The sequence below is a fragment of the Diadema setosum genome, chromosome 9 (genome assembly GCF_964275005.1).
Source record: "Diadema setosum chromosome 9, eeDiaSeto1, whole genome shotgun sequence".
Classification (NCBI taxonomy): domain Eukaryota; kingdom Metazoa; phylum Echinodermata; class Echinoidea; order Diadematoida; family Diadematidae; genus Diadema; species Diadema setosum.
In genome coordinates this window covers 35740207-35861095 of record NC_092693.1, presented here as the reverse complement: position 1 = coordinate 35861095, position 120889 = coordinate 35740207, and the positions used below count along the sequence as shown (strand labels likewise).

The window sequence follows — 120889 nt, the reverse complement described above, 5'->3', positions numbered from 1 at the left end:
ATTTAATGAGTCACTGATCAGAGCCATAGAGCTGTAAGGTACTAATATGTATAGAGCTCTATCCTGGTCAGAGCCAAAGAGATTTTCCCCAGTGGGGAGGAGAAAAATCTCTTTGATCGGAGCAGATTGAGCAGATTGAGCCAGATTGAAGGCGTCAGAGAGTCCTCATGACACTGCACTTAGCTTACTCTCATGACTTCGGTGGGGTGTACTCGGAGGGCTCTCCTTAGAATGACTCTCATGAGCTTAGTTTCTTGTTAGGGTTACAATACAGGGGCTTCACGCTGTCGTCCAAACCCGCCATTTTGGGCGTGGCGTACATGGAACCCTCCTTGACGAGGAACCCGATCACGACCTCGACGTCATTGAACTCTCCGTCAGCTTCTGCGTCAGAGGGAGATCTCGGCAAAAATGCACCGTCGACCAAGGCATGCAGCGTGGTTGTCGAACTGATTGCAGGATCCTTTTGCAGCAAGGTGTTACAAAAGTATATAGATGAGGTTGAAATTCGGAACAATGTCATTTTCTCGAAAACCTGTTTTGTTTTCAAATTCAAAATGAATATATATTATCATCATACATTATGCATTGTTAACCAGCTAGTGCTTCCCGGGCAATATAGAAAACTGGGTTTTATTGAAAAACGCAAAATAGCACTTATCGAGCATGTCAAGTGGAGCTGTAATATTATGTGGTTTACATAATATCTTTGTTACTGACAGTATAAAAAAGGTCTTTGTCAAGATGGAGTTTCTAAATCAAACATATGCGAGCTGTATCTGTTCTTATGTGGCATTAAAACACAACACTGATTCTTCCTAATTCGTTCGCAGAGTGAATACAAAGGAAGATCGGACTAAAGTGACGATATGAAAGGCGCATGATGAAGTCAAGAGTTAGGATTATCAAAATAAGGAACAGCAGTTCGCAGAAGAGATGGTTATATTATGATAACTGAATCTATAGACGACGCGACGTTTCCTCATTGCAGAAGCGAAAACAAAACGTTTCTGTTTCGTGTCGTATATACTTTGATCCTATACAGTGCACTCCCGTTATAACGAAATGCTCGGGACCGGCAGTTTTCTTTCGTTATAACGAAATTTCGTTATAACCGAACAAATACAATATATAACGAAAACAAGGAACCACGTATATTATGTTTGCTGAATACTCATCATACACTGCAAAGCTATGTGAAATGTGATGGGGGATAACTGTATTACAATACTAGAGTAATAAACGCAAGTTCCCCTCAGAAACTGTGTGTGACATAAGGAGCGAACACACAGTGGTGTGAAGCGTTCACCCATGCAGAGACGCTATAAATGCTTGCTCCGCTACGTATTTTCGAAAGCAATTCGCATTTCGTTATAACGGAGCACATTTCTTTTGTTTTTCTTTGTCTGTGGTGCTCGGAAATGACTTCGTTATAACGGAAATTTCGCTATAACCGTGTTCGTTATAAACGAATTTTGTACCATAGACTTTAATGGTGATAATTTTGGGACCAGAAGATTTACTTCGTTATAACGAAATTTCGTTATAACCGTGTTCGTTGTAACGGGAGTGCACTGTACTTGGCATTTGAACTCCGAACTGGCTTATTCAGAGACACTACAGTAAATAATTATGATGGCTTTAAAGGGTATATGGTACGGGGTGCATTTCTACTGCATCTTTCTGACCGACGGTGAATGGACAACGCTCACCGGCGTTAATGAAAAGCAGTGAATGGAGCGGTGACAGCAGGGGTATTCTCAAATTAAAATTGCGAAACTAATAATAATAATAATAATAATAATAATAATAATAATAGTGGCTACTTGTATAGCGCACAGGTCCACTTTTCAGTGCTCGTGGCGCTTCAAAAATGAAAAAATATCATATATTTACATGCATATACATATTCAAACATTTCAACAAAGAAAAAAATGGTAAACAAAAGCAAATATATACCAAATAAAGAATACATCATATATCAATTAAAAATACAATATTAATCCAATATTAATGACATACAGCAATTACAGTCCTCAGTATGAAAGGAACAGATAAGTTTTAAGTTTGGATTTGAATGACTCTGTAGATGACAGTTCCCTTAACTGAAGAGGTAACTGATTCCACAATTTTTAATAGCAGACACAAGAAAGATAATCTAAATCTTGTCTTGTTGAGTGATTTTCTCATCTACTGATCACATTATATGAATATCTTACATCCGAGTATAAAGAAAAAGGGAACTTCCAAAATCCCCCACGCCGCCGATGATACGGCCATGCTTATAGCTATCAAAATTTTGAAAATTAATAAAAGCAAGTATAGAAACTGAACATTTTTTTCTAAAAGAATGAATCGTTGCACACATCGTATCAGATTTAGAATATTATAATCCCCCTTTGCAGTAAAAGTGGAGTACAATATTATAATTAGTACACTAAGAGTATTTCATCATAATTCGCCCATAAAGATTATGGATCCAGGTTAAGAAAAAAAAAAATGATTGGCTGAAAGCTACTAACATGATTATGGTCATTCTTTCACTTACCTTTTAAAAGCCTAAATTTTTACTCTTCAGCCGTCATTAGGCTACAAAATACTTTGCCTGAGGTTTTCCGGTTGAATATGGGCAGAGGTGATTCCAAAATAGTAGGCCTATATATTTACTCGGCACTGCTTGATGAGGCGCGGCCCCAAAGTGATATATTCGGGGGCACTGAGGCACATACAGTAGTTGTTTAATCAGAAACTCGAAGTTAGGCGGGGTATATCTTTGTTTTATACTTAGGATCGAAAATTTGTACACTGTACCTGTCATTTCATGATACTCAACGTTTATACTATTACGGAGGATTACAATCCATAAATCTGATTCGATGTAAGCAACAGCTCATTCTTTTAGAAAAAAAAAGTCAGTTTCTATACTTGCTTTTTAATTCAAGGGGAACAAGACGCGAGAAGTTGTGTGGTGCATTGATGCGATGTTGCTGGTGGGATCTTACAGTGACCGTACGAAGGAAGCATGTCCTCATACAGCGTCCGATGTCACAATAATTGCTTTGTGATGTCACAATTACTTTAATAGTTAAAGGGACATTCCGGACGATTTTCATAATTTCACATCATGTAGTACATAAATCAACAGCTTCATGTATAGATTTGTAGAATTTATTGTGGTTCTTGAGCAGAGAAACAGTACTTTCAAAAACCTTAAACAAATTACACTGAACAAAGATGATGACATAGGAGCCTCACATATCTCAGAAATGTAGCAGTGTCATTCCATTACAATACCGCATGCTTGCAAGCTCACCTGTGTGTAATCTATGCATGCCTTCTTCTTTTTTGCTGCTTCCTTGAGCCACATCTCATGCATTCTTATGGTGAGGCTGCCATGTCATCATCCTTGTTCATTGCAATTTGTTATAAACTTCGAAAACATTCTTATTTTTCATCCCAATCATTATAAATCCTGAAACTCTGTACCCAGTATAACTAATTTATATATGTTCAAATATAAAAATTTGAAAATCATCCGGAGGTCTCCTTTAATTACTAGTAGCCCGCCCGAACGAAGCAGCGCGCGACGTCAGAATTGTTTTGTGATGTCACACTTGCTTCGTGACATAAGGTAGAGTGCATCAGATTGGAAACTGTCGTACTAAACAGTAACGGCATTTTAATTTTTCATATAGTATACCATGAAGTGTCCAATATGCCATTTTTTTAGAAGAGTTTTATCCAAAACATTTTGCAATAAAACTTGATCTTCTATAATCACTGATGACACAAGGTCCGTGTCTGCTCTCAGCTGCAATTGCCTGCATGGCTTCAAGGCCTTAGCCTGTACAGGATATGATAGCCTGTTTTGGATGATCATTAAAAAAAAAAAAAATCTCTGACCCCTGTTTCAAAAACCCCGCTTTTCTTTGATTCTTTGTTCTTCTTGCGTTTATTCAATGAGATATGTCCAGATGAAGCGCATTTTTCTATATTAAACATACAGGGCTACGTCTCCTGCTTTTGAATCAAGAACGATTTTGGGCGAAGCATATTATGGTGCACCGAAATCATTTATAGTAAAGAAATGTTCCGTTTGTAACTACAAGAGGGAAAATGAGCATAACTGTCAGTCTGTCAGTTGGCGCACCATTTAATGAGCTTTTATGGATTTTCAACTCGACCGCTACTCTACGACGCAGCCTGTGCTGTACGCAGTGGCGTATCTGGGGGGGGGGGGGGGCCAAGGGGGGCACGTGCCCCGGGCGCCACTCCTTGGGGCGCAAAAAAAACGAAAAAAATAACGAAGAAGAAGAAGAAAAAAAAAGGAAAAAAAAACGAAGAAGAAGAAGAAAAAAAGAAAAGGAGAAGAAGAAGGAAAAAAAAAAAAACTCGCCCGGAAGGGGGGAGGGAAATGGTGGGGGGGGGGGGAGGGAGGGGGGCAGAAAACCAAATCAAACAAGATAAAAACAAAACATGATGATGACGCGGACAAAATGACAATGTTTATTGTGTTCACACAAAAATTCCATGTTCTGTGAGCTGAAATACAAAAATTTTCGGCTCGCTTGCTGAACTCGCTCGCCAAAATTTATATAAAAAAGAAGGTAAGAACAAAACGTGATGATGACAAAATGACAGTGTCTATTGTGTGCACATGTCATTTCATATTTAGCAGGCAAAATGTTTCACGGAGCAGCGGCTGCAATTTCTTTCGTTCTGAAGCGATCGCCAATTGGATCATAAAAAGGCGCCAACGGTTTCGAACATAGTTATTACGGGGGGGGGGGGGAGGCGCAAAAAAACCCCGAATCAAACAAGATAACAACAAAACGTAATGATGACGCGGAAATATACAAATTTCGGCTCACTCTCTCGTACTAATTTAGAGTATTTTTTTCAAGTCCTCAGTTTGTTGGTATAAATCGTTATCTATAAGGCCGTCACTATATCTTGATTAGAATTCACCGTGTAAGATTTAATAAGCAAAAAATGACAAGAGTTTCATGATTTGTAAGCTGAAATACAAAAATTTTCGGCTCGCTCGCTGCGCTCGCTCGCCAAAATTTGTATAAACAAAAAGAGAAGAAGATAAGAACAAAACGTTACGATGACGCGGACAAAATAATAATGTCTATTGTGTTCATTCATGTCATTTTATATTTAGCAGGAAAATGTTACACGGAGCAGCGACTGCAATTTCATTCGTTCTGAAGCGATCGCCGATTGGATCAAAAGAGGACGCCAACGATTTCGAACATACGGAGGAGGGGGGCGCAAAAAAAATCAAAAAAGATAAGAAAAAAACGTAATGATGACGCAGAAATATACAAATTTCGGCTCACTCGCTCGTACTAATTCAGAGTATTTTTTCAAGTCCTCAGTTTGTTGGTATAAATCGTTACCTATAAGGTCGTCAGTATAATTGTGAGATTTAATAAGCAAAAATTGACAAGAATTCCATGTTTTGTAAGCTGAAATACAAAAATTTTCGGCTCGCTCGCTGCGCTCGCTCGCCAAAATTCATATAAAAAAGATATGAACAATACGTGATGATGACGAGGACATATACAAATTTCAGCTCACTCGCGCGCACTAATTTAGAGTATTTTTTAAAGTCCTCAGTTTTTTTTTGGTATAAATCGTTATCCTGTATAAGGCCGTCACTATATCTTGATTAGAATTGTAAGATTTGGTAAGCAAAAAATGAGAAGAATTCCATGTTTTGTAAGCTGAAATACAAAAATTTTCGGCTCGCTCGCTGCGCTCGCTCGCCAAAATCTATCAAAATTCATTACATTTAAATCACCCTCAAAAGATCCCTTTTAAGTGCTTGAAAAAGCATCATGTGGACTTTGTTTAAAGTCCCTACCGGGATGGTGTTGGGGTTGAACACTTTTTCAGAAATTAGGGGCGCAATTTTCGTGCTTGCCCCGGGCGCGTGTTTTTTTTTAGACGGCACAGATTGGGGAAACTAAAAATCTATCGGGGACCCTATCCCTAAACCTAACCCTAATCCTAATCCTAACCCTAACCATCAAACCCTAACCCCAACCCTAACCCTAACCCTAACCCCAACTCTAACCCTAACCCTAACCATAACCAAAAACCCTAACTCAACGTTTTTCCCATAGGTTTAACACGCTCCATGCCCCAATCTGTGCCGTCTTAAAAAAAAAACGCGCCCCGGGCGCCGTTTTCCCTAGATACGCCACTGGCTGTACGACGTACTTCAATACGTCATACGAACGTTCATGCCCAACAACGTTGGTGCCCACGTTCGCGGCGAGACGCCGCTGCGCCGTCACATGATCTCCATTCCGATCAGGAATCGTAGCACTCCTCGGCGTGCGCTGATAAAAGCGTGTCAAATGTATCCGCACGCACGGAAACTGTACAGTATGTCACGCGCTTGTACTACAAAGCTTGCGCATCAACGTACACGTCCGTACGTACGTATACGCTGCATATTATAAGTATACTAGTACAATGTAGTATTAGAAATGGCGTCCGACCTACACGCGCCTTGGAACTGAAGATTGAAGATAATTGCAAGGAAAGCTCATCCTTCTGTGTTCTTCACAATCGAAGTTTTGGAATTTGAGAATCTGCATTTTCTAGGTCATATCATTGGTAAGGTTTTATGTTCATTCTGAGGCTGTAGCTTGAGTAGTATTATGTTAACAGGAGTGAAAAGCCGCTTGAACCTGGATTGTTCTGGATGACTGATTGAGTGATGGCACATTGATACGTTGAATGCTGTTTGTATGGGAATCGTCTGCGTATGATGGGGGGTTGTGTTTCCGGACACTTAAGTTCGCGCGTGAAAACTTACCTATTTTACATAGAATATGCACCCTTCTTTACCTCAAAGACTTGATATAGACTCCTCATATGCTAGACAACATACTCTGAAAACGGCATGAGAATTAACCTGCTAAATCGTTGGATTTTCCCCTTCAAAGTGACTCCATGTACCAGTGTACGAATGTATCAAAGAGGAGAGTTGGGCACGCTGCCTTTGTTTTTGTACGGGAAATTTGGTATGGGGAGCGAGCGTGCACGGTGTTTACATACGTGGGTGGGTCAAAATTATGAAGAGCCATGACACGCGAAAAATATTTTACCTCATTCTCGCCATACAATCGATCGACGCTATCGAACATTCGATCGAACTGGTCTAATCTAATGACATGTGTGTGGTTCCTGGACAACTCGACCGCGGGATAAGTCGTCCCTGGACAACTCGTCCCTACCCCTGGACAGCTCGACCGGGTCGAGTTGTCCAGGGGCGGGTTTGCGATTGGACAACTCGACCCAACTTTATTTGTGCCTGATTTTTACAGAATGAAACACATTTTTGTCATAATATTGACATAGGTTAGTGGAATGATGTATGAAAAAAATGTTTCATGGCATTTTAAGGCAATTCCTTTTTATTTTCTGATGCTGCGAAGCAATATTTAACGGTATCCTCTCTGCTCTGAGAGTCTCAGTGACGGAGCTTTTTCTTGTGACGAAAGCTTGCATGGTAAGGTGAAATTTGTTGAGAAATTTCCATTAAATGCTTAACACCAGCAATAAAATATGATATTTTAAATAGGTACATGTGTTTTCTATCCTTGGTGACATTTTCATGAGCAGAGGAATCATTTTAGTATGAAAAATGAAACAATTGTCTACAGATGTCGAATCGTCTTCGTTCGTACTTGTTCGGTTTCCATATCGCGGGACGCGCGCCGCGCTGCTAGCTGCTGAGAGGCTGGCTCGCCTCGGAGTGGCGCTCGCCCACTCCTGGCCACCGGACCCCCTCCCACGTGCACCGATACCAGCACAACTTGTGACGACAGCCTGTTTGGTAAGGTGAAATTTGTTGAGAAATTTCCTTTAGATGCGAATAACCAACAATAAAATATAGTGTTTCATATAAATACATGTGTTTTCTATCCTTGGTGACATTTTTATGGGCAAATTAATCATTTCAGTAAGAAAAATGAAACAAATCCTATGTCGATTCGTCTTCGTTCGGTTTCCACACCGCGGCACGCTGCTCTCGAGAGTGGCGCACGCAACCACCGATACCGGCCCGCGGGCCCCCCGGGCTGTAGGGCTGGCAGTCGTGCAGCTCGATGGGTGGAGCGAGCTGTGTCGCTGCGTAGCTACGAAGTCGACCGTGATCTTTTCTTCGACATTTGAACTAAATTCCAGTCAATGAAACTATTTCATACCTTTATCTTAACTTTCAACGATGTTATACTGACTAAATGGTTTGAAAAGTGTCTGAAATTTCACCGGCACTGTATTGATTCGTAAATAAGTCATCATCAACATGACAACCAGTCTCATCATGCAAGCCCAATCATTCTCCGCACTACCACTGCCATACACTTCCCACAAGTAATGGAGAACCTGACTCCATATTGATACAGTACTGTGGGGACCAGTAATGTACTGTCGACAAATAATGGGGAAAAAAACATAGTGACAACAAAGGAAATAAAAATGTTCACTCTTTTTCTTTTACTTTTTTGTGTGGTTGGTTTTTTATGTCTGTTTTTGCCAAAAAAAAAAGGAGAGTTGCTCTGCATGTCCTGCATTCATAAAAAAAAGAAAAGAAAAGAAAAGAACAGGGTGTACATCATGAGGAACTGCTACTGGCTGTCTTAGCTTGTCTAAAAACTTCAAATGTATTTGTAATCCTCTATTCTTTTTTTTTTTCTACGCACTTCTCTCTCGGTCTTTGCCGAAGATATTATTTTGGAGAAAAAAAAAGGCCTGTTACTTAACTACAGGTACTCCCCCACCCGTAGGTTTCCCAGACTCTGGAACAAATTACCTGACTCGGTAAGGGACTCGGCAGTTATCGATTCTCTCTCATCTTTCCTTCAACAGCTGAGAGGTTCATTTTAATGTAGTGTATTGATAACCACAGGTATGACATACATACAATGTACATGTGTATGAGAATCTCTGTATCTTGACTTTGTTTGAAATACCCAAATGTGTCAAGTTACAGTTATATTTCTTCTCTGGGTTTCAGATTCTATATGTAAGACATATGTAACATTATCTGATTAGTAATTGTATATATATTTTTTAATGTTCATGCCTTAATTCATGCTCACATTATCTAATATTATTTATGAATTTATGGCTCCAGATATATAATATACATTGCAAAGTGGTGTATGTAATACCACACGAGGATTTTTCAAAGAAAGTGCTAGGTCATGGAGTCTCAGGGTAATGTAAATGATAAAGTTTAAGTTTTGAAATTATTTTTATTTTTACTGTGTATCGAAGATGGTTTGGGGTATGGTGATGATACTTGCTGGCATCGTACACTTTGCTGTCTGCAGTGATTTTTTATTTTTTTTTTATTTTTATTTTTAGGGGAGGGGCGGAGGTTTTGGGCCTTGGGATAGGGTTTGGGTGCAAATAATTACATTATTAGTCAGTAGTGCAGTTAGAGGGGACATTTGTTGTTGTTGACATGTACTCTGATAATACTTTTTGTACACTGGATTTTTTTCTTTTTTTTTACGGGAGGGGGTGGAATGAATACCCATTTGCCACAATGATATTTTTAGTTTGTACCATATGTAGAATAATCCTAATGGTGTACACGCTTCATTCAAAATTGTACTGTTTCTTTTCTTTTATGTTCAACTACTCCCTGATGTGCTTCCTTAAGTTGGTTGGAGAGGCCCAAGGGTCATAGTGATTTTGACTGCTTTTTTCCAACCCAGCTCCTTAGGGAAGCTCAACAGGTATCTAGATATTACAATTTGTTGTTGCCATGGCAATGCAGTTTCTCCCACTGATGGAAATGTGTCTTTCTCTTCTTCTGGCTGATGCAAACAGGACTCCACAGCTGGGATATTCAGTTGCAGGTGCAAGGTGTTAATAGCAGTGCATCAAAAAGGGACCCCCCCCCCCCATGGATTCCTTGCGCATTTTTGTTGTTGGTGTCATCAGCAATGGCCAACACAATTGTAATTATGGTCATAATTAGATATTTCTATACGGTAACATAGCATACAAAACTGTGTTAACCCCATTCATTTCATTGCAAGAAAGTGTTTCTATGGGGCTGATAGTATATAACAAACTGGCAATCGATGATCATGGCATAAAGGTGAATTCACCAAACTTTTTAGGTGACACTGATTAAATTGATGATGACTCGATCCCTTCACGCAGCAAATCGTCACTGCAAACCATTATGGTCAGGGTAAATAAACAAATGCATAACACAGACAGATTAATGCAAAAGGGCTCGTACAATCAGAGACATTTCCTCCACCTTTTTTCAATGACTTTGATCTTCAGTTTTAATAATAATAATAGTAGTATACAGTACATTTATAAGGCGCTTAATACGGATGTTTCTAAGCGCACAGTTTACCGGGAAAATTAATATTTAGACCAAAATAATACAAAAATACCAAATACAAATACAAAAATATCGAAAAAGAAAAGATTCAGTGTATAAATGCGATGAGTAGACCTACTGAAAAATCAAAATCAGTGTGCACCTCCATCGACAACAACCCACAACATTCCAAAGGACTACTAGTATCTACTAAATAGTTTTATCATGGATTCCTTGTGCATTTTTTTGTTGTTGATGGTCTCATCCACAATGGTCAACACAATTCTATATCAAGGATCCCTTTATAGTTTTGTCAGGTAAATGGACAAACGGGCTACAGTTGGACATTTTTTTTTTTTTGTGAAAGGTAACATAATAAATTGTATCAACCTTCCCCACCACCACCACCACCACCTCATCTCTCTTTCCAGGCTCTCTCTCTTGTATCTCTATCTCCCCTTCAAATCCCCCAGTTACAGATTAAAATAGTTTTTGAATACCGGTACCACTTCTGTGAGTTATAACTACAAATGTATCTCCTTTTGGATGTCAGGTAGTCAAATCACATTCATTTGCAATCTTTACATTATACATGATTAATGATTTTTGTTTTGTTTTTCTAAAATGTTCCCATTTTTCGGCCATTTCCCTCCTTTTGTGTGTGTGTGTGAGTATAGTGAGTATATAGGTAACAAAATCAAATTAAGAACTATACATTTCTGTTTTTCTGACACAACTCTGTCCAGGGTATTAGAATGATGTTCTACGCAGGCCTGGGATGCCCCCCCCCCCTTTCATTCCCCCTTTTTTTCTTAAGAAGGATTAGTTCAGGTATCATCAAATTCAGAGAAGCACTGTCAGAAATTACTGGTAAATATAACTTACAAGTGTTTAAGCAAAGACCGAGAGAAGTGCATAGGGAAAAAAAATAGAGGATTAATACACATGCATTTGAAGTTTCCAGACAAGCTAAGACAGCCAGTACCTCATGGACCGGTACACCCTTTTCTTTTCCTTTTCTTTCTTTCTTTTTTTTTTTTTTTTTTTAATAAATGCAGGACATGCAGAGCAACTCTCCTTTTTTGGCAAAAACAGAAATAAACCAACCACACCAAAAAAAAAAAAAGTAAAAGAAAAAGAGTCAAAATTTTGTTCCCTTTTGTTGTCACTATGTTTTTTCCTCCATTATTTATTGACAGTACAGTACTGGTCCCCACAGTACAACTTACTGTATCAATATGGAGTCAGGTTCTCCATTGCTTGTGGGAAGGGATCCCCGTGGGAAGTGTATGGCAGTGGTAGTGCGGAGCGAAGAATGATTGGGCTTGCATGATAAGACTGGTTGTCATGTTGACGATGACTTATTTACGAATCAATACAGTGCCGGTGAAATTTCAGACACTTTTCAAACCATTTAGTCAGTATAACATCGTTGAAAGTTAAGATAAAGGTATGAAATAGTTTCATTGACTGGAATTTAGTTCAAATGTCGAAGAAAAGATCACGGTCGACTTCGTAGCTACGCAGCGACACAGCTCGCTCCACCCATCGAGCTGCACGACTGCCAGCCCTACAGCCCTGGGGGCCCGCGGGCCGGTATCGGTGGTTGCGTGCGCCACTCTCGAGAGCAGCGTGCCGCGGTGTGGAAACCGAACGAAGACGAATCGACATAGGATTTGTTTCATTTTTCTTACTGAAATGATTCATTTGCCCATAAAAATGTCACCAAGGATAGAAAATACATGTATTTATATGAAACACTATATTTTATTGTTGGTTATTCGCATCTAAAGGAAATTTCTCAACAAATTTCACCTTACCAAACAGGCTGTCGTCACAAGTTGTGCTGGTATCGGTGCACGTGGGAGGGGGTCCGGTGGCCAGGGGAGGAGTGGGCGAGCGCCACGCCGAGCCGAGCCAGCCTCTCAGCAGCTAGCAGCGCGGCGCGCGTCCCGCGATATGGAAACCGAACAAGTACGAACGAAGACGATTCGACATACTGTAGACAATTGTTTCATTTTTCATACTAAAATGATTCCTCTGCTCATGAAAATGTCACCAAGGATAGAAAACACATGTACCTATGTAAAATACCATATTTTATTGCTGGTGTTAAGCATTTAATGGAAATTTCTCAACAAATTTCACCTTACCATGCAAGCTTTCGTCACAAGAAAAAGCTCCGTCATCGAGACTCTCAGAGCAGAGAAGATACCGTTAAATATTGCTTCGCAGCATCAGAAAATAAAAAGGAATTGCCTTTAAAATGCCATGAAACATTTTTTTCATACATCATTCCACTAACCTATGTCAATATTATGACAAAAATGTGTTTCATTCTGTAAAAATCAGGCACAAATGAAGTTGGGTCGAGTTGTCCAATCGCAAACCCGCCCCTGGACAACTCGACCCGGTCGAGCTGTCCAGGGGTAGGGACGAGTTGTCCAGGGACGACTTATCCCGCGGTCGAGTTGTCCAACCCCCCATGTGTGTATAAATAACTCGTTCACCTTGTGAGACTTTCACTTCTGATATACCGGCAGCGAGAACGACACGCATCGCAGCCAGCGGGAGGTAGGCCCTATTGTAAATTGTCACTATATGCTATAAATTACATCTGGCCTTCGGCCTACATTAGCAAGAAAATACGTTTTTTAGGTGAGAAAATGAAAGAATTATCATATTTTATGAAATTATGAGACAGTTAATTACATTTTTGCGTCGCATCTTGTAGATCTATCCATGAGAATTTCATTCCCAGGGTTGGTTTTATTCCTGGGTGTGTCATTTTCATTACAGACGCACTTACATTACAGTACGCGTCCGGTCCCACAACCTGTCCAGTCCCACAACGCTTGGTCATACATACTGCATGCTGCTAGTTATTGTACGGTGGGATTGGTGTGGCCTTGTGCGCGGATGCTATCCGTAGAACAGTTATAATTTGGGCGTCTGGTAACTATACACAGCCCCGTCGCCGCTGTATAGTACATACTAATTAGGGTGTCTGATCGCGCACTGCCAACCTTCGGACAAAACGCGCCCCTATCTTACAACACGCAAGCCCCATAGAACACAATGGAGTCGCGCGCCTACGCTGTTTTGACCCCGCGTTTTGTGCTAAAAAATCGCATTTATTGCAAAATCCCCGGTCCATGCCGCTATCGAATCCTAATAAATTTGGTATCATATGAAAGAGGAAGTTTTGCTCCATAATCTTTCAAAGCGCTGGTACATGACTCCGACGATAAATTGGTGTAAATGTCGTTAGAATCACACCTATCTCGATATCTCGGCGTCTGCTTCGCTACTTGTACCAGCGTGTGGCATGCGAGTAGTTTAGGATGTGCTGAATCCGATGGTGAGGTCGGTTTTTCGCTAGCTCCACGTCTTGGACCGGGGATATTGCCTAGAAGATACCCCTTGCCATAACTTTTTGATCTCAGCGAACGTGCTAGGCGTGGCTTCGTATGCAACAACCATAGTAACGTCCGAGCAAATACGCTCATACATATGTAAATCTACACGCATTCGCCGCCACATGGTGCGCATGCAGCTAGCTCGCGCGCTGTGTGTGTGTGTGTATCAAGAGTTCTGTGGTGTGTATCTCACGGACCTACACGTGTAGGTCAGCAGTGTGTCTACCGTCGCAAGGTAGCTACGTAGCTACATACAATGTACGTATACGAGTACGTGCGCGCGCGCACACCCGTGCCACTGATGAAAACAGACTGAGCTAGCCAGCTAGCTGTCACGTCGCTTCGCTTGCGATAGTTCTACAGCACCGAGTTCTATGGGGTTACGATTGCCCAGCATTCACAATGTGCATGTAACGCGCTCGTAAACCACCTGGCGCATCAGTTTCAACGTAGTCAAAGTACATGTACTATTACTGGATTGATAATGATCATAACAGGCCTACAGTGTATGAGTTAGCAATCCAAACGAATGACCATGTAGAGTCATATTTATTTTTTTTTTAATACTTCAATAGAAAAGTGCACTAACGATGCACGAGTTACAGTCTTTCTCGCGATCTTATGCAGCACAACAGATAGGCCTAGGCTACACAACGCACCATATCAGGCAAGTCAATTGTGAAGCGGTACCGCGGTGGAAGGTAGGTACAAATACCGATTTTTACGACTGAACTTCCAATCGACAAAAAAGGGCAAACAACGATTTTGGAAGCTATACTCTTCAGCCACGAATGGTGGTAAAGTGGCAGTCATGGCTAAATAGCCATATAACATTTTCACATGAACTGCCATAGATCTCGACAGCATCGACGTGTTATGTAGTCGTCGCATTCAGTAGTAGCCAGCTGTGAAAGTGTGTACACACGTACGTAGTGTAGCGCATATAGCGTGTGTGTACAGTGTGTAGGTAGTACAAAACACTCAAATGCACGCTCGCTATTTATTGCTAGCGGTAGCTCGTCCGCCGATGCGTTGGCTGGGCCGGAATGCATGCGCTACGTATTCATTCACAACGCTGAGCGCTTTATACGTACGCACAACATGTATTATGACGACACGAGGGGGAGTGGCTTCTGCGCTGGTTACGCGTTTTAGCAATCCGCTGTACGCTCATTAACCGGTCGCTGGCGATCTGCACGCGAATGCTACTTACCGGTCTTGTTTGCAAACATGATTTGGACACATTTTCGTGCGTGCTCGTCAAAAAAAAAAGTTGTAATATTGCAGTGATTTGAAAGTTGAATTTCTCGAGATAGAATAATTATTTTGCCATGAAATTTGAAATATATGCTAATGACATATTTTTCTTTCATATGAAATAGTTTATAATCCACCTTTGAGAATTTCAAAAGTTGCAAAAATGCTACAGACACCGCGCGACAGGGCTGTACCAGCGAAGCTCCAAACACGAAGAGGGTCCAACGATCGCATGCGGTCGGATTGAATTTTGATACTTTTAGATCATTTTTTTGTCACTTCAAACTAATCTGACGAATAAAATGATAATGAGACTTCATATCTATGCTATGAATATTGAAATTTAGATTTAATAACTTACCTAAAATGATGGTTATATGCAGCATGTGTGAACGGTTCACGAACGGTACATCGTCTTTCACGCCAGGCCATTTCCAATATCCGGGAGGTCACATGATCTGAATGCCCTTTCAAAAGGTCGCGCTGTCGACCGTGCTGCTACACCAACACTCAAGCAGCGCATCGCACGCACGCAAAAGATTTCCGCAGAGATCAAGGCGCCATTTTGAATTCTGCAACGATGAATCCCGACGGTGTTAGGGAATCCGCCAGAAAGTATCATTTTTTGGTTCCACGGACTTAAATCACGAGGGCTCTCAATGGACTTACGAACCTTCTGTAATACAAGCATGCACTTAAAGTGAAAACAAAGTTCTGGTAAGGGCCTGAGAACCCGTCTGGCACCATTTCATATTTGCTTGCAATATATCGAAAGAGTCTACAAAGAAACTTACCTGGCTGACGCGGTTTGCCGGAATGATGAGTCGTTTTGGAGTATTTTGAGAAAAATAATAAAAGTCGGTAGACCGACTTTTATTCCAGAAGGCTCCAGACTAACTCGGTTTCAGGGAAAACTCGACCCTATTTCAGACAATTTACACACAGTTCGTGATCGCCATGTTCATCAGTACTCTATACTACGGGTACCAAACGAGGCCTTGATGAGCAGACAGGAAAGTGCGTGCTAATCCTGTACAAAACAAATGGACAGTGCGCGGTCCTCAAGCCTATATCGCAGTATACGCACATCACCTCAGTTGCTGAGACGCGCGGTCTTTGAAGTTTTTGTTGTTGTTTATCAAACGTCTTTGATTGTTTTTAGAGGTGCTTGAGAGGCGCACACTAATTTTGCATGCGCGCCAAAGAGGTTTTTGATGCGCGCGTTGTAACAACTCGGACCATTACTACGAGTAACCAGAACGCTACAATGTAGTTTATACAGGCCGCTCCCACATGCATAGTACAACGTTGTACAATAGAGGGACAACCAATACAACTCATCCCGCTGTCAAGCAAAGCGAGGCCGAGTTATCCCTGAGTCCGTCTGGTAGATTTTTGCAACTGGAGAAATACTCGTCATACGCGTCATTTCACACAAAACATACATATCCATAAATGTCCATTGTTAACATAACACATGTGCAGAATTTCTCACAATCATTAATAACGGTGAAGTTATGCGCAAATAAAAACAGGATATTTTTCATCCTCATGCTGTGAAAACCGTGGCGAAAAAGTGGGTTGCGAGCATAGAATTCTAATGAAAAGTCACAGTCAAGCGCACTCAAGTGGGTGGTGCTATTCACTGCGTTTATCACATTCAAAGCTCGCGTGTTTCTCAGGCTAAATGAGCATCCTTATCAACACACACCTACCCTGCTAGCTGCGAGGCCCGCTTTGATTCTGCTAGATAGATACACTGTAAAGTAGGCGTGGATAGCATGCATGCACGTACTGCACTCGCACTGGTTTTATCGTGTCTGGCTGCCAATACAGTACATGCATGGTACTGCGCTAACTACCGTACTGCACTTACAATGTACAGCGTAGCTGGGCAAATACAACATGGAAAGTGAGCAACCAAGGTCGTAGACAGAAAAATTTGTTGTTAGTCTGGAGGAATTTTTAATCATTTTGACATTCACGGTTCTCTTCTGTAAGAGGGTATTCCGTGAAGCTAGATGTACAGTGGTGAAGTCTCCGCGGAAAAAATATTCCCGGCGCCACTATCACGCGAGACCGATGACCAGAGAGAGCTTTGTACATACTGTAAAAGTGGAAATTTTCGCGGTGTGGAAATTTTCTTGCCTTTCGTGCAACCAGATGCTAGCGCGAAAAAATAAAAGCATGCGAATATTCTTGCGTGCCATATTTCCAGTAGTTAATGTCCTGATTCTGCGGAATTAAAAACACGCGAAATCCAGCTTACCCGGGCGAGCGCGAAAAATTACTCACGTGAAAATATCCACTTTTAAAGTAGTAATTAGTATACATACAGACTATTACAGTGCGTATACAGTAAGCGTCGGTCTACGTCGGAGTAAAAGCGCACACAGTAGTGGTGCATATGCATCACTAGCTTTTTTTTCTATAGTAGACGAACAAAACGCACTCGGTAGCTAATAGAGATTGCATGGAGACGCGCACATGTACTCACCTTCTGTCCCGGCGGTGCGCTATGCGGTGCAGGGGCTGAACATCGTACCTGATGCATGCAAAACCGATACGACTGGAGCTTCGCGTAAGTGCGCGCCGTACACTGTAACCATGAGTCATGGCGTGTAACCAAGTGTCTAAGAGTAAGACTTGTAGGCCCCACCCTGCTTAGTTCGCTGATGCTGTTACCATGCTGACAGGGTATCTTAATCGCTATTTCGCGGGTTGATTGTGTTGAATGAGCGAAAAACCAATGCTATTTTTGGATTCAGCACCATCACATCCTTGTACGTCATACAACAGCCTGGTGAGTTACACAGTCAACGGAACAGCTGAGTTATAGCCATGTTTAGGCTTAACTCTGAATTTAGGTAGCAATACATCTTCATATCTGAACTCAAAATAGGACGAGAAGAATGAGATCATCATAAGCTTTCATATGAATCTTATGATACCAAATTTATGGGGATTTGTTCCTCCCATGAACCCGCAAAAATGCCTGAAAGGTGATTTTAATCCAAAATTGTGGGTCCACTTTTCGACCAAACGCGCGCCCTACGCGTTCCCATTGCTCAACTCGCACTGAAGGCATCTGGTGGTTGTAAGTTTATTTGAAAATGCTAGCGCTTTTGCAACCAAAATGTGACTTTCATGATATCATATGTATCAAAAATAATATGATAGATTTCTCTTATTGTAAACAAATGTTTTAAAGTATTTTTATGCTCTGTAGATGCATAGAGACCTACAGTACAGTAGGTCAAAGATGACTAGTGAACTCACGACTTGTGTGTGAATTGTTGAAGGGGATGACAAAGTGCATCGCGCTGCCGATGCCCTACTATAAAGACAGAACATCTGCATGCTGTGATTCATTTCATCACTTTAATGCTTAGTTTTGTGAGGCTTTCCTGACCCAGTTAAAAAACCTTGTAATTTAATGATACGTATTGACATTTGAGTTGACAAAATGACATTTAACAGGTGTTAGTGTACCACTTTCGAACCTCCTTGACTCACAAATGATTTCAAAACATTCACAAACTCAGCTCACCCTAAAAAATGGTCCCTCAGAGTCTGAAAATCTTGATTGCTGGAAATACTGCTCTGCAGTGTAGGCCTATACTTGTAAGCAATCGACACATTACGAATACGTTCAACGCATGCAGTAAGGGTAAACTAAGAAACGTTTGATCTGAATGAGTGAATGTAGTGATCACAGTGCCCAGCGGCCTTTTGTATGAGTGTCTTTGAAAAGCCCCTTTATGTCTTTCTCTCTTTTCTTTTTCTTCTTTCATTGCCGGGTGGTGTAATTGTGCCTTGTGGGTAAAATCGGCCTAAATCAAACACCCATGGGTAAACTCAGCCCCTGGTAATGAGGTCATGAAGAGGTTGAGTTTACCTGTTCAGTGTTAGGCAGAGTTTCCTAACTTTCCCATATCTTCTTATTAATCATTTCTTTGTGGGTTTCCTCTTGTCTGACTTTCTCAATTTCCTAATTCAATATTTAATACAGTATTTACTGCCTATGATGTAATTGTTTTGTTTCCTTCATGGGCTATCTTTCTCTCCATGTACCTTTCCTTTCTTCCTCTCCATTATCATTTTCTTATGTTTCGTTCTAATGTATCCTTTTCTTATTTCCTTTTCAACCTGTATAATTCTTTCTTCCCTATTCATCTTTGCTTTCATCCAGGTTTGATTTATCTCTCATTCTATTATTCTGTCATAGTGCTTTTTATTTTCAATCTTTAATTGTTATTGTTTGTAATGCCGGTTTCTCTTTGTTTTTTTCCTTCCATTATCTTTTGTTTTTATTTTACAATGTAAGTGTACTTTCTCTCTTGTAAACCTTTTGTATCATTTTTCTAGGTTTTTATTGGTATTTTTTCATTCATTTCCTTTCCCCCAGTTTTTCTATTCTTTCTCATATTCTTTCACCCTTATCTTACATGCAGTACTTTTCACAATCTTCTTTCATTCACATACACACCCTCACACGTACATATACTGTACATGGTTGCACACACACACACAACAACCCAAAATGTCAATCAGTCACCACAAGACTCAATACAAGCTGAGGGAAAGGCGGAAAAACAGGTTTATCTTTTTATATACCATAGAAGAACTTGCGGTAGTCGCTGTGAGATTGCTATTGTACATTGTATGTGTACATTCAGATCAATCCTTGCGCTCGCTGCCGAGCTGTGAACATGTTTTGCATGCCATGCTGTGCCGTCTGCTCCTGTGCAACACAGTTATCGCAAAGCGAACTACAGTGTAGATAGAAGCTCTGCGACCGACAAGTGTGAACGTGTCAAAATGACAAAAATTCCATTTCAACTGGACCTGGGTCTCACTCTGGTGCAAATATTTGTGGTTGTTGCGTGAGTTTGTGCATGTTTGGAGATCAGGAAACGGGGAGGTGCAAAAGTACACTAGCACCCATTTCACATGTTTCAGTCAAGCTATGTTTCTGTCTATGTGTACTTATTATCCTACTTTCTTTAATATTGGCAGTGTATATTGTACAACCACACACGCACGCATGTGTCTTTACCATCCAGTCACAAGTGTGTGATTGCTTGTGCTAGTCCAGCCATGGCCTGAGTGTATACTGTACACATGTTACACATGGTATTGGAGAAGCTAGCCTAGATATCATATACACTGTATCACTGGATAGGGAACTCACTGTGTGTAGTAGCCTACATACACGTAGCCACCCCTCAAGTCATCAGTCTGGGAAACCAGCTCATGAGAGGGGCTCCTGCTCATACGGGACTCTCCCCCTCATACAATGTACATGAGCCACTTCTCTATGATATCATTGTGATCCAACTTTGGCCACAAAATAATAACATTATGAGATCTACAACGTATGTACAGTATGCTGTACTTTGTACACTGTACACAAGGTCTACTATCAAAATGGACTGGTCTACACTGTAACGTTAGACCTCTAATTATTGGATACTAGTGTACAGTGGGTCTACACATGTATAAAGACTATGTGGAGTGATAGAAATTATAAATACTGGGTGATTCTAACCTATTCTATTTTTGGTCGCGACGCTTCGTACATTGTACATGTCCAGTGTGTTTGTGTAGAAATCATACAGCTGTGGAACTGTGGCTACGGATGAATGTTGCAGTTTTAAAGGGGCTGTACAGTACTGGTTGAGAAGGGGATTCATGTTTTTTACATTCGTAAGTGAGATAATGAGAAACCTCTTATGAAATATGATAGAGCATGTATTTTTAAGAAGGATTCAGCTTTTATTTGATGAAAATCGGTTTTCAAATGGCTGAGATATCAAAAAAATTGATAATAATAAAAGACTACAGACCACGCCTTTTATTAGGATCTCTTTGTTTCACCTTGTTTTTGGATATCTCAGCCATTTCAAAACCGATTTTCATCAAATAAACTTTTGATACCCCTTAGAATTGCATGCTCTTTGACATCTCATAGAGTGGCTTCTGAATATCTCGCAAAACGTTAAAAGTTAAATCCTCACCTCGACCAGAACTGTACACACCCTTTAATGTGGCCGGATTTGTAATTTTTTTCCCCCTCTCCTCTTGTCACTGACTGAAATTTGTAAGAGAGTGAAGGAGACCTGTAAATGAAAGCCCACCAAGGGGAAATTGACATTGCCAATGAAAATCACATGCTGTACAAATTGTAACTGTAGCTCAGTTCTTTGTTTTAGTGGAATAAAAAGGGGCCGGGAAAGAAAGGCTTTTGTCTATGAATCGGAGAACAGAGAAATTACTCAAATTTTTTTAAGCCAGTGCATTGTTCTTGAGTGTAAAGCAGTTTTTCCCAATCCCCCTTCCTTTCGTTCTCTTTAAAGTTACAGGAGCTTGTTACAAGGTGTGCTTCCCTCACTGAGGTTTCGAGAGTACAAGTGTAGCGCACGGAGTGCAAGGAGAAACGATGGGCGAGGATCTTGATGTGGATGCCATTGAGGCAATGTTGGAAGCTCCATATAAAAAGGAGGTATGTATGAGGCTTTGTCACGTAATAGAGATTTGACAAGTTCTGATTGGAAGTCGTGTTGTTTGTCTTATGCAGCATAGATTGGTTGTTCACACAGTGATATTGATAGTGTATGCTTGCAACACCACAAGAGGCAAGGAGGGAGTGTTAAAAAAGGACTGCTGGAAACATTATGCATGCACTGTCAATTGAATTATGATAGAAATGAGCTTCAGATAGCAACTGGACAGGTATTTAGTCTTGTTTTGTATAAATCTTGGATCTACAAAGTATGCCTTGTGAATTGAGACGGGAGTTTCAGTGTCTGCAGCCTTTTCATGGCATTGAATCGTTGCATATTTACTGGTTGATCTTGTCTAATTTGTTATTTCCATTGTTTTTTAGTACTTTCAAACCGTACTTCCTTGTTGACGTATGAATAGCGTTGAAGTGTAACAAATTGCTCTACCATTGTCGATCTCCAATATCCTTCATGATGATCATTCACAACTTGTCCGTCCCATTGCTGTTAGCTGCAAAATTTCTCATTCCCGCCAGATAATTGTTAGTGTACCATTTATTTGTTACGAGAACTGAATACATTTCCCGTCCATTCTTTCTAGGATGTTGAGGGATGTACACATCATCAGCAGTACGGAAGGTTTCGTGGCAGTTCTCCATGTCATCAAATCCGCTGGATGCTTTCTGAATTTTTCCTTTCTTTTTCTAGTCAGTTTATTATATTGCAATGTGTTATGATAAAATGTAGAAAGTAAACATTGAAAATAAACATTACAATTACATAAAAGACCATAACATCATATTAGGCAAGTGATGTGGCAATTTGTAAAGTGCTCAAAACATTGGTACTTTATTGAAGATAACATGATTACAATCGACCTAAAATTCTTGTGAATCATACTGTAAGTTGATGTTGGCTAAATGCTGTTACAAATTCATACACCCGGTATTCTTTTCACCTTTCTCGCACCAGTGATGTAAAAGCAGTTGGAAAATATAGTTGTCTGTGTTACAAATACTCTGCAGTGGCAGGTGCTTCATGTGTTTTACATTTACGTTTCAACTCCTTCAGACATTATTCTGATGCATTCCACATACTTGTTTCACTTCATGCCATTGCTTTGAAAGAAAAATCATACTTTTTTCAAGAATGGTAGGATTGCCAGTGTCTGTACCCTTCTTACACTTTCCCAACATTTTCATTTGTCACAGATTCCTTTTAACTGGTATTCGGACCAACTGATTTCGTTCGGATCGGTCTATTTAAAAGTTTCATGACTGATGGTTGGTCAGTGTAAGTATTTGTCTTAGCTTACAACGGGCCCATAGCATATGGTGTGCTGTTGTAAAAAGTACTTGTTGAGCAGATGAAATTGATACTTCAAAGGGGTGCTGATTTGGTATTGTAGCAGTGTTGGATGGAACAGTGAGCCCCCAGTAAAAAAAAAAAATCTGCTCAGTGGAATTAAAATGCAAAAGCAACATGTAACAGGTCTCTATACTGTCCTTCTTACATATTATTAGCTGTTATGATACAATTTGTCAGTACAATGTGTCAATCAAATATTATGGAGTGCATGAAATACATTGCACTAGTAGCCACACTGAACTGTGTGCATGTATCGGTTAAACATTATCAAATAGAGATATCAACATTGCGTGACAGTAGTGGGGCCTGTTACTGCTGCTTTGTGATATGAGAATGTGACGCTGCTCTCAACAAATGTATTGATTCGTTTCTGCTTTTGTTTCTTGTTTTCTCTCCCCGTTCACCGCAATCCCCTTTCTACTCCCTTAAAATCCAACGTGCTTGTGCTGTTCACATTCATGATGTTCTCGTTTGGAATTCAGGACGTGGCAGCTGAGAATGGTGCCCCTCCCGTAGAGGAAGCCATCGTTGAAGAACCTATCACGAAGAAGAGGTGGGTGTCAATTCAAATAGATAACTTTTGAGGTTATAGCGTTTGTGCAATAAGACATGCAGATTGATATTACATGTTCACAATGTTCAATCTTGATAATGCAGAAATGTGTTTTAGAATGCATAACTAACATGCAACCTGTTTTTGCCTAGTAAATGATTTGACTACTGACCATCTTCAAAAGGGACAGAACATGCCTGATCATTCACTTCACATAACCTATCCATTCGATAGCAGAGACAGTAACAATTCTACACGTGTGCTCCCTACACATAGGTGACAAGTTATTGAGGGATAGTTTGGTGGTGAACTTGATGCGGAAAAGTCAGCCCTGCTTAATTACCCCTCAGAAGGTAAGGTCTAGTGGAATTGTGATGCAGAGAAGAATTGAGACAGCATTTGCCGCATATGTAGTAAACCCTGTTTGCTGTAGCTGAGCTATACTCCTGAGTTTTGCTGGAGGTGTTAAGTAGCACTGACATGGTGGCTCAAGTGCATGTCAAATATTTCTATGTTGACAAATGTTTGTGAGGTTAAATACATTACAATGAAAAAAGATCAAATTTGATACAGAGGTAGCTAAAGTACAATTTCCTTGAAGTATTTTGAAATTCAATATTCATTGAAACATGCATTGCTGAAAGTACTTGTACATGGCTCCACAGATCAGTTTATACGTGACAAGATTCTCTGAATCCTCAGTCATTGGAAGATGGGCTACATTCAGAGTGCATATCCATTGGCAGCTAAAATGTAGCTGAATGTGGTTGTACCAGAAAGATTATTTGTAGTAGCGGTACACACAACTGAGCCTCTTTACATATGACATGAGCAGCAGAAACTTTGTAATCCTTCCCCCTTCCTCACCCCTTCCTCACCCCCAAGTATTAGGAATTTCGATTCTCCATGTAACAACTGGGTCACTATCTATTGCCGCAGATAATTTGGATAAAGTGAGAAAAACCTAACCAAGTCACGTGCGGAACCTGAAATCACAAGTTGTTTACGTCAAGAGGTGGCGGGTTGCGATGCTGAGCTGTCCCGCGGATGATTCTCAAGGTTTTGTGGTCTGCGCCCCATCTCTTTGCCTCTCGCATTCTTCCTATGTTCCAGCAGTGGGTGTGAGAGCAAGAGTGGGAGAGAGTAGAGATTGAACAGGGGAAATCGAGAGTACGTTTGAGAAGATTTGTGTCTCTCAAATGCCAAATAAGTGGACAGTCACTACTTGTGCATACATGGCCTGTCTAAGCAGGGGGCAGAGCCATTGATCTGATTGGATAAGAGTCAATGGAATGTGTTTTGTAAATTTTTGTCAGTTAAAATGTAGTGTTACTTTGGATAGTCATTTACTAAATGGCCCTTAAAAGAACTTTTGCTTTGCTAGTAGTGAGTAGATTTACAGGAAAGATCTAGTGAGGACCATACAACAACAAGCGATATGGGGAACATGATTTGATTGCTAGTTTGTTCATTCCAAATAGCATCATGACAATGATATAGCTGACGTACGATTGGAGGGCACAGTGATTAGAGTCAAAAAATTAGCGAAATGATGACTGAAATTTGAAAGGATATCACACTGTTTTGTTACACTACGACTGTAAGTTTGGATCTTCACTGATGTGATGTATACAAATGTATGTGGATAGTTGCAGGAATATAGTTAATATTATAACTTTGTGAAAAGTCAAGTATTTGTAATTCTGGTAGTCTTGCACAGTAAGCGACCATATCTTTGGAAGGAAGAAGTCAAAATATATGGCACAAAGTGTTTGATATGATTTTGCATACCTTTAACAAGGTGATAAATAACTTAGTGATGTGTAAAACTAAGTCTTGTTGCCTGTTGCCTTTAGCTTATTTTTCTTTGTTCTTGTGTAGACTTTCCACCACAAACCAAACCACCAAGTTGGGACTTCAGAGAAACATCAAGTTTGATCGAGGTTTAGATGGATTTGCTCATGTATTCTGCTTTGTCTGCTTTTCTTTGTCAAAATCAAGTTAGGATAGGATATGAAGTGTATTCATGGGAACCCTTACATGTGAAATTGTAATCACATGTATGTGCAAAGAATGCTCCAACTTAACTCGGTAAAGGGTTGTCATATTGTGGCATTCATAGTTTATTTCATGCAAATGCTGATGACTGCCTGAAGTGATGGAGACCCAATTTTATGTTTTACAGCTATAAGCTTTAATTGTATCAAGGAATCAATATCATTCCTTCCAAGTGCGACCAAAATGCCAATGAGCAGTCTTGAAGGAGCATGATTTTGTGCAGTTGTTGATAGGTATGTAGGGATCAACTCTTTCACTCATGTTTTTACTCTAGTGCTCTGTGCTGATTTTTAATGATGTGAGTAGAGAGAATATCGTGTATGAAATGAGATCTGATGCAATCTGCTAACCCTGCGAGTTTATTCCGGTTTGCAGGGAGGAGAGGAAAAGGAGTCGCAGCAGAAGCAGGGGTCGAAAGAGGAGCAAGAGCAAAGAGAGGGAACGACACAGGTTAGCATACTTGCCAACTAGTAAGATTTTATCAGATTCAGTAAGATTTTTTTACGTTAAAAATAGCAAAATCAGATTTTCTGTCAGAGAAATCAGATTTTAAAAAAATATGTAGATATACCTTTCATGTGTATTTTCTGAAGATTTGACCGAAAGTAAGATTTTTAACTTCAGTTTCCATATAAAATAAGATTTTTGCAATCCACAAGTAAGATATTTCGTCTTGAAATGTTGGCAGGTATGGGTTAGTTTCCAAGTCATGTTCACTCTACTTCTCTCATCTGCCAAGCAGCCACTGAACATTTGTAGTTTTATGCCAAAAAAATGTTTGGCATATTATTGTGTCAAACTAGAGAAAAGGTCTCTGTAAAATGAAGATTTATGGCATGCTCTTTACATATGTACATGTATATGCTTTGTAGAGAAGAATTTTGGCCATTTATTATGCTGCAGGTTGCTCATTTCTTAGCTAGGTGGCATATGCATTACATACTGTTATGTGCATGTCTTGCCACTTGCGCATTTGATCAATGTTCTGACATTCCCTTCTCTTGTTTAAAACATGACGATGCACTTGTCAGTGGTGTGTATACATACATGTATCTATACATTCCTCGTGACCAATGGAATTACAGTACTTATATTCTCTAGGAATGTTCTGTAGGACAGTGATTGTGTGTTTGACAAAGCTTTTATTCCTCTAGTTTCTCCTTCAAATTTTCCATCAGATCCACGCTTCCAGCCTTAAGCTCGTTTACATGTTATGATTATTTTCTTCTATATAAAACAAAACAGAGATAAAGACCGCAAGGATCGAGATCGTGACAGAGGCCGGGACAAAGACAGAGACAGAGACAGAGACAGAGAACGGGACAGGGACCGGGACAGGGACCGGGAGAAGGACAAGGACAGGGACAAGGAAAGGGAGAAAGAGAAGGATCGTGACCGAAGGGACAAGGATAGAGAGCGGGACCGCGAGCGGGACCGGGACAGGGACCGTGATCGGGACCGAGACCGAGACCGGGATCGGGATCGTGACAGGGACAGAGACCGGGACAGAGAGAGGGACAGGGACAGGGACAGGGAACGCCGACGCAGCCGCAGCAGAAGCCGAGAGCGCTATGGCGGTTACCGTGGCGACAAACGATCAGGCTACAGGGGAAACCGCAGGGAACGTGAGGAAGATGGCTACCGCTCAAAAAAGTCTCGTTCTCGAAGTAGGGAACGTAGCAAAAAAGACACCAGTCCACAGTAAGTGAGCTGCGTCGTAATGAAGCACCCCTTAAACAAATGTTTGTTGCTAAGTGACAAAAGGTGTATGATTTTTACATTGAACATTTTTCAGGGGACATATCTGAGAAATTGTAAGCAAACCTATCCCAAAGTTTTATAAAGGGATTGGCTAGCATGCTTCTTTAAAATGATGAGTGTTGTATGTGTCAAGCAGTGAGACATGACCATAACAAGAGATCATTTAGGACACCTAGCAATCACTGATCAGTCTTTCAGGACTTGGTAGGACTTATATTTGCAGGATGACACAAGCTTAATTTCAGGATTGACATATCACCTCTGCAAAATACATACTATGTTTGGATAATGTACCCAATATGTATGTTTTAACAATGCAGATATTTCCATGTACCATGGTGTTCCCCACATAGAGCAGTGTGTATTTACTCTCTGTAAAATATATATTGCATGATTGTTTCCCATTTTCTATCTGGTTATCATCATCCCAGTGAGTTTGACAGGAGTGTTAACCTACAATCTTCATCGAAATGATTTATCACAAGTTTGATTCCCACAACATGTATTTCTCTTGTTAAACATTTTAAAGTATCCTGTGCTAAGTGAGACTTGTGAAGAAATGAGGGTTATTTGTTCTGAGCATGGTAGGGCTTGAGCAAAAGTTAGGTCAGTTGCCAGTGCCGAACTAGTGCTCGTAGGGAGACCGGTATTAGATGCCTTATTTAATTCCAAAGAAGTGGTCATGAAGTGATTTAACTTGATTGTGACTACCCATGTAAAAGCTGGAAAATTTATCACTTATTAGTAGCAGCCTATGAGAGCCCAGCAGTATGTAAAAGTAACCAGTATTTTAACAACTAGTGAGCATTTCCCAAGTTGGTCATCAGCTGACAAGAATTTCTGCATGCATTCTTCCCTCCGTAGACGTGACGATCCTGACGCTGACACGAGAGACGCCAGGACTGTGTTCGTGATGCAGTTGTCACAACGTGCCAGAGAGAGACAGCTCAAGGAGTTCTTTTCATCTGTTGGCAAGGTATGTGAACAATTCATCACTTCTGCCAAGGAGGTTATGCTTTTGCCAGTGTTAGTTTAGTTTGTATGTGTGTTTGTGTGTTGTTTGCAAAATAATTCAAAAAGTTAGGAGCAGATTTGGATGAAATTTTCAGGAAAAATTGATGACACAATGAACAGATGACTACGTATTGGTAGTGACCCGGATCACTATCTGGAGCCAGGGGTGGTATTCTGAGGTTGTGATTAAGTCTGTAATTAACTTCGTAATTAAGTAGAGAAGTTAATAGGCCCTTAATCATAGGCAAAATCAGTATTCTGAGGACGTAATTGAGGTATGATTAAATCCCCTATTATTATCTTAGGTTCCTCCCATCTAATTGTTATTCCATCCAATCAGATGCGTTGCTAGAAGCCAAAATGATGAACACGCACGCAAATGTGCTCTCAATGCGCGCTCCTTCACACACACCCCGTAATTACAACGCAAGAGCTCCGTGCGCATACTCCGGTCTTTGATTACAACCCTTCACCTACGCACGTGAAGAGCTCACATAAAATGACAAAATTCCTCGAAGATCGCCTATATTTCTTTTTTCTCTGAATTCTACGGATACCATGACAACAAGACTCAATCGTTCCTCGGTTACGGAAGACGGTAAGCATCGTTGTGGCCGAGAAAAAAACGCTGTAATGCGTGATATCAGAGTAGTTAATGACACTCTTTGGTATCATTAAGTTTTCCATTAACTTTCATACGTAATAACATGCTCAGAATACCGATTTGCAATCAACTCTGTGATTAATTCCTCTTAAGAAGTGCACACGCGTTGATACGCGCAAGCGAATAATACTTTCCCACCAAAACGCTCGTTGTCATGGTAGTTAATAAACACCCTACTTAATTAAGCCCTCAGAATACCAATTCGGTAATTAAGTGCTAATTACACCTTAATTAAGCCCTCAGAATACGGCCCCAGGGTTTCTACAACAAAAAAGAAATCAAAGGATTGTTTACTGTTAGGAAACAGGGCTATTTGTGAGTAGCTAATAAACTAACAATGATATCAATGTGATTCCAAATGCTTTGGGTATGTTTTGATGGCCAAGGACTCTGGTAATGCAGATGATATGAATGTAGGACTAAGATATAGGATGAAAATGAGCTGCTTGGTGGAGGTCTATGCTCTCCGAGTGCTTTTCCAGTATTTTTACTGGCCTTTGCATACTTTCAGTCTGTTGGTGCTATTACTTGAAATGTTATGAACAGGTTTTGATGACATATTCAGGATCGCTCAGTTGTGGCTGAAGAAATGGGTGTTTGGTTTTCGGTGGTAATTGGGATCATTATCCTGAAAATCACACTGTAATCTCAAGATTTGACACTTAGCATTTGGTCATTAAATGCTTCTTCAAACGCCATACAGTCATGCATGATGAAGCCATTTCATTTTCAGTGACTGCATTTGGATGATGCAGTGGTAATTTTCTTTCATATTCACCAAGTTTTTACAACTCTCGTGCTACAGTATCATTTCCATAATTAAAAATGAAAATGAAATGAAAACCGTAAAATGCTTGAGATCTTAAATATGAAATATAGTTATGCATTTTTTTTTCATTGATTAAAATTCCTTTCTTTTAATTTTGATGTCTTAAAAGATTGTCAGTATTGGATCAGCATGTAGACAAAAAAATTAGTATTAACTTTATCGACCATGCAGTGGATTTGAGTAACTTGCAAGTAATCTGAATATTTTGATTGTTCTGTTTTGTTGCTGTCACAGGTCAGAAGTGTGAAAATCATCACAGATCGCAACTCGAGGAGATCAAAAGGTGTAGGATATGTGGAATTTGACTCCACAGAATCAGTTCCCCTGGTAAGTTTGTATGTATGATTTGTGTGCCCTTGTGAGAACTAGACAGGTGTCCAGAAAGCCTTGAAGGCTTTGCAGCCACAGTGGTGAATCCTTCTTGTTCTCAAGCGCAAGATGTTGAAATTATCCTCTGATGTTTCAAACCTGAATGTCTGATGAGCTTGGGACATTAGACATATTTATGTTACTGTAGTCTACCTGCCTACCACAAAATGTTACGGCTGTCAGAGAAGTACAAAGCAATGTGCAAACTCTTACAAATTGTGACATGAATACTTTGCAGGTCTTCTACACATCTATTGTTGAAGAGGAATATAAGATTAGAATTTTGTGTAACCCAAATGACAATTGCTTATAGTTCTATGTTTGTTTGTTTTTAATATGATTGTTTTGCCATCAATGCCACTGTGAATATCAAGAAAACTTTGCTGAATTTAGTCTAAGAACATGTCAAACTCCCGTTTCTCCACCAGGCAATAGGGCTAAACAACCAGAAACTCCTTGGCATACCCATCATTGTCCAGCCGTCCCATGCCGAGAAGAACCGGTCAGCCAGTCAGAATGTCACCCTCCAGAAGGTCAACGCCGGACCCATGCGACTCTACGTGGGCTCGCTCCACTACAACATCACAGAGCAGATGCTTAAAGGCATATTTGAGCCCTTTGGCAAGGTTAGTGACACCTCAAATTTGATATCAAGAAGAAAAGCCAGTCACACTATGCAAAACTACCTGGAGATTGCTTCCCGATAAATTTCCAGAAATTTGATTCCCGATAACTTCCAGAAGAGTGAGCTCTCATTCACACTGCAGTACAGATAAAACTATGCGTAGTTTCAGTAATGCAAAACTATGCGTAGATTCGATAGTTTCAGTCTCTAGCATGGATGCTCCACATGGGCAAAAACTGCACTCCCTCCTTGAATATGAAAAATGCAAATGCCCAACAGCGTGCTAAAGAATAATGCAATGTTTGTCAACAACATCAAGTGGATCCCATCATGTGACAGACTTCGTGAAGTTTCAGCCGTTTGTGGTCACACTACACAAAACTACACATTGTTTCATGAAAAATGAGAAACTTCCAAGTGCGTGTGACTGACGCAGGAAGTCTTTTTTTTTGGAAGTTTGCGGTCAAACTGCTCAAAGCGAAACACTAGGTGGTGTAACTGTGCGTAGATTTGCGTAGTGTGATTGCAGCTAAAGTGGTTTTTTTATAGTCTTGAAAAAAAATGCATTACACTGCAAGTATAAGTGGTATCTTCGCTAATCAGTGTAGTGTATTTAATGTCAATCCAAATATAGTTGTGTCTCATATGTGTTATTATAAGAATGAGGGGAATAACTAAGGGGAATAAACTCGAGTTCATCATTTGTGGATGGTAAAGGAGATGAATACATGAGAACAAACTTTGTACCCCAAATTGTTGTGAAAGCTCAATGAACTCCTTTTTTTTTTGGCAGTTATTGGGGAAACTTTCTCTCAAACTGATGTTCTCTTGTGATTTCTGGCTTTTTTTATTATTCATAGTGCAGTTCGTTGCAGAAGAAGATCAGCTTAGTGAAGATCGAATCATGATTTCATATTCTATGGTTTTGTTTGTTTGTTTGTTTTTTTCAGTCAGCACCTTGTCAGTAAGATGTGATTGTGTAAGGCGTTTCCAGAATGGTCTTCCTCCACCACTGATAGTTGCTAACTACTTGTTATTTGTTACATATATCCACTGTGATGACCAAACAATGATTTGCACTGTTTTCCCCATAGATCGACAACATTCAACTCATGATGGATTCAGACACAAACCGGTCAAAGGGATATGGCTTTATTACGGTAAGCAAACTTATCTTATGATCCTTATGTACGCAGTGAAGATACATGATTTAGTGAATCTCTGTTTTAACCTTAAAATGACACCCAAGACGTTGGTTGGATACCTTCCTTTGATAAGTTGCGGCTCTTTGCTAACAACTCTGTCATCTTTCACTCAGATCTACTTTTCATAACTTAAGCAATACCCAAGTGTTGCCTTTTGATTCTTTCTGCTTTCTTTTCTTGATAAAAATTTTGCTTTTGCTGCTCAGTTTGATCTTGGCAACGTCAGCACTTCTAAGTGTGTACTGATATTCACAAATAGTGGTGTAAAAAGTTTGTAATTTACTTGATTCCAAAATCTCCAGTTTGTCTGGGAAAGTTGTTTTAAGGTCTTTGACCTCCTCATGAGCCAGATTTATATTTGTATTGTCTTTCGACTCAATTTGACAGTTGCAAAGTAGGGTGTTTCAAGTTCTCAAACTCTTGTTGCGCTGCTGCCAAGAATGAAACTGAATCTTATATGTTTTCTAACGCATTAACTCTATTCCATAGAGCCCTTCATCTATACATCTATAGTATTCCAACACTTAGAGCATGGCTGCCTCAGCCAGCCAGCCTCTGTCTTCATTATTACACAATCTTGTGAGTGCATCCAACACCAAACATCCAACAACAAATTCAAATCTCTGTTTCTGACATAAATATTGTGCATGTGACAAATCTCGATCTTATTTTGATGAGAAATTGATATTATTGAAATCTCATTTTGACAGGAAGTCAGTGAAAAGGAAGGAGCCTTTGGAAAATAGTTTGTATATAAAGAATATATGTGATCAGGAGAGAAAAAATACATAACAAAAACAGTGTGAGTGTCTTACAAAACTTGATTTTGGTGTAACTTAGGTATTGTACTTTTGTGGTCTGCAATTTAGTGTACTTGATAAAGTAGACGATTGAATATAAAGTGACTTTTGTTTTCTTCATCGGTGGTATTTTGAAGGAAGGTATTTATTAATCAGAACTTCATGGTAGTAATTGCTTCACCCGTGGCATTAGAAGGTCATTGATATGACTCAACGTTGTCCTAGCCCCCATCCACATCAAGTTAACTCTTTGCTGCTCCTACAGTTCCACGATGCGGAAGATGCCAAGAGGGCGCTAGACCAGCTCAATGGCTTTGAGCTTGCCGGGCGACCGATGAAGGTCAATCACGTGACGGAGAGGAGTGAGCAGGGTCAGCAGGCACCCTCGTTGCTGGACAGCGAAGAGCTGGACAAGAAAGGCATCACGCTCAACACAACGGGCAGGTTGCAGCTCATGGCAAAACTGGCAGAAGGTGAGGAGAGAAGAAGTAGAGGTTTGAGAAGAAGTCGTTCAGTTCTACTGAATATGTTAGATATTGTAGCTGTGGCCTAGCTGTATCAAGGTCAGAGTGAGAAAGACGTGGGATTTTACTCAAGTTGTACAGCGGGAAGAGAATGCACATGTAATGAAAATATGAGACTAACTTAAAACAGCAGAAATATTAGCATTTCTGTGGACTAATGTCTTAAGGAAAGCACCCCTCAAAAGTAAGGTGGACATCAACATCCCGATACCTTTAACCTGTTGCTTCCAAGATTACTTGAATTCCCATTGCTACAAAACAGGGGGCACCCTGGTTCCCGCAGACAATGGGTTAATTTCGACAGTTTCTCACACCTCTGGTTCAGTTCTTTATAATTGCAAGAGAATTGTTGCATATATTTAACAGGGCATTACTTGTATCTAGCTATGTTTATCTTTTACTTTTTGTATGACATGTTTATATACCATGCTGTCATGTTGTTTGACTTAAATGTCTTTTGTTAGTATTTTGTATACATGCTTGCTAACTTTTGTTTTCCTACGTGCATTTTGCAGGCACTGGTTTTCAGATTCCTGCTGCAGCGGCTGAGGCCCTTCACCCACTCAGTCAGGTACCAGGTCTAGGGCTCCCAGGCCTCCAGGTCAATCCCACTGGGGTCAATCTGGCCACCCCAGTGGTCAATCTTCAAGAATCCCTCCAGGCTGCTCAGCTGCAGGCTCAGCAGAGTGCCCAGGCCCTGGCTGCGGCTACAGCAGCCGCTCAGCAGGTCAGTCCTGAGAATCAAATTTGTTCCTTTCCTATATTCCTATATCTGTATTAAAATATCTTTCAGTATCAATTGTGGTAAGGATTGATGATTTTGTGTGTGCCATATAGAAATGGGAGATGGCAAGTCTAGATATCTGTCAGCAATGTCAGTTGTCAGTTTGTGCAAAAACATTTGATGGAATATAATAGCTTTCTCTTCCTTTATGGAAGTGATGATCATTGGAGTGCAGTGCATGTATCCATAAACTACACTGCATGGCGTCTAATTGAGTGACCCTATGGTGAAGCACATGATCTTGAATTATCTCACCATTCTGTCTCACTCGTCTCATTTCCTTCCACTCTTTGCTTTGCCTCCCAGACAAACATTGCTTTAGGCATGGGTCAGCTACCAGCTATGTCCACAGCCCTGGCATCCCTGGTGCCCGGAGTGCAAAGCTTACCCGAGCCAGTGAGCCAGCCAGCCCAGCCGGCACAGCCGGCCCCCGCCACTGGTCCCGCAGGAGCGGGAACGACGGCATGCTTTGTGCTTTCCAACATGTTTGATCCCTCTGCGTAAGTGTGCATGCAGTCACATTCAATGCTCATCTTTGTCAAGTACTCAACATGGGCTAGACAGTTCTATTATGTGTTGTTTTACATTTACATTTAACCAAAAAAAAAAAAAAGGTATATTTTTCTTGTACCCTAACCGCTTTCATTATGTCATTTAGTTTTGTAAGGATAAGAGCAGAATGTATAGCATTCCACTTCATTATAACATTTTGATTCGGAGAATAATACTCCAGCAGATATCAAATTCATGGCTTTTTAGTAGGGTAGTCAGGTCAATATTGAACTCCGGAATAATGCTACATATGCAGTTCTCGCATGGAAGTTATAATCTCCGCCATAACAAGACCTCAATGTCTTGGTGGATTTTGGCAGAGACATGCACAAATTTGACTCATGCAGGATTGTTGCATATATTTCTTAACCACTCCAAAGCTCTGAATGCACTTCTAATATTCTTTCTGTGAATGACATGAATGACATGTTCAATGAGATAAAATACTATAAAACAAGGAATGTTCGCATGCATTTTAATTTTGCGAATTTCGCAAGAGCCAAGATTTATGAAATTAAAATGCATGCAGAAATTCTTGTGTACACTATATGCGTTGAATGTGAGTGGCAATTCGCGCAAATTTGATGCCGCGAAAAAGGCCGGTGGCTCCAATTCGTGAGAATTTCACGCTGCGAATATATCATGCTTTACAGTAAATTGATGCCACAGGATTGATGTTGGTTAGTCAAAGTCTCTTGAGTGTTGACAGAATGTTTGGAGGTGACCCAAAAAAGTGAAATGAGTTAACCCTGTTCAAATCATTTGCGAAATATGAATCCCGAAAAACAACACAAAACTCAAAACAACAAAGTTAGTAAATCATTAATGATTGGTAGTCTGTATGGAGTCAGTTGTTCATTATATAAGTTCCTTGCTTCTTTGCATCCTGTGTTGCATATTTTCAAAAACAACAAAAACAAAGTGATTGTCATATGTGCTGTATACATAGTGTATTTTCTGTTGTTTTTATTCTTACGATTTTTGTTTTTAGTTGATCTATATTCGCGATATGTACATCTCATGAAAATATTGCATCAAATACCACAAATGCATTGCATCTCATCGCCAAGGAAGGAAATCACTAACTTTTCTCTAGCAGGGGTATTTCCTTCTCATACGGTTAATCTGGTTCTCAGACAGCGACTTCAAACACTTGGGAAGTTGTCTTACGAGTCCCATTTTGTGAAATACATGGCACATGCAGGTCATGAATAAACTATGTTTGCCCTTTCAAGCATTTCTGCAATTTGGTAACTTACAGAGAAACAGCGCTAGGCTGGGACACAGAAATCCGAGATGACGTCATTGAAGAATGCAACAAGCATGGCGGCGTCCTTCACCTACACGTCGACAAGTCCTCACCCAAGGGCAACGTCTATGTCAAGTGTCCCAATCCACAAGTAGCCATGGCCGCCGTCAATAGTCTACACAACAGATGGTTTGCAGGTAATGCCCCATTCTTCTCCCCTTTCTCAATTGTCCAGATCTGTGGCAAAGAACCTGATAATGTATTGACTGTATCTATACTTCTATAGGACAGTACTTATTCCAATCACAAAGATAATTCACCTTTATTTCTTCATGTGCTTTTTTTTTGGAAAGGAGAGAAAGGGTTCTGAATGCCTATTCTGATCACAGTAAATGAAATAATGATAACAAAGAAATGCTGTCCTTGTGGTTAAGATTCATATTTCTTTATTAGGAAGATATGCAGTGTAGAATGTGGATGTCATGAGTCATGCCTGTATTATGTTCAATGTTAATCTGATTTTCATCTTGTTTCTTCATTTCAGGCAAGATGATCACTGCAGCCTACATGCCTGCTGCAAACTACCATGCAATTTTCCCAATGGCGGCATCAGCTACCATGCCACTTCAACCCAGTACCCCACGACGAGTGTAAATACAAACCAGTCAGCATTTTTTTTTCTTTCAGTGTATAAAGACGCACACATACCTGTTGAAGCACTTTTTAAAATGATGTATGTGTCTGTGTGTACATAGTCCAAATATCAGTCTTTTTGGGATTTTGAGAAAATTTTAAGACTGCTAAGGGATAATGAGTGTTCTTGTAATATCCAAGTGGAGCTGTTGGGAAGTGTGCTGTGGCTTTTAATCATGGAGCGAAAGCTGCAAAGTGAAACGCAGATTGTGATAGAGAAAACTGGCTCAGCAGAGTTGTTGAAAGAGTCTCATTGTGCCATCTCATGTACTTTTTATAGCAAAATGTAATTTTTGGATCGTGTTTGTACACCTGTAGTCTTCACTTAGATTTTCACCTTGATGGTAAATTAAAAAACAACAACGAAAAAACCCAGAAGGGTTGACAGATATTTTACTAGCATGTTGTAAATCTATCTAAAAGTGACATGTAATGTTGTTATCTGGCAAAAAATTGGGATGCAGTGTTAAATCAGAAACTTGAGATGTAAACATGCACAACTGACTGGAGTTTCCTGCATTGAAGCAGATGGAGCACTCATCCAGACAAACGAGACATATTAAAATGATAAAGATGCTCACACACATGCACCGAGTATCCTCTCCAGTCATATCTGCAACAATACCCCAGAGTGTATGGAGAAACACCCTCAGTTGCATTTTATGCAAAGTGATTGATGAATAAACATACCGGTGTAATTATGTTAACCTTTCGAGGATGGACTGATTTTGCTATAAAACACACTTCCCATAGACACATAGTATTCGTGGGACTCGTTCTCAACGGTTTAATTTGCTATTCTGCTGCACTTGCACCATTGGAAGTTGTGGGTGAAGCAGGAGTATATTTTCTTCATTCTTTTGGGTGTACCATTGCTCATTTGCATAAAAATTGAACAATTGCTGTAACTTGAAATGAGTCACCCTGCTGCAACACCATAGAACAAGGCTAGAGCATCTTGGAATATCCATGTAGTGCTAATGCTGTAGTGTAAGTTATGAGAATTATAAATCTTCACACCAGAGGGGCCCTTAGAGTTCACTTAGACCAAAACCTCATGAAGATCTGCAATGACAGTTACAGAGAATTTTTAAAGAAAAATACCACCTGGTCACCACAGAGGACAAATGAACTGATGTAATGTATGATGTGTGTATAGACTGGAGTGTAAATACATTTTTGCTGCCAAAATTTCAGGCAGGTTTGATGCTGATGATGCATGTATTTCGTTGAGTGTGCGTGTGTCAGAATGTCTTCATGTTATTCTTCTGTTTGTGACTGTGGCCAGTGGAAATGTATAAACTGGCCAGGAATCCACACATCACAATGATGTAAAACCTCACAATATTCATAGGTTTTGTATGTATTCCCCACAGTCTTTGGCCTTTACATAATGATGAATTATATGTGGTCAGATTTGTTTCAATGCCAACATGTAAGAAAGACCTCTGAATTTGATCCCTTCTCATGGCATGTTATTCAACGGACATGCACGAAAATCACTGTTGCCATAAAGGCCATTTGTTTCATTTTGATTTTTTTTTTTCTTGCTTCATATTGAGTGTGTGTATAGCAAAAGTGGCAAGTATAGACAGAATCGGTGGTTTTGGGTTCATACTGCAGATTTCATGTTTTCAGTAATGATAAGTGGCGGGGCTTGGGTCAAACATTGTCAGAAGGTTTAACGATCTTTAAGTTCTGGATGCATCTTTTGAATAACTACAGGTGATTAAGATGGTTGTAGGAGTGGGAAATGATAGAAAATTTAGCACTGTGTGCACAGGCTTTTCAGTAAGCCCCTTTATCTTACAGGATTTTATGGTTTGTGGAGAAACTTCCCTAAATTAGGCAAGCTCTATTAACCCTACATCTCTGCAGGAGAGTTGATTTTCTTTTTTTTCTTTTTTTTTTTCTTTCTCTCTCGCTCTTTTGTCTCTTTCATTTGTGATGAGCTTTGAGAGGTGGTTTACTTGACTGAAGGTTGTGTATTTTACAAGGATTTGTTTATTTAGCACATTCCCAGTTACTTTGTGTATATTTCACTTCTTCTCTTTTGGTATATTTTACTGTGTATGTTTTAGTAGGAGTGGACTTGGAGATTGTTATTGACAGGGGGGGGGGGGTTGTAAGTATGGCTTAATATTGCCCATTTTATCACTTGTTAGCTTAGAAACAAAAGCGCATGAAAGTTTGAAGCCTAAGCCAGGAATGCACATTTTCCTGTTCATGTTTGTTTGCTTTTTTTATGGCAATTCACTATAAAGACAGACCCATTTAATACCAAGAGGTGATGAGAAGTGTGAGAAATTCATCCCACTTCTATAAGTATGGAAGTCCTTTAAGCTTCCCCTCTGTTGATATGCTGCATTTATGCTATACACAGTCTTTTTCGTGTTAATGTGGACATCAGGAGAATGCAGTGAGTAAAGGTGATCTTGATTCTATGACAATTTTCTCATACTGACACTCAACATGCCAAATTATGGGTATATTATATGTTACTCAACTTTTGCTCAGATTTGCTCATTACTGTATGCACACTGGACTACATAATTATGTGGTTGCTGTACACATGAATATAGGTATTGTGGGATGCATTGCCGTCAGCTTAAAGATGAAATTTTGAAATTTACTGTTACTTGTACATTGATACATTCAAAAATTCTACTTGTGTTTGTCCCTCCTCCTGAGCCTGTTTTAGTCTAAGTTATTATCTTGCTAGGTTTGATTATCATGATTAAAGAGGTCTTGGGGATTACTTCGTACAGTTCATCCAAGCTTTTACAACATGTTGCATTGACAATTACAATTTGCATTTATGATGGCATGGCATGTGAAAATTACATGTTGATGTTCATGCCTTGCAAGTATCGTTTGCAAGATATTTTTCCCCCCGAAAATTCTCATACAGGAACAAGATACAAATGGGTAAGGTCCTTTGGATGCATGGAGAGTTTTACACAATTCTTACCAAATTAATGGAAAAATTTTCGCCACACTCAATGAGAAATTTGGACTGATATTCCCAAGATTAGTTGGGCAAAATTGAGAAAAGAGGAGAGTGTACACACAGTTCAAATGGAATTAAGAAAGTAGCTTTCCTGTTGAAAAAAGGAAAATGTGTCATTTATGAAATTATTTGCTAGGCAAAAAGATTCTCAAGGTCAAAATGGTGATTGTGTAAAGAAAAACTGTAAATGTAAATAAATACGGTACTCATTTAAGACGTGCACATTTTGAAGGTGCCAAAGTACGGGTGTAACTTTCCCAGCAGTCTAAAAATGTTGGCCCTTTCTTTCCACTTTTTTTTTTTTTGAATCTTGTGTTGAATACATGTACAATGACATCAAATAGTTCATAATATTGTCAATAAATCTTTCTTACGAAACATGAGAAATATTGTAGTGTGAGTGGAAATTGTACTTGAAAAAATGGAGCTGAGATGATTAAGTGGTTGAGAACTCAGTAAATAGGATTGAGCAGTGCATTCAAATCCAGTCAGGGGAGTTGTTAATAAAATTGTGTGTGTTTTGAATGATTGTGTGTGTTTGTGTGTGTGTGTGTGTGTGCGTGCGTTTGTGTATTTCTGCATGATTATTAATGATACCAAACATGGATCATGGACAAGGGAAAAGACCAGCTACATGTATCTGCCTGTAGACCATGCACAATGTATTCTATAACCAGGAACATTCGCAGCATGAAACTTCCACAAATTGGAACCAAGGACCTTTTTCATAAAATTCTGGAAAGTTTCATGCACTAAAAAATTGTTAGTTTCCAGTTTTCAATATCAACATCCTCATTTGCGTAGTTAATGCATTATTCCACCGAGCCACTGACAAATGCGCTGGATGTGGATCCATAGTGTGACTGAGCGAAGGTTGGAATGTTAGTGCACAACATCTACAGTCCTGTATTAATCCGTCACCTTGTTCCATGTTATGTCGTTTGATTACAAACTTTTTAAAGAGGCTTTTTATAGTTTGATATATGATGATATATGATGATAGTGCTGTGTGCATTATTGTAGGTGCATTATCAAAAGAATGTGACAATTGATGGCTGTCAGCGTCACAACACATATCTGATCATGCATTATTCGTAACAAAAAAAAAAAAGAAAATAGCAACATGATATGAAAACACCCCAACATGCACACAAAGTTACCTTTGTCACAGCACTACCAGGTATCGCATGAACAGAATGTTAACCCGTTGAGGACGGGCTGATTTTGCTACAGCATGCATTTCCCATAGACACCCGCTTGGGTATACTTTGGACTGGTCTTCAAAGGGTTAAGGTATAGACTGAAATGATTGAATAACGGTTCAGTCGTAAAACTGGACTTCATCCACTCGTGTAATCCACCTTGCTTTTATGCTTTCATGCTCCCTTCACTGCCTAGAAATACATGTATTCTTTCACTGTTCCATTGTAAAGAAGCCATTCTAGTCATTGCTCAATACAACTCTGTGCCTCACTATGTCATTTTTCTCCTATGACCTTCATCTACACATGCACAGAATATAACTCCGAACTGACTTTAATATCACTTGTGTGAAGACATAAAAGTTCCATAACCATATATTTTAGGTCTGATTTTGATTGAAATTCTACTACACTGTATTTTGTTTGATTTAACTCATTTCAATACTAACTAGAAATGTCGCTATGGCGACTGGTATGCCTCCGCCATAATGCATGGTTCTCCTAATGGGTCTACAGTGCATGTGGACAATGTGTGATTACATTTTCACAAAATTGGCAAAATATTAAAATGACAAGTTTGTCACAAATGTGTTGAATGTTCACCTTCCTTGACCTAGGTTTAACCCTATTCTAACTGGGGGGGGGTCAAATTGACCCCCCCCCCTCGACGCTTCGCGCTACGATTTCGCAACGTGTGAAGCTTTTGCCACGTTGTTTCACGACATTTTTCATTGAAGTCTCCCGCATATTTTGAGACCAAATTTGCGACGTCCGCGTACACCGTTTTGAAGTTACGTAATGTTTTGCATATGCATGTCAACCAAAAAACAGCTCAAATTCATGATCGTGTGCAAATCCAATGCAAATTGTGTTTTTTGGTTAAATTGATATAAATTAAGACTATTTCAACTTTTAACCATTGAAATTAATCAATTCTAGTGTAGATAAGCCTGAAAAAGTGCCTGCAACAAGTTTTGGCAAAAAACAATAGAAAACAAAAGGTTGAAAAAACAATAAAATACATAAGAAATTAACAAAACAGTGAAAAACAAAAGAAATTAATTTCAATTGAGCTATTTTTTTACACAAAAGTTGTTTGATGTGTCTTGAGGAATTCTGACACAAAAATTTAGCAATCCTCCAGTCTTTTTAATGGAGTTATAGGTGAAAATATGATTTCATGCACAAATTTGCATAATTAATTTATTAAAAATAGAAAGGCAATATTTTTCTATTGTATGACAATGTAATCTTGTAGTTGACATCCAGCTCTATCTTCAGGCAAAATTTCGCGGCGATCGCGTGATCGGTGGCCGAGATCTGAAGGGGGGGTCAAATTGACCCCCCCTCAGTAAAAACTTGGTCTCAAATAGCCCAGTTAGAATAGGGTTAATTGGATGAATAGGAGAGCATGTATTTGGAGATTTAAGAACTTTAACTTGACTTTGATCCATTCATAAGTTTATGCACTGAGTAATTTTCAAGGTATGGAGAAAAAGTGCAATTTCTGTATTGAATAGTAAATTGTTGCCATTTTCATCTGGAATTTGACCCTTAAATTCATATTAAGATAATCACTGTCAGGCAGAACATGCAAAAATATGTAGTAAGTTTCAAGATAACTTGAACCCTTTCCTAGATATGGAGGAAACAGTTAGTTCAGCACTTTCACTTCATCTTTGGCCTTTTGACATTTGAGGCAAAAAAAAAAAAAAAAAAAAAAACTTAACAGAGAATCTCTATTGGGTTATACATGCATACACCAAGTGTAAAAAACAAATAATCCTGCTGGCATTGCATAAATATGAGGGAAATAGTAAAATTTTGAAGTGTTGCCCTTGACCTTTGACCCCTGACCTTTGACCCCATGAACCCTAAATTCTCTAGATAATCACTGCCAGTCAGTACATGTATATATACTATGTTCCATGAAGATACCTTGAACAATTTCCAAGGTACAGAGAAAAAAATGAAATTTTAATATTTTTACTTTACCTTTTGACCTTTGACCTCATGACCCCAAACTTTCACCAGAGAATCTTAATTGGGTAATACATGCATACACTGAGTTTCAAGAAAATATCTTCAGCCAATGCATAGATATGGGGAAATAGTGAAATTTTACATATTTGACCTTGACCTTTTGACCTTTGACCTTGAGCATGTGCACCCAAAAGTTGATAGGCACAACTTCACCCCCTAATACACATACATGCCAAATTTCATTACGATACCTCAAAAGGTTTTTTAGTTACGCTTGCCACAAAATTCATTTCGGACGGACAGACGGATGGACGGAAGGACGGATGGACGGAAGGACGGACGGACAACCCGAAAACATAATGCCTCCGGCACCACTTCGTGGCAGAGGCATAAAAAACAACTGGAACACTGTGTCAACTTGCACCCCCCCCCCCCCTACCGAGATACTCTGAGTAAATTATTAATTAGGGGTTGTAAGTGGACATGGCTTCAGTAAATGTGGCTTGAAATAATAGCTTGAATCTGAAATACATGTATTCACAAGGTGATAGTCTAACATTTGAGAGTTACAGCATATTTTGGGCATCACCTAAGGAAATACATGTACAGAAATCAGACTATAGAGCAAATTTGCACAATTTCTCAAATTCTTTCCCTGCAACCCTTTACAAAGTCATAGCTTGAATTGCCATATTGTACAACCAGAAAAGTTCGCATGGATTTTAACTTTGTGAGAGCCTAGATTTGCAAAATTAAAATGCCAGAAAAGTTCTTGTCTACACTACACTGTATACGCATTGAATGCCAGTGGCAAATTGCAAAAATTTCATGCCGTGAAAAAGGCTGTCGGCTCCAATTCACGAAAATTTCATGCTGCAAATATTTCTTGCTTTACAGTACCACAGGAAGGTTGACATTGGGGAAGCTAGCAAAAGGCAACAATAACATCTTTAAAAAAAGGATGCACTCTGAAATTCTTGATTTTGACCTTATCTGACCTTCCCACAACAATCAGAAACGGATGGCCAGAATTCACAAATGTTGATGGATTATGCAACTTTTGATTGTGTAATGCATGGCATATTGCATACACCAACAGACATTCAATAGTGAATGCAGGCGGACATGCACATGTGTAAGACGTGCCTGTTGCTATTTGTGCTTGTCTTAGCCGTGGATAGAATTTATACCATGATTTTATTCAAATCCTTGTGAATTCGAGCCAATGAATGGACAACACGTCAAGGAGCACTGCATCATCTGATATTGTATCCAATTTTATTCAAGTCATGGGCTTTACATCATGATTTCAGGTGTACTGACAAAGTGATACACTCTCTGTTTCTTTTTATATTTTTAGTATAGATAGAAACAAAAATAGTGTGGAATGAAAACAGACCGCAGTCAAAACACACTCCCCTACCAGTGGGGCACTGCTGATGTTGCCGTGACAAACACTTTCTTGAGCGAGCTCAAGCACACACAGCATCATGATGCCACACTAGCTTATGCAGAGGCAATTTTGATGTAATGAGTGACAAATTGTCTGGACCTTTGACATAAAATTTCATAATCGATAATATAGGAAATGATGCAACTTTCAAGATTCTTGTAAAATTGCTGGAAAATCCTTCTGTTCCATGGCAAAGCAGTGACTTTTAATGCTCTCCATGCATACAGTCCTCATTCACTGCAGTAATGTTTCAGCAGTGTTCATAAACTACACACTACAACATTTAATTGCAGATACTTACTAGGCATTTATCATTCAAATCTGATCACGTAGACTTTCAGTCATTCGTTTGTGTCAAAGTAAAACAACAAATACACTGAGACTAGTCAACTCACTATGTACCGGTTCTTATCTTTGGTTGCCATAGAAAAAAAAAAAAATGAAAGAAATCCCTGAAAACATCATCTTTCATCTATCTCCCCCCTCCCCCAACCCCCCCCCCAAACATTAATGATCAAACAAACAAACGAAAAAAAAACCAAAAAAAAAAAACCCCAACAACTTAAGATAACCAAGCTGCATGTATAAATGAGTATGACATTTGAAGAACCAGCAAGAATGATATTCATACATATGCATTTCCTCTCCTCATGTGCATTAGGCGAGAGTACTTACTAAAAGTGTTCCTCTCTGCTCACTGTAGTTAATTTAGTACAAATGATAACAGAAGGTGGTTTATGTGGCCTTACTGTACCTCCAATACACCCAGCGCTTGGACCTTGCAGTCAACGACGTCCACAAAATGGAGACAACTTCTGCCCACTGAAGGGCAGAGAGCCGAGGTGACACGGCCAGGAGTGGATCCAGTCCAATAAAGTTGCTGGGACCTCTACAACTGATGTGGTCTCACTCAAGCCATTTTGTTCAGCCCCCCAATCACTTTCACCTGCTTACACACTATCTTACACAGCTGCCACACACATATATAACCTGTCAGCTGGGTCTTTTCGAGGAAACATTTGTCGATTTTGAAAGAGATTTTGATTCGCTTGCAGAGTAAATATGTGTCTTTTGTCCCTTACAAAGCGAATGACCAACCAACTCTAAAAGGTGTATGGTCTTCTTTGCAGACTTCACACAATATCACTACAGCTAGAACCAACATATGCCATGGAGTGGTGCTGTTGACAGAAATATTGAATGCAGATGTGTCCATCATTTCTCATTAGACCAAAGAGACATGATATAATATGCCTGTGCATGCTATGCCCTTTTCGACATGATGCCTTTAAATGATGTGGAACCTCTCAGCCTCCACGTCTCACAAATGATATCTATAACCGAGAGGCAGAGCCATTGTGAATAACACATTTTGCATGTATACATCTCCTTAAGTGACAACTCGGTTGAGCACTAACAACATCTGACACCTGGGCCCTGTTGCATAAAGAGATGCAATCAAACACAAGTCAGAAAAAAATCAAAGATAAATCAGGTATCAGCTTATCAGAATGGAGTATTCAGAGACTTTTAATTTTCTGACTTCTGTTTGATTTCAACTTTCATGCAACAGGGCCCTGTTTCTTTTTTTTACATGCATTACAGTGATTTTTTTTTTTTTTTTTTTTTGATGACACATTTTTCATTATTAGAGTGTGATTTTGAGCAGAACAGGTAGAAATGGTTCCCATTCGTGGAGAATGTTTTACGTGGCAATACACACATTAAATTGTAGTGTGACAGAAACATTCATATTCTTTGCACCCTTTCAGAGCACTTTTGATATTTGAAGTGCTACAAATGAAATGGTCCTGAGAAATCCCTTTGACTTTGGGCATGTACTTATCTATTATCCACATTGTGGATTCCCAGTAGGCAGAAGGGACATGAAGGGGAAAAAAAGAGCATTTATCCCATGAAATCATACATTTTCATGGATATTTTGTCCAAAATTCTTGCCTTGCCATCCGAGGCTTTGGAGAAGTTGCACACAGAGAACCTCAAGAGGTGAAAAGGACACCATGGATTAGGTACTCTTCGGCTTCAAAAATGCTGCATGGGGGACTACAGAACTGATGATGACTATCAAACTTGAGTCTACAACAGAAGTAAGGTCAAATCTACACTGCATCCATTTGCACTGTGAGGACACAGGACACGGTGAAAAGTCCCTGCTCCTTGCGGTCCTTTCAAAAATATGTGTACGATGATAACAATGAAAACGACGAAACGGACGACAACCCGCAGCCATCAGTTCGCCTTGGCACGTATTTGCGCTCGTTTGCCCGTGACGGCCTGGAAACCCGACTTGATGCTGGCGACGGAGCACCGGGACTGACACCTCTCGCACTGGAGGAAGAAGAGTCGGTTCTCTTTGTGGAGGAAGGTCTCGGACGACCGGCAGGTATGACACGTCACATACTCCTCTGAAAGAATACAGGAAAAACAGGGTAGAAGGGATGGAGGGTGGGGGTTAAATTTGCACTTTAACTCTTTCAAGTTAGCCAACTTTATGTTAAACTAATATACAGTGTATACACTGAACTATGCAAAACAAGTACAAGGAAAGAAATCTTGCAAAGTTGAAGTATTTGCCTAAAAAATAGCCATGATCATGTACATGTAAGCTTGTTGTGATAGATCAAGACTTCTGTAAAGATTTATTCTTCGAAGATACAAAACAATATAATCTGTCAGAATCACTAACACCATCCATCACTGCTACACCTGTCAATCTGTTATGTACTTTTTCCTCTTAAGCAAACATACCCAGAATAACCAGTTCCATACTCGAGCTTATACTAATTGCATCATCTTTGGCATTGCGTTACCCATCACCAAAATGTGTCACACTTGGATATAATGCAGCCTAGGTACTTTCTACTGAAAAACAACAACAACAACACAACATTATAAACACAGCCCAATATGCACCTGACTTCAGGGCGGTAGGAGTTAACCGATGCTGTTACAATGCATGAAAAAAAAGAAACCAGAGACAAATCCTGGTTTCACATGACCAATGGCTGTATACTCTTCCTTATCTATTTATTAATCTATCTTCTTTTTTTTTTTTAACGCCACAAAACATATCTGTGAGCTTCCAACAGTCTTGTGTGCTGGCTCAGAAACTGTCAAGATTACTTCAACATTACCATGACTAAAAATGCTACTGTAAAACATGATATATTCGCGGCATTAATTTTTCGCGAATTGGAGCAGGCAGCCTTTTTTTGCGGCATGAAATTTTCGCGAACTGCCACTGGCATTCAATGCATATAGCGTAGACAAGAACTTTCGTGTGCATTTTAATTTTGCAAATCTTGGTGCTCACGAAATTTGCAAAATTAAATCGAGTAAGATTGATTAACCCTATCTGTGTCACGGGCCGATTAAATCGGCCCCAAACCTGCCATGTAAATGCTTGGGCCGATTAAATCGGCCCTATTTTGATTGACAGATTACTTCAAAGGCTATGACACTACCACTCTCTAAAATCATTTGTGATTGGCTGACGGTGTAAGGAAACGATATCCAGTGTGCAAAAAAGCTTCCCCACCTTCAACCAATCAGGAAAGCCTTCTCAAAGTCAAAAGAATTGTGGTGGCCCCGCCCATGTTTATTTGCATTCAGACTGCAATGTATTGTGTACAGTTTTGCTATAGGTTTCTTGTGTGGAGAACTTACACGAATCTGTATATGTGGGACTGTAATAAGATCGCCGTGTGCAATGAAAAGATCGTACACATGGGTCAATTTTCATCCATTTTATCTAAGTCAATATAGTAAAATATGAAGTGAAAACATTCAGGATAGGGATTTCAACATTTTTGAATTCTGTGAAGGGGTATGGTTTTCGTGATGTCGGCCTCATAAATGAACTGTAGAATAAATGAACACTGCACATTCAGTGCAGCAGTTTTAGCTGTTTACTCAGCACTGACAGCGGTGCAATGGGTCTCTAGTTAGCCGGGGCTAGCGGGGCAGGGTGCTAGGAGCAATAAGGGTACAGTAGCCTCCTACCCGCAGCTGGACAGTCTCGGTCTCGAAGCTTAGAAGCTGAGGTATGTTTGACTGTCGATCATTATTATCTAATAAACTGTTACTTTATGAAACTTATGTTCAATGTAGGTTTATCATAAAGCAAATGACTACATTGATGGTTCAATTCTGTTCAATGAGGAGAGTGCAAAGGAGTCTAGCATACTCAACAGGAATGGACACTCTGAAGACTGAATATGTTCAGTGACAATTTTTACCCTTAGATTATCTTACCATACATGGCAATATTATAGGACAAGAATAATCTAAACTACAAGTAAAAGTTGTATAATCAATTAATATTTTCATCCTGACTAGATGTTAGCATGCTTTATCTACTTTCATGCCAACATTTCATTCATATTAAACCAGAAATTGTGCGAAGTGTGTAAAATGTAGGTTGTACTTGCCACACACTTTTGTTCATAAAATGAAAAGTACTAATGCTACTGACAAAAAAATCACATCATCTGAAAGCTGAATAAATTCTCTACAACATTTGTAAGACCTTTTTGGGGTATAAGAGCATATTGTGTGAGAAAATGAGGTGGTAACATGTACAAGTAAGTCTGCAAAGATAATTATGTGACATAAGAGGGCGTCCTACTTAAAATGTGAGGGCGCCCTCACTCAGATTATTATGTAATATGAAAGTATAGACCATAAGCTTTCAAATGATGTATAACATGACACATTAATGTCAAAAATAACAATCAGAACTGGCCAACAACAATCCCATGTCTCCGCACTGCAAAATGTCTGAACATTCTGGCTTCGTCTATGTGACAGAGATAGGGTTAAGAGAGTACTCACTGATATATCTTCTAAGCACACTTTCCATCTGTTTCTGCTGGAAGCGCCCCTTGATGATAAGCTGGTTGTTACCATCGATGGAGCCACTGGTTCCCAGTTCAGCTAGCAGGAAGTTCAAAAGATGCTCGGTGGGCCTGTGCAACCTGGGAAGAGAGAACAATCACTCATTCATTTGACACAAGATCCAACTTGACAATTCTGTATCACTGACGCCCACAAACATCAAATGCCAAAAGACAGGTTGCTTGATAACACAACTTTCTGGATTTCTTCTCTTTTGTTTAGGGTAATCCGTCTCCTTCAAACCTGAAGATTATTGCAAGTATTGACCTTTTTTTTATGTGTGTGTGTATTAGCCGCTTCACTGGGATTTCATCCTGCCTTTTGCAAGAGAAGTGAAGTGGGTTCTCTTACATGCATGGAACTGACAGAGGTACATTGAAGGTAACATTCTCATACTGAATGAATTGAACAACTATTGAAGTAATCCCAGTCTGATTTCTTCTCAGTGAATCCTACGGACAAAGACCTGTATTCTTCACTCACATCACATCAAGTGTACTCATTCTGAAATATTCTACACAAAGAATGGGCTTCTAAAGTAATCCCTAACAAGGCATTTTTTTTTATTTTGATTAATGTTAGCTGCAAAAAGAAGCAGTGCTAGGTGTTTTACATAGTGTTCAAATAATTTACAATGAGATCTGAGATGAAACAGATTCTGTAAATATCAGACAACAAATGTTGTTCATAAGGTGATGCTTCCTCTTCAAAGATTGAAAGAAAGGACAGCTACTGGCATTGGCTATGTGTGTGTGCATGGGGGGGGGGGGGGAGGGGGAGGAGGGAGGTGACACACTACTCACATTTTGCAGATTTCTGTGAAGTTGACAAAGGAACTCTTCTTGGTTCCGACCCTGACGACCTGAGGCGGCCTCATGACGAATCGCTTCTTCTCGCCCGTCACCATGTCTGGATTCTTTGACCTCATGATGTCGAAGACTCTCGTCAGTAGCTGCGGACAAGACACCGATGTGGAGCATTAAGATCTACATTCCAATATATGGAGGGCATGATGCTCAATAAATTTGTCCTTGTGTGGCCACAAGCTCCAAGGAGAGTGAGGTTCAGTGAAAATTTGGGACTGTGTCCTGGTAATTTTCAGGAAAAACAGGATTCAGCATCAGCGTACACAATTTCATATGTAAAACCTCAAGTATGTATGGAAACAATCTGCAACAACGCACAGAATTTTACAGGTAAAACTCAAGGACAGTATGTACAGAAAGAATCTGCAACAGATTTACAATTGCTTCCCACGGACAGACTGCAAAATGTACTGAAAAGTAGATATTTTTGAGGGACTTATGATTTTCGGCTCGGCTGAATAACATGAATTCTCATATTTTCGATTTCACAGATGGTTACAACAATGAGTGAGCACTTCAAACAGCTCACCACTACCAAGGCAGAGAAGACCTTCGTCAGCACATCATATTCAATGTAACTGGCCCTCATTACGAATTCATGCTCTTTTGTGTGTGTGTGTGTGTGTGTGTGTGTGTGTGTGTGTGTGCTCGTTTTATGTCATGTGAAATGTGCATAAAGTTCCACTTTTACAACAATTCATATGCATATTACAGAGATCACACCATTTGCACATCAAAATTGGGGAGGTTCTAAAACATAAACCAGGAGATAATTTTGTGTCACATACATCGTGTAAACAGAAAAAAAAAAAAATCTAAAATCAGGGAAACTTTAATATCATCTTGTTGGGAAATACAAAATATCTCAGCTTTTGAGGGAGACTTGACAGCTCTGATACGGGTATAACATGTGTGTTACAGAAAAAGCTGTAAAATACCAGTGATGAAGTGCACAAGACAGGTGGATGAAGGTGTACTTCACATGTAAAATATTATTCCTCTCTCAGTAATTTTGCAGCTGTCTCTGATTAACTTTTCATCTGCCATCATGCTGCCCCCAACAATCAATACAATGTACATGGCAAATATTTATTAAATTTTCACGACAAATAATGCTGTATAATATTGTCTAACTAGGGAGAAAAAGTAAGGGAGCATGAAATTTGATTTAAAACACACAACCTGCTAACCTGATCCTTAAAAATCAATAAGCTGGTAAACATAAGCTTGAAAGTTGGATAGGAAAGAGGTGAGCAATTGTAAATCACACGCGTCAGATACAAATTGTAGTCTGATCAAGCAATATGAACAGGAAGTGGGGATCACAAAGGTCAACGATAAGTGCTTGTGACTAATATCACAGTAACACCAATAACACCATCAACAAAAATAATGAAACCGCTTCAACTGAGGTACTTGGTGCCGGATGGTAATAACGAGAATAACATTTTACTCCAACTCACCTCATCGTATGTGTAGTCTCTTTCTGTACCTGCCCAGGTTGTGCCACTTGTGTCTTTCAACTCTGAATCTTCTACATAGCAAGAAAATAATCAAGGAAACAAGCTATGATAACAATTTTAGTACATAAATTATAAAACATGATCTAGCAGTCATGGTTTCAAAACCATTATTTGTATCTGCTGTGCTTTAGATAATCATCTCCAGTTCTGCTCACAGAATTAGACAATGTCTGTTTGTTTGTTAATTTTTCCATTTGAGAAGATGGCTGGATAGCCCATATTCAGCTACACTAAGCTGGTCTTCCATGGGGTCCAGTTGGATGTGAGGCGGGACCACTTCACCGGGTTTAACACCATGCTCTTTGCGATGAATGAATGAAGTGGAATCTTTTACGGGCATGAGTTGTAACTCTCTCACACACAGGCCCTCCATTCTATGTCCTATCTGAGGGACAGAATGTTTTGCCTCTTACTAGAGGGGTCAGTATGATTAAACATTAAATTGCTCAGTGAGACTTGGGTATTGAACCCGGGTTGCTTGGGTCAAAGGCAGACGCACTACCGACTGAGCAAACTCACCGCCTAATTCCCACCAAATTTCAAATTGAAAATCTCTCTTCATGGAATGAGAGGAAATTTACCTTCTGGTCACCTGTAACTTGAAATTTCAAAAGATGGTCACTCTAAAAGCAGTGGACAGTAAAGGTCAAGGGGAATGAAGCCCATACTTTTATTTCAATGCTGTTATGAAGTAAATATCTAACTCCTTTGGCACAGAAATTAAAACATCCTATGCCACAATGTAATCTGAAAACTCATCTATCTGAAGGTTTTCATTACTAACTCATGGCATCACTGCCATTCATTAGTGTATTTGCACACTGGATAGCTACTCCACAAGTTTTCTGGCCTTGTTATGCTTCTGTCCTTCTTGTTCAGAAAGTGGATCACTTGCCACATAATAAATCTCGACAGCTCCATTTTCCCCGATTTTCTGTTTTCACCTCAGTAGAAAAACAGTTTAATTGGAATTGTTAAGCAAAGTAAAAAAAAACAAAAAACAAACAAACAAACAAACAAACAACAACAACAACAACACACATCAGAATGGTGAAAAAGAAAACTGCACACACTGGCAGCTTTCATATGATAGGGACTTGATGAAACAATATGTAGATGGGACAACAGACCACGTGCTACTCTCAAAAAAAGTCTGACTGACCGTCCACTTTCTGGCCATCGGTGGTGGTGTCCTCCCCCTCTCCTTCCATGTCCTCCGTGCGCTTCTTCTTCTTCCTCTTCTTCTTCTTCATGAGTGTGATGTCGATGTCTTCCATCTCAGGCAGGGTCTCTGTTGGCTGCGTCGTGTCCGGCTCAGGCTCCACCTTACTGCCCGAGTCATCCACTTCCTGCAAAGCAAGAAACATGAGCACAGAGGGGCATTTCATCAACGGTTTGTCAGATATTTTTTTTTTTTCTGACAAACTATTATGCGCTACTGAAATCCTAGCATTTAATTGGCTGAAAGCAAATTTATCAGAAAAAAAAATCTGAACAAACCCTTGACAAAATGCCCCCCTGGTGAGTACTAATTACACATCAATTGACAGAATATGTTGGTGGAAGCGATACCCCTTGGTGGACTTGCATAATCCAAATTGGCACTTATTACAATTCCAAGTGAAATTATTTTCTTGACATATTTCATAGGCCTGAAGATCCATTCACAATCTCCTAATCACCTCTCTGTGTAGCAAAGAAAGTGATGAGCAAACCTGTTCTTCAGACAAAAGATCAACACAAAAACACATAAAAAACAGACTTGTAAACATGAATAAAACAACACAAACAGCATGTCAATCATGTTTGAAGAGCTTTTAAGGGGCAATTAAAGAATTGAGATCTCACGTACTGGCAGTGCTGCATCAAGGCCATCCATGTTAAAGGCAGTCTTCTTCTTTTTCTTCTTCTTCTTCATTGCTGTGAAGTCTTCCAGGTCGAAGTCATCGACTAGAAGAGAAAAGGAGTCAAATTTCAGTCTAATGAAGCATAAAACTTGAATGGCTGTTGACTTTAATTCAGTATCAATGAGTACACCAACGAGGCATTTTTACTCAAGTCACTGATAACATTTAGGTAAATTTTTGTGTCCAGAAGTAAGTAAAATTTGAATGACACTCAAACATAGGCCTATTGCCCATAGAAATCATCCAGTTTGCAAAGAATGTTGTTATATTAATGGGTGGTATTGACATGACAAGTATTGCTTTGGACGATTTTCTGAATTGTTACTGACTGCATTTTCATTGGGTTCAATTGTACTCAGTCTGTACACTATTATAACTTTTGCCTGAAACATGGACCTCTGACACAATCAGTTTGTGATACAGTTGTATATTGTGTTAGTGCATTCCTGGGCATTATCAACGTGATATGTTGAAGGTGAAGTGTGTAAAACCCGTTTCAGAAATTATAAACCAACAAACACATGAAGCAAACTGAGTTCTAATCCCCAAGTGGATGTGAAGTGGGCCACAGAGGCACAGCTGTAATGAAATGGACACTCACATGGCATTTACAGGGACAAGAATTAGATGCTCTGAGCATGCAATCATTCATGTGAACACAAACATCAAAGTTCTGACACAACATAATCACAAACTTGCATCATCCAGTTTGGTCGAAGTCACAGCCATCAAGCTGCTTTCCGAGATGCACACACAAATGAAGCTGTGGCACACATTGACATGTATCAAGACAATGTGTGTATGACATTTACATTTGGACCTTTCACAGTGAATTACAAACTGTTATTAGATATTAACAGTCTGTTCCCTTGTGAATACATAACTGAAGATAACCATCCCTATCAGTTCACCACGATTTTACATGTACATGTACGTCCTCTGATTGTGAATTTTCAATACTTTATATGACTTGTGATTAATTACCTGTAGATGATTTTGACTTTTCTGTGGTTTCTTCCCCATCAGCATCTGCTGCTGGTTTGGTTGCCGTAGTAACTGTGTCAGCACTTTCACCCGTTTCCCCCTTTGTCTCTTCACTTTGGGTCTCACCACCGAGCGCAGCATCGAGGTCGAACGGCGTCTTCTTCTTTTTCTTCTTCTTCTTCATTGAAGGATCAAAGATCTGTGAAGTAAATATCAAAGCAAAATGGTAGTTTATTACACACTGTCATCATAACTGATAAACAAGTCAGCTAGCAGGGCAACAATAAACAATGCCGCTTGTAATTGCTCTCTCTCTCTCTCATACAAACCGCAAGACCACAAAAAATGTCTTTTATTTTGCTTGATTTTAACAGTAATACCACCCACCTATATCGTATTTTGCTGATGGTTGAGTTGAATTTGGTGTTTTGTTGGTATCCAAACCTTGTCGTTTAATTTTTCGGAGTAGATTGTGCGATGATTCACAAAATCAACAAACTACCACGAACACTCAACCAGAGGTACCGTAGTAGCATTTTACATGTATGTACGCCCGTGCGTTTCGTGTGTTAAGTAAAGCTTGTCGTCTTCTACGTACATGTATTTCTGCATGTGCTGCTCTCATGATTTGAAGTTACGTCCGCTCCGACTAGCTACTGTACGTTGTAGTATAGGAGAGTGATTGCTATTCAATAACACGCAGAAGATGAGGAGTGAAGCAATACGGACGCTTACAGATCTGATTTTAAGGACGGATTTCGGTGGGTTTTTGACGTAATTAAAAATGCCTTTAAAAATACGCATAAAATTTACCGATTATTGAATGATTATCATAGATTACGGGGATTCCTTATATTTTAGTTTTCCACGATTAATAAAGATATTCATGAAGGAAACGTACACCCACCGCTGAAAAATAACGTCTGTGAAGGAGTAAATTTAGACGTGCGTGTAGTTAGTTCTCTGTCTGTATTCTCCTTACACTTACTGTTACACTTACAGATGATGTGGAGGGTTCCTTGGGATTTTTTGCCATCTAATTAACTGACATTGCCGCCTTTCATACAAATTTCAATTTAGACCAGTGGTATGGTAGCCCTACTACATATCGACCACCCTTATTGAAACCGACCGCTTTAAATTCGCGCACTGAACACTTAGTACGCACTTATCTGCGCGCAAAGCACATAAAAATGGATTGGCTTTGAATGTAGATGAGGATGGTGTGGGAAAACGCGATAATTCACTGTTCATTAATGGCTTTAATCAAGGACAAAATTTCGAATGAATATTTTCACCGAATCGTAATGACAGCACAATGTAATATCTATGGAAGTTTCTAAAAGGCTTCTAAAAAGCTTCGTACAACACGGTGTTCAATACAACTCGGTTTGCGTGCATTGTCAATGCAAAAACAGCGGTCGATCCTAATAACGCGATTTACCGCGGGGAGCTGAAACGAGGCCACGCAAGTTCGTCGGCGATATTTTTGCACTGAAACTTCGAATCGAAAAGGGAACAACGGCATTTGATAGAGCTGGATTTTCTCAATCACGTAGGTCAAGTTTTTTACGTGAATTTCAGTGTTAAATATTCTTATCAAGCAAATAAACATTAGGCGGTCGATAAGTAGTAGGTCCAACCATACATGTATTCTTCTAGACGGATCTACTAGTTGGGGCATACAACCACCAACATTCTAAAACATATGCCAATCTACACACAATTCTCAATGAGCTCAGTTGTGCACACGAAAATCTCACCGCTTCCACTTGATCGTCTTGAACTTCGTCTACCATCTTGTATCTTGCAGATTTTTCACTTCTGTGTTGAGCAAAGCGGGTAGAGTTGGCAAAGTCTGCAATTTGCTGCCGTATACTCCTATCGTGATTCTGTAACGATAGATTTCAGATATTTATAGGCCTAACGTTAGACCAGCAAACTCCCAGCTGATATCAGTAGACTTGCGGCTTGCACCTGATGCAATACTGTACAACACAATTACACACATGCGATAATTGCAACGTGCGGCGCCCAAACCATGCACAAAAGCAGGATCCCCGTTGCAATACAACGCTGCATGCATAGGATCTCGTGTCGTCGCGCGGTAGGTCAAGTCGCGCAACACACCGCACCGTAGACACAGAGGAGTAGCGCGCCCCGAGCGGTCAAACAGCGCGAGGTATTGCATCAGATTTTAGAGCACGCCACACACGTGTGTAGCGACGATACACACTCCTGCACATTGTACTGGACGGGACTTATTTTGCAATCATTTGATCATGATGCGCCGCAAAGCGGTGATACAAATTTTACATCTTTACTTTACAAGTACTCAGTATTTTGATTGCTGATTGTAACTATAGCGCAATGTATTCTTCCAGTATGTAGGCCTACTAGTAGTCGATCATGATGCACTGATACAGTCTGCAAGAATCCTAGCTAATTAAATGAGCTAAAAATATTGGGGATCATGATCACTGTTGATGTGTTTTATTGAATTTTTTCCCCCTAGTTGGGCTGTGATGCAAAATACATAGGCGGAATCGATGATGTTGCTCATAAATGGAAACATAAACTAAGAAAATGTAAAAAGGGCAAACGAAATCATTTCCAGCATTTACTGCAAGACATATTTGACATTTTCACCTCTTTCCATTTACGTGTGACATAATTAATATTCCTTATCTATCTTATGTATTTTCTCTTATGTATTTTCTGAGGGTCCCATACCCTACAAGCTTTGCTTTTTAATGGGACCCTCCATTTCTATTCTAATTCTTGTATTAATATGCATGATATACCTTAAAATGAACATACTTGTATGTTGTTACTCGTGATCACATGTACGTTTTGAAATTGTTACAAATAAGCTCTGTTAATGCATTCTATATAATTTTCCCTGTTTATTTAATGGAAATGAAAAATAAAGTTGATTGATGGATTGATATCTTCTCTTTTTCTTATCTACTCTGCATGAGGGTTAGATGCCCCGCCTGGATCTGTTATATCTCATGTATTTCCTCCCTTTCATATTTTCGTTTTTTATTTCACTTTCTTTTTCTTTTCTTTTTCTTTTTTTTGTCATTCTATCCACATTTTTCGCATTCATTTAAGCCTACAGCTCGCCACCCCTCCCCTACCTTCAAACTTCTGAGGTACCCACATCATAAGCATTGTCTTTTGAGTGGGTACATCTTTATACCTGATGTTTCTCCGTGTCTCTTTGTGACAAAAATAATGGAAGTATTCATTTGGATTTCCGTCCTCACGAGCGATCCCTCTTTTCCTTCTATTCCTTAGTCTCCCCCCCCCCCCCTTTCCTTCGGATGCACGTCACGAGACCGACACCCACACGAGTCATACACCCCACGAGTCCCACAAGTCATACAGCCCATGAGTTCGACACTAAGCAAACAACTAGGCCCACGAGACCGACACATATTAAACCCCGCGTTCTGTCGAACTTATCTGGCTGTCGAGCTCCGTGGGCTTTATTTTCCTAGTGTCAAACTCGTGGGCTGTATGACTCATGGGTGTCCTTCCTCCTCCCTCTGATTATGATCCTGCCCTTCCCTTTATTTCATTGTTTGTCCTGTCTATACGTTCTTGTTTACTGTTAGCGTCTCTTATATACCTGCATGTGTGTGTCTGTATGTGTGTGTGTGTGTGTGTATGTGTGTGTGTGTGTGCGTGAGAGCGTGCAGGCTAGGGGCGTCACCAGCTTTTTTTCAAAGGGGCGCGTTTATATTTCTGGTTCCACTTCCGGGGTTCATCAGCTAAAGAAGCAAAAAAAAAAAAAAAAAAAAAAAAAAAAAAAAAGATGTATGAGCCTAAAACTTTATTTTTTTCTTCTTAGGATCTAAAGGGGGGGGGGGTGCGTTCGCACCAACTCATCCCCCCATGACGCCTATTATAATGTGTGTATGTGTGTCAAAGTGCGCGTGTGTGCTTGTGTGTCGTTCCGTATGCCTTTACATTTTTTATTCTGTTGTAAGTTTGATGTAGGCTTAATTCCTACAAAGTTGTCTTTTAAACAGTCCCTCTTTTCCAGTAACGCAAATATTTTGAACAATTATATTTTGTTCCATAGTATACCTGCAGGCCCCGTATGCGCATTTATTGTTGTAATACATTTTACGTTTTGTTTTCTTTTAATCTGTATCGATAACAGACGTGATATTGGAAATGGAATTTAATTTGAATTGAATAAAAATGAATTGATCTCCCGGCTGGACCCGTTATACGTTTGAAACAATGTATTTGTACAGTAATTTTTACGTTGCCAATCAATTGAAAACTGTGAATTTGAATATTCTGAAGGAAAACAAACAAGTAAACAAATTAAACAAACACAGGCTTGTATAATAACATTTAGGGTGGTCTAAGTTGATCAATTGATATTGCTCTTACCTCAGTAAATCGACGCTTGCTTGGTATTTAGGGCCTATATGGCGCAGAAAGATTGTCATGATACATTATTCCCTGTAAAGTGATACGCTATTGTATGATATTTTGGCATGCACGGAGGCCGGTGCATTACTTTGAAATATGGGGTGAGGACAGACTTGGAAAATTGCAAAACTGACCCAAGTTTGATGGTATTGGTAAGTCTGTCAACTCATACCATTATTAGCAGGAAAGGTAACGGTCTTGCTGTTCCCCTGAAATCTTCCCATGTCCACTGCAGCTGGGATGGCTCCGCGCAAACCACACACACGTTTTTAAAAATGGGGGAGGGCCGCGCAATTTATCATTAGTCTGGTGCCACTTCTAGGTTTCATCAGCTAACAAGAAAAAGGCCTTCAGCGCAACTTTCTGGTGCTTCTTCCGGGTTTCTTCAGCTGACAAAAAAAAAAAGAAAAGAAAAAAGAAAAAAAAGAGGATTTACTTGCGTTTGTTATACCACTTGCAGGTTCCATCATTGCCTAGCAAAAAAGAAGAGAGAAAAATGGCCTCTCTGGTAGGCCCTACTACTTACAATAATATTCTATAGGCTTAAAAAAAACAAAAACAACGACAACAACAACAACAATTACAAATCTTTAATAATCACATTTCTTTCTTCTGATGCCACTTCCGAGGTAAAAAAAAAAAAATGGGGGGGGGGGACCAAGTGGTTAGACCCTATGTATTCCTATGTATTATGCGAAAAAAAAAGTGGGGAATCTCGAAAAAAAAGAAAGAAAGAAAGAAAAAAGGGCCTCTGGTACTACTTGCAATCGGCTTCAAAAACAACATCAACAACAACACAACAACATCAACAAAACATAATTTAATTTTGTTGTTGTTGTTTCTGGTGCCTTTTTTCCAGGGCAAATAAAGTGGGGGGGGGGGGGGATAGACAAGTGTTATATATGCAGGGCTCGACACTAACGGTGGCCCGGTTGCCCGGGGCCACCAAAAACGCACATCGGGCCACCAAAGTTTCAGAAATGAAGACTTTGGTGGCCTGATCGGGCCACCAAAAAAGGACGGATGTTTGCCTTTGGGCCACCAAAAATAAGAGTTAGTGTGGAGCCCTGATATATGTATTCCTTATAGTATTATGCAAAAAAAAGAAAAAAAGTGGGGAACCTCGAGCCCCCCCCCCCCCCCCCCCCCCCGTTTGCGCCGGCCCTATGGGGTCGATCCATGACATCCCCGAGTGTTGCTTGGAATTTTTGTTTCCATCGGTAAAGGTCGCAAGGGCGTCCATTAGAGTCTCTCATACTGGCCACATCTTTTGAAACATCCCATGCATGCAGCTTCGATTTACATGGCGCGGGTCGTTTGAACATTTACTTACAACACATGACATGATGAACAACCAAATACAAAGTGAGCTATCAATCACTTGCCTGGCATGGCACCACTGAAATGTTGAATTCAGAATTCTATTATAATAATTGGCATTCATGGCTGACCAGGTGGGACAAAAGACACATAACTACACACAAACACACACGCACACACAAATCCGATTTTTTTTTTTCATTGACTCTTCATGACCGCTGCATGGTGTTCATATTTCAGCTTCTTGATTTTGAACTTGTCACATAATATTTTGAGATTTTCTGCCCTTTCCTCGAATGACATATATTGTAATCAAACAAGCATAGGCTGTCATTCGAAAGAGAATCATTATAATAATCTTTGTGATGGTATAAAGCGTGCATGATTTTATCAAGAGGAGGGAGATATAGGCCTTTTCAATCAAACTCAGATTTCCAAACTTGTTTGAAGAGTTTATGTTATGTATAAACAATAATTCGTTATACATGTACAATGTAAAGATGAAAAAGTAATGTGGTATCAGTCACTTAGTCGTAGAGGGAGACATTCACACAAAACTCTCCCAATGAGTTCTGTGGCCCCACCCCCACAAGCTTCCGTGTTTGCATGCATTCCATGCAGCTGGACGCTAGCTTTTTACACACACTACACACAGAAGGTGACGTTCTGTTTGTATTATGCGTCGATGGCGACTGCCATAGTACGTAGCGGATCGAAGAGCTAGCACGTCACGTTATGTACAGTAGCTTGACTAGTAACCGCTCACTTTGATACTTTATTGTGAATAACTTTACCAAATTATCTTCTCCCCGATCCAATCCTGTGAAATGTGGTTGGCGATATTGCTCTTTCTTATGTGTATTACGATCATCTGCTCACGAAGTCCTATAACGGAATAAACGCGCGATACCTTCGTCGTTACATCCTGTACTAGTAGCCGCTCACCCCTGACTAGTAGCCGCTCACTATAATAGATGGCGCGCGCGCCGCACATTACAAGGCTCTGAAGGATGCTAAGTCCCTTTCTGAATGATGCTAACTGGAGGGCAAGTCTGCCAACACGTGTGCCGAGGCTGAGATAAACATAAATTTTTGGCAGCATACGGTGTGGTGGATATTCTATGTAATTGTATTAAATTTCCATGTCCGAATTCGAACAATCTAAATTATCACACTAATGTTCGGTTTGTTGTTTTTCACTTTCTTTATTGTGTAAGTATGCTGCATTGGACATGTGTCGTATTTATTATTATGTGGAAGACGGGTTTGCTTATTTATAGTTGCGAAAATAGAATTTTATAGATACATGGGAATCCCGTCATAACGAGATCGTCGGTTCCGGGTGATTTTGCTCGTCATATCCGGATTCTCGTTGTATCCGAACGCTTGTGGAATTTACACTTTTATATACAAATGCTCTATTAAAATATGGCTACTTGCATTTTATTATGACGACGTCATATTGATGAACAGAAAAACAAGAAATGCGACAGGAAAATGAGAGAGCATTCTTGCGATAATTACAATTATTTTTGTTCTAGACACATGTTATCAAATATCTCAGATTTGACAAATTTAATCATATAATCACATCGTATATATATGAGGCCTTCCTTTTGTTAGCCCTATGCTGATCAATCTGCACATCTGAGAAGAGACAGAGGGAGAGATGAAGCAAAATTTATGCAACTACAGGTAAAGTATCGCGCTATCAACGCCGCGTTTAGCGTATAACTCGCGTGGATGAAAGCTGTGAGTAAAATCCGAATGTATCCTTCATTCTATGACAAATTATACTGATATAAACCACGTGTACTATGGTGAAAGTTTACACCACAATTTATACTCTCATCTTTTATTTCTTCCAGGGAAACAGCTTCCCGGTTGTGATGCATGAGGTTGAATGCGTGCTTTGCGTGAATGTGTGTTTTACCCGACGACTTTGATCGGTCAATGCCGTTTTATAAGAAAACGAAAACCACGTATAGATACCGGCTAACTGTGGATTGCAAAATCGAGTGAAATAGTACTTGTATTTTGATAGGCTATAGTTGACTTAATTAGAATTTTAGCATACGATACCATTGTATTTTAATTTTGACATTTAATTCAATTCATCTTATCAAAGTTACGTAAATGGGTAACTGAGCGGCCAATGTTTGCGAAAGCAGTGAATAATGGCAGATTCTAACTTTCGTCAGGGCTCGGTAACGGTTGCGATCAAAGTCGAGAACAGTTTTAATTTTAACAAGCAGTTCTTTCTTATCGCAAAGGATTTTTGAACATGTTCAAAGCTCCCAAAACATACAATTCGCTGTGTTCGCCGCTCACAGATATTCCCGTTACGTATCTTCGGAAACATTTGGGAGACGTAAACATACTGTACACCATTTTTTTTTTTCTTGTTTAAGCTATTAGATAACGTTAATTCGAATTGCAGCGTTTGTGATAACATTTCGGCATAAACGTTAATAGCGAAGGCTATAGATTCTAAATATTCCGATGCTGTTCCATCACGGCCCTCGGAAAGAGACTTTATGAACTTGTGGCGCCCTTATCACCTTGATTGCTTCTGTTTGGCACTGACATAATTATGTTAGTCTGTTTGCACGAAACGATAGTTCAAATAATTTACGGAGAATTAACCTTGTCTGGTTTTGAAATAAAGCGTGATTTTGCCAAATTATTAAGATCGGCTTAAAAGAGAATAAGTTGTCGTTGTATAAAAATCCGCACAAATTCATATTTGCTTTTCTCTGTTTTTAGGCCCGAAAATTATCTCGCAATAGCCGGCACTCCAAATCTCCATTTAGGCTAACATGCAAATTTATTTGGGACCGAACGATCATCTCGTTATAAGCGGATTCTCGTTGTATCCGATCTCGTTAGAACAGGATTCCCCTGTATACAAGTTATGAAATAGCCATTATTCATAATGTACTGAAATGAATGATTCGTGAGGTCTTTGATGTATAGCGATCAGTTATTAAAACATCTAAAACGCAGAATAGATCCAATGCAAATAAATTCACGTGCATTATACCAGTGCCCTCCGCTGTTTTATTCTAATATTCCTTTTCTTTTTTCTTTTTCTTTTCTTGCTTTCTGTTTCTTCCTTTTTCTAGGATCATTTCAAGTTGTACAAACGTGGCAAACAAGGAACTTTCTAAAAGAAATCCATTCAATTATATGTAATGTCAATGTCTCACAACTTTTTCAACAAAGCTTTCGTAAACATCATTATATCACCCATCCATTAAAAGCCTAGACGGCGTGCTCTGTCAATGTCTGTCAGTGTCTGTAGGCCTACAGTATAGATTTCAGAACTGGCATAAATTGGTTTTAGGCTCAAAACTTTCCATAAAACAAAAGGCTTATCGGTATACATCATTCTACGAAATACAGAAACATATAGCTTGAAAACAACAAATTTAACCTTTATACCAAAGTGTGGACTTAGATACCACCCGTTTCAAGGTCACATAACTTATAAATTGGCAAAATCAGGGTGTTAAAATTCTTACACCAACATGGTGTAAACATAATTATCTTAACACCGTTGATAACGCCAGGATTCACTCAAATCGGCCACCATAGATAAAACGTAATGTTTAAATTAACTTCTAAATACCAAAGTGTGATTGCCTGGATGTCATGGAGTCAAACCACGCCCGTAACCAGGCTTTTTTTTTTTTTCCTATAGGAGGCGGGGGGGGGGGGGGGGATGCGTAATTAAAAAAAGAAAACTGACTTTTCATGCATGCAAAAATTATTGTTTCGTTAGCGCCGACAATCTCGCTCAGCGGGAGGAGGAGGAGGAGGTGGGGGGGGGGGTTGCCTCATACCTTTGTAATCACACATTGATATAATCTCTTGGTGATCATTGCATCCCAATTTCCATGGAATTAATTATAAGTATATGAAAAAGGACTATAGGAGTATACATATTTATACAGTTCACCACACAAGATTTTAATTCTATATATATATTGAATGGAAAGTCCCCCAGACATTCTGGTCAATTTAGGGAATGCTGAAAAAGAATAAAAACATACCAGTTATGAGCACTTCGAAAAATGTTATCATAAAAAAGAAGTATCTGCAAACATTAATAAACAGGCAAATCTACAGCAAGGCTGGCGATCTTTTCAAACATTGTATACCTTCAAACATGTAACACTTATGATAATAAATCTTACGAATGCAAGAGTATGTTTGTGCTTAAAATTTCGGTCATATTAGTCATTTTCGTTAAATATGTCTGAAATAAAGATGCATAAAAACAAACTTCAGTGGTATAACTATATATATATGTGTGTGTGTTTTTTTTTTTTGTATATATACAGCAAAAATATTATATGGGATATAGTCATAACAGCAATATCACTTTTGAGTCCTGTAAATACCTGTATTTCTCAGCCGCCCGCTCATACGTATTATTTGTTTTATAATGTCGACGCACATATTTCTTCTGAGAAAAGAAAAAGTCAATATAATCTACACACAACTCAACACTTTTGAATATTATATACAGTTATTCAAAATATCATTTTGAAAATTCCATTTGAATACAATATGAACAAGATCATTTTTTTTTTCCACTGGTACGCAAGGTTATCCAAAAGGAAGAAGGGAAGAGAGAGAGAGACATGATCATGCGATCATGCTCCCCTTTCAGTTCAGCAGAAAGGACACCGATACATGTATTTTGATATGTCCTCTTCAACCTTATTGTATAAGTTCACTGCATTCCAAGTGCAACCATGTGTCGCAAAAATCACAAGAAACCCATTGATCTTCACGGCTTCTTCTTTCCTGCATGCTGGACATACATATCTAACATCATCTGATTCAATTTCTTCCTTTTTATTCCTCTTTTTTTTTCTTCTACGCTATTCTTCTTCGTAGAGTCATCTTCTTTGTTTTCTTCTCTCTAGTTTTACATTTCTTCTTCCAAGCTCACTTCTCTCTCTCTTTTTTTTTTTTGCACTCAGATTCTTCCAACTTCATTTCTTCCTTCTGTTTTATTTCTTCTAATATATGGTTCATTTCTTCTATCCTCATCACAATCCCATCTCTGTGATCTTTCTTTTTCCTGTACCCAACTTCATCTCTTCTATCTTCTTCTTTATATCTTCCCTCTTCTTTCTCAATGTCTTTGTGCCTTCTTCTTTTTTTTCTTTGTTTCTATCTCTTTCTCTTCCTTTCTTTTCTTCAACTCTCTCTTCTGTTTGGATTTCATGTGAGTTTTGAAATTATCTCCTCATATTGCTTCAGTAGCTGCAATTTCCTTTTTTGACTTCCTGGAACGTGTACTTCGGGAAACTCGATATAATGTTCGAGAAACGGGGACATTTTTATTTGAAACCTTATTTCATTTTGGGACTAACGAACCTTATGAATAACGATCGAGGTGTAACCGTATATATACATGTATTATATATATAGTTATATGTATGTATATAATTATATATTTATTCATAACAATGTCACAATAGAGGAGTGCATTAAATGTCAATTGCTTTGATTATAATTCAAAATCTGAATTTTCGGGGGCCTCCCACTTCGTCGGAAATCCAAGAGGATAGTTAGCGGGGAGGAGGGGGGAGGTAATAAATCAGTGGTCTGAAAGCGCACGCGCCACATACTGTACACACGTAATTATAGGGGGGGGGGGGTGAGCGGTAACTAGTCAAGAGCCATCTCTGTACGAGTTTCGAACTTTTTTTGTTCGCGTACGCAATTCCACGTAAATACGTACACTACTATCGTTCAGTTATTTGCCGACAGTTGTCAGGTCGACGACTAGCGCCTATTCGTACGACTTATCTCAACTTTGCGGGATTTTAACTAAAAAAATCACGGCCTACTCACTAATTCCACTAACTTCAGTAGACGATACCTTTCCGGCCATCGGGAATCTCCAGATGTGGCTAATTGCATTTAAACATCATAAAATAGTCGTGAATACTTTGAATATTGCAATTTGTTTGAGCATCGAATTCTTAGCATTGCGCACACGCGTACTGCAGTGCGTGCAGTGCGTATTCGAGAATGTAGGGCAGATATTCGCGGTCATCATCAACTACACTCGTGCGCTAAGGGGTGAGCGGTTACTAGTCAGGCTACTGTAATTACCTTGTGTACCGCACCTCTTGCATCTATAGTTGGCGATCCCAGTGGCTGACCAAAATCATTGATAAGTCTGTCGAAGCGAATATAAGTAGTACAATTTTAGATTACAGTTTCTTCTCTTTTCTGCAATTCTCGATCAATCTGTTGGAAAGCAACATGTCAAGAAAGCTGTCTACTTTCGTGTTGTTGGCAGCTGTTATATGCGGATGCATCGCATATCGAGGAAAAGGCGTCGGGGCTGCGTCCGCGCCAGCAGAATCTGCCAATCCGAAGCCCTTACCCGGTGCAGCGCAGCACGACGCGGCCGTTGATGAAACTGGCTACGATGATGAGCTCTCGACTGATCAGGCGGGGAATATGTCGAGGTTAGTTGGATAAATTCTGCATTTCTCACACTTTTTTCTATTGTAATATAACATACTTCAACATACTACAAGATTGAACATTCAAGATTTGGCATCATGAACATGATGAAGATGATAATAATAATGATGACGAGTATGTTAATTTCATCATCGATGTAGGACCTTATAGGCTCTAACCGTTAGAACAGTTCTATGCCTTTTTATCATTCATTTTCATCAGATATCGTTTAGCTGAGGAGTGATAGGTTAAAATGTTGGTGATGATGATGATGATGATGATACTTGGGCTTGGCATAATTTGATTGATCTGGGGGGTGTTTCATAAAGCTGTTCGTAAAGTTACGAACGACTTACGAACAACTGGTGATCAGTTCTTGTGCTGCATTATGGAAATTCTGATAAGTATAGCACATCAGAACTGATCACCAGTCGCTCGTAAGTTGTTCGTAACTTTACGAACAGCTTTATGAAACTGGGCCCAGCTGTTTGGACATATCCTGGAGGTAAATACTAATAATGATTTTATCCAGATGAGATGGATATTATTATACAAAATGTAAATTGTAATTCCCTCAAGGGAGTGCTTGTAACGTTATAGTGCCATTCATGGCTGTATTCTAATATGCCCGGTAGTATAAAAGATTGGGACTTAAACAATGGTTCCGTTTTCATCAAAATTTCACAAAGTGTTTCCACAGTCTTTGTGCCTTCCCTTAATATATCGTGGTATGTACAATATGTAGGCCTAAGGACAAATATTCTCTTTGGAGCCATGGATGAACCAGCTTCACTGACCAATTAACTGCACAGTAAAACCATGAACAAAGATGACTTACCTAACTAATAATTTGTCTGCCACCTGCATTGCCACACTTCCACACTACAGTGCAGATAACAGCACCAACGGGACCACCACCACCACACACATCCCCACCACCACAAAGAGGAAGACGACGGAAGTTGTGGACGAGCAGCTACCGGACATCGGGTCTGCTGAAGAGGAACACTCGTCAAGCATGGCGCTCTTCTTCATTTTGGCCATTCTTGGTGAGAATCTACATCACAGATATACTTTTCCAGTTTTAGTTAAAGTTAAACTAGAAACTATGGTAACCAAAGAAGTGTGCTAAAGCAATAGGGTATGCCAAATAGAAACATCTAGCATACAGGATAGATACACACACACATAAGTTGGACATTCCCTGGTATGATGTTTTGCTCTTAATATATTTTTTGTTCAAAACAGCAAGTATAAAACCAAGGAAATATCAAGAACAATAACTGATTCTGAATGAAATCACATCTAATTATGGGAATGTACAGTACGTCAAATGATATTTTGCTCACAGCATAGGATTTCTCTGTTTGTTTTATATCAGAGAGTCAGCCACTTCCATTGGCATTATATTCACTGTCATCTGTCTCTTCAGCATTTATATTAGTTCTCTAAACTTAGAGAAATCCTGCCTTGATGGTCTTTTCTTTTTTTTTTTTATTCTAAAGCCAGAATGTCTTCTTTAAATAGTATTTGACCCTAGTTCCAAAAATCCTATTTCATGACGTTCTGATGCAAGGTCCAAAAAACTTAGGTGTAATGAGCTTTTAGACCGGTGTTTCAGTACAAAACAACATAGACATATATCACTTTCCATACACCTTCATCTATTAAAGTCTGTCACTGTGTTTCACCAGTTCACACTGTATCATGCTTGTCTCATGGAAGGTCTCTGCATCTTGCTGACACACCTCCTCATCAAGCTGAAGTTCCACTATCTCCCGGAGAGTGTTGCCGTCGTCTGCCTCGGCCTTCTCCTCGGGCTCATCATCCTTGCCCTCAAGCACACCAACATCGGCGACCACGACTTCTCGGTAAGTTTCAAAGGTCATCATTCTGTGTCTAACTTTCTCACATAGCCCTTGCTTCATTACAGGCTAGAATGATGATATAATTTTATTTCACTGTATTTCTTTTAGTTTAAAATTCTTAAAGCTGCCTCCAAAATCATGTACTCTGACTAGGTACTTGTTTTAATGTATGTAATTTTTTGCAGCACATAGTTGGCTGCATGGCTCAACCTGCTGAGAGCACCATAATAATTTTGTTGTGGTGATAATGAACCAGCTTTCAGTCTCACATTTTTATTAAGGAGTACTCCCCTCTCTGACAAAGAATTTGTAAGAATCTGGGGAAAGAGTCATATAATGAAAAAAAAAATTGCTAGAACCAGAAATATTAACAGGTGAAATTAGAGAAGCACTCTGAGAATGCAGATCTCTGCCAAGCAAATTTCCACCGATGATCTTGTTCTTCCATAGAGATCAATGATTTCCACCCATTGTATGCTAAAAATTGCCTGATTTCCTTATAGAACCCTTTTGTGATGTCATAAACCCTCAGCTGCGCGGCTCGCCTTGCCCTAGCAGAAACTAAGGCACGCACTTAAGTGCGCTTATGAAAACCTAAACAATGCGCAGCTTGAGCTTCCAAGTTCATTGACCTTACCTGCCAAAATATTGAAAAATTGTTCAAAAAGTCCATAGAAATTTTCTAATCGCTACCAAAATTTAATCATCTGTTCCGTGTGTCATTCTCAACCTTTCCTGCTAGTTTCATCCAAATCTGTTCACAACTTTTTGAGTTATTTTGCACGTGGACAAACAAACCAATGGTAATGAAAACATAACCTCCTGGGGGGGGGGGGGGATCACAACAACAGAAAGCATGATGTGAACTTTTAAAAGTTACTTTCTTGATTTCAGAGTAGTTCAGTGTACAATTCATGTGCAACAGAGTCAATGTTTTCTAAGATCTTGATGCAAACAATGTCACAGCAGGCTAAATTACTTTATTTGACCTTCTTCATGCACTGAAAAAATATTAAATGAGTATCCTGTCACAGGTACATCGTAACATGTAAACATTTATTTGCAATCCCTGAATTATTACAGTTTTGTTTGTATTAAACTTCTGTGGCAGCAATTACACTGTAGGTAACAACCCAGAGGTTGCGAGCAGTTAGTGTATAAATTTCCATGACTGCATATATAGTATTGCAGCAAAGCATTTTTACTATTAAATGAGGCCTGATTTGAGTGATTCTATGTCAAGGGTGCCAGTGGTTTTTTTTGTCAAGAGTTTTTGAGAATCCTGCGCTCTAGTATTAGTCACCTTGCCTATCTTTTTTTTTCTCCTTATAAATTAAATGGAGAGATCAGCGTATAAAATGTAATAAAATGTTGAGTCAAGTCTCACAGGTCAATACTTGTAAGCAGTTCAGGTAGTTACACTCATGTGACTTTGTTATTCTTTGCAATGAATTTGGATCAGATTCAGTTGATCTATACTGTGAGATTGTATGATGATGTTATGAGTCAGCGTTCCAGGTCAGGGGATAACTACCACCGCAAAATTGCCCACAAAGTCATGCTAGAAATATATTTTCACCAGATCTATTGTAGTTTGAGTAATCTAGATCTTCATTCATCATACGGAAATAGCAAAGAAGTATGACATGCTTTACATGTATGTATAGTGCCAAGTTGAATAGAATAATGTGTTGTTTCTACAGTATCACTATTTTTTTTTTCCTGATAGAGAAAATTCAGGACTGTTGGTTTGGTAACTGCTTGTATCCATCAGTTAATGACAACAGAAATTGAAATGATATGCCCATGTACAGGGGCGGATCCAGGAATTCCGTAAAGAGGGGCGCCTTTACAAAATTAAAGGGGGGGAGGTGCACGCGCCTCCATTGTTCTTTTTATTCCTTTTGTTTTGGCAAAAAATAAAGGGGGGGGGGGTGGCGCATGGTGCTACCCCCTGGATCCGCCACTGAGATGTGCAGTATAAAAGAGAGATCTATGCAATATTTTTTCACATGTGGTTTGGAGTGAAGATGCATCTACTGTAGCTACTAGATTATAGCAGCTTCCATAGTAGGCTGTGCAGTATTTTGTGTGATTTATACCATAGATGCACATCTTACATCAAAGTGGTATCTTCCAAGTACGGTATTTCAAAGCCAAAGAAGCAGACATAATGTCTGCAAACTGTAAACTTCATTTTGTGAATATGGCTACTGCCTGATACATTTAAAGAGACAGCTCCCATCCCCCAAGAAAAAAAAAGTTAAGAAAAAAGAAAAGAAAGAAGAGAGTGGTTTTGCGCATTTACAAGGATCATATTGGTTGTGCTATTTTGAAAAGCCCCAAGACTTCCTCAAAATTTGTGCTGGCAATTTGACAATTTATTGTTCTTTCCTCATCAAGAAATAACATGATTTTCCATGGCTTGTACTTTCATCCTGAAGTTGTTTCCTTGCTTTCATGAAATATGACTAAAAGTAACAAATGATGCCAAATGACCCCCCGAGGGCAATTCCCCCCCCCCCCCCTCGCCTAAATACTGGTTAGTGGTAAGGTTAGAGTAAAGATTAGGGTTAGGTTTAGGGTTAGGAGTTTGGGATAGGGTTAGAATTAGGTTCAGGAGGAGGGTCCAGGGTGATTGCCCAGGGGGTAATTGCCCTAGACCCAAATTCTATTATAATGATTTAGAAATAAAGTTGAACCTAAATGACTTTAAAGTGCTATGTAGCTTAATCAGCCATGTGAAAATCAACAACTTTGAAACTAAGAAAGACATTATTTTGTTTAAAAAAAAGAGAAAAGATCCATTACATTCATATGTTCTATAACCTGGTCTTCTTGTTCAGAATTAAAATTAGTGAAATTTTGGCCTTTTCAAAATCTAGATCCTCTCTGAAAGAAAATGTGTGAGCATAATGTACCGGTACTGTACCGCAAGTATTGTACAGTTCGACCTCGATTATCCGGCCATGTCGGGACCGGCGCTCATCAGGATTTAAAGCGAATTGGCCGGATATGGGAAACACAATGTTAAAGTGAAAAACTAAGTTCTGGTAAGGGCCTGAGAACCCGTCTGACACCATTTCATATTTGCTTGCAATATATCGAAAGAGTCTACAAAGAAACTTACCTGGCTGACGCGGTTTGCCGGAATGATGAGTCGTTTTGGAGTATTTTGAGAAAAATAATAAAAGTCGGTAGACCGACTTTTATTCCAGAAGGCTCCAGACTAACTCGGTCTCAGGGAAAACTCGACCCTATTTCAGACAATTTACACACAGTTCGTGATCGCCATGTTCATCAGTACTCTATACTACGGGTACCAAACGAGGCCTTAATGAGCAGACAGGAAAGTGCGTGCTAATCCTGTACGAAACAAATGGACAGCGCGCGGTCCTCAAGCCTAAATACGCACATCACCTCAGTTGCTGAGACGCGCGGTCTTTGAAGTTTTTTTTGTTGTTTATCAAGCGTCTTTGATTGCTTTTAGAGGTGCTTGAGAGGTGCACACTAATTTTGCATGCGCGCCAAAGAGGTTTTTGATGCGCGCGTTGTAACAACTTGGACCATTACTGCGAGTAGCCAGAACGCTACAATGTAGTTTATACAGGGCGCTCCCATATGCATAGTACAACGCTGTACAATCCAGAGGGACAACCAATACAACTCATCCCGCCGTCAAGCACAGCGAGACCGAGTTATCCCCGAGTCCGAGTCTAGACTGACCCCGTTCGGGTAAGTTCTGAGACTGAACGTTTTTGGTTAATATTTCCCATTTTCGTCGTTACCCATCGAATATCTTCTTATTACAGCGTTATTCCGCACATTTCCTAGGCACACGTTCACATTTTGGAGCAAAATTTGACAACTTTTGCAGGCGTACCAGAACTTTCTTTGGGCTTTAATGGATAGCTGCTGTCTGAGCTGCCGTCCCAGTGCACTGGCAGCTAGGCAGGTAGCGTACCCTGCAACGGTGGTGTTATCTATGCTAGCCTGCGCAAAATTGTAGTCCCTTCTTCACAAAAATAAAGTAATTATATCTTTATGTGAAAATCATGTACATGTTTTACCTCATCAGATATTGAGAAACCTGTCATGCACATCTTAGGAAATTAGTGAAATAGATCCATGAAAAGATGTTAAAGTCACTGTTTTTTCTCAATTTTTGGATACACTAAAAAAAAGTCCTTCACTACGTGAACGCGTCCGGATAATAGAGATTTCCGGATAAAAAGAGGCCGGATAATCGAGGTCGAACTGTATGTGTACATCATAATGACAAACAACAAAAATGTGAGTTCAATAACTGTGCTTTCCCTCATTGGGCCGAATGCATAAAACTAGGAAATGCTTGTTGGCGATTGCTTCAACCACAAGCACAAGCACAAGCTCGTCTAGTAAAAGGTCTACATTGTAGCTGAAGCAATAAAATCCATATGTATGCATAACCTTTTGCTTGTCCTGCACACAAGCAATTGCTTGCGTTTTCAACAAAAGAGACGTCACGCCACATTTTTGTTCATTTGAAGAACTAAATCTGGGTTTTTGTTTCATGCAAATGGTAAACAATGCCTTTTAAAGGTGGTGCTGCTTTTATACAGTTGTAGTTGTAATCATACAATGTACATTGTATGCATCCTATAAACCTAAACTATGGTACATGTATGAGCAATGGAAGGGTGCTTCTTTGAAGTACCAGTACAAAGAACTAGTGTACTGTCATTTGAACAAACCCTGTGCACTACAGTAAGTGTGAGCATGTCAGACTGGTTACCCTCAACCTGCATACCTGCATGTCTTCAGAAATATGAATGGATCGACCATCAGGGGAAAGACTTTGTGGTTGACAGTAGGCACCTACCACTCAGTGCACATAATGGTATTTGCACTCACTGATGAGAGAATTTGGACTGCCCGCATCTCTTGTTCAACTTTTTTGTCCCTATGGAGTATTTTAAGGGGAGGTTGTGAGCTTTGGTATTATTGATTATGAACAAGCTAGAAAGCTGACATTGAATCAGCCAAGGGTTTGTTGAACGTAAAAGAGGAAATAAATCCAAAAAGAGGGGCATTTGTGTGTACATTGGTGTACACGTGTTGGTGTGTGTGGTGGGGTGAAGCATGACATGATTCAAAATGGTTTGGTGAGCCGGTGAATGACAATGCCATTTGTGGTCAATAAATGCACTACAGTTTGTATGGTCTGTATTCACTGTTGATGTGGAACTGGATTTGTGTAGGAAACAAAGATCATCAGGACTACGCAGTCACCTGATCATATACAGTGTAATGTAGACCCCTGTACTGTTCTGTGGGAAGTACAACGACATCTGAAATGGTACCCGCTAGTTTCTCTGGCTCATACATGAGAAAAAATTATGCTCTTAGAAGATTGGGGGGGGGGGGGGGAGACATCTAGCATTATAATGTGATCAGCACAGGCAGAGGAAGAAAATATTTATTGGTGAGGAAATGTAACAAGTCCAGAACATATGTGCCTAATCACAGGACCGTATCACATTTGCATGACCAAAGCTGAGTCCTGCTACAGTATAAGATGCCGCTTTGAATGCCATTATAATATTGCATGACTTACCAATATAATAAATTTAATGATCTTGTGTTTTCTATTAAAGGACAAGTTCACCTTCATAAATATAAGGATTGAGAGAATGTAGCAATATTAGTAGAACACATCAGTGAAAGTTTGAGGAAAATCGGACAATCGATGCAAAAGTTATGAATTTTTAAAATTCTTTGTGTTGGAACCGCTGGATGAGGAGACTACTAAGGCTCGTGATGTCATATGAGTACAACAGTATAAAGAAAATGTAAAGAAAATTCAACATATTTTCACTTTTTTCGCATAATAAAAGAGCACTTGACTTGCCTCTTTCTAAAGGCAATGGGAATAATATTACCCATAACATATGTCAGTAACGAGTCAAGGGAATGTGTACCTTTTTCAAAAGATGAAATTTTGTGAAATTCTCTTTATATTTTCCTTATATTGTTGTACGCATGTGACATCATACACTGCAGTAGTCTTCTCATCCAGTGGTGACTGCACAAAAACTTCAAAAATTCATAACTTTTGAACGGATTGTCCGATTTTCCTCACACTGTCAATGATGTGTTCTACTAATATTGCTACATTCCCTCAATCCTTAATGAAGGTGAACTTGTCCTTTAAAGAGCCTGTCACTTTTCATGGTTTAAATGTAATTTTAAAAGATTCTCAATATCAATCTGTCACTTATAAATGCCTGTAGTATTGATTTATTGTTCAAATATGATTTCTTTTTATATCAAGTATTTTTATACAATATGAGACTACAGTGTATGATTGATGTCATGCATACCCAATGAATCTGAAGATGGTTTGGTTTTTGACCTAAAAGTATAATGACACAGTAATATGGGTCAATCAGCACAACCCCTGAGTCACCATTGTTGAGTCATTGTAACTCTACATTGGTTTGATGCAAAGGGCTATACTGTACAAATACATGAGCACTGTATGTTTGTGAAGATTTCCCTTCAAGATATGAAATTACTAAAATATTTTTGTGCCAGTCAGTGGGAAAATGTGGAAGGTACATGTAGTGACATCTTATGCTAATGTAATTTGCCAAATGTGACTGGGATCAATATCCCTGTTTTTGTTGTTATTGTTGTTGTTTTTTATGGAAATATAGAAATTCCATAATTTTCTAACTTTGTGTTGATATATATGTTCCCGTACCCTTTGTTTGTCTGTTTGCTTGTTTTTTACTGTACAAATTTATGTATTTGATTAAAGTCAACTTGAAGATAAAGCTCAAATTACTCTTGTGAAAAGGCATCGTCGAGTAGCATTGTTTAATCAAAGTGCCTTCAGGATTTTGCATTCTAGTCTATGAAGCCTGTGACTTTATGTTTCACAAAAAAATGTCCCAGAACATTTGTGAGTTGTTTTTTTTTATTCAGTTATTACCAGCAGTCCAAATGTAATACAGAGAACTGTTTTCACCTCTTGAACTCTACATGATTTTGCTTAAAGTTTATCTGTGAATGCCTGAGTGTATCTCATGAATCTCAAAGCTAGCAAAATGCAGAGTCATTGAGGACTATTAGAATGATGTATATTTCTTCTTTGTTTAATCTCTTGTCAATTACAGCAAGATGAGATCCTGGACCCCACCCTCTTCTTCCTCATCCTCCTACCACCGATCATCTTTGAGTCAGGATATTCTCTGCACAAGGTAAGCCCCGGTATAGCACCATTCAACATACACATACAGTTTGTATACACACCAATCAATCGTTCGTTTGAAGTTTTGTGATCAATTGCCATAGAGATAACCAATTATTCTTTGAATGGTTAGAGATTATATGAATGATTTTGGTGATCATTTACAGTATGTATCCGTCTAATGACAGCCACATGAGAGCACCAAGACACTGTGATCCTTAATCACAAATTTTATGTCTTTACCTTTTTTTTTTTTTTTTTTTTTTTTGTGGTCATGCTATAAGTGTTTGAGAGCCTACATTTTTTATAGTTGGTCTGTATGTGAGTGTTTTTGAGTATATACATTGTACATGTATGCACTGTAAGAGTCGGTGTGAATTTCATGTATGTGTGTGTGCGCACTAGTTTTCTTAAGCGCTGTGACCTAATTATTTCATTGCAGTTATGATAGTAATAATGATAGTGATGATGATGATGATGATGATGGTGATGATGATGATGATGATAGTGATAATTATTGTTATAATGATATTAATATGGTCCTTGTCATCTGGGTAGCCTCTTTAGAGTTGACTCAGTTCTACCAGACTGCCCTGCCATAATTATCACCCTAGCGTTAGAATAGAACATATGAGGCCCCCATCCATTTCAAGCTTTATCGCTGATGATGGTGGTCTCCTGCATTCAATTATCTCTGTCATTTACTGAAAAATGATGTATATTTTATTTTATTAAATGTTTTTGTGTACGTATACTGCTCAATGCAATCACTTATATGTGTACATCTATTTGTGTGCTCTTATCAATTTATTTCACTGCACTTGCTATTCTTTGTCTTTGTACTATTAAAATTTGTGTTCAATTTGTATCTGATTGAATGCAGAAATAAATCAAATCAAATCAGAATAAGAAAATAGAAAAGATTTGAATAATACTTATAAATTACAATTTTTGTTCCCCTTGAGAAAACTAAGCCTATAAAGATGCATGAATGGCTTGTCTGGAAATACCTCTCTGTGTCCACACAAGTCTGCACTCTACAGGAGCACTACGTAGATCATTTGGCATTGGACACACTGCCACTGATTGCATCTCTCCTAGGCTGGCAGTAGAGAAATGACAGAAAATGGCCCTACTTTGCTGATGATGATGCATGATGGAGGTTGCCATGGCAACAGGTTCCTAAAAGCACCCTCTTTAGTAATTCTGCCAGTTGGCGGGGAGCCATGTTAATTCCACGCCTGCACTGGTAGCCAATCTGGCTTGTCATCATTAATGGTGATTTCACCCTGTATCCAGAACTTGATTACCAAACCATCAAGCCTTTATGGCTCATTTCTGTCTTTTTTTTTTTTTTTTTTTTTTTTTTTTTGCTTAATGGATACAGTGTACTGAGTGCCAACATGAAACCAAGATTTAATGACATCATTAAATGCATCTTAGACAGGAAATATCCAATACTTGCCACCGCTTGTATCTTAGCCATAGCAATTCTAGATTTCTTGAAATATAGATAAAAAAATTAGTTGAAAATAATCGACATTTTATGGCTTTAGGCAGAATAAAGTAATTGTATTTACCACTACATGCAGGTAGCAACGGTATGGTTTTGAGAAAGCATTTTCAAAAGATCAATGCCTGAATGTGTATTGGATGTAACATGTAGCTCAGCTTGCAAGATCAATCAAGATACTGCATGGTGCAGGTAGAAGGCATATAACAGTTGTGTGATTTTCTCCATCTCTGTTACAGTTTATATTTGAGTTTGCGCACAATTGACTTTGCTGTCATAATATGTCTCACGTACTGGCAATATACAACAGGTGTATGTGCTTTCACTGTTTGTAGTCCGCTGCGATTGCTTCAAGAGAGGATATACAAACTTGCAATATCAGCACCACCTGTTCTCGGTGGCTTGAGTCATACATCATGTGTGTTGTTCAATGCCACTTGAAGTGTATAGCTTTATCAACCACAGCTTGGTTACTTAGTTATGATAATTATACCAGAAGCTTAACCCGTTGAGGATGAGTCCCAATTATACTCGGGCAGGTGTGTATGGGAAGTGCATGTTGTAGCAAAATTAGACCTCAGTGGGTTAATGTGATTATAATGTATTATTGATGATTGACTTTATTTGTGTGAAGCCCTATAGGAAGTAATTTCATCAGTGCTCACTCAAGTAGAGGTGAATTGATTGCTTAGAAATTTATAACATTAGAAATTAATAAAGCATAACAAAGAAATACAAACAGTCAACTACTAAATCACTGAAATTGAAAAGAATGAGGAAGAAATCTTTTAACAAGAGTCTTTTCATTCATATTTGAACATAAGTGAATCTTGTGACCTCATGTCATACAGACAACTCTGATTACCTATCATCATTCATGTCTCTCTTTAAAAAAAACAACAACAACTAACTCCCATTGCTTTAACCTGTTGTGCATTCTAAAACTTTTCTGAATACACAAATAATGATGACTATATTATGCTTTATGGGCATTATACCATAAACAGAAACAGAACAAAAAAGGTACCTTATCACTAGCCAGTAACATGCTGTATAGTGTATAGCAATCTAGAAGAGAAGGTTTTTCTTTTACATGTATGCAGCTTCCCTAATATTTTGTCCATGGTGTGAGATTGGGACATTTTTGTTCTTCTCCAATACTGAGGCCGTCAACATAATTTCTAGGCTTATTCAAAAGAAGAAGAAAACGAAAGTCAATCCCCTCCAGAAACAAGTGCAATTTAAGTATGAATCGGAGCTGAATGGTGTGAAAGTGTTTTAATAAATGTAATTTTGATTTTCATCAATCTTTGCGCAATTTTTATTCGTGAATCAATGTGTCTTTACATATATGTACTGCTCATCTTTATAAATAGGGATGATGAAAAAGTAATTACCATCATAAAGACTTATAGTCCTTCTTGGGTGGCTGGTCATTATGCAATGAGACATGAATCAATTGTCTTCCTATCTGAAGCCGATCACTTTGGCACATTATATGCAGTGTTTTAATAAATGTAATTTTGATTTTCATCAATCTTTGCGCAATTTTTATTCGTGAATCAATGTGTCTTTACCTATATGTACTGCTCATCTTTATAAATAGGGATGATGAAAAAGTAATTACCATCATAAAGACTTATAGTCCTTCTTGGGTGGCTGGTCATTATGCAATGAGACATGAATCAATTGTCTTCCTATCTGAAGCCGATCACTTTGGCACATTATATGCAGTGTTTTAATAAATGTAATTTTGATTTTCATCAATCTTTGCGCAATTTTTATTCGTGAATCAATGTGTCTTTACCTATATGTACTGCTCATCTTTATAAATAGGGATGATGAAAAAGTAATTACCATCATAAAGACTTATAGTCCTTCTTGGGTGGCTGGTCATTATGCAATGAGACATGAATCAATTGTCTTCCTATCTGAAGCCGATCACTTTGGCACATTATATGCAGTGTTTTAATAAATGTAATTTTGATTTTCATCAATCTTTGCGCAATTTTTATTCGTGAATCAATGTGTCTTTACCTATATGTACTGCTCATCTTTATAAATAGGGATGATGAAAAAGTAATTACCATCATAAAGACTTATAATCCTTCTTGGGTGGCTGGTCATTATGCAATGAGACATGAATCAATTGTCTTCCTATCTGAAGCCGATCACTTTGGCACATTATATGCTCTAAATATTTTTGAGTGGTGACATTTAACATGTGATCAAAGGGAGTATTAGTGTCAAGGCAACTTTGTGACTCCATCTCTTGAACCTCCCTGGTTATACCCACTCTTTCCATCTTGACGCAAGTATACAACGTTATAAAGTATGTGGCACTGAGTATGGCCTTCAAGAAAAACGCACACACAGATGAGGCTTTGCTGTATGAATAAGCACATCAATGTTAATATCCTTTGTCGCTTTCATTACTTTCAAGCAATCCAGGTGCATTTTATAAGGACTGTACAGTGCTTAACAAGTGTTGTGGAACATTTGACCTGCATCAATTGATATTATATTTCTTCCTTTATTTTCATTCGTCTCCCAGGGAAACTTCTTCCAGAACATTGGCTCCATCCTCGTCTTTGCCATTTTTGGCACGCTCATCTCAACGCTGGTTGTTGGAGGTGGTGTGTATCTGCTTGGAAAGGTGAGTGCGGGTCTTTTCTCCCGTAGTGATGTGTATCAGATGCTTGTGTCGAGTCCAATAATCGTTGGCATGCAGCCACACTTTGTGTGTACACTGCACACAGGCCTCAATATATGCCAGTTCATAATTTGGTCACATGCCCATTTCACAAAGCATGAGCTTGCCCAACATAACAATTAATGGAATTCGTGCTCAAACAAAGAATGAACTTGTTTAATAGACCATGTGACCAGAATGGCTTTTCAATTTACACTTTAGGTAAAGATCAGTAGGTCAAATTAAGCCTGGACATCTTTGCTAACAAGCTGTTTGGTTTTTTTCCCCCAGGATATAGGTCCTGAAATATGTCTAGAATAACATACTGATAGTTCGCATAAATCCTACTTGGACACTTTCCGAAATCCAATCTGGCATCCAAAATGGCTGCTATTTCCCATTTTTCACATAACTTTGCAAGTAGATATTGCCAATACACACTTCTCTTCTATACATGTATGTTTTGAGAGACAGGGAAACCAATAAAATACTAAAAATATGCAGAGATTTCAAAAAAACACATTATCATCAAGTAATCTTTAAGATAGCAAACCTTCAAGTGTGTCTACAGAGTACGAAACTAAAAGCTAATCATGGAAGATGGAAGTTTAAAACTTTGAGCTACACTTGAAGTTCTGGAATGTTGTGTGAATGTAACAACTGAATCACTACTTGTACAGCCTAATACCTTAAGGGAGGAATATGTCGCAGACAGGAGAGTTAATACCAGAAGGAAGCTGTGTGGCTTTTTGGAAAGGAAGTATGGATTTCTCTGGGGAAACCATGTCTCTTGAGCACATCAGTGTTTCACTCATCACAGAGCAAAGCATGGGGTGCATCAGCAGGTGCATCAACCATTTACCGGTTAACATTCTAAACCTATCGCATCTGACGGATAAAGTGTGATAGAGTTACTTAATCATGTTAAAATCTGTCTACAAAGCAATTAATTAATGTGGTCTGGCTAATTTTCATAGTAACATATTCCATTGTGTGCCAATTTGTTTAAGGGACTGAATCACTGTAATGGAATAGTTTAAACTTATTTTTGCTATCCATCTTTACTGTTAGATACTTTTAGTAATATTTCATTTCAGTAGAATGCAATACACTGATTACACATCTGAATGAGACAATTAGAATAACTGTGGCTACTGTATCAATATGTTTTTCTATAAGGCTATGGATAGAGTCAGAGGACCCACATGTTTACACTTATAGTAATGTATTATTTCAAAAGAAACAGACACAGAATACTGCACTATTCCATGGTACCGCCAATCATTCCCCCCCCCCCCCCCCCCCCGAGAAAAAGTGGCTTCAATCCCCTCATTTAACTTGAAATACATAAACTGGGACATGTTTTCACATTTTGGGATATAGTGTTATGATATTTTCCGAGATTTAATTCTGGTTTATTATCTCTTTTTTTTTTTAAAGTGTCACTATAAAGCTCGAACAAAAATATAAGTCGTGCCTATGTGAACATAAATGGACCACAAGACGTTAGAGTATGTGGCATATAATACGCACATCGACATACACCGCTGCAAACACACACACACACACACACACAAACATATGCATATATTGTAAAATGCCATGCTTTACTCATAGATGATTTGTTTGTGTGGGTGGACATGATCAAATTGTATTATGTCGGTAATTTGACAATTACCATATGGTTTTGGAGTACATATGTAGTTTCATAATTATCCAGTTTCTTATCACCTTTGATGTAATGGTGTAGAGAAGTTTTGCAATGACTTGGCTGTGCCATTTTGACTTTTCACTGAATTCCCCAATATATTTCTAATTATACATGTTCTCTAAAAATGCCTAGTCGAGAGCAGCAGATGACTTTTTTTGCCCCGTGAGACATCCTCGTATACCAGTAAAAATGAGTTGTTTAAGGGAAGTCATTGATTGCGATAACAGACAGCAGCCTCTAAAAGTTACTGGTTGGTACAAGATATTACACAGATCTTGGCTGGTAGAAGGTGTAATGTACTATTTTCAGACTTGAAGGAGGAAGTAATATTTTCTTGAGCAAGAAACAAACAAAACAAAATAAGCAAACAAACTCCATATCATGTTACACTTGGGGAAAATATAACTCTACTTCCATTACATTTTTTCATATTTGAAGGGAAAAAAGTTGAAAAAAAAAGTCTTCATCAGTGAATAAATATCATATGGTTGTACATGTAGTTAATAAGGCAATGTATACACACAAAAAAAAAGACGAAAGAAAGTAACATTATATACTCATTTGATTCCATATCAATGTAAGTTGAATTCTGTTTGTAGTAAATTCCAAATCATTTACATGGTAATTCATAAACATGCTGCATGAGCAGCAGTCAGTGAATATTGTACAATCAACCTCACCCAAGTCGAATTTATTTGGACTGAAGAAATAGCTTCAACTATGGAGAAAATTTGACTTGAGGGATTAGAAGCAATAGAATATAAATAGAAGAGGATTTGAAAAGACCTTTGACTTTCAAGATGATTATTCCACGTATGCAAGGTCGACTTAAAAGCAAGGTTGACGGTATATGCTCTTTCATATTCAGGGTTCGAAATTGGCGATGGTCCGCTGGCCATTGGCCACCCAAAATCACATCGAACTAGCTAAAAATCGTAAAATTCTGAAGTTACTAGTCCATCTGGCTAGCCAAAATATTGCTACAGTGTCAAAATTGATTCTAAGTAGTCCGCCTGGGTAGTTAAAAAAAAAGTTAAGTGCGACCCCTGATATTTCATAAGAGGTTTCTCATTATCTCAAAAAATCATCATCAAAAAACATTGAAAACCTTAGGTTGACCATGGAGCTATACATTTTGTACGTTTGTAGCTCCATGGGTTGTCTATAATTAAGCTGTTTTGGGGTATGTGTGAAGATATTTTGTCAACTTTTCCCAACAGTCCAAATCAGGCAGACAGTTAAACCCAAGTTAACGTAATACAGTGCTCTTCTTTTGGTAGCATTTTATTGTGAAAGTTATTAGCGAAAGTAATTTGCCTTCTGAAGTCATCTGCATGTCCTGGATATTGTAGTCCCATCCATGCATATATCCATGCATGGTTGTATGCAATTTGGTTGGATGGTCAATTAGTTATTTATTTGACCAGTTGATAAAACATAACTAGAGGAGCTAGCAGGGATAATATGGATAGTAAAGACTTGCTAATTAGCAAGTCAGCAGCTCAAGCAAATATGTGTAAACCTGGGGTCTATCATGGCCATTTTTATACACCTTGATATATTGCCCACAGAATACTAATTTTAAATATTGACACCCTGTCCATGGTAGGCAAATGCTGTCTGTGCATTAGGTGTGTTTGTGGGGGGGGGGGGGGAGGGGGCATTGCAGTGGTCACAGAAAACATATGGCTGCCTTTGATGCATGGCCGTTTGGAGGAGGAGAACATTTACATTGTATGCTGTAAGTTATCTTCATGAAAACTGTCAGTCCTTGTACCACACAGACATACAGACAGACATACAGACACTCACAGACACACTCTGACATGCACATACACACATACTGTACCCATAGGCCCGAATTCACGAAGGTGGTTTAAACTTAAACCATGGTACAAATTTAGACCATGGTCTAAAATACATGCGCGCATCAATGCACGTTTTTTGACTGGATGCCTGTTAGCGTACGCAATCTGTCAATCATATCTACGCAGAAGAAATATTTAGTATACATAACCCATGGTTTAAATTTAGACCACCTTCGTGAATTCGGGCCATTGACTTCATATAGGCCTATACATACATATGCGGACACAGACATGCACATAGCATCTTTTTGCAATTCAAGTATGTGTCAAATCTTAAGATTTTTTTATTTTCATAGATGTTGAAATCTCTTTCTATTCTATTTTTTCAAGCTGCTAAGCAACATATTGTGGCAAAAATGATTTAAATTTTATCTATGTGCATATAGTGTACACAGTAGCCAGAAACAGTCGTGCATTAGATTCACCACCACGCAGATGATGATACTGTCCAAAATTGGCCTTCTAAAAATAGCAAGAGAGCTATGAAACTTCATCTGTGCCAGTGACTTGGCAGGTGTGAATTATGGGTATCACGCATCACCGTTATTTATCTGCCCTGACATTAAGAATTCTGGTCATCAAAGCATTTTGGGGTTTTTTTTTCATGAAGAGGGGGATATCACAGGAATGCATATTAAAAGGAGGCTATGGGTGCTTTCTTGCTTTTGTTTTCTCAGAGAAAATATATTGATCAGTGGTTTGATTTGCCTGCATTTTGTACTTAACATGAATGCCGTGACTGTGAGCCACTTTGTGAGTTTTTTTTTTTTAGCTTAACATTAAAGGACAAAATTCACGTTTATACAACATATGGATTGAGTGAATGCAGCAATACTAGAAGAACACATCATTAAAAGTTTGAGGAAAATCAGACAATCAATTTAAATGTTATGAATTTTTAAAAGTTTGTGGGCACCTGATCACTGCTAGATGAGAAGACTAATACTGTTTATGATGTCACATGTGTTTAACGAAGGAAAATATGGAGAGAATTCAACAAAATTTCAATTTTTGAAAAAAAAAGCACACTTTCCTTTGACTTTTCTTCTTCCTGCCTTCGGAGAGAGGCAAGTCAAGTGCTCTTTTGTCATGTGAGAAAAGGGAAAATGTGTTGTATTTTCTTTTACTGTTCTAGCATGGAGTCAAAAAGGGACTTGAGCTTTTGATCCTAGCAGAATTGTCGTCAGAGGCAATATGACAAACAGGCAGAGAAAGCAATCACATATAAGGACCTCACACAACAAGAACAGTCAGGGACTGGCTAGGGACAAAGAACAAAGAAAACAAAAGGGGAGGGTAGGAGGTCATGGGCAAGGAGCCCACCAGGTAAAGGGAGGGGGATTAGAGCAGGAGGGTGGACAGACAAAAGGCAGAGGAGGGTCAGTGATGATCCCGAGGACCATGGGTGGAGACCTCTGAAGGATAAGCATTGAATAGGGAGGCAACATCTAACAAGTTAAGGAACAACAGAGGGATAAAGAAAGGAAAAGAGTGAAATAGCAACAGTATGGGGGGGGGGGGATGGCTGAGCAAGCAGCGAGCCCTAATAAGGTGTACCAAGAGGAGGCAACGAAATGAAAGTGAGAGTCAACCAACAAATGCAAGTTATCAAACATATCGAAGTATATACAATAAAAAAGCATGTAACATCACAAGCCTCTCATCCAGCAATGGCAGCACTGAAACTTCAAAAATTCATAACTTTGAACGAATTGTCTGATTTTCCTCAAACATTAACTAATGTCTTCTGCTATTTATAACTGAAGTCTCTCAATCCACATGTGTATAACTTAAAAGGTGAACTTGTCCTGTAATAATCCAAGGAGAAATGCTATTACATTGTTTAGGGATGGTGAGAATAAGTAGGAAAAGACACATTTTTTTTTCTCTTTGTTATGAAATCGATTTAATTTCTAAGTGGATTTCTTCTTAGGTATGCTTCTTGGGAGAAAAGCAGAAATTCAGAGATTTAAAGACAGTAGAAAAATGGTCTATTATTTCCAGTGATGATTTCACCAGTGAAAGCCAACATATGTGAAGCAGTTTTTAGCCTTGAAGATATCAGCTGTATTTCCCCCTCTTTCATCCATCCATGCAGGCCAAGGTTGCCTACGAATTGACGCTGGTGGAGAGCTTTGCCTTCGGTTCACTCATCTCGGCTGTCGATCCCGTTGCCACTCTGGCCATTTTCTCCGCCCTGGATGTCCACCCTTTGCTCAACATGTTGGTGTTTGGCGAGAGCATTCTGAACGACGCCGTCTCCATTGTGCTGTCTAAGTGAGTCAATCACCACTGTGATGATTTCTGCATGTCTGTTTAAATGTTGATTAAATTGTTATAATTGATGGCAGAATGGAATTGCTTAGTGGCGGAGAATACCTTGTTAGCTTTGTTCATTATTTTGATATGAATTAATATATTTATCACTGAATGAGATTTGTGATCCTTTTTGGTATTTCCAGCAATGAGCTGAAGAAAAGCCTTATAAATAGTTTCCTAGTGGCATAATGTACCATTCTCAAACAAATATTAATGCCTGGTGCTCACACATATATATGGGAACCCTGCTTTAGTGCTTCAAGACTTTATGAAACATATCTCGGATCAGTATGTAATTTTTTTAGCATCCGGAAGACTACAAACTGCTTGACTGAGATATGTCTTGACAACTTTTCCTTGTTGGCAGATGCTATGTGCACTTGACTGTATTTTTCTGCATATCTTTATGTATACATCGTGTACCAGTATGTATGAATATGTATGAAATGACAGTAAACAGAGAGATAGATAGATAGATAGATAGATAGATAGATAGATAGATAGATAGATAGGTAGATAGGTAGAGAGATATGTATAGATAGTTGTATAGGTGAGATAGATTAATAGGTAGATAGACTTAAAGATAGATACACACAGACACGCACATATACACACATTAGTTTTTATCTGCCATCTTTTCTCTTTCGGCTGCAGTACGGTGATCAACCTGAACTCTCCTGAGATGGCAGAAATGTCGGCTCTGAGTGCCTTTGGCTACACTGTGGGCTCCTTCTGCCTCATGTTCTTTGCTTCTTCCTTGATTGGCATAGCAGTGGGCCTGATCAGCGCTCTCATATCCTTTGGGAAAAAAAACATTCAGACAATTTTTCTGAATACTCTTCCTGTTTTTTGCAGTACTTGTTACTTGTAACCACCATTTTATGATGATAGAGATACAGATTCTCAAACTCAGAAAACTGCAAAATGCTGAGTTTGGTTGGAAAGTCAGAAATCTGGTAGTTATTCAGAAATTGAAAAGTTTGATCACAAATGTATATTATATACTACCTTGTAATGTTCCATTGAAATCTGACAGTGTTAGACTGCTTTGATAAATAAAACTTTTTGGTTCTTGTGAAGATAAAGGGTATTTAGTTTTTGTACTTGCTCTCTTGTGGATGCTTTAAGATCAATTTTGCTCAAAAAGAGAACTTTTTTAGGTCACCAGTTTTCTTACCAATTGGTTATGGTAGGTTTGATATGCTTGATAAAATATGACAACTCCTACCATTAAATGGTTGTCATGATAGTTATTGTTTTGGTGTAATTAGTGGCTATGGAAATCTCTTCAGGAGGTTGTAATTGATGAGAGTATAGGGTGCTTGTGATTGGTTTGGTCAGTTAAGGGGTCAGTGCTTCCCTCCCCTCCCCACCCCCTTTCAATGAGAAGAATCCTGGGGGAAACCCCTCAAAAGTTGTGGGTTTCTGGCTGGGGGGTAGGTTAATAGCCGTTCCACGGCCCCTGTAAGATGGTAAAGATGAAGAACTCTTAGTGTGACTGTGCATCCAAATCTTCTTTAACTCTCACCTCACCTCCTGAAGCATATCGATCTGAGGAACACACCGTCTCTGGAATTTGGGCTCATGCTCATCTTTGCCTACCTACCGTACGCCCTCGCAGAAGGGGTCAAGTTGTCAGGTACACTGAGCCTTGTGATTTTGCTTCCAGCTTTTCAGATACCTCAATATCAAACCAAACGCACACGCACATTTACTGTAAAGCCAGAAATGTTAATGTGCATTTTAGTTTCTTGAATTTTGCAAGAACCAGGATTCGTGAAATTAAAATGCACATGGAAATTCTCGTTTGCACTATTTACAATGAATTTGTGAAAACTTCATGTCGCGAAAAAAGATGGTCGGCTCCAATTCGGGATTGTTTCATGCCCCGAAAATATCTGGCCTCACAGTGTGCGTACACAAAGACATATTCATGCAGGCATATACTACACCCTGCATGCAAACTTGTCTGAATCTCAGAGAAAGGCTTGTGGGGGGGGGGGGGGGGTTTGCTCCTCAAACATGGATAATAGGATGGAGTAATTAACTACCGCTTTGTTGATTATTTTGTGGCAAGGTTGTCTCCTCCAAATTAAAACCATGTTATAGGTGTGAATGCTTGACGAGAAATTCTGCACTCTGTGTAACGGTAGCTTTGTGATCCATGAAGAGAAGCCCTGTGCTATGTACGACTTTGTGATCTATGATGGAAAACTGTTCACTGTATTATAGCTTTGTGAACCATGACAGGAACTGACATATTAGGATTCTAATTTATCATTCATACTAGCAGAGCTTAGAGATTTTATAACCAACTTAATGGTACCATGGTACCGTCAAATTCAAATTCAAATTCAAATTCAAATTTATTTCACATGCTAAAAAGAAAACATCACGTTCACAATCAAACAGAAGAGAAAAATATACAATCAACATAGCACGTGAGGGATCAGTAAAGGCTGTATGAAGCCTATCGAGGCCGATTCCCTTACAAACAATAAATAGTACGCAATTTCCATCAAATATACATCAAGGAACAAAAACAACAAAGAAACATCACAGAAAAAAAAAGTGGCAAAATTATTACAATAATTACTCAATTGCACTTTGTATTAATAACATTTTATATTTACGTTTAAAAGATGACAGTGTTGGACTCTCTTTAATAAAAGTTGGCAACTCATTCCAGCATTTTGCTCCAGTGTATCTAATTGTAGTCTTAGAGAACTTATATCTGTAAAAAGGTAAACATATCTCGTTGGATCTAGTGTTGTAGGCATGGATTGCACTATTTGGGGTAAACGAATTATGGAACGTGACAGGTAAGACACCTTTAAAGTATGAAAACATAAATGTAGCCACTTGTAATTGCACAATTTGATCAATTTCAAAATTTTCAATTTCTTAAACAGTACTGCAGTGTGTGCAAACGGATCTACATTACAGAGTATTCTTATTGCACGCTTTTGTAACATCAAAACACGATTCAATAAATATAAAGAACTATGACCCCATATTATTGCACAATACGTTAAATGTGGGGAAATCATTGTATGATACATGGTTAATAGAATTTTTAAAGGAAATATATGTTTCAGATAATTTATGACACCAACAATTCTACTTATTTTGATACAAATATCATCAAAATGACCTTTCCATGTTAATCCATCATCAATTGTAACACCAAGAAATTTTACTCTGTTGACCTGCTTGATTGTGACATTACCTATAAATATTTGTAAAACATCTTCATCTATTACCTTATTTTTTGTCTTAAATACCATGTAACATGTTTTATCAATATTTATAACCAAACGATTTGCAGTAAACCAAGAATACACTTTCTGCATTTCTGAATTTATCATATTATTAACTTCATGCACATCCCGGCCTGAAAAAAATAGGTTTGTATCATCTGCAAATAATATGGAATATAAATTAGGGCTTACAAACTGCAAGTCATTAACAAAAAGCAAAAACAGAAGAGGACCCAGTACAGAACCTTGTGGAACGCCTGTATTCACATAACACAATTCTGATTTTGTATTATTCACAACTGTATATTGTATACGATTTGATAAATAACTTTTAAACCAGTTCAAAACATTTCCTCTTATTCCATAATATTCTAATTTCATAATAAGTATTCTATGATCTATACAATCAAATGCTTTTGTTAAATCTAAGAATATTCCGACCAAAAATTCATGATTTTCAAATGCATTTGATATTCTTTCCATCAATTTAAGTAGCGCCATATATGTAGAATAACCATGTCTAAACCCAAACTGCTGATGATACAAAATATTATTGCTGTCAATAAATGATATCAATCGAGCATAAACTAATTTTTCAAACAATTTAGTAAAAACTGACAACAATGATATTGGCCTATAATTTTGTAGCTGGTGTTTGTCCCCCTTCTTATAAACTGGAATTACTTTTGCTACTTTAAGTTGTCGTGGGAATATCCCACTTTCCAAAGATGAATTTAATATTGCACACAGGGGTTCCATTATAAAACATATTGATTTCTTGAATACATTGACGTGAATATCGTCATCACCAGGACTCTTATTTACTTTCAAATCATTGACAATAGTTAACATTTCCGATATAGTAATAGGCTTAAAAAACATAGATTGGCTATGGGAATTGCGCAGGTAAGTATAAACAGAAGCAGATGCATTGGACACTTCTGATACAATATTTCTACCTATTGCACAAAAATACTCATTAAAATGTGTTGCTACAGACACTGCAGAATCGATACACTGATCATTGACTCGTAGTCTAGTGGGATTTCTGAAAAAGGGCTCTCTAAAAAGGTGTTAGAGGCATTTTTGAGTAAAAGTTGGGAACCGGGCTATTTTACCTAATTTGAGTATGCTGAATCCGAAAAATCCGGTTCCCAAGCGAAATTCACTGATCTTGACCATCTAATTTGCATAAACAAAATGGCTGCCCAGCCACAGAAATTGTCAGTTTCAGACACGCATTTTCTAGAAATTCTTTGCAAACAAGCTTGAAAAAAGTGATTTGAAATCTTTGTACAGAGAATGGAATTAGCAATTTGAGTGATAAACGTTTCCCAGGTGGTAAATGGTATATTTCTTTCATAATTATGCAAATTACGACTGAAATATGCATATATATATATATATATATATGTATATTAACACTGGAAGAGTAATTTTTACATTTTTCTTTTTCTTGAGAGGCAAGTTAGGCACTAAATATGTAGACTTTAAGGTTTTGAGGGTTAGGAAAACTCCGGTTCCCAAGCGAAATTCACTGATCTTGACCATCTAATTTGCATAAACAAAATGGCTGCCCAGCCACAGAAATTGTCAGTTTCGGACACGCATTTTCTAGAAATTCTTTGCAAACGAGCTTGAAAAAAAGTGATCTGAAATCTTTGTACAGAGAATTGAATTAGCAATTTGAGGGATAAACGTTTCTCAGGTGGTAAATTGTATATTTTATTCATAATTATGCAAATTAGGACTGAAATATGCAGATATATAAGTATATAATAACACTGGAAGATTAATTGTTACAATTTTTTCTTGAATGGCAAGTTAAACACTAAATATGTAGACTTTCAGGTTTTGAGGGTGAGGAAAACTCCAGTTCCCAAGCAAAATTCACCAATCTTGACCATCTAATTTGCATAAACAAAATGGCTGCCCAGCCACAGAAATTGTCAATTTCAGACAAGCATTTTCAAGATTTTGTTTTTTGTTTTTTGCAAATGAGCTGGAAAAAGTGATTTCAATTCTTTGTACATAGAATGGAATTAGCACCTTGAAGGATAAACGTTTTTCAGGTGGTAAATAGTAGGCCTATATTTCTTTGAAAATTATGCAAATTAGGACTGAAATATGCAGATGAATATATAATTATTAACACTAAAGAGTAATTTTTACATTTTTTGTGAGAGGGAATTTAAAAACATTAGATATGTAGACTTTCAGGTTTTAAGGGTTAGATAAATACCAGAATCCCTTCTCAGTGGTATCAAAATAAATTGCAAATATTGTAATTGGTATGCACATCATAATGTATGCTTCATGAGTTTTTAATTTGTGCATGCAGTAATTCAATAGCCTATATACCCTGGTGGGATTTTATTTTTCAAATCCTGTAAAAAGGTCCTTTTGGATTTTTTTTTTAATTCAAGTTAGGAACCCGATTCTTAACCAAAATTGATTGCGCTAAGGCAAGAAAACAAAAACAAAACAAACAAAAAAGGGTCTTATTCAAGAGAATGACCTTTAACATCTAATTTGCATAATACATACAAAATAGCCGCAATATTGCGTAGTACATCGATAATCGCAAAACGAATTCATGAAAACTCTCTCTACGCGGATCATGACTCAACTTTTTATGGAGGGGGTGGAAAAATGTCATTGATCAATGCCATCGTGTTCATATGCAACATCCATTATTGTATTGTTCCAATATGCAAATCTGTAACATCAGCACAGAAATTCTATTTCCCAGTTAGCCAGAGCATGGTACTCTCATATATGATAACATATGATTATACATAGCAAGCATTCGTCTATAGGTTGAAATGGGATAGGTGGTTTTATAGTATTTTCTCTTGAGGCGTTTTTTTTTTTTCTTGCAAGTCGAAGAAAAACATCTTTAATATCACAACAAGCATTACTGATGCCCCAATGAATAAACAAAATATGTTGTAAGTCCGTTAGATGAAATCATATATTTTTTTTCTAAAGACTGGAGAAGGATCCAATGGGAAGTTAAGCTTGTAGAATAGCCGCGATCACACACTGGCAAAAGATCAAAAAGTTTAAGATCGCGATCTCCAAGATCTCAAAAAACGCGGTCAGATTGGCAAAATATCGAAAAGTTTAAGATCGCAATCTTTAAGATCTTAAAGTTTTTCAAGTGCGTGTGACTGCAAACTTTCCGCGAAACTTCCCACTACAGGGATATTTCATTTTATAATGCCATCCCCGCCAAACTTCTCGGTCTCTTGCCAGTGTGACCGGACAACAAAAGATCGCGAAGACTTCACGATCTTAAACTTTGCGATCTTTTGCCACTCTGACCGCGCCTTGTCATGATAATCTTAAATAACGATATTACAATAGCAGTGAGGGAGAGGAAATGAAAAAAAAAAGACGTGTGGCATACATCTACCTAGATTTGATCCTTCTACATCTGTTCAAAGAATGTAACTTAGTCAACTTCAAGACAGTTTGAACTCTGAAATTGCCTCGGCCAGTGCAGTCTGCGAAATAAGGGGTTTACACCTTCCTGGTCCTTTTTTATTTTGTTTTCAATATGCGTGGATAACATACCGCCAGTGATAACCACCAGGTATTGATGCATTTCAATTTATTCTTAACTGGACGACACCACGTTCCCTTGTGTGTCTGACTTCTGATATATCTCACGAGGTGTGATTCAGATCATAGAAATCACATTCTTAGCAAATAGGCCTCTAGCTTTAAGGACCAGTGGTTTGTAAAAACTAATGAATACTGAATACTCATTAGGAACCATGTTACATACAAAAGATTCCACATCGTATCAGACGTAAATGGTCGCCATTTACATGAACATGAAGTTACTTTTGTTCCCTGGAGAGATAACATCGATCCGATAGCTACCTCAAAGAGACCTTTCTTCCGTAGATGCTGGAGTTGTGTTTTTTCAGTCAGACTGATACTGACAGTAGCACTCTTAGTAAAGCAAGTGATCAAGGACTCATAATCATCAAGGATGCTGCTTGTGCGAGAAGAAAACTAAAGGATTCCAAGACATGGTTGTTATCAGTCGTCTTTATAAGAATAAACTTATATTCTATTCAAAAGATGCATCACACAAGCTCCTTTGACACACACAAAAAATTATGTTCCGCCATTTTACCGACAAAAGTAAACTGAACGCTCGCGGAAGCAGATCAACGACAATACTCCTGAATAAAAAGGAAAGAAAGAAGAAAACCTGCTCACTGTGCCAGACCTGATCTTTCTTCACCTTTAGATAATGGGTGGGAACGTTTTGATCTGGCCTACAGCCTGTACAACTGATGTATCTAGCTCCAATCCTGCAAAGTTGCCTTGAGATGATTTCATTTGCATGCGAAAGCAATGCAGAACGTTTCGATGCAAATGTCACAAATCAGGCCTACGATGTTCAGCAGCGTGTGCATGTTAGCAACAGTGTGATGATGCAAACCTTGCATGAATGTATAGATCAATTAAGCTCGATTGAGAAATAGACTTTTCGACTCAGATTATGTTTCTTCGACAGCGAAAATATAAAGGTGTTGATGACTGAAGAATTACAAAGTCATCCTTATTTTCTGTTTCCGACACTGTCCGGAGATACCAGGATTTTTTTTTTTTTGACCCTGAAGAATGGGTGAAGAGATAGATAAAAAAGCCATAAATCATGTTCGCAGACGAGATTTATGAAAGTTGCCAGACTTGCAGATTGAAACTGCAGATTGAAAATAATTATAAACCAATTTATCCAATGAAAACGACAAAGTACAGGGAAGGATAAAGTGACCTTGCACTAATCTATAGGGTAATGTATAGTGATGTGATTGCCCGATAACTAAGATAGCAAAAACTTGTTTTTTGGTAAATATGGACAGAAAATGGGTAAATATTTGCATAATTTATTATGCGAATGAGATAATAGAGGTGTGTTGGTTAGTAGTTGCAGTTAATTTTTGTATCTCTTAATCACACCAGGAATCATTAACAGGCCTTGATGTAATCTGTTATGAAACATATTCATATATTGCGGCATGCGTTGAAGAATCTTGAAACCTGCCTGGTCTACGGCCTCTTGAATACCAATTTGCAAACATATTTCCGTAAGTTATTCAGTTCTTCTTTATTGATTGATTCCAGTACTTGATTTACCTCGAACTCTGACGACACTATGATGTGCAACTTGTTTGCCCGATAACTTAGCTGTATTTCAGTACGCCAGGTACATTTTGATAGCAAGACTTTGTTTTAGGGAATATATTCATAGAAATGGCCAACTATTTGTATAATTCATTATGCAAATTAGATTATTAGGGCATTTCTAATAGCTGTTTTTTCTTGTATCTCTTTGTCACAAAAGAATCATCAATTTAGGTCTTGATATGATCACTATAATGATTGAGATTCCTATATCGCGGCAATGTGTTGGGGAATCTCGAAGCCTGTCGTAGTATAGCCTCTTGCATAACAATTTGCATACGTAATTGAAAATTTATTGTTGTATTTTTTTTTCTGAATTGGTTGATTCCAGTGCTTAATTTTACTCGGACTCTGATGACACCATGTACACTTTGTTTGACCGATAGCATATCACATTTCACTACGCCAAGGTACATTTTGATAGCAAAACTTTGTTTTAGGGGAAAATATGTTGAGAAAATGGAAAAAAATTGCATAATCTATTATGCAAATGAGATGCGTGTTTTATTTTAATACTTGAAGTTGGTTCTTGTATCTCTTTATCAGACTAGGAATCGTGAACCGGTCGTGATACAATGATGACTATGATAAGAATTATGATTCAGATTCATATAATTTATTGCGGCGATGCGTTGTAGAATCTAGAACCCTGCCAGTTATGTATCCTCTTGTATACCAATTTGTATAGATATTTGCATAAGTGTCATTCAACTCTTATGAATTGATTGATTGCAGGACTTGATTGGACTCTGACGACACCACGTACTTTTTGTTTGCCCGATAACTTGTTAAAATGATTAAAAACAGAAGTGAATAAGTATAGGTAGGGCTACTATACATATGCGGTGAGGTAATGCATTGCTGTATCAGCGGCAACTCCTAATTTGCATATTTCACTTCTTAATTTGCATATAATAAGTGATAGTTCTGAACAATAACGACCTAGCTATTGTCTCCGCACCTTAATTTCTAAAATTATTACTATTTCTGCATGTCTATGGAGATTTCATGAAAATTAGATCATCGAAATACCTTAAAAAGCGATGGATTGGCGGCCATTTTGTTTATGCAAATTAGATGCTCTTAGACTCAAAATTCCGCTTGGGAACCGGAATTTTTGGATTCAGCGTACTCGAATTATACAAAATAGACCGGTTCCCAACTTTTACTAAAAAATGCCTCTAACAGTCATATTTTCTCCAAATCCCACTAGACTATTGCAATGATTCAATATGGTTATTCTGCCTTTGTTTATTCATTACATCATTAATAAGAGACCATGTTTTCTTTAAATTCCCACGCACACAACTAAATTTCCTGTAATAATACTCACGCTTCCTTTTACGTATTTCCTTATTAACTAAATTCCTATACTGTTTAAATTTCTGTTCATTGGTGGCAGTACGATTCCTGAGATACTTACGATATAATAAATACTTCTTTTTACACATTTTTGTAAGCGTGCTATTAAACCATGGTTTGTCATTCCTTCTCACTCTGTGCACACATCTTTGTAGCGGAAAACACTTATCATAGAACAGGAGATATTTGGCAAGAAAGGCATCGAATTTATCATCTACATTGTGCATATTGAGGATGTACTCCCAGTTACACGTATAAAGCATATTACAGAAATACTGTATAGATGGGTCATCAAAGACACGTCTAGATCTGTTGCCTTCAATGTTGCTGTAAAAGTTGCATCTTATAATAGTAAATATCGGTAAATGATCACTAACATCACATGTAAATATCCCGGATATGACAATACTCTCTAGATTATTCACAAAAATATTATCTAGAAGTGTTGATGACTGTGTTGTTATTCTAGTGGGTTTTGAAATTACCGGAGAAAATGAATATGATGAAAACATGTCGATGAAAGCATCAACAGTCGACACAGATGACAATAAATTTACATTAAATTTACATTTTTTTTTTTGTAATGATACTGATAATTAGGAATCATATATCAAGGTCTCATTTTATTGCACAATGTCCTTGTTGGGACATCTTACAGCACATTTGAAGTTGTAGGTGTGGTGGAGATAGAAATTTTCGAATTAATTTTCGAATTATTTTGCTTTTTTTAGCATGCATATCTAGCCTCACCATAGTTTTTAATGATAGAGCTCCCATGTGCCAATATCTTTGTGTTTAGTATATTTTATGATGATGATGAGATTTTTTTTTGTAATGATACTGATAATTAGGAATCATATTGCCAGTAACTTGTCAAATGATCATGATGTGAAGAGAAATTATCTTCTTCCAGCTCAAGGAGAAATTTGATAGGAAGAGAGAGAGCGAGAGAGAAACAGAGACGGTTAGAATGTAAGCCGCACAAAACAAGATAGAACATCTATGCCTTCAGGCCAAGCTTAAAAGATGCACCAGATGATATACTTTTTACAATTTGTGAGGGAAATTTGTCCCAAAGCAGTGTTTCTATTGTTTCAAAGACTTTCATCACCCTATGAGGTTAACAATTTATTACAGCACAAGCAGACCAGTGTGTGAGGATTAAAAAGCTTTTTATTCATAGTCTTTTCTTCCCATCTGTAGGGCCTATGTATTGATTCTTTTTCTTTCTTTTTTTTTCATATCTGTACATCCTACAAGTACTTTGAAGCCCATATCATTATGGGATGTACATCTGAATAGTCACTGCCTATTCAGTAATTCTGTGGAGACTGTAAAATGTTCTTCCTGAGTGAAATAGAAAAATATCTATATCTTCTTTCTTTATTGACTGCATATAAGAAAGTTGCTATCAAAATAATGAAAGTACGGTGAGAGGGGAACAATGATTGTCGAAAGCCAATGGAACACATTGAGCATGCCTAATGCTGGGGCACCAGGCAATGTCATGGGAAAATTCAACCAGTGTGTGTTATGATACTTGAATACTGTTCTGCAGCATGAGATCAAATGACTCACACTTCCCTATAGAGTAGTTTCTAATCTTGGAGACTAAATTACGTTTGAAGATGATGACGTAAGTTCCTTCATCAAACATTATTTTCTGGGTTGAATGTCACTCTTAGGTACTTAAAGACACAGACTCAGATTTTTCATCCTGTGTTTTTAATCTAAAAAAAAAAAAAAAAAAAAAAAAAATCAACACGCACGCACAATAAGAGACCAAAAAAGATAACAAAATCAACAAATTTCGGGTACATGACAAATTGGTGCTGGCATTTAATGTTACTTTTTGTATTAGGTAATCATGACTTGATATCCAATCTTCACTTACACTGTCTGCTAGAAAGTGACTTAACCTGTTGTGTGCTTTAAGTGCCAGTTGGCACCGAAAACCCATGGATAGCAGTCTACACACTAATTGATTGTCAAGGATCCCTGACATAGAAGGGGTTAAAGGCATAGTTTACCACCTGTAGATGAAACAAAAAGCCAGCATTAGTGCTTTAAAATAGTTCTAAAATGTGAGTTAGGGATAGAAACAACCACTAAAAAAATTGTAATCCATATAATCTATGTTATTAAGTGTTTTGAAATACACAAAATGCGAACAATTGTTATAATAAAAATGTTTCCAGACTAAACCGTCTACATATGGTTTAATAAGAAAACTACTGATATCTACTTATATTTTAGGCTTTATTGTGAAAATTTTATATGGTAGGGTGTTATGTGATACAACAGACCTACACATATGCATCACTTAAATCACTGCTCCCAAAGGTAAACAGGACCTTTAACACTCTTACGACCAGCAGCTCAAAACTTTAAGGACAGTGAATACACTCATGTTGCTGTTATGACTGACAAAAGTTAATGAGAAATTGATTTTAGGCAAAGAGCATTCAGTTTGGGATTAGTTGTTTGCTCCATACAAATATTTACTCAGTATTACTTTATTCATTTGTTCATGCATATGGCATTACATGCCTGCTTAATATCATCGAGAGCAAATCACAGGTGGCCAATATCATTTGCCTGCGTACTACACACAGGGCCTTCATTTTGTGTCCCAGCTATCAAAGGGGATGGCTATTAACTGATCAGTGGGAATCAGTGGGAATGCTGGGGGATGATTGTTCCAATCCTTGTGGGATTCATTCAAGAGTACATTATATATCTATTGTTGTGTGAAAATTATTTGCTTCAAAATGGTCTCATATTCAAGTAATGTGCAGTTTAATCGCCCTGTCACTGTACAGGCATGCTAATCTGGAAACATTAAACTGCACATTACTTGAATATGAGACCATTCTGAAGCAAATAATGTTCACACAACAATAGATATATAATGTACTCTTGAATGAATCCCACAAGGATTGGAACAATCATCCCCCAGCATTCCCACTGATTCCCACTGATCAGTTACTAGCCAGCCCCTTTAAAGGTAAAGCTTTGCAAACGCTCTGTGTAATTGAAATCTTTAAATCATATTGATTAATAATATGATTTCTGTTTTATGTACTGTATAAATTGTTATTTTCACGAATTTCGCAAATCACAGTTGGATCGCGAATTTAACAACACGCGAAATTGTCTCCATGCGCTTTGCTGATATAGCATTAATGTAAGTGTCGGCATTGATTCGTGAAAACAACATCTCACGAAAATGTCAATGACCTCATCATTCGTGAAAATATCTGTACGCGAAAATAACATCGTATACAGTATATGTTCACATGAAGTTTGATGTTGTTAACATTTTACTTCAGCTTTTCGATATGAGATTTCAAAAGAAAACCTGTTTTGAAGTAAGCCATGTTCAGACGTATTTCTAGTCGTAGTAAAATTTTATGGTGCAGCAATTAAGATTAAAATTTATACTTATCTTACCACACCCTATGTCCACACAACGGTCATGGGAAGAAACTCCGACCAATTTACCACGGCCTTCGCGGGGATCACCGCATGATCACCTTGGAGAGTCAGTGTAATTTCCGGAAGTGGTAGCGCCTCGCACGTCGACCATACGATTGTTTTTTACCAGCGGCATTTGTCTTCGCCATACTTGTTGATGAGAATTTCTGAGCGCTATAATATTCCATAGCTTCTTCGTCGCAATTGGCTAGGTTAGAATTGTACTGCACGCGCACGTGTACTCGCAAAATGTCAACATTGCGATTTGACCCCGGAAATTTTACCTAGGTCGTAAGGTATGTAAGTTCATAGATACTCTGGTCGGAGGAAGAGGTTGTGGTAAGTTCTTCCGACCGGAGGAACTTACCACAACCTTGTACAGACGGGCACTACTCCGACCAAGCTTCCTCTGACCCTTCCTCCGAAGTTACTCCAACCAAAACTGCCCCCGTCTGAACACAGCTTTAGTCTTGATTGCTAATGTATTTTTACTCTTGCAAATCATAATGATGACTCCATATTTATCATGACACTTTAGATTTGATAATGGATATTTAATTGGTCGTAAAGAAAAACATAAATGGAAAATATAACAAAATAAACTGTAGCTATGCCCTTCACAAAGATTCCCTGAAGGCCTGTAACTAAAAATCTGTTGATGTGGTAATCACTGAGCATACTTCACCTGCCGGTATTTTACAGCAAAGACTTAAACAGTCTTTGTGGCCAGAGCACAATTGCAATCAATAAAGCATACAGAAGTACAAATGTGTGCACTTAACACTTCATTCAAGTTAATGAGGTTAGTTTGTAACTTTTCAACGGTATGGTAAATATTGTACTGGTGATACTGATCGGTGCAGTTCACACCATATGAGGGATTTTTTTTTTTCCTAGCACAGTTTCCTGGCAAGCGTGTCTTTCCTTGTAGATTAGTTTGTAGTTTGCTGTTAGAGGCAAGTCCAGGAAATAATAGACTTTGCCTTTTCTGAGTAATCAGCTTTTCATACCTTGTCAATCATGTGTAACCACTGTGTCATATTGGCAAGATGGTCTGCAGACCTATTGGGAGAAAAATGCACAGTAGTGGAGGCATACCAGTCGCCTTTTAGTTGAAATTGAAGTCTTCACAATTTCTATTATAGTTACTGCTGTATTGCCAAAATCTGTCACAAATCTTAAGTGTAGGCTCAAAGCTTGAAATCCACCATCATCAAAATGCTTTAAAGGGATTGTATAGTTTTGGTTGAGACCTAATTTCAGGTTTCTAACATTTTTTGGTGAGATAATGAGAAACCTCTTAAGAAATATGAAAGAGCATGTAATTCCATGAGGAATTCAACGTTTATTTGATGAAAATTGGTTTTGAAATGGCTGAGATATCCAAAACAGATTGATTCTAATGAAGTGTGGGACCCACACTTTTCTACGATCGCTTTGTTTTACTTTGTTTTTGGATGTTTCAGTCATACCAAACCCGATTTTCTTTAAATAAACTTTGAATTCCTCTTAGAATGGTATGTTCTGTACTATATATGTCATAAGTGTTTTCTTGGTATCTCGCTAAAAGTTAAAAGCCCAATTCTCATCTTCACCAATACTGTACCATCCCTTTAATAGATTGGATGGAAAGAATTGAGCTCCCCCCCCCCCCAATGAAAAAGGGATGGGGAGAGACAAAAAGAATGATGCTCTTGTGTGGGGACAGCATTGTTCCTTATGCCATCAGAAACAAACAACAACAAAAAAAGCTTTTCTTGTAACTAGTTGTCCATGGATGTCTTCATCAAATATACTGATTCTGAAGTTCCACATCCATGGGCTTGAAAATCAGCAGAAAGTTATTTTCTAAAGTGATTTATGAATTTTTAATTGAGAGGACTGCACTGTCATACATGAATCAAAATGATAGCATTAGGATGTTGAAAGTTTTTGTCTATCTTTTATTTAAATCAACTTTGCCATTATTTTTTTTGTCCATGCAGGCATTATGGCCATCCTGTTCTGTGGGATTGTCATGTCGCACTACACCCATTACAACCTGTCGCCGGTCACACAGATCAACATGCAGCACTCTTTCAGAACCATGGCCTTTCTCGCCGGTAAGACAGAAAACAGCAGCAATAATAACAAAAATAAACCACCGTTGTAGTGGAGTAACAGGTAACTGAAAAATAGGGTAGATAAAGCATTTTATTTTTTTTTCCATGGAGCATACATAAACGTACATGTATGTGCTATGCATGTGTGTCATTGAGTGAAATATGCAGTAATAAGGGCATGGATATCGCCTAAACAAGTGATATTGGGCGTGCTCACAAAAGAAAGAGGAGATAAAACTTCCGCTGAAACTACTCGAAGCACATATTTTACGCCAGTATAAATGACTGTCGGAATACTGTGGTACTGAGTGTTACTGACCTGTACAATTATGTACACTGTACAAATCCTTATTGATTTAGGTCTGTATTAAGGTCTGTGATATGAGACTACGCAAGGTATTTTTATGCCTCCGACAACGAAGTGGCCGGAGGCATTACAAGGCTGTATGTTTTCGGGTTGTCCGTTCGTCCGTCCGTACGTCCGTTTCGTTTTATTTTTGTCAATATCTCAAGAACCGTGTGGTGGTTTTACATCAAACTTGGTATGAGGGTATATCCTGGGGGGATAATACTTTGTTTGGATTTTAGGGTCACGGGGTCAAAGGTCAAGGGTGAAAGGTCAAGTGAAAATGTTAAAATTTAACTTTTTTCTCCATATCTCTCAAATATTTCAAGATATATCTTCATGGAACTTAATATATATGCATGTACTGACTGACAGTGATCATTTTGGGTATTTATAGGTCTTGGGTCAAAGGTCAGGGGGTCAAAGGTCGAGGTTAACTCATCAAATTGTCATTATTTCCCTCTCATCTATGCAATGCCTGTAGAATTTTTCCTTGAAACTTAGTGTATGCATGTATTACCCAATACAGATTCTCTTGGAAGTTTCTTGTCGAAAGGTCAAAGGCCAAAAGGTCAAAGGTCAAGAGGAAGTGCTAAATTTTACTTCTTCTTTAACTTTAAAAAGGTCAAAATTGGGTACAAATCCCTAAATACCTACACTCTTATTAGACAGTATAGCCATTCATCCAAATAAACCTAGTTCAAGGAAAGTGAACATTCAATGCATTTGTGACAAACCTGTCATTTTTAATATTTTGCCAGTTATGTGAAACTGTCATCACACATTGTGAAGACATTGTGCTATAGGCCTATTCGGAGAACCATGCATTATGGCGGAGGCATACCAGTCGCCATATCGACATTTCTAGTTGGCAATGCCTCTAGTTTGGTACTGAATGACTGCATTTCCTCTAGTACTCTGTGATACATGTTTGGTATATCCTGATTTGATACACCTTGACATTGGTGAAAAAGACTCTAAAATCTTTCAATTTGGCAGAATGTGTGTTATACATATTCATACATATCAGCCGTGGTAAGCAAGTATCAGTTGTGCAAAGAGTTAAAGGTAGCATTCATGATGTGATATTGTTATATCCCTGCAGTAGGTGTTGACATTATTGTCAATAAAGTTTTTTTAATGAATGCGACAAGTTGGTATAAGAATACCAATCCACTTCTCCTTTTTCTTTCACTGGCTTGAATCCTTGTAGAAACTTGCGTGTTTGCGTATCTCGGAATGGCCATTCCAAGTTTCAACCACAGATTTGAGACGGCTTTGGTTCTCTGGAGCATAGTGAGTAATTCATTCTATTTCTGAACCTTGTATTCTAAGAATTGTCCATCCATTATCACAAATGATGGGCAGAAAAATGATACCTGCATCACAGATTTAGCCCGGTGTTGTTGTGCACATAGATCCTACCGGTAAATTAAAGATAACATGGGAAGTCAACGTATTACATTTCTTAAAGAAAGCCACTATCATATTTGGCTGAAGCAATTTGCAAATACAAGTATGCTTATTTGTGTATGATCATTCCTGCATAATATTGACAGTGTAGTGACCAAATTTAAGGTAGAAATAATGAAAAATGATAAGAATTGTGGACACACAAGAAGCAAGTGTATATCATTTTTACAGCATGTCATAGTACAAATAGAAAATGGATAAGAATAATCATCTACATAAGAATTGTTGTGGTTAGCAAACCAAATTGGAATCTCGCACAACATAAACAATCGTTTTTTACTTCTTCTTTTTTTTTTGCGACAAAAATGAAGAAGAAAGAAATATGACTATGTACAAGGCTTTGGCATCTTTCTTGTTACCTTCACCCTACAGAGTACACTGAGTGAAGATGTGTACAATTTGTGAAGTGAATTGTAGTGATTCGACTCAGATTCACTGCTTTATGGTGTTGTACCATATCTTTCTTATCCCAGGTTCTAATTCTGCTTGGGAGAGCTCTTAATATATTCCCACTCTCCTTCCTCTGCAACAAATTCCGGGAGCACAAGATCACCTTTAAGATGCAGTTTGTCATGTGGTTCAGTGGTGAGTTCTCATATATGTCTCAACTAAAGTGCTTAGTCCCATATGATCAATATTTTGTAGTGATGCAAAGCTTTTAATGAGGCATCTACATTGTAGTTCTGAAACTTTGCCACCACTCAGTGTGATGCTCATCCTTTGTTGGATTCATATAGGAAATTATTAACGGTGTAGTGATTTGAAGCACTTAAAGGACAAGTTCACTTTAACATATGTGTGGATTGAGTGAATACAGCATTACCAGTAGAATACATCAGTGAAAGTTTGAGGAAACATTGGACATTCTGTTCAAAATCTATCAATTTTTGAAGTTTCAATGCTGCCATTGCTGGATAAGACTACTACAGCTTGTGATATCACATGCATTAAGATTACATAAGGAAAAAGAAAGAATATTCAACATATTTTCACTTTTCTGGCATAATAAAAGAGCACCTCACTTGCCTGGTTCAGAATGCAGGGGGAATGATATTGCTCTTAAAATACAACAATAACAAGTTGATGGAATGTGCACTCCTCTCCCCCCCCCCCCCCTCCCCCCCAAAGAAAAGAATTTTTTTGGGTGAATTTTTAAGTATATTTTCTTGTATACCATTCTACTCATCCAGCAATGGCAGCACTGAAACTTTAAAAAAAAATCATAACTTTTGAACGGATTGTCGGATTTTCCTCAAACTTTCACTGAATGTGTTCTACTAATCAGGGCCGGCGGAGCGTTTTCAAAAGTGTGGGGGCCCACTTCCGGCTTTCATGAGCTAACAAGCAAAAAAAAAAAAAAAAGGGGGGGGGGGTCTTCAGCTCATCTCTCCCCTTCCATTTCCGGGTTTCTTCACGTACTTACGTACTTCCGGGTTAAAGAAAGTGTGGGGGCCCAAAGTGATGACACCTTATGTATTCCTTTGTGTGGTGCACAAAAAGTGTGGAGACACGAGCCTCCACGGCCCCCACGGTTCCGCAGGCCATGCTAATATTGCTGCATTCACTCAATCCGTACATACATAAAAGGTGAACTTGTCCTTTAATCATTATGCCTTTGACAGAGACTATGACTCTTGTGTTCACATGTCTGGATTTTGCCTGTAGTGCCCTCCATGCATCTAAGTACCTCATTAGTGGGAGGTTGACATATGGTACGGGTGTCACATTACAAGTAAAGTGATCACATATCCACCAAGCGTGCATATTATGCCCTGTGTATGTGTTTCCCTAGTGGCAATGCAATGTGCTTTCTAAATGTTTTCAAGAGATTATTCTCTATTTAATTGATATTTGTGATATCATACTATAATTTTAGCAACGTTTGTCTGTCTGTCTGTCTGTTTGTAATGCTACTCCTCCCAGGTCCTTGGTCCGATCTCCATCAAACTTAGTGGGTGGATGCAGGTTGACCGCGAAATTGCCCTTGAGGGGTTCATTTTCAAAAAGGTCAAGGTCACTGGGGTCAAAGGTCAAATAACTTTTAATTTTCGTCAGCTGCAATCAGACACCCGATAGAGGGTGGTATGTAGGCCTACTTATATGGGGATTCCCCCAAAATATAATCAGACACCCGATAGAGGGTGCTATGTAGGCCTACTCAGTGCCGTATATAAAGAGAGTCTGGCCAACTGCTAATTTGGACCCAATGTCGTTACCGCGCGTATTACGCGTTACAGGGTTAGCGTGTACACTCAGACGTAACAAAATAACCAAGCCAAATAAGGGGTAGTTAACAATGGGCACTGCGTATGAGTGCACTTCAGTAACGACATGGCGCCTGTAGATCACGGGACCAGCTTTTAACCAATCACAGGCTTCAAAACACATAAGCCAAAAACCGAGTTGGCCAGACTCTCTTGATATACGGCACTGGGCCTACTTATATGGGGATTCCCAGGTGTACGCCTACTTATGCTTCAAGCAAGTTCATCATCATGGGTCATCATAGGTGATTTTTATTTAATAGTTTAATCCAATTCAATTCAATTCAATGTTATTCAAAAACCAAATATAAATAACAAGATGAGCAAGTTTGGCCAAGATCGGACCAAGGAGTAGCGCAAACAGTTATTTGATCTCCGTAGACCCATAGAGGATTTCTGGCACTCCACGGGTACATTGACTAGTATTACTAAATGTGGGTTAGAAAGACAAAACAAAGCTGTGGATGCTGAAAGTAAAGACTGTCGTGAGAAAGTAGATAAATACATAAGAATGGGAAGTAATGAAAGATAGAGTAAGAAATTACTGAAGAGACATTAACTTACCGCTTACTACCATTGCCCCGTGATAGTAAATTTTCAAGGTATTGTGCACTTTCATATTAAAGACAGAAATTTATAAGTATGGAGTTATTGCAAAATATGCACATACTCCAATGTGGCATGTTACATAAAGGAGTTAATGACAAAGAACAACGAAAAATGCAAATTAATTTCTTAGTATATACACTGTAAGTTACGTCTTTCTCACAAAATATGCACGGTTGATGACAAGGAACAAACTTCAAAGAAAAATGGCAAATGAATTTCTCCTATGTTCAGAAGTCGAATTCTACATCATGTTCGAATGAAATGTTTAAGTGCAAACTACCTTTACTAGTGAATGATGACACATAATCATAGTGTCTACTCTACGATATCTTGTCAATGATATCTTCTGTATAATATCTAATCGACTTGAAGATATCTAATGGTGTCCTGTGAAAGCATATATCACCAAATGCCATTTAACTCTGTCTGTCTGTCTGTCTGTCTGTATTTTTTGTTTTCTGTCTACTTTATTCCTAACCGTGTCTCTCTCTTTTCAAATCATTCAGTCCCTTGATATTTCCATTTATATTCCACATACTAAGAATCTTGCTATACGATTGGTCAAGAGCCGATCACGTGATGAATTGTAGTTTTGTCCATCACATCACCTGAGAAGAAAAGTTCGTTACACTCTATGTTGATAGTCCCTTTTGTTTCGCTGATCTCTTCAGTCCATACAGTCCTAACGCGAGATGAGTACGCGCGAAATAAAAGTGCGTTGCACTGTGGACTATCACATTAACTAGGTCAAATGATAGTCCACAGTGCAACGCACTTTTATTTCGGTGCCGCACGCGGTGCACAGAGCAATTCGTTGTTTTGTCATCTGCGCGCATACGCCTAAAGTAAACTACGTAGCCTAAGCCCTAAGGATACCTAAAGACAGCTTAACAGTTTCAGATGTGGAATAAAATGGGAATATCTAGGCCCCTAGATGTGGAATATAAAGCAAGTAATCAACTTTTAGTTTCAGGCAATGAGACAAACTATCACTTCCTCGGCGATCTGAATGTGTACGCTATCTTTCCTCAGCTGCGCTTCAGGAAGATAGCTACATCCAGATCGCCTCGGAAGTGATAGTTTGTCCCATCACCTTCTCCAACGTTGATTATTTGCCTACTTTATGTCTGTCTGTCTTTCTTGCAATGTACTAATAATTGTGTCTGTCTCCATTTATATCTCTCTTTTACTGTTCTCCATTTACTGTAAAAGTGGATATTTTCGCGCGACTAATTTTTCGCGCTTGGCCAGGTAAGAAGAATTTTGCATGTTTTTAATTCCGCGGAACCAAGACATCAGCTACTGGAACATATGGCACGCAAAATATTTGCATGCTTTTATTTTCGTGCTAGCTTCTGGTCGCGCGAAAAGCGCGAAAATTTCAACACCGCGAAATATTTTCACTTCTACAGTGTATGACTTTCTCACTCACTCACTCTTCCTGTCTTCATCTGTCTGTCTGTCTGCCTGTTTGTCTCTCATAGTCTGTGTGACTGTTGCTGTCTCCACTTTATATCACTGTCATTATCTTTTGTCTTTTCAGTCTTTCTCTGTCTCCCTGTCTTCATCTGTCTGTCTGTCTGTCTGTCTCCATCCCACTCACCCCCCTCTCTCTTTCTCTTTATGTAACTGTTACTGTCTCCATTCATCTGTCATTATATTTTGTCTTTCTCACTATTTGTCCATCTACCTGCTGTCAATGTCTGTCTGTCTGTCTGTCTGTCTGGCTGGCTGGCTTGCTGGCTGGCTGTGTGTCTGTTAATGTCTCTCTGTCTGGCTGGCTGGCTGACTGGCTGTGCATCTGTTAATCTTTCTATGATCTTGATCTCTCTCCCTACCCCCTTCCAGGATTGAGAGGTGCTATTGCGTATGCACTCAGTATGCATCTTGAGTTTGGCAACGACACGAGACACGTCCTGGTCACCACAACACTGACCATCGTCCTCTTCACAGTACTAGGTCTCGGCGGGTCCACCCTACCATTGTTGAAGGTACATTTGTACCCTGATTTTACCATAATTCCGTAGTACACCTGTTTTTTAGGTCCACCTTACCTTGTATAGCTGTGAGCAAATTTGTTATGGAATGACCAAGGAGGTACTAGGCAAGCTCGCCTAGTACCTCCTTGGAATGACCATATTCAGAGATTCCGCCCTATTTCAGGATCAACATTATCTCTTCTAAAAATAAATTTGCATCATGGAAAGACTTATGTTAATTTTACCATATCTCCAGGTCCATTTGACTGTTATTATGAGTAAATTTGAACCATGATTTTCATATTCCACCCTATTTCAGGAACCTCTACTTTCTGCTGTTGAAAGGTCCATTGCACCATACTTCATGAATCTTCTCATATAATACATCGTAGATGCTGATCTAGAGTTGTCTATTAAGAGCTCATGACTCTTGGCTAAGCTCAACAGTAGTTCATGGCTACCATATCAGAAGTGCACCAATCCAAGCTCATTGTAGGGTTTCAAGGACATTTTGTAAATTGTATGTAAACTGATATTACTCTTATTGTGTTTATGTGTGCACATCTTCTCTATCTATTGGTCTATCCACATATCTATCATTCTTTTCTATGGGAATGTATATATTCCTCCTGGAACTACATGGCTGAAGATCATTCCAGTAGGAAAATATGAATTGTACACAGCTTTAGAATTGCATTTTGATGTCAAGTGAAACAGGGGACTGATATACAATTATCAAAATCATTTTACATAGGAGAACAAACCTTACAGATGTATGATTTAGAAGATCGGCGTTGAAATGCATTTTTTTTTTAATTTACTGGAGCATCACTGTAGCTGAGATTTCTTTTCCTGCTGAATACTGCACAAATCAAAGTAGAATATTGCTGTTTGTAGATATAGACTGATTTTATAAATATATCAGTGTTTTTGAGAAAGCTAGTTCATTTAGTATATGTGATTTTGAGCTCTGTATCTTTGTTCATTTGATATTATCTGTTTATCTGTTATTATGCTTGTGTCCTTTATCAGTGTATCGGAGCAGAGAGTGGCAAATCGAAGAAAGAAGTTTCCCTTAGTAAGACAGAGGAGATGGTAAATATATTTATTCACTTTAATTTATTTTCATAAAAGCATTATTAGAATCTTAAGTTGATGGCACTCACTGCATTTAGCTTCATTTTTATAGCTTGGCAGAAAGATTACGTTTCACGGGTGTGTATTGGAAAGCACCCATGGCAAATGCATCCTATAGTGATAAAATCATTCTTCTCATGGCAACTATTATAAATACAGCTTTTGCCATTTTAAGATGAGATATTTATTGATGCTCAGATGAATCAATGATAATGTGATAATGATAAGAATAATGAAAATAGTTCTAGCGATGATAATGATGATTGGGATTTTGACAGGAGAAATAGGATTATTTTTCGTAATCTCCGTTGTTCGTTAATTTGAGAGATCCCACTCGCACGCAGGCGCAGTCAATTCATTCGTAGCGTGTGTTTCTTAGCAGTCAAGTTGCCATTTTGAGCTCGAAATCTCGCCGTTTTTCTGTCACTTTTCGATCCGTCGCGTTCAAGTTTTCGGGGTTTTCATAGGTTATTTTATCTCCCTGATCTTTTGGTGTGATTATTTTGACAGAAGAAATAGTAATAGTGGTTGTACTAGTAGCAGTAGTAACAATAGTAGTAGTAGTAGTGTAATGATAACATTATTATTATCATTATCATCATTATCATCATCATTATTATCATTATCATTATTATTATTATTATCATTATTATCATTATCATTATTATTATTGTTATCATCATCATTATTATTATCATTATTGTTATTATTATTATTATTATTATTATTATTATTATTATTATTATTATTATTATTATTATCATTATTATCATTATCATTATTATTATTATCATTATTAATATTGATAATGATAATGATAAAGATGATAACAATAGAAGAAGTAGTAGTAGTAGTAGTAGTAGTAGTAGTAATAGTAATAATGATAATGATAATAATGATAGCAATATTAACAACAGAAATGACTCTATGGATGATTATTGTGATACTGCTGCTACTACTTCTACTGATTATGATAATGTTATTCGTAAAGAAGATGTTGACTTTGGTGATTATGTCATTGATAAAATCCAGCTAAAAATAAAAAGCATTTTGAAATTATCAATTACAGGGAAGTGCCCTAGATGCAGAGCACCTATCTGAGCTGACAGAGGAGGAATACGAAGTCAACTATGTCAAGCCTGGTCTGAAGGGATTCCTGAGATGGGACACCAAGTACTTAACACCTTTCTTTACCAGGCGGTTCACAAATAAGGTGAGTTTCGGGGGAAGAGGATGGCATTGTTTTTTACCCACTTGAGGTAACATTCCTTAGCTTGTACACCTTTCACACTCAAGATGTAAGCTGCTCCTAAACCATACACAAATGAGGCGAGTTTGGATGGTTGAGGATGGTCTTGTTTAAACTTCTTGGCCCGAATTCACGAAAGTGGTTTAAACCTGGTTTAAAACTAGACCATGGTACAAAGTTAGACCATGGTCTAAAATAAGCGTGAAATAGGCGTACCTTGGACATGCGCGTATCAACGCGCGTTTGTTACTGGATGTCTGTTGGTGTACGCAATATGTCAATTATGTCTATGCAGAAGAAATTTGCATAAACCATGGTTTGAATTTGTACCGCCTTTATGAATTCATGCCCTTAAGGTGACACTCCTTAGCTTCTACACCTTTCATGTACCAGGTGTAAATTGCTTCTTCTCCTTTTTCAAATGAGATGAGTTGGTCGTTAACCCTAAAAAGACTGGGGGGGGGGGGCCTAAAAGGCCCCCCCCTCGACATTTCGCGCGATTACTCTGCAACACGCAATGCTCTCGCCGCGATGCTCTATGACTTTTTTATTTTCAAGTTTCCCGCACATTTTGACACCAAATTTGTGACGCCCGGGGGTACGGTTCCGAAGTTACATAACATTTTGTACGTGCATGTGAGGCCGAAAATGGCTCAAAAATGTGATTTTGTGCACAAAGTCAATGCAAAGTGAGTTTTTTCACATGGTTCATATAAATATGCTTATTTTTGCTCTCAATGGCTGAAATTAATTTGTTTTAGGAGTATTATGCTTCAAAAGGTGTCTGCCACAAATTTTGTTTAAGAAAACAACAAAAACAAAGGGTCGAAAAAACAAGGAAATACATAAGAAATTCATAAAACAATAAGATAAATAAGAAATTGATTTTGATACCAAATTTTTTTTCAAGTGCATTTGCTAAGAATGCCACAAAGAATAATTAGACCAAAAATGAGCACTTTTGGAGCTTTATTTACTGATTTAGATCAAAGAATCTGATTTCTCGCATAAATTAGCATAATTAATCAAAATAAAATAAAAGAAGACTATTTTTGGAAAATTTAAATATACGATCTTGTAGATTACATCGCACACTACCATTGTGCAAATTTCCGCGGCGATCACGCGATCCATGGCCGAGATCTTAAGGGGGGGGGGGCCCTTTAGGGCCCCCCCCCCCCCAGTCTTTCGAGCTACCAAAATAGCCCAGTCTGTTTAGGGTTAAAGGTAGGTTGTCATTTTTGCATGCCCTGTAAGGCACCATCCTTAGTGCTACGTATTTCATTAAAGATGCAAGCTTCACTAACCTGCACTACCATTTACAAAACAGTTGCTGTTTGGATCATTTGCTTTATCCAATTTTCATTCTGTTTTCAAAAATGTATAATTTCTATGGTATACTTATAGAGAAAATTCAAATATCCGTAGTCATATTGAACATGTTAAGTGACCTTTCCAGTTTTTAATAACACCATGTACATCATTTCAATGCAATATACCGGAAAATTCTTGGAAAGTCTTGTTTCTGATCTGCAAAAACGATAATGATTCTAATCTTCACCCATCTTGATTTTCATTGGTCACAGGAGCTCAGAGATGGGCGGGTCCAGATGAGGCAGCTGACGAATCGGTGGTACTCGGAGGTCAGAGGCCCCGCCTCTGACACGGAGGATGAGACTGAACTTATCGGAAACTGAGCTTGGCATCAGTTTGGCATGTGTCTGTGGACATTGGGATGAGACGACAGTCCCATTATGTGGTGCACTTTGTTGAGAGGATGTACTCACATACAGCACATCTCCAGTTTGGGATCTCCATGGTAACGCACACCACACCGGAAGAAAGGAATGCATCTCATGATGTAGAGTTTAGCGATTATCATCCTGGCTAGTGAGAATGCTGTCGACCATCCCCGAGCACAGGGTCATGTTTGATAACTCACCGATGGAACTTGGCCAAAGCAAAAGGATCTATGCAAATGATTTTAATGGGAAGAGCTGAAAGTGATGCAATTAGTGTTGAGCTTGGAGTGAAATGTTGTGTTGGTGAACAACTCAATCTAGAGACATAAGGGTGTCATCTTTTTCTCCCCAGATCAGTGCAACATGGACTATGTACTTCTCATATAGTGCTCTATTGCAAGTTTTAGCATCAAAGGATTGTTTGCTTTTTGAAATTAAGAAAATCTGCAATCATATGGTAATGTGTGTTTTTAACAAATTTTCCATTACTCTGTTGTGATGTCAATGTTTATCCCAAACAATAGAGAAAATAAGGGTGTTATTGGATATTGCAGCTGATTCCAAGGTTATAATGAACATAAAGAAGAAATCATATTCAGTATAGGATGAGGAGATCAAATGTAAGGTTTGTTAGTACATATAAAACCTGCAAAATGTCTAAGTATTTATTATAGAGCATTGTTCACTATGCCTTATGGTTGAGTGTTTGTGTTAGTGTTTGTGTGCCTGTTTGTACGTGTGTCTGTGGTGGGGGGGGGGGTATATGTAATGTCTTCAGATATGTGTACCTCATTAGCAACAAGTAGTGTCTGAGAGCTGACAAGACATATCTTTTGGTGGAAAACAATATTTTTACCTTTCCTGCAATAGACATGGATGAAGATGCAATCATGGAAGAACAATATTTTCCATAAAACCTGCAGTATTTTGAGAACACAGTATGAAATACTGCAACAAGGGAACAGTCCAGATCTCTGTTAACATCTTTGCAAATTAAATGATTTTAATATGTTTATCTGTTTGCTCTGGTTTCCAGCATAAAAACCAGGATACCCTCTTTTTAAACATTTCATCCAGTCCTTTCGTGGAGGTGTCATGGCTAAGTGGATAAGCGCGCTAATCTCTGACTGACATAAGCCTTGTATGGGTTCGTGGGTTTGAGCCCAGGTTTGCCCTTCAGCAAGGCACTTTGTCCACATTGCTGCTCTCCACCCAAGCATATAAATGGGTACCAGGTAGGACTTCAAAGTTTATGTTGGTTGATCAGCATGTGCACGCCTGTAAAATGGCTGCGACTGGCTGGAATGCTCCCCAGGGAGTGGAGAGTGAGCACTGTCAGTGCTGGTTGGAAATAATGTATCCAGTGCATTGAGATACTTAACAAGTGTGAAATCTAGCTATATCAATTATAATTATTATTTGTACTGCTGCCGTTTGCTATGCTGAGTTTCCTGATTTGTAGGGTTGGAGATGCTCTGTGTCTTCTTATAGGATTGGCAAGTCTTTAGCGTGCTGATTGTAGTTCTCAGTCTGCTTACGTTGTTGGATCTTCATCTTCTTTTTCTCTCCTCTGAGGGCCTTTGGGCCTTGTGGTTTCAGGAGGTTGGATGACGTGGACAGTATGTAGTGTTCATGTTCTCCTACCTTGCAGCCCCTGCAGCCCCTGCACTAGGCTGCCATCAAGACCTTGGTTTGGAGTGTTTCAGAGTTCCAGCATTGCTAAGTAGGTATCGCCTTTGGACTGCAATGTTTTTTTTAGCAGTCTCTTTGCAGCCTTGACATTATCACTAATGACAGTCTGTGCTTATGATGCTGTATCTGGGCCCTGTTTTATGAAGAGTTAAAATCTATTATATAGTTGATTTCAACTGTAAGTCTATGGCAGCCTGTGTGGTAAGGAAATTTAAAATCAATTTTATCTTTTGATAAAACAGGGCCCAGGTGAATTTGCTTTTCAGTTTCCTGAAAAATGTTGGGCTGGTGAGGTCATGCAGTCCGTTGATTTGGAAAGCTAGTCGACACTAATGAGATAATGCTTCTTGTTGAGCTCAAACAGATCTGTTCCAACTTTCTCCCAATGCTGGTCCGTGGTATTGTTTGCCATTAACGTTTCCTTTGGATTTTGCTGTTTGCAGAGACTCCAACCCAAAGCACCTTCTGATCTGGAGATTCTCCCGCCTGAAACCCCTAGCAAACGGGAGACTCCAACTTGATGTGTGCGAAGCGCGAAGTTCCTACGGTTCTAGATGCTCTCTTGTGCTATGTAAGGCTTATTTTTTCAACATACGATAGAAATAAGTAAGAAATCCCTTCCAACGGGAGACAAAGAGCCAGGGCGGGAGAAATTAGATCTCAAACGGGAGAACAGGAGATTTTGCAAAAATGGGTTTTCGGCGGGAGATCTCCTGTCGAAAATGGGAAAGTTGGAGTCTCTGTGTTTGTACATTCGGCAGGCGTCTGGATATATATACTGCTTGACATCAGCGTTCATCCCTGGCCAGTAGATTAATTCTTTTAGTCCGTCTTAGAATCCCTTCAATTCCGAGGTGAGAGGTGTGAAGAGTTTCCTTCATTGCCTTGTGGCAGTTGTTGGAATGACTACTATCCCCCCCCCCCCCTCCTCTCCTCTGAATGCTAGTCAATCTGGCACACCTTACTCATGAATGTTGAAGTATGGTTTAGCAGTTTCAGGTCATCTGCTTTGTGTTGCGGCCACCCATTGTGGTTTACTTTCTTGACGGTCTGTAGTACTTTGTCATTGTTAATGTGGGTTTGCACTTGTTTATGTAGACACGAGTCTTCAGTTTATTTGATTTTAAAGGAACACTTATGATAAAACCCTTACTTTTAGAAAATATATGATGCATTAACTTTTTTTTGAATGGAATCGTTAGATTATGATCAGGTAGTTTTAACAAATAGCCATGTGAAGTGTACTTCTCTTAAATTTGTGTGTTTTTGTCATGAAATATGATATGTTACCAAAGAGAGGGATACTGTTCAACATGCATTCAGAGGTGGATATTGTTGCTGTTGAAACTGACTCCATTTAAAATGATAATCCTATATCACTTCCCAGCCTCACAGGCAACCTACGTTTGCAGACGCATAATTCATGGTAATATGCACTTACAAGTGTAGAGGGCAGTATGTGTAAGTTATGATGATAATGTTACATTATGCTTTAGCCTAAAATATGAGCGTTTTGTTGTTGTTGTTGTTTTTTTTTTTTTAATTCAAGTGAGACTACCTCTCCAAAACTGATAAATGGAAGAAAATGCTGTTGGGCAGAAGCTTGGTAGTCTAGTGGATACAATGCCTATCTAGTAATCAGGAGATCATTTGTTTGAGTCCAACGCAAATATATATGTGCATGATTTTTTTTTTTTTCATCATGGCTACTACTAAAATCACTGAGTAATCGGTGCTTATATGCGTTGATGAAGGGCAGTTGTGTCAATCAGATGCAATGAACTTAGCAATTCTCAGTTTTCTCCACTTACAAATAAATGTGAGGCAGTTTGAGAGTGAGTTTCATTAAAATATCTCACACATGAAAAAGTGATTTTTTTTTTTTTTAAATTCCATTCTGCCCATGAAGGTGCTATTTGCGATCTGTTAAGCTATTTTATACCAGGCAGACTCAAAGGTACTGCTGTACAGCATGGATAATGTATATCCATAGCGGCAATGGCAAAGTGAACACTCTCGCATGTGGATTGCGCCTTGGGTATCTGACTTCTAATATATGTAAACTGCAGTCTATCGTCTTGCATCAATACTAGAGTGCCTTGACAAAATGTGGATGTACAGTCATCTATTTCATTGTCATTATGAGTATAAATCATTCCAGGGATATCATGCAATCTTATCTTCATCTCAGAAAGTGATATATGTATAAGAATGAATTCATCTTTGGAGGATCATAATGATATTACCCTACATCTGTGTGCAGTCAGGCTTAGTGTACTTCAGTCTCTTTATCTGAATTCTGACCACTGTGTACATTGCATTGGTTTGACCTTTTTTTTTCTGTCTGCTTTTGTGTGTAATTTATTTCCCCTTTGTTTATTAATTCTTTTTCTCTTTTTTTTTCTTCAAAATTCAAGGTCCAGTCAATTAGATGACAAGTGATGTATTGTACACTTGTAGATTGTCAAAGCTGAGTTAGTAGATGTTAAACTCCCATCATGTTGATGTGTTTAAGTGGGGGCACTGTGGTATAGTGGATAAAACTCTTGACGTTCAAAAGAAGGTCTGGAGTTCAAATCTCGCGAAGTGCTAGTTGTGCTTAGAGGGTAGCACATCACGAGTTGGACACCACAAATCATACAGCCCGTGAGTCATAACAGCCCACGAGTTATACAGCCAATGAGTCATACAGCCCATGCGTTTGACACTAAGCAAACAAGGCCCATGAGACTGACACATTAAGCCCTGTGTTGTAATGCCAAACTCGTGGGCTTTTTTTTTACCTAGTGTTGAACTTATGGGCTGTATGACTCATGAGCTGTATGACTCATGGACCTTTTTTCAGTGTCAAACTCCTGGGCTCTATAACTCGTGGGTGTTGGTCTTGTGGGATGACTCTGTTCTTTTTTTTTACCCACCATGTCCCTCTTGACCCAGGCGTATATAAATGGGCCCTTGGTATCATTATGGGTTTGTATGATATTGGCAGGTCTTTTGCATGAGCAATCTAAACATTGATTGTTACATTGTCATTTATTATCATAATGATAGTGTGGATTAGGATTATGACTTTATCTTCATTATGATCATTTTCATTACTATCATTATAATTATCATCATCATCATCATCGTTGTCATCATTATTTTAAGAAATCGGATATGTTTCAATTTATGAGATTCTAAGATAAGCACATGCATTAGACACACTGAAATCAACTTTGTACTTAATGGTGTGTTGTTGGACCCTAGGTTAAAACTGGAGTTTAGTAAAGAGCTTAGCAACCAACAGTAATTTGATCCAATATGCAATTAAGAATTGGCCTGCACATGCATGGTAACAAGGAATACATCCGAAGTTCATCTACTTTGCATCACCCTGTAACATATGGTGAAATATGACTTAAAATCACAGGATATTTGGCGAAGATGATATTCTGTTTTGCTATTCCTATGTACAAATGCATGGCATTATGAACGCAGTAGTTGAATTACCTTCTCATATTTGTGATTACCAGTTTTGAAAAAAAAAAAGGTAAAACAAAGTACAGTTAAGTGCTTGATAATGTGCCTAAACAGTCTAAATTTAGCATTACATCTTTTCCTAAATGTTTTCATGTTATGCTGATGTGATTACTTATGTGGGATTTGCACTTCTCATAGTTGTTTTACGTTTTCAAAGGAGAAAATGTTGCTTTTAAACATTTTCATTCTTGTCATATGTTAACTCAAGTTTGGCTATTATTTTCTCAGAGGTCATTTGCATCGGTCAGTTGATTGTTTAAAAAACCTGTATTCCTCACCCTCGATGCAGTATATACATGTAGGTAAGATAGATTTGAAATGTTGCAAAGAAAAAGATAAAACTTATGTCTTTATCTTTATGAATGTGTAGTACTCCAATTTCAATGTGATAACTGAATCATGGCTGAAATTATGATAGTAATAAATATTGTTCCATGTTGTCCTATAGTAACGATTAATGTCATGCACACATTCCTACTTAATACGTGTTAGTGTGTGGAATTCGGTTTGCATACATTGGTTGTTCCTGCTATGTTGCATATGCGAGCTTTCTGGTTTTGAAGTAAATGTTTCTTGAGAAAGTTAGTATAAAATATGGACAATGTAATAGACCTACACCAGGTTGTTGTTTTTGTTTTTGTTTTTTTGCAAAAGGTCTAAAATCTCATTCATTATCAGTTAGAATAATTTTGCAAATGAAATACAGTTGTACAATGACTGAACACAATCGTTTAAAAGTTGGAGTATGTGCATTATTTGAAGTTGTGTAGATGTGAGGATCTGTTTTTATGTGTCATGTACATATTCCCTTCATATCTCATTCTAAAGTGCTGAATTTATATATTAGCTTCACCGATCCATTAATTTTAAACATTTCTGTATACATTAAATGTCAGTTTCAGTTTTCAGGTTTTTTTTTTTCATATTTCTCAAAGATAAGCAAAACTTTATGCTAAGACAAAATACATAACATGGACAAAATTTCACAAAAATCTACAGTAAAGACATACAGGAAGTTAAACTATGCATTGGAAATAATTGAACAAGTTTCCAAAGATGCTGTTTGAATTTGGGTATTGAGTAATTAAATCAATGATTATACTTCAAATGCTGTTGAGTACTATTTGTTGTATGTTATCCTTCAATACCTGGCATTACATCGAGTTTTGCTATGCTGCACGATTTTTGTTCAGGGAAATGGTTTCGTCAGATGAGGTGCAAAAGATAACGTCTACAAATTTTCATGTGACTCAACATTATTTCTGTTTCAACTGTTAACATTCTGATTATATACAAGTTAAATGTGTTGCAATGTGTATCTGGGGAGCTGGCATTTTTTTTTTTTTTTGTTCTTTTCACCTCTAGGCCTAATGTTGAACGGCTCTCCTATTATTGATGCTTTGCAAACGTTTGCGGGTGTGTCTCTTCTTTTTTTTATCCGATTTAGCAACACCGGGGGAACGATGATGTTAGTGTATTGTGTACTTACAGCTGGTTTTTGTACAATGCTAGTCCACTTCTAAATCGTTGTGTCATATACCCTTTGCATAAGCATTCTCTTCTTTTAATATCGGTGTGCAACCACATTCTCAGTTCTTCTTTCAGCAGAAGTGTCATTTTTCCGAAAAATATGTAAATGTTGTAAGAAATAAAAGATATATTTGAACTATGTACTATGTTCAACTCACAGTCTATTGTGTCCGTGCTTGTTTCTTTTTTACTCTTTCCAAGAATTATAGTAAAATAATAGCAACAATGTAGCAAAAAATATTATTGTAATGTCTGATTTATTAAGGTGAGCCACTAGGCCTACCATCATTTCGTCAAACAGGAGACAAAACACCATAAGACGTCGTGTGTGTGTGTGTGTGTGTGTGTGTGTGTGTGTGTGTGTGTGTGTGTGCGTGTGTGTGTGTGTGTATCCAAGTAATCATAGTGTGTGCATATTGTAAAGCATTTTACTTTATTTCCTGCTTTCAATATCATTTTTTTTTGCGCTTTTTGTATTCAATTTAAAAAATGCAAAAAAGACATCAAGTTACTCAAAAATTATGCTAGTGTGAGAGATGTTTATATGTGTGTGTGTGTGTGTTTGTGTATGTGGCATGTGTATGTGTAGTATGTGTGTGCAGTATGTGTGTATGTGTGTGTGTGTGTGTGTTTGTGTGTGTGTATTTGTTAGATAGTATATTTTACTATATGTCTGTGTTTGTGTGTCCGTGTGTTGGTTGACCACTTCAAGGTTTTTTCAAATTTCCCACATATGAGTGAATTCTCTACAGGTTTTCTTTTCTTTCTTTTTCGTGACTCCTTTTTTTTTCTTTTGTTCAGCTTCTTCCACGTTGTCAAGGAAGTTGTAAACAGGGGCGGAGTAACAATGAAGTCAAACCATTGTAGGGCGTGTTTTCATTGAGCACTTTGTTTTGACGCCACAAATTTCAAGGTTTGGAAACGAGGTAGGCTTTCGTTCTTCTTTGTTGAAGGAAACTTCCGAATGTGTGTGTGTGTGTGGGGGGGGGGGGTATGTATAACAACGTGTTCAAAGTGGTGTTTGTATGTCAGATTTTTTATCACCACCAAACCAACCTGTGACGTGTATAAGTTTACCTTTTGATAGTTGTCAAAAATATGTCCATATTTCTTCAGTCAAAGAAATACAATTAACATTTGGTTTGGTAGAACTTACGTCAAAATGAGACACGGCCACGTATAAATATAAGATATACACAAAATCTATCAACCTATGCTCTTGTAGTTTACAATCACCGGATAGAATATAGCATACATGGCCTACTATACACGACTACAGAATGGCAACAGAGAACTATAAGAGTTTCTAGTGTCCAATGCACACTTTCTTGGTTTTGTAAGTTTTTTTCTTTGTACTTTGTTGTTCTTGCCGTAATGCTTGTTTCGTTACATAATCATCTTCTTTGAAGGACTCCTATTTTCAGTTTTCTTGGAACTGTATTGTCCTTTCCACCTCCATTTTCTTCTGTACTGAGACTCCACTCTGTCTTACGATGAAGAAAACTAACAACACTTCTCATCAGCTATAGTGAGCTCCTTTGCGGAGACGTGCATTGTGAGCTCCCTCGTGGAGACGCTATGAGCTCCGTTGTGGAGACATCATGGTATATTTAATATTTTTGTTTAATATCTCTAGAATTTATTATGTTTGTATTTTCTGGGGCAAATTATATGTTGCATATAGGGCCCTATTTTTTTTTCTCTCTCTTCTTTCTTTAAACCACAACAACTCATCAGCTATCAGAAATATCTCTATGAAGTATAAATATAGGTTTTATGCAACAAGTGTAAAAGTATAAACCGAAAGACTATGTTATTCCTCCGTCTTTTCGGGGCATAATAATACATTCTCATGTGTTGCTCTTTTTAAAATCGTTTATGCTTTATACAGCATTATTCCGATTTGTTATGGCTATTTCGTTTGAGTGTTTTAAATGATCATGTTTATCGGGACCTCACTTTATTAAAGAAGTTGCTTTAATAGCAACTCTTGCCGAAATGGAAAATAC

At 38.4% G+C, this 120889-nt stretch overlaps 3 protein-coding genes across 6 annotated transcripts; 2 read left to right on the top strand and 1 right to left on the bottom strand.

The window, feature by feature from the left end:
• Positions 1–6498: 6498 nt before the first annotated feature.
• LOC140232649 (RNA-binding protein 39-like) lies at positions 6499–40002 on the top strand. Of its 4 annotated transcripts, XM_072312750.1 has the most exons (14): positions 6499–6633; positions 21411–21556; positions 23408–23478; positions 25912–25986; positions 26782–27237; positions 28162–28273; positions 30039–30131; positions 30602–30799; positions 31893–31958; positions 33069–33276; positions 33843–34054; positions 34418–34611; positions 35925–36109; positions 36457–40002. In XM_072312750.1, the coding sequence occupies exons 2-14, from the start codon at positions 21494–21496 to the stop codon at positions 36564–36566; spliced, it is 2043 nt and encodes a 680-aa protein (XP_072168851.1). In that variant the 5' UTR covers positions 6499–6633; positions 21411–21493; the 3' UTR covers positions 36567–40002. The 4 variants fall into 4 exon arrangements, with proteins under 4 accessions (XP_072168851.1, XP_072168853.1, XP_072168854.1 ...); XM_072312752.1 differs by lacking the exons at positions 6499–6633; positions 21411–21556 and adding an exon at positions 23755–24545 and having other exon boundaries at positions 23017–23478; XM_072312753.1 differs by lacking the exons at positions 6499–6633; positions 21411–21556 and adding an exon at positions 24418–24545 and having other exon boundaries at positions 23017–23831.
• A 4769-nt stretch (positions 40003–44771) lies between these two features.
• LOC140233467 (eukaryotic translation initiation factor 2 subunit 2-like) lies at positions 44772–56431 on the bottom strand. The gene is made up of 8 exons (XM_072313586.1): positions 56214–56431; positions 54451–54649; positions 53412–53509; positions 52722–52908; positions 51500–51570; positions 49974–50122; positions 49108–49250; positions 44772–46679 (listed from the first exon to the last, which is right to left on the bottom strand). The coding sequence occupies exons 1-8, from the start codon at positions 56247–56249 to the stop codon at positions 46504–46506; spliced, it is 1059 nt and encodes a 352-aa protein (XP_072169687.1). The 5' UTR covers positions 56250–56431; the 3' UTR covers positions 44772–46503.
• Positions 56432–67552: 11121 nt separating this feature from the next.
• Positions 67553–112503, top strand: LOC140233346 (sodium/hydrogen exchanger 8-like). Its single transcript, XM_072313453.1, has 14 exons — positions 67553–67772; positions 68449–68594; positions 75752–75835; positions 79893–79994; positions 85708–85886; positions 86583–86721; positions 87462–87567; positions 101221–101337; positions 102897–102979; positions 103630–103741; positions 107878–108020; positions 109041–109103; positions 110215–110358; positions 111981–112503. The coding sequence occupies exons 1-14, from the start codon at positions 67553–67555 to the stop codon at positions 112089–112091; spliced, it is 1749 nt and encodes a 582-aa protein (XP_072169554.1). The 3' UTR covers positions 112092–112503.
• Positions 112504–120889: the final 8386 nt, after the last annotated feature.

Excerpts from the sequence above, each read along its gene's own strand:
- LOC140233346 (XM_072313453.1), top strand. The coding sequence starts at position 67,553 with ATGACTTACCTAACTAATAATTTGTCTGCCACCTGCATTGCCACACTT. Across the intron at positions 79,995-85,707 it reads GTGTGTATCTGCTTGGAAAG|GCCAAGGTTGCCTACGAATT; the intron begins GTGAGTGCGGGT and ends CCATCCATGCAG. Across the intron at positions 110,359-111,980 it reads CCAGGCGGTTCACAAATAAG|GAGCTCAGAGATGGGCGGGT; the intron begins GTGAGTTTCGGG and ends CATTGGTCACAG.
- LOC140233467 (XM_072313586.1), bottom strand. The coding sequence starts at position 56,249 with ATGGTAGACGAAGTTCAAGACGATCAAGTGGAAGCG. Across the intron at positions 54,650-56,213 it reads AAGACGATCAAGTGGAAGCG|ATCTTTGATCCTTCAATGAA; the intron begins GTGAGATTTTCG and ends TTTACTTCACAG. Across the intron at positions 52,909-53,411 it reads GCCTTGATGCAGCACTGCCA|GAAGTGGATGACTCGGGCAG; the intron begins GTACGTGAGATC and ends CTTGCTTTGCAG.
- LOC140232649 (XM_072312750.1), top strand. The coding sequence starts at position 21,494 with ATGGGCGAGGATCTTGATGTGGATGCCATTGAGGCAATGTTGGAAGCT. Across the intron at positions 27,238-28,161 it reads AAAAAAGACACCAGTCCACA|ACGTGACGATCCTGACGCTG; the intron begins GTAAGTGAGCTG and ends TTCCCTCCGTAG. Across the intron at positions 34,055-34,417 it reads CTACAGCAGCCGCTCAGCAG|ACAAACATTGCTTTAGGCAT; the intron begins GTCAGTCCTGAG and ends TTTGCCTCCCAG.